At 43.4% G+C, this 103,617-nt stretch overlaps 2 protein-coding genes across 2 annotated transcripts; both read left to right on the top strand.

The window, feature by feature from the left end:
* Positions 1–5,177: 5,177 nt before the first annotated feature.
* On the top strand, positions 5,178–51,906 carry USP10 (ubiquitin specific peptidase 10). The gene is made up of 14 exons (XM_083870233.1): positions 5,178–5,286; positions 25,175–25,243; positions 28,017–28,062; positions 32,609–33,628; positions 37,566–37,657; positions 39,185–39,294; positions 39,739–39,794; positions 40,969–41,072; positions 41,818–41,917; positions 43,357–43,537; positions 46,073–46,238; positions 47,916–48,060; positions 49,123–49,188; positions 50,761–51,906. The coding sequence occupies exons 1-14, from the start codon at positions 5,266–5,268 to the stop codon at positions 50,946–50,948; spliced, it is 2,364 nt and encodes a 787-aa protein (XP_083726359.1). The 5' UTR covers positions 5,178–5,265; the 3' UTR covers positions 50,949–51,906.
* A 5,626-nt stretch (positions 51,907–57,532) lies between these two features.
* On the top strand, positions 57,533–87,528 carry CRISPLD2 (cysteine rich secretory protein LCCL domain containing 2). Its single transcript, XM_083869985.1, has 15 exons — positions 57,533–57,751; positions 61,964–62,277; positions 67,473–67,591; positions 69,731–69,863; positions 69,964–70,079; positions 71,392–71,492; positions 72,662–72,823; positions 74,106–74,166; positions 74,862–74,928; positions 75,929–76,059; positions 76,215–76,258; positions 77,143–77,215; positions 77,873–77,948; positions 82,062–82,195; positions 84,164–87,528. The coding sequence occupies exons 2-15, from the start codon at positions 62,035–62,037 to the stop codon at positions 84,216–84,218; spliced, it is 1,515 nt and encodes a 504-aa protein (XP_083726111.1). The 5' UTR covers positions 57,533–57,751; positions 61,964–62,034; the 3' UTR covers positions 84,219–87,528.
* Positions 87,529–103,617: the final 16,089 nt, after the last annotated feature.

Genomic DNA, 103,617 nt, shown 5'->3' with positions numbered 1-103,617 from the left:
ACGTTAAACTTCATTGCATGAACAAAAGCCAGTTTCAGTGCTCATCAAAGCAAGCCTTGTTTCCCCTGGTTTGTGTTCTGGGGAAAATACCAAAGCCAGAGGCTGGGAGTGAGTGATCTCCTGTGTCACTGTACCTGTTGTTGCCAGAAGATTTTTACATTACTAAAGGATCAAGGAATCTCCATTTGCACCTCCAAGCCCGTGGCAGGGAGCACTTCTAAAGGCATGGTCTGGCAGAGTGCCCCTGGATTTGGGATGTTTTGTATCCAGATGTGGCTGATATCCCCTTGATTTGGGATGTTGTGGATCCAGATGTAGCTGATCAACCCTTGATTTGGGATGTTTTACATCCAGATGTAGCTGATCAACCCTTGATTTGGGATGTTTTATATCCAGATGTGGCTGATCATCCCTCAATTTGGGATGTTGTGTATCCAGGCATGGCTGATCACCCTTCGATTTGGGATGTTTTGTACCCAGGCATGGCTGATCACCTCTCGATTTGGGATGTTGTGGATCCAGATGTGGCTGATCACCCCTCGATTTGGGGTGTTGTGGATCCAGAGGGGGCTGGCCATCCCTTGGGAAGTGTCATCAGACAGCACAGGGAGTTTGGAGACCACCCACGCTCCCCAGCGCTGCACGGCTTTGGGGAATTGGTGTGCTGGAATTTCTGAAAAAGGAAAGAGAGAAATTGTGTGACACGAGTGGATTTCTGCTCTGGCTTTTGAGGTCTGGACTGTCCTCCTGGTAAGGAACTAGGATTGATAGAGAAAAGGTGTATTCTCTTGGTTCAGCCTGGCTCCTGAACCTGCACATCCCACTGCCTTCATCCCTCAGCTCTGTGAAGCATTTTACTCTTGCCAGGAAGCACAAGCTCTTTCTTCCTGCCCCAGGGAAAAATAACTACTGCTCTACCTCATTTTTAAAAAGGCTTCCATTGCCAAATTCTGGGGAAAGCTTGTTTTACCTGAAACAAAGCGGCTACCAAAACCCTCAGGTTTGCTCTTCCCACACTTCCATGCCTGCATCATGGCATTGGCGTGTCAAGGAGCTGCTGCCTGTAACTGACGTTAGATAACAAATCCCTCGAGGTACCCTCAGGAAAAACTGCAGCCTGGTGTGAGATGCAGTTGTTTTGAAGGCTGGAGAAAGAAGATGGAAATATTTTTGTTCTCGAGTCGAAATTTTAAATTGAGAAAAATGTGCTGGTGTCTTTCTATGTGAGAGATCAGGCTGCTTGCAGTGGTTTCTTCCAAAGACTGCTGATTCTCTGGGAGCTGTTTAGGATTCTGGATTCTTGCGTGACAGCAAAAAAAGGGGTTGTGTGTCTAGGGAATGTAAAGAAATAATTTAACCTTCAGTACTCTTTCTGAGAGCAATTTAACTTGCAGAAAACAAGCCCAGATTTGAATTGTGATTCTTCCCTTGCTGGTATGTCTCAGCAAAGCTCTGACCAGTAAGACAGAAAAAAAAAGCTGGCGTGACAGACTTTAAATACTATTTTATTTCAGCTTCTTGAGCTATTTCAGTTCTCCTGAATGCAATAATGAGCGAAATGCTAATTATTCCTTCATGAACTTATGGCTTTGGGGTGTCTCAGGGATCAGGTCAGGGCAGATGGAGAGGTTCTGTCACCACACTGTGAGAGCCAGAGCACAGCTCAGCCACTCACAGCTTCCTCCTCCTTGCTGGTAACTCCACACAGGGAGGACACAGCCCAGTCACGGGGCTGTTGCTGCTACACACATTTTTTTAGTTCCTCCTGGAACTCGGAGTAGCTTTGGGAAAAGATATTACCTTTGTTTTTACAGTGTTGGGTTCAGTGGCAGAACATGAAGGCAAAGTGAGATGGCAACATGGTGGTTCTTTTGACACTCCAGAACTGAAAGAGATGATTGAATGAGAAGAGGGAAGACATATACTTAAGATAAGGATGAATAAGTCACAATTAATTAGCCAGAAGTTCTGCACAGATAATTGAAACACTGAGTCAAGCATCTACGTGATCTACTAAAGGCTTCAAATGTGTTTCTGCTTGAACCCTTGAACCAGTCCATGCTTAAGCTTTTTACATCAGCATTTTTTTACAAATGTCCAGCAAATTTAGGGATATGGAATTTGAAGTCAGGTTTGCATTAAGCAATTTTGGAATTAAATAGCTGCTGTTTATGTCCCTTGCTAGTCTTCCACCTGCAGAACCATTCCTGCCTTCTGCTCTCAGGTTCCCTTTGCCCACTCCCAGTGCCTGCTGCTGGCCTTGGGACATGTAGGGCTCAGAAAGTTCAAAAAATATTACCAAGGTTTATAATTCTACAATCTCTGATGCTGACCTAGAGCTGTCTGGTTCTCTACTGAAAACTTAAATATCCTGTTTTTAATATGACCCTCCCTGAGATACAGCCAAGGGAAGGCAACTGCTGCCTCCAAATACTTTATGTAGGCAAAGCCCTTATTGGGCCTAGAAACTGTTGGGATAAAGGTTCTCCATCTCTGAAAATAAAGTCCTGGGACCTCCTCTGAAGCTCTTGGCACCAGGAGGAAGCTCTGCAAGGACAGCACTAAACCTCCTGAAGTGCTACAGCATTCCCTCTGTCCCTGAAGAAGTGAGCATGTTTGGGGAGTGCTCCAAGTCCCCAAAAGTCACCCTCAGAAGTCATGTGGACACATCTCCTGGGCACTGTCATGAGCACAGATCTCATGACCTTGTGAAATCCCACGGAGTCCCCAGCGCTTTGCATTTCCAGCAGGATAAGAGCAATTACAGCAGCACCTGGAGCCAGATACCCTGGGAGTGGTTTATCCAGCTCCCGGGCTGCTGTCAGACAATCCTTTATTTCCACAGCCGCGGACCTCATTTGTTTTTTGATAAATTCACACGTTGCTAGGAACATTACTCCATGATTCTTAAGAATGTGGATACGCAGAAAGAAAAATGCGACACTGGTTATTTTTTTTTTTTTATTTGGAAAAGCAACTTGTTGGTTTGGAGGGATAATTCACAGCCACTGGCATAAAGGATGTAAGAAAGTACAACTGATTTATGCAATGAAAGTAGTGATGAAATAACAGGCCACTAAACCCGGTAAAATTAAAAAAAAAAAAAACAGAACCGAGGTGGAAACTTTGCAGCAGGTAAGTTTCATCAAAGCATAGTATTACAAAAAAATATTAGGAAATATCATGGTAAAATGTTAACAGACTTTATAATTAAACCATACTGAGATGGGATAAAATTATCGTGTTTAAAATGTTGCTGAATGAGGCACTGACATCCTTTCTCAGTTTTCACCCTCAGCTCTGGGTTTTAACAGTTTTGGAATTGAATTTTCTGCTTTCCAGGCTGAAGACACTGCGCTCATTTGTATTTTGAAACAGTCAGTTTACTTAGGCAGCATTGTGGGCAGAAGGGAATTTTGCCTTCAACCAGACGAGCTACGTAAGGGTTTTCACTCCATTATTTACCTTGTAAATTAGACTCCCGAGGGGAGAGGGGCTTTCAGACGTTTGAAATGCTGTATGCAAAAAGCCTGAACATTTGTCTCCCTTTTTTGTTTCTCCTTTTTAATATTAACCAGCCATTTTCACTGCTGGTTCTCTGCCTCGGGACACCACAGCAACACTTGCGAGACACAAAAGCGAGGGAGAGGCAGCTGGGTGTGTCAGCTGGAAGGGTAAAGGCTGATAGACAAAAATCATTTACTGTCATCAGCACAAGTAAGTGTTGCACTTCACAAAACAGGAGGGACGTGTCCTTGTCCTGGAGACCGGGAGGAATCTTCTCCCCACTTTTTGTGAACAGCCAGAGATACAAAATTCTTGCGTCGTGGCCTCTTCCTTTTTGTTCTCTTCACATTTCTCACCGATATAAAGTTGTCTTTATCACTCGCTTCCCAGCCGAAGTGGACTTTTGCAGGAATTCGATCGTTTGTTTTAAGAAAAATAAATAAATAAATGATGGAGTAAATCAGCGATTAATTTGATGGCTTCTTGCCTGGGAGTTTCAGTATTGTTATGACTCAATCCTCTCAAAATCATGAGATTGGCTTAGTCATTCCTTTATTTATTTATTTATTTATTTATTTATTTATTTATTCCTAGATACAGACCCTGAACCCATTCCCACTTTGATTATTTGGGACAGAGTTGGGACAGCTTCGCCCTGGCATTGTCTGGACATACAGCCTTACCTGTCACCTGCCAGAGTGACCCTGTTACAGATGGGATTAGGACATTAGGAGGGATTTCTTCACAGAAAGGGTGATTAAACATTGGAATGGACTGTCCGGGGAGGTGGTGGAATCACCGTCCCTGGAGGTGTCCAAGGATGTGGCGCTCGGTGCTCTGGGCTGGCTGACAAGGTAGGGATTGCTCACAGGTTTGACTTGATGGTCTTGGAAGGCTTTTCCAATTTAATCGAGGAATCACGGAATTATTTGGTTTGGAAAGGATCTCTGGAGATGACACAGTCCAAGGTAGGGACACCCAGAGCGGGTTGGCACAGGGATGTGGCCAGGTGGGGTCAGAACATCTCCCTCAGAAGACTCCACACCCTCCTTGGGCAGCTGTTCCAGAGCTCTGCCACCTTCAACGAAAAGCAGAAATTATTCCTCACGCTGAGCTGAAACTTCTCATGGTTTAGTTTATGACCATTGCCGCTTGCCCTGTTGTTGAGGAGCACAGAAAAAGGTCTGGCACATCCCGGCACAGGTGCCCAGAGAAGCTGTGGCTGCTCCACCCCTGGAAGTGTCCAAGGCCAGGCTTGGAGCAACCTGGGATAGTGGAAGGTGTCTCTGGCCATGGCAAGGGGTGGAACTGGATGATCTTCAAGCTCCCTTCCAACCCAACCCAACCCATCCCACGACTCCGCGCTCCTTTCGGCGCCCGCCCTGGCGATTATTTTACACCCATCAACGCGATCCCCTCTCAGCCTAAACCCGCCCCGCTCCCTCAGCCTCTCACAGGCGAGACTGCCCGCCGGGGCGTTCAGGAGAAGCTTTTTTCGGGGCTCCCCGCCCGCCTTTCCCGCCCGTGTCCGTCGCTCTCCCCTCAGGGAGGCGGCACCGCCTCCCGCCCTTTTCCCCTGGGCGCCCTCAGCTCCCGCCCCGTGCGCGCGCAGCGGGCGGGCGGGGACGGCGCATGCGCGGTTCGGCGCGCGCCCGCCCGCCCGGCCCGGCTGGTGCGTGCGAGGGAGAAGATGGCGGCGGCGGGGGCGGCGGCGTGAGGGGCCGGGACCGCCGAGCTCCCCCCGGAACGCGGGGCGCCATGGCCCTGCACGGCGCTCAGGTACCGTCCGGGCCCTCGGGCATCCCCGCGGCACCGCCACCCGAGACCCCAGCGAGCTCCTGGCGGCGGGCGGGCCCCGGGGTGGAGAGGGAGGGGGGGGTTGGAGCGTGGTGGCCGGGAGTAGGCCCAGGGTGATTGTGCACGTTCATTGAATGTGCTGAGGGCGGTGGGGCGGCCTCGCTGCCTGCCGGGATGGAGGATCCGGCGCTCCCGGAGCGGAATTCCCATCCCGGAGGGGTCCGGAGAGCGGGGGGCCGGCCCCGAGCCGGTGTCGGTGTCACCACGCCGGGGCCCGGGGCGGGGGGTGCCGGTGCTGAGCCCCCGCCCCAGGGCGGCTCGGACAGAGCCCATCGCTCCCACTCCTATTTTTTTTTTTTTAATTTTTGGAAAGGTGAGGAGGAGAGACAGAAACGATTCTATAACGAGAAGGGAATAAGGAGATTTGTAAACTAATCCTCCCCCCTCCCCCCCGCCCAAACACTCGATAAAACCGCGGCGCATCGGGGTGCAAAGGGCTGAGTGTTGCAAGATCGCCGTGCACGGGGGATGCGTGTGCGGATTCCCTGTATCCCACTGGCTGAACCAGCCGGGGAGATTTGTGCACCGAGTGGAAGAAAAAAAAAAAAAAAAAAAAAAAAAAAAAAAAAGCAAAACTGCAGTCGTGGTGGTTTTTTCGCTGGAAGTTTACAGCTCGGTTCCTGGGCTAATCCAGTGTGTGCTTAGAGCCGGGTGATTGGATGGGTTCGTTTCGCTGTTTCTTTCCCTTAAGGTTTTTCTCCCCAAACAGGTTGAAAGCAGGAATGTCAGGGAAAAAGCGTGTGGAGCACTGAAGTGTTTTATTTTGCAGGAGTTGGAGCGAGTTTGTTGTTTGGCAAATAATAAAGTTTAGAAAACTGTGGTGGCGTTAAACGTGGTTTTGTTAAGGATCCGTGTCTCCTCTCATAGAAAGCACATTTCATAAAATTTAAATCATTTCGAACAGGGCGATGCTTTATTATGAGTTCTGTGAGTTTTATATTTTTTTTTTCTGAATGAAGTTAAGTTACACATTAAATGAAGTTCTGCACTGGTGGCACTGACACTGATTTTTCCATTAAAAAAAAAGTTTATAATCGGTGAAAACTGTACCGACATTTCTTGTCCAGGTTGATTTATTTATGTTCGAGAAAAAAAAACGTGAGTGCTCTTGTTAATGGGGGTGTTCTTAAGGCAGCTGCAGTGTCTGGAGTTTGTTTCAAATTTAAGACTAATTTAAATTTAAAGTTTTGTATCGTTCAAGGTGGGTTGTGTCATTTCAAAGTGAAGAAAACTCACTTATTCTTCGACTTCTTTTTACTGTCCCACTGAATGAGTTTTGGAAAGCAAATACATCAGAAAGATTCAGTGTCCAACTCAAGAGTTGTTTCACTCCCTGCTTTCTCCCCCCTCAGCAGTGCATGTGGTCAGTTTGATACGTTTGGGGTTTAAAACGCAGCTTTTTTCACGATTTGGAGGAGTTAAGGACGTGTTTTGGTCTGTACATAATTATGTTGGTGTACTTTAAAACATAAAAAAGTTATGCTGATGATTTAGTTTATGGTAAAGTGCTCTGAAATTAAAACTGGGCCGTAAATTCATCTTTAGTAGCAACTTGAGCACAGACTATTTAAAATCATCCCCCTCTGTAGGTAAAGGTGGATTGTTTGGTCTTGTGAGGTTGCTGCTTAAGTTATAACGTATTATTTGTATTACATAGTTTGTATATAATGTGGAACATATATATTTAGGAAGCACTTTTGTAAGATCTTGTTTAGCTACTGCTTTGTTCATGTTATTAAACAAACCTATTTGGGGTTTCTTTTTCTGAAATTTAAGGAGTTTATTGAGATGCTGTCTGGGATTTATGTGATACATCTTCCAGAGCAGTGCTGTGGTGCTGAATTAAGGTAACCCTGTTTTGGACCCTTTGGGATGAAAAGCCTCAAGATAAGTCCAGGGATGCAGTTTTAGATGTAGGTGTTTAATTTTGTTTTAGGACGGTGGTGTTACAGATCAGTAGAAAAATAAAATTTTGATAAAAGTTGCCCGTTTTGAGTGCATGATAAATAAGATTATTGAATCATTATTTTCATGTCATGATGCAGAAGTAAACAATAGTTGTTCTTTTTCCATATCTCTAATTTGGGTCTGCCATGATTGAGGAATTTTTTTGTCACACAGGGGAAAAAAAAACATCTTCACGAAAATCCTGCTGCTCCTCCAGCTAAAATGCAGAGTCAGGTTCCTGCCAATGGATGGACTCATGGCACAGTGGGCAGAAATATTTCACCAGTCACTTTGCACATTGTGACAAATGAATCCCGAAACACCATCATATCCAATATTTCCCAGGGGACATTGATTTTGGGTGGCCAGCTCAGCCAGCACACAAGTGTTTGGCTGCACAGTTTTAGATCTTGCTGGTGGTTTGTGCCTCTAATTCCATGTCACTATTTCATAATCATCTCCTGAGTGGTGCTGTCAGTCTGCTGGGTGTGTGCTGACTGTATTCACAATCTCTCCTTTTTTTTTTTTAAGGTGAGGTAGAAGTAAACGTGCTGTATCACTCCACAACACTAAAGATGTTAAGCTGATCTAGTTAAAACCACTTGTCATCATCAAGGGCATCTAAAAATCTCTTAAAAAAAAAAAAAAAAAAAAGACAGCTCAAAAACTATTTCCCTGTTTGCAAAGGATAAAACTCTGTAGGAACTGTTCAAACAGTTGTTTTAGCCACTTTTTCTATTGTTTTTCATAGAAAGAATTAATACAGAGGCATCATTTGTAAATCCTGTGAAAACAAGTTAAGCAGAAGAAAGGATACCATAGCAGAATGAATCATTTATGCTTGTTTTGTTCTCTCACCATTGCTGTGGTGTCAGATGAACTCGGTGCCATTTTAAACGCACCACGTTGCCCCCAAACCCAGCTGAAGTGAAAAAACCAGGGCGACTTTTGAGCTGAGAACAAAAAAACAAAAAGCTGAAGAAGCTCTTGGGGCTGCTCATCCTCACGCAGGTTGTGTCTGGCCTGGCAACCAGCAGAACTGGAACTCGGGACATGGCATTGCAACCTGACTCCCTGAAACACTGCACTGCAAACTGCCTCTTGTATGGCCGCCTTGGAGGGCTGCTCCCTGCCAGCCTGGGGTTTGATGTTTCCTTAAGCCAGGGCTTTTTCTAGAAGACAAAAAAAAAAAAGAAAAAGAAAAAAAAAAGCAGCAGTCTGCAGGCATTTGTGCTGTGCTGCCTTTGCAGTGCCTTGCCTGATGTTTGTGGTGATTAGGAAATCGATGTCTCGAAAATAATGTCCGAAAAATGGTGGTTGTGCAGCTGGATGAGTTTGTTGTGCACGTGTGTGTGAGGCTGGAGTGTCCTCACGGGGAGATGGAAGTGTTTGGGGATGGGGCAGTTGGATTCTGTCAGGTTTGGGAAATCTACTGGGGATATGGGGGACACCCTGAACACAAAATAAAAGGGGAAAGGGCTGCTGGGGGTCAGAATTGGAGGGAGGTTTGTGAGCACCCCATTTTGCTGCAGCTGCTGCTGCTCAGTTGCTGTCCTGTGTTTTAAAGGGCTGAAGAAGGTGGATTTGTCTCCCCCCACTTCTTTTTCATCGCTCAGGAGGGTCTGGGCTCATCTTTTGCCCGTGGAGTGAGGAGTTACTCCAGGCTTCCCTGATCTTGGGAATTGAGGCTGCGACTGAAGCTGGGAGTTTCGGTAGCCAGGAGGGATCATTTGCCTTTCTAAAACGTGAATGGTGAATCCACACAGAGTAAAGTGGGTGAATGTGGGTTGGTTGACTTAAAAAAGGAAGTCTGGGAAAACTGACATAGAACTTAAATTTGGAACTATATGGCAGCATGCAAATAGGCTAAAACCCACAGGTTTTGTGAATCACTGCTATTTATTCTGTGCATTCTAGACTATATAGCACTGCTCTGGAGACTTCTTAGAATGGATCCAGCCATTTACCTATTAATAAATCCAGTTTCTGTAGGCAGCTGCTCAGACATACTGGTCTTTCCATTCATGTGGCTGTTAAAATACTTGTAGAGTTAAGTGGGGCTTTGTTTATAGGTAAACTGAGCAGTCTCGTTTCTCTTTGGTGATGGACACACAACATGCTGTGTCGTACAAAACTGCCAGATCTGTTAGAATAGAACTTGCTGGCCTTGGGCCATTGGATTATAGTCATTTGTCACTCTAATGCCATTTCAGCAATGTAGATGTTCATTTCCAAAGAATTAAACATGCTGGAGCTGCGGTTTTTCTTTCTGGTGGAAGTGTTTTATGTGTGATCATTAAACATACAACTGGGGATTAGGGAACAAAGGGTTATGCTTCATGGTGAAAAAAGTGTGTGTGTGTGTGTGTGTGTGTGTACATGTGTGTGTGTTTGTATATTCAGACATTCCATAATAGAACAGTCTGATATTTTAAAATTGGGGTTCTGAACCCTGGTTTTGTTTTATGAAATTGTAACCCCAGGTATTTAAACTGTGTTTTAAGTATTTCCAATAATGGGGCTGTGTTGGTTATTTTTAAAACACTTAAAAGGATTCTGTCTTTTAGTGCTCATGTTAATATATTCATTAATGCTTTAATAGAGTAAAACTTTGAAGTACATTAGTCTTTTCATTTTGTATTTGACTCTCTAATACCTAATTTATTTCCAGATGTTCTTGATATTTTAAATAATGTGTAAGAACTTCTCCTCCTTGTTTGACAGCATACAGTTTATTGATTTTCAGTGTGTGCCACAAGGTCTGTTTTTCTTCACCTGTAGTTAGGCAGGAGGAGGATTAAATTCACAGTAGCCCTTACAAAGTGTTTGTGTAAGGCTCCTTTGAATTGTACACCTTGTGAAAAAAACATCTGTTCTTCAAATGAAGAAAGGATTGTTGAGATTCTGTGGGAGTCACCAATGTCAGTGCCGTAGGAGAGAAATGTTCAGGAGCACTTTGGGGAATTCGCTGCTTGTAGTGCTGTGTGTGAATTCATATCATGGATGGAAGCTTTAAAAGAAGAGCTGTGTGTTATTTGCATTGGAATTATAGTAGGAAAGAAAGGGATATAGATGAGCTGCCATCAAGGGTGATGTTAACACAAACTGGAAAAACACTTAAGGGATCTGATTTTTTACTTTGTTAAAAAAGTAAATACCCCAAGTGAGGCTCAGCTTTGAGGTGGAGGAGAAAAATGCACGATCTGTAAGAAGCTGCAAAGAAGAGCATGTCTCTAAAGGTTGTGTGAAAAGATGCATTTAAACAAACATGCAAGAAAGTGGGTTTTCTTCAAAGCATTCTGTGTGTGAAAGGCTTCTTATTTTGTTTGAACTCCACTGAGCAGACCAGCAGAAATAGCTGAGTTATTCCCTCAGTGCACTGGGCATGTTTTTTCATACAGCATTTAGAGCCTGCTGTGGTGATTCTCAGATTTCCTGCCTCATTTTTCCCCGTGAAATGTTGCAGGCTGGCAATGGATTTGCCACTGTAACTCAAAATACAGAAGTCGTGTATCGTTCATCCAGAGAAGTGAAGGCTTTTGGTGTGAAGGTGTTTTGTCTTGTTGGAGTTTGGATGCCTTTATAGGTACTAAAGCAGCCTGTTACCAATAGGTAAGATACTGATAATCCCTTGAATTCTTGGTGCAAGCATTAGGCTGGGGAAAAAAAGTTCAATTAATTTGTTTAATGGTAGGGGCAGGCAATTAGATTAGTTGTATTCAGATAATTCAGGTTTTGGACCGTGTTGCTTAGGGAGGGTATTGGGTTCAAAGTGAGGTTGGGACATGTGAGGTGGCCTTGTCATTTTAAATATGAGTAGATAGGGTGAAAAGGAGAGGGAAGTCAAGCAGAAGGAAAAAGAGTCATTGTCAGCACAGGTAACAGCTGAATTGCAAAAAGAATCAAGTTGTCTTGAGTTCCAGTCTGCTTAGTCTGTCCATTAAATCTTATGGGTTCTAATAATAGCTGGCTGACCAAAGAAAGTAAGAAATAGCCCTCTGATGTCCTTACAGCGTGGAAAAGCTCACTTTCTGTTCTGCTGCTGCCTTTGGGGTACAAAACCCAAACCACAACTGTTTGAAAATGTCTGTGGAGTGCTATAGTTAATTGATACAAAGTTGAAAAAAAGTCAGAGATAACTTATTGAGGCAATTTCCACTTACTTAGGCAGTACTTTCTTCTCAGCTGAGGGCTAAGACCATTGCCCTTAACAAGAAGTTTAGGCTTCCACGTTGCATCACACATACTGAGAATTCTCTAACTGAACTTGAAACAACAGAAAACAAAAAAAAGAGTTTATGCCGTCAGTGTGCTTTCAGAGCAAGCAAGAATGAGATACATGAAATTGTCATCCTGGCATTGCAAGTGGCAGAAAATATAAGTGCAGCAGAACCAGAAGTGTGAAAGAGGAGCAGTCAGTTTTCAGAGCAGAAGAAATAAAGCTGTTGAGTTTGTTGCTGTCAACAGGTTCATGGTCTCAAGTCTCTTGAACTTCACCATAGTCCAGACATAGTGCTGGGCTGTGGTGGTGGTCGCTGGACTGTGATGGTGGTGGTGGTCACTGGGCTGTGGTGGTGGTCACTGGGCTGTGGTGGTGGTCACTGGGCTGTGGTGGTGGTCACTGGGCTGTGGTGGTGGTCACTGGGTGGTGGTGGTCACTGGGCTGTGATGGTGGTGGTGGTCACTGGGCTGTGATGGTGGTCACTGGGCTGTGATGGTGGTGGTGGTCACTGGGCTGTGGTGGTGGTCACTGGGTGGTGGTGGTCACTGGGCTGTGGTGGTGGTCACTGGGCTGTGGTGGTGGTCACTGGGTGGTGGTGGTCACTGGGCTGTGATGGTGGTCACTGGGCTGTGATGGTGGTGGTGGTCACTGGGCTGTGGTGGTGGTCACTGGGTGGTGGTGGTCACTGGGCTGTGGTGGTGGTCACTGGGTTGTGATGGTCAGTGGGTTGTGGTGGTGGTCACTGGGCTGTGGTGGTCACTCTTGTTGCTGTGAGTCCAGTAGCAGATGCTGCCTTGGTGTTGCCACAGCTGAGATTCCTGAATTGGAGAGCATAAAGGCAATCAATGTGTATTACACTTGGCACTAAGGATTTTCACGTTAAGGCTGATATGATTTTGTGATTTGGTGTAAACACATCCTTGAAATAGATTTCCCTGAGTTCTCATCGGTGTTGGGCCCTGCAGTGGTGTGCAAGGGCAGTTGTGCACGTTTTTTCCCCTTTGCTTTGTGCTGCTGGCAGTGGTGGGTGCCAGGGGCTGCAGATGGGTCAGAGGGGTCTCTCCTGCCCAGCTGAGCTGTGTAGCCTGTGTATTTTCATGGTAGTGGGATTTCATAGTTAATATAAATTCCTCATGGATTTTATAGTTAGAAAAGAGATAACCTAAGAGCAAAGGTGTTTTTTAGCTATTTGCTTTGCAAACCGATTTTTTTAAGTGTGTGTGATCTAAATTTATTTCTTTTGTTACAGCTTGAAATAAAAAGAGCTTGTAATTAGTGAACAGCTGCTCATTGGTCAGGTCTGAGTGTCCAGCACATCCAATGTGTTAATTGAGTAGCCAGCAATACTGATAATGGCAGACATCACTAGTGTGAAACTTAAATCAGTTCGTATTTTCTAGTTCAATTTGTGTTTTCTGCCTTATTTGCAAAACAAATCACTTTGAACAATTGTGTGAGTAATTCATTGTTTTACCAAATGTCATTATGATTTGCAAGATCTCTTAATTAGATTTGGGACCAAAGGAGATGATGTGCAGACCCAGGAGAAGCATGTTCTTCCAAAAACTGCCTAAGTTGGTGTCGTTTGAAAGTGGAAAGTCTTGCAGGTTCAGAGTGTGCAGAAGTGCGAGGGTTGAGCCTGTGGTTTCATGGCTGTTGCTCAACCTTGTCTGTATTGTGGGGCAGATGACAATCTGATAGTCCTTGTGTGGGGTCCCCAGAGCCATGGCTGGGGGAGAGAGAGGAGAGCAGGAGGTGCTGGAGCTGTGGGTGAGAGCAGGGACCCTGCAGACAGAGCTGCTGCAGCCTCTGTCCTGCCCTGAGGAGGATGAAGAGCCGGTGCAGAGCTGTGGGAGCTCCTGCTGGGTGTGATATTCCCGTGGCCAAGGCAGTGGTGACTCAGCTCTGCCTGCATGGAGAGTGCACCAGCTGTGAGTGTGCGCTGCTCTCTGAGCACAGGGGGCTCTATCAGTCTATTCTGGTTTAATTGCTTTTTTACCTTCAGAAAGCAAAAGGATTTTGGTATCTTTGAGACTGTAAATGTGTTGGGGAATATCTGGAGTGCTGTGTTGTGCATTCTGTTCATTCATATGTGCAAAAAGAATTCTGAATGCTGACAGAAGATCTTGTACAAAGAAAAACATAAAGTAGCAGCATTATCAGTGTTAGTCTCTTGAAATGAGCTACTTAACTTTGACAATTTTAAAACTTTTTTTTCCTTGCAATATACCTACTGCCCATACTCATAACCATTTTTTAATGCTGTCACTTGAAAATATGAGTGTTTAGTATACTTACTGTTTGGGGTTTGTTGGTGGCAGCAGTGTATTAATCTGTGCATTTGTTTTAACAGCTATGTTGCATCTACATAAAATTGTTTTGCAGATACTAAAGCTCTAAAACTGTCTCGGGAGGCGGTGGCATATGTGTGGTGTCCCAATTTTCAGTTTAACTTGGAAACCCCTTCAAAATACAAAGTTGCTGTCACAGGCTTTGCCTGATCCTCACGAGTTTCCACCTGCCACGTGTTGGGCTGATGGAGGAGGGGGGTGGCTGAGAATTTCCTGGGAATCAGAACATGGGATGGTGTCCTCACAGGACATTCCACATCCGTGTGTGTCACCTGGAAAGGGCTGGAGTTTCTTCACCAGAAAACACAGCAAGAACCTCTGCAGAGCTATTACTCTCAAGCTTCAACTGATAAAGAACTTAAAATATTGGAGACTTTATTATGTAGTGGTAGTTGTGTTTCATTTCTGTGATCCCCATGAGTCATTCACCAATCATTGTGTTTTTCACATATTCTCTGGTTTATTTTTGGCCATTTCTCTATGAGATAACCCATTTTTGGCAGGTCACAACTCGCAGAGGGGAAAGTCTCATTCTTCCTTGTTCCAAACCACTTGGATGTTCTGCTTGACACTGGTTCCTCACTTCTTTGACACTCCTTCCACCAGTGGAAAAAATAAATTTAAAAAATCATCTTTATAATTTTTTCTCAATTTGACAGTAATCACCTTTGCTGATCATTCAGCCTGTGGAGAATAGATGAGATTGTGAATCCAACAAAATGTTTTCAGCATTCAGCTCTTAATTTAGGGTCGAGATGTGAAGTTAGACCATCAAAAGAGGCATATGAGTCCTGGGCAGGTGGGCTTAGCTGCTTTCCAAAAGTGCTAATCTGTGTTCCTTGCCAGGATGGAGTCCAGATAGCTAATTTTTGCCTCACCTAATCTTAGCCACCCTAAATCCTGCCCTGAGTAATTGCTTGTGAAAAGTGTTGTGTGGGTGACTCGTTTGCTGAGGTGCTGTTAGAGAGAGATTTTAGTTTTCCACAGTGTTTAGCTGCAGTAATTCAGAGGCTGTACATTCTTTTCACACTTTTCTTTATGTTCCAGTGTATTTTCCAGCTTGCTTGACAAATAGGAACAGCAATCTCCTCACTGCCCAGGGTGCAGTTGTTCTCTTGGATGGGTCTCTATTGATCCTTTGAGATATTTGTCCTCTGTGAAGATGAGAGTAGTGGAAATAAGCAAAGAAAATATCAAAGATACACAAACTAGTGGGAATCTAATGAAGACACAAGCAATCTGAATTTTTGTGCAGCTTTGCTTTTGATTGCTGCATTTTAGAAGCATAATTTTAGGTGTAATTTTCATATTTAAAATAATATGAATTGAATATTGGCTGGTTTTGGCACCTTCACCTGCATGGAAAGGATACTCACTGTCCAGGCACGTGGAGCAGCTCACGGGAGAGGGAGTGTGAGGTACAAACTGCTGGAACTGAATTGAAGAGATTCCTCACAACAGCAAAAGGATTACATGACTGCAGAATTTTGGGTGATAGTTCAGCTTTTGGAAGGGATAGTGGTCTGGCAGGCACAAAATCTGTTCTAAATTTCTTTTTTTCCCCCTTTGCTGTCTCTACCAATAACTTCAGATCCTCTGTCAGCTCCTCATCTAACTCTTGTTCCTCATCTTTGGCCTCATCAAGCCAATTGTAATATTTTTGAACTACTTAAAATGTGCCCATGTTTAATCTGTTTCATTTCTTAAAACTCATATTTTTGTACTTTTTGCTTCTAGAGCTCTACTTCATCTTTTTTTCTTTTTTTTTTTCCTTTTTTAATAACCTCATCCAAGTCTAGATCTGTTAGTTTTACTTCTTTAAACCATGGATTTGAAGGATCAAAGCAGGCTGTGAGGTAAATTCAGCTACAGTAAGAACAGAAGAAAGGCTTTGCTGTGGCAGGGCAGTGCCAGGCTGCAGTTTTGGAGCTGGAAGCCATTCCAGGAAAGCCGGTTTTTGTTCTGGTTCTTGTTCCTATCCTGCCTGGCCAGGGTAGGAATGTGCTGGCTCCTGGATGCTGTGGACTCTGGGGATGGCAGGAAAGATGCTTGTGCTGGTTTTCCACCTTGAACTGAGAGGAGCTTGTGGAGAACAATCCTTCAGGATCTCAGTTGCTGGAGTATCTGCTAAATAAAGATTCTGTAAAGATTGTATAAGGGAAAAGGTGGATTTATGGAGCGTGCCTGGAACTTGGGTGGACAGCTCTCAGGTGTTCCAAGGCAATTTACTAATTAATGTGGCCCAAGCAAAGTTCTCCAAACGCAGGACTGATTTTACCACCATGTTCTTAGAACTTCATCCCACTGAAGGTGTCTGGCACTGAAGGTTGCAGCCCCAATGATTTTAGTTTGGCAGAGAAAAAACCAAAAGGGCAGACACCAAGGGTTTTCTGCTGGGAAGTATTAGATAAAATTACTGAGGGATTGTTTTGCCTGCCCCACCTGTAATAAAAGAGTAGTTAAACTGGCTGTGTTCTTGAGGAACTTCATGTTCCAACTCCTCTCTCCTCAGAGCTTATCAGGCAGTGGTAAATCAGAATAATGCAAGTCTTAATTATTTTTGTTCTTCATTATAGGGAGAGTTTCCAATTTGCACATAGACTCAATAACTGGTTCAGTTAAGAGGAGCCTGCAGAGCTTGAAGTAAATGTGTTTGCTGAGTTGTGAGCAACCAGCCTGGAGCTGGTGTTCTCAAACTTTTAGAGGGTGTGAAGAGATAGAGCCTTGGCCAGAGGTGTTTTACCAACCACTATGCTTGAATTCACAACTGAGGAAGGACCAATTCTCCTCGTTTGGAAAGTATTTATTTTTCATTTGATATTTGTGAGGACTGCCAGCTCAGAGATTATGACAGGAAAGTATTTTTGTTTGGCTTGTGTTTAGATTTAACACAGCAAGAAAACAGATAGGAAAATGTTACTACTTCTCTTTATCACAGGCAGATGTTCTGTGGGTTTGTAGTGCTGGTGGAAAGGTGTCAGAAATTCCTTATTTTGCTCTCCAAAGAAATCACCTCTCACAATTCATTCTCCCTCTCTCCTGGAATGCACTTTCCAGGTATTCCTGCCTTAGTCCCCAAATGCCAGCTCTTCATTGCAGCTCTTGCTTCTAACATGTGTCTTCCTACCTTGGGAAGGTGCAGGGAAGGTATTTTCTCGTACGGTGTGCCACAGGATGCAAATTAAAAGTTGTATATAAAATGTGGATACAGTTCTCCTGTCAGAGACCATTGCTCTGTGATCAGGTACAAATGCTACAGTTGCATTGCCCTCTTTATGCTGTGATTATTTACAGGATAAGCTCGTGCCTGTTTTGGTGGGCTTTTTCTTTGTTGTTCTGTGGAACAGAAAAATATCAGCTGGGGAAAATCAGAAATGTGGAGCAGCAGAGGTTTTCTGCTTGGACATGGGAAGATAAAGAGTCTTTCTGGAACAGCTCACTCAGAAATGCAGCAGTGTCTGTGTGAGATGGGTTGGTTTTTATTCTTTTTATTCTTCCACCCCCTTTTTTCTCCCCCCTGCTCACTACAGTGACCATTTTATAGACAACTTCCTCGGGCTGGATGCACTTTGTGGCAGCTGCTGTTTGAAATAGAGGAGTGCCAACAGGCAGGTCATTATTGGAAATAGAATGAGGAGCATACATAAACACAACTTGTTTGGGTGTAAGAAACTGGCTCGTCTTTTAGCAGGGTTTTCTATGGTTATTGTTTACTTTGTTGCTTTGATTTGAAGTATGTTATATAATTGATAAAAAAGAGTACAACCTGCTCTGCTTTTGTGAGTATTTGAGTTACAATATTCAGGATAAACTGCTGAGATCCACGTTGTGCTCCCTTAATTCCATCAGGCTCTAGGGGTCATTTGGTCATGAAACTTCTGCTTCCAGTAATGTGACAGTCACAACTGTGCTTCCCTGCTAGCCACAGATCTGGCGTTTCCTCTGACCAGAACATGACTTTTTGAGGATGAGAATTAATTATTTTTTCCCATGAAGGAATAAAACCCGTCAGATTAATTCATGTTAAACACGTAGAAAATCTGTAACTTTTTTCAGCCCTAAGAATTCTATAATAACATCCAAAAAAACCCTGAATTGGGGTGAAAAAAAAAGAGAAGATTTGATCATGTACTATATTTTTGAGCCTTTGATAACTTAAATGGTGGGCAGGCAGAGTTGCACTGACTCATGGGCTTAGGTGACCTACATTTACCTGGCTCTGATCTTTCTCCAGGCACTATAGAGATGTGTTAATGTTCTAGTTTGGAGCTGCAGGATAATGATAAAGGACTGGCAGCTTCACTGAGAGTTTGCTCGAGATTTGTTGCATTTTCAGCTGTTAAAAGTTTTAATATTCAACTGTTCCACCTTAAAGTGTGGCTTCATTTGCATACGTTTGTGTTTATAAAAGTCGGATTTATTTTTTTCCTAAAGAGGGTAAATTGACATATGTTTTGCCTAAAATACTATTTAGGCTGTGGTGCAGCTGTAAATACATGGCCAGTGGTTTCCATAGCTCCTGGTTATGGGATGCTGGTTGCAAATTCAAAACCTAAAAAAAGCCCAAACAGCAAACCTGTTTCTCAGTTTCACAATTTTGTCTGTGCTTTTTTTGAGCATTTTAGTAATAAGTTTCTTGAGCTTTGTTAGTTTGTAAAACCTTGTCTCCAGTTACATAATCATGGGGGCACTAGGGCTTGATGGATTTCAGCTCAGAGGAAAGGACAATCTGTGGGAAAGCTGCTTTTTCCTACATTTTCCATTAAAAAACCCCTGATAAACCTCGAGAAATTGGGAGAGAAGTAAAGGGTGAGGAAGCAATGCCTTGTTTGCTGGGGGATGACTAATGGGAGAGTGTTTTCTCTGCTAATAAAACCCGAGTGCAGTCATATGCATGTGCCCTTTTTTTCCTTGCCAGAAAACACACTTCTGGCTGAATGCTTCCTTCTCCTGCTCTACTCCAGCCTATCCCAGTGCTGTAATTCCACTCTGTAAGAGTAACTTAGTGGGCAAAATTATAGATATAATAGATATATGTACAGCTTAAGGTGTACATCAGCTATTTCATCATTTCTCTTTAAATGTGAACTGGTTTGGCTTGTTCGATCTTCTGCTTAGACATTTAGTGGTGGCAAGGAGTAATCCAGCTGTAAAAGCTGTGTTTTTAACTCTTTTATGGAAAAGCAGGTGAAGTGGGAGTATTTGCAGCTCAAACTGATTTGACTGAAGATCTGAAGCTGTTGGGTGGTAGATGAAAGGCACAGTAATGCATTCTGAAAGGCAAAGTTGACACTTAATTTTCTTGGCTTTCTTGTAGCACAGGTGATCCCAGGATGATGATGCAGCAGCAGTGCTATTTCTACCTATTTTTCTAGGACAAGCAGCTGTGGAACACGTACTCATCATCCTCCTTTTATTCCTCCAGGACAGAGTTCGTGCTGCTAGACAGGAACACCAGTGGAGATTTCATTCCAGGCAGTGGGGTAACATTAACATTTGTTTTTTAAAGTGGTGAGGGGGACCACAGCAAAAACCAGTCAGCAATGGGAGAGCTTGCAGGTCAGGTATTTTAACCCTTTGGGGTCTTTTCCCCCCCCTCCTTAGAATTAGTTGTGTTGCTGCTGCTTTTATCTGCATAGTTAAGGTGCTGCTTGGTGATCAGAGTTATTACACAAATATATAAGTACTTTTATTTTCGTCCCTGAGTGGTAGAAAACAAATTTTCATGGATAGATTTGTTTGGTTAATTCATTTTGTGTAATTTATGTTAAAATCTAGCTGCAGATAGAGGATGTAAAGGGGATGTTATTGATGAAATGTTTGTGTTGTAGAATCTCCTGGATGTTGCGCTGCTGTAATCACATTGGAGAGATTAAGTTAGAAACTGATTCCAGTTTTGTTGTGACTGGAAGCACCAGCAACTGACAATCAGCAGGATTTGGGATTTGCTCTAAGGAAGGTGTTTAACATGAGTATTTTTCTCAAGAGAATTAATGTTGAGAGGCAGAGATTCAATACAGGGAACCTGATTCCTCGCAGTGTGTCAGACTGAACATGGAAATTGGTGACACAGGCTCAGGAGTGAGCTGGAAACTGTTCCAGCTTTAATAGTCTCATCCATTCAATATTCCTAACTTGTATTATAGAAAAAATCTATTTCAAAAATGCTACACTTTTAAGAACATTCTCATCTGCAGAGTATTTGTGTAATAGTCTTAAAGTTTTAACTTTGAGAAGGAAGTCAAGATGCAGTTCTTTTTTTATCCTCTCTTCAGTTGGACAGGAAGCAGTTCAGAACTACAGTTTTAACTGGTTTTTAACTGGTTATTTTTAAGAATTTAGTTGTGTGGGGTTTTTTTGTAGTTCCAAGAGTATGACAGTATTTTGCATTCAGTGCCCAAACTTTATTGCAAAATCTCAATAGGTGGAAATAAGGTAAATAAATTAAATCTGAAGTACTGGAACACTCATGTCACCAGCAGCTTCATGAGAAAAGATGCCATTTTAGAATTGCATGAAATATGTTTCATTTTACAGTTTTTTCTTTAATTAATGTACTGGTTGTTAGTGTCAGTATCCAAAGGGAAAGATTTTAGTTATGTCCTGTCTAAAACTACCTCATTTTTAAGATTTATTTAAGCATTGTTAGTTTTATTTCCATTCTTGGTCTCATACATGTGACGTCTGCAAGAAGACACACATTTTTACATTTGAAAACTCCCAAAAGTTCAGAAGTTGTGTGTGTTGAAACCAGTGTTTAAAAACCAGGGTGAAAAGCAGCCCTTGTGAATAATTGTCTCTTTAAAGGGATTGGTCATGGAACCTCAATATGGAAGATACTGAATAGAAAATACATAAATACTTGATTGTGCAGTGTAAGCAAAACATTTTATTATGTTTGCTGACATTAGTTAAATCATGGTAGTTTTAGCATGTTTGTTAACACTGTACATCTCTGGTAAATTGCCAGGTTGGGTTACTGCTGAGATTTGCAGAATGGAATAAATCCATCAGTGTGTTTTGGGTTTGGGGGTGTTTTTCCATCCCAGAGGAGAAGTTTGGTAGCCCTGATGAGGAAGTGGAAAGGTGGCAGAGGTAGAGCTGTCCTGTGTGTCCCCTCTTCCCAAGAATTCCACAAAGCCTCATTCTTCCCACACACCCTGCCTCCCCCCAGAGGAGGTTATTATTTCCCATCTGCTTTTTAATACAGTTGCAAGTGGAAGGTCATTGGGATCTGTTTGATACTGTTCTGATACTACTTTTAATGTGTGAAAGATGAAGCTCCCCAGGCATCAGGGGACCCTTGAGCACACTCAGTGCAGGGTCAGGGGTGGCTCTGCAGAGTTAAATCATCCAGGGAGGAAATTTGTGCTCCCAAAATCACCAGAGCATTCCTTCCCAGGAGCCAGGACAGACAGACAGAGCTCTCAGAGAGCTTGTGGAGAGGGTTTGAGCAGGAGAGCGAGGGCAGATGGGACTGAATTAAGCTGCTTAGGGATTAGGTATCTTTAAAAGTAAGTCTGGGGGTATCGTTATGTTTGGACATTTTCAGAACTTTCTCCCAGTGTTCTCTTTAGATTTTCTTCCACACTTAGTCTTGGTGTGAGACTGGATCTCCTGGGCTTTATCTGTGCTCTCCTGTGAGTGAACACTGACACCACTGACTGCTGTTTATGTGCTTTTCAAGCAGCTGCATTTTTGTCTGAGGCTGTAAATCAAAATCAATCATTCAATCAGCAAATGAATGTTAAACAGTGTTGGCGAAATCTTGATTTTATTTTTTATTTTATCTTAAAATGAAACTTGTGTAGAGCTATTAATTAAATATCAACTTTTCATAGGTAATACTTTTTAATATTTTGGCTTTGCATGTTGCCAGACCCCCTGAGTTTGTGTGTTATTGGTGGGAACAGGCCTGGCTGTGGGTGCCTGGGCCAGGTGAGCTCTGTGCTCACGTGCAGTGCCCGACCTTCACTCGGGGCTCTGCAGTTGCTGGTGCAGGTGAGAGGCTGTGGCTGCCTTGGCACAGCAGTGATGGAGCAGGACAAGCAGCTTATCTCCAGCACAGCACAATCTCTCACCTGCTCCAGGGCTGACCCTGAGCTGTCTGTGTCTGACTCCCACTTTTCCTTGGAGCTTGTCTGTTATCCCTGATTGGGACCTTGAAGGGCTGTGACGTGCAGGATCAGAGATTGACACAGCCTGGGGCAGGTTAGCTGGGCATTAGAGGCATCACTTTGATGGAGTTGTAATGGCTGTGTGTTTCTTACACACTTGGAAATACTAAAATTGGAATTGAAATCATCTGAAACAAGTTTGGAGCTTTAACACGTGCTGATGTATCTCTGCCATGTGTTAAAATGTTATTTATAGAGTGGGGGAGAAATTAATGCTGATAGTGAGTAGCTTGGTAAGTTGTGTAAGTAATTTAATTACATGTTTGATGTTCCAAGCGTTAGATTTTATTTGGCAGTTTGGGAAAGGAGGCAACTTTGAGAATTTTGAGGTTAGGTGGAGTAATTTTGGGAGTTCAAACAAGCCAGGACCCCAAAAGCTCATGCTGATAATGGGGTTATTCTTGTAAGGGTGTACTACCTTTTGTAAGATCTTAGTCTGCTCTTGCTTAAAATTTCTTACTGTTTGGACATTTAATATGCAGGAAAACCTTCTAAATTTGAATTAATGGTGCAGGGTAAATACTGCAGCTGTGCTGATGCTGTTTAGAGCTAAACAAGATTTCCTTACACAGGTAACTTGTAGAGTGCCAGGCCACTGATTCCTTGGGATGGAGGGATGGAGGGATGGATGGATGGATGGATGGATGGATGGATGGATGGATGGATGGATGGACAGCAGGCAGGGAGTTACATTGTCTTTCAAATTGCTTAAAATCCTTGTTTTTTCCCCACCTCTGAATCCTTTTTTTGGTAGAGATTGTTATATTTACCAAGGGATGTGATATCACAGTTCTTTTTCACTCAAGTGTGTAGTTGTGGCTCGAAAAGGGTAGAAAATTCTGTCCAGCTTGCAGAAGTTATTTCTGGAGGGATGAGGCTGAGGAGTTTGGTTAAACTGGGCAGGTTTAATGTCATCAGTCCTGTGGCCTGAAGTTTATTTTGAAACATTATTTCCCTCCGTTTTCATGGGGATCTTTTAACTGGTGACTTAATGCCGGTGTAAAGTATTGGTAAATAAAAACAAATCAGATCAAATTTTGTTAATTTCAAGCCCAAATGGGATGGGTTTTTTCTGAGCTTTAGTCTGACTAGGATGAGATGTTGGTAAATATTTCAAGTCTTGTTTTAAATTATGCAGGAGGAGTTGCACAGACACAAATTTCTCTGTATGAATACACCCTTAAAATGGTTCATTAATACAGTATTAATGATCACTTTGTTCAGTTTTTCTGTTGTGTTTCCTCATTAAAAGAGAGGCTCAGAAAGAAGTACCAGGCCTGTGATACTTTGCTTAAAAATGTTGGTTAATGAAATTACTGTATTATATTATTACATGGAGAAATTAGGGTTGGATTTGTATAACTTTTAATAGACTACACTTGAGATGATTGTTTAGTTCTGTTGTACCACAGCATCAAAAATACCTCCTAAAACATAATTTTAGTGATGAGTCAGCAAGTGATTTTCTTAGTTTTGCTTTTGGAAAATGACAAATTCCAGTTCATATGTTGTTGCATAAAAATGCCTTGATTATATTGAAAATATAAACCAAGGCTGAGTCCTGTGCCAGGAACTGGGTACAGTTTAGGGATCTGTTGGCTTTGGGTGTTGGATTCTCCCTTGGTGGGCAGCACTTGGCTGAGGGAAGAGTTTTTGAAGCATTAAATGTTTAACTGTTCTTCACCCTTTGAATCACAGATGTTCCCGTTTGTTTTGACTGTTGGAGTTGTTTGTAGTTTAAACCAGATGACATTACTAGTTTTTTAAAAACCCTGGAGGCCATTAAAATGGGCACACACTGCCACACGTAAAAGTGATGTGTGAATAAATCACTTTCTGTGTAAGAAAAGGATGGTCTGTAATTGCTGTGGAATTTGGCTTTGAAATTTATGAATGTAGATGGCTGTGAGTCGTGTAAACAGCAAGTTCCATTGGAATAAACCACCTAAAGTCTGGACAACAATGCAGTGATTGGATTATTGTGTGTGGCAGCAGCCTGCACTTCAGAAGAGATGATTTCCCAGATTTTAGGAATTCTTTTCTCTGGCTCAGCTCCCACTCTTAGTTTGTTGTGTCTCGATGCAGCCAAGCTGAGGATTTACCAGGAGCAAGGCTCACACTGCTGGGAAAGCTTTTCTGGTGGGAGGGTGGAGGAGAGCAAAGAATTGTCCAGAATGACCCTGGGAGGAGATAAATGGGAGTGGGGGCTGTGGTGTGCTGGGCCAGGCTGACCTGCTTTTATCCACATGCCAAGAGTGGTGTTTTTCAGTCCTCTTTGTCTATTTTGTCACTTTATTCAGCAACTTGTTTAACTTCTTTCTGTCCTAATATCTCTGGCCTGAATGTTTGGGTGCTATTCAGTTACAGCTGGAGCTGGAAGTTTATAGAAACTTCCAGGTGCTGTGAAATGCCAGCAGCTCAGGCCTTTTTATTGGGAAGCTTTTTGTTTTCTGTAAATTAAATTTCTCATTTTAGTGCAATTTTCTTTGCTCTCTTGTTAGGTACTTTTTTTTCAGAGAGTATCCAGATGCAAAATATCTGAAAAGCTGCTGTAAGATAATGTAGGGGAAAGATGTTTTATCTTAGGTTTGTTATGGCGAGTTTCAGGCACAGGAATAACAGAAATTATGATTTTTGTGTATTTTCCTACACCTGAGCAGTTTCAGTTCTTTGTGCCCTCAGGTTCACTTAGTCTTGTGTAACTCCTCAGTTTAGCAGAACTCTGGATAAATAATTCTTGGGTTTTTTTTTTCCTTTTGTGAGGGGTGGGTTTAGAAGGCAAACCAGCCTTTGCCTGGGGGTTGTATGAACTGAGGCAGCTCCTCACCCCACACCGTGGTGGTTTTAAACTGCTCACAGGACGAGGAGCAGTTTGTGATCACCTCCAATGGGAATTTGAAGGAAAATATTTTGTTTACAGTTTCAGAGCTTAAAATTCTTTGCTAAAGATGTAGGAAGGAACCAAAATGGGAGTTGGGATGCAAAGTAGAGTTTCTGACTTTCAGAACATGGGTCTTTTTGAATTCTAGTATCCTAATGGATTTTAATAGGAATTTATTAATTGTATTGAATATAAATAGTTTTTAACAAAGATCCTTCTCTTTTATTTTTAGTATATTTTTGGGGAGTTCAGCCCTGATGAATTTAATCAGTTCTTTGTGACTCCACGATGCTCTGTTGAGGTAAGATCTACTTTAAACTTGTTTTAGAAATAACATTTGAAAGCTCCATCTCTTTGTGTGAATTCGAAATACAACGATACAGATATTTATCATTCACTTGCCTTGCTAATTTACAAACTGAAAATTGTATTCAGTAGCCTTCTCTCCATGTATGTGGCTATTAAGTCAATTTTTAGACATAAATTAATGATTCCACTTTCTACTTGTCATCTTTCAGAGCTGGACTAGCTGACAGTAGTGGTGGGATGTTGACAATGAATTTTCCAGCCCTGTATCTCAGCTTTGGTGGCTTTTTTTTAAGGGGTGGATGCTGAGAACTGGGTTGTAAGGTGGGCTTCTCAGCCTTGGGAGCCTTCAGAAGCACAGGAATTGTTATTATTTTTGGCCAGGTGGAGCAGTGCTGACCCTCAGGGCTGTGCTGACAGGGAAGGAAGGCTGTGTGTGAGGTCTGAGAAGTGCATCAATAATGAATTAATTAGTGACAGAGAGAACCACAGAGTGGGAACAGTTGTCTTTGTGTGTTGGAGTTCATTACATACTCACAGAGTATTGTGGGCTCTTATTCTCTGTAGCTCTTGGTAGAGAATGATGAAACATTTTCCTTCATAGGGGGAAGAGTTTTGTCCCATTGTCTTCATCTCCAGACTTGAAAAGTAATTTTCCTCTGGGTCAATTTCCATGTATTTCCTCCAGACATTTCCATTCAAACATTTCAGTCATGCTTCCATCCTGCCCTCTCAACATAAAGGAAGCGAACACTTGAGCTGTAGATGGGGAAATCCTTTTGTCACAGTTTACAAACCATTGTTAATGTGACTCCGTTTCCTGTAGCTGAATTTTCCAAGGATAATTAATGTAATAAACTGCTGAACAATGAAAGGGCATGAAGGGAATGGGGTGGGGTGGGGAGTGAGGGAAGTTCAGAAAGGAAGAAGAGCATTTCTGCTTTTCTGGAGGTAGAGCTGCGTGTCTGGAGTGCAGGAAGCAGAGGAGATCTCCAGGTAATACCTGTGAGCTGTGATGGCCCTGCTGTTCTCCCACCACAAATCCAGTCACAGCAGTGGGACATTTTCATCCCATGTAGTGTCACCTGAAGTGCCCCATCAGCTCTTCCACCTCTTACTTTGGGGAGGATGGAAATGTCATCTCTTGACTTGTGTGAAGCTGTTCTCAAAGCATGAACCTGCAGCACAAGAACCAGTGTGTGTGACTTCATTTTCTCAGTGTACCACTTACTGGTGAGCTGTCAAAATAAAGAGCTGTTAAACGGTGCTCCTTAAGTTTGTCCTTGATCTGGTTCAGTTCAATGTTTTAATTACCTGGATGATGAAATAAAAAAATGCTGCTTATTAGTTTTACACTAATTGGTGTAAAAAATTGGTCTGAAAAAGGCAGGGTGGAATTCAAGAAGGACGAGCCAGAGATGATAATGCTGCATTAATGTGATGTTTGACACACATCGTGTTGGAGACAGTCCCCACATGAGCTGCTGCCCCTCTGAGGTCCCTTAAACACACACCCGGGGGGGCTTTGGCAAGGGAGTGATTAAAGCTCAAGGGAAATATAAGGTGGATATTAGGGAAAAAAAATTTATCGAAAGAATGATAGTGGACTCACACCCCTGGATGTGTTTAAATAAAGACTGGATGTGGCACTCAGTGGTTTAGTTGAGGTGTCAGGGCTGGGTTGGACTAAATGATCTTAGGGATCTCTTCCAACCTGGTGATTCTGTGGTTCTGTTGTCTAAAATGTCCTTTTTAGACGTGACATTTTTGGCACATGTTCTGTGTCATACCTGTTGGCTGGGATGGTTCACAAGACCCAGCTCTGAACAAGTCAGCTTTGCAAAAGTGCTGTTGATTAATCTGATATGTTGGGGAGGCTGACTGTTTTTTTTAAAATCTTCATATTCTCTGAAGGTCTTTGCTTCAGATAAAAAAAAAAATTGCGAAGTTTGTCATAAACTGTTTGTTATAGACATTTAGAGTTATTTTTTAGCTCTAACTAAAATTATATTGAACCTGTGTTTAAAATTAATGTGGAGTGTGACCCACTGATTCTCATTTTTGACTTGAAAAGATGATATCCACATTCTCCAGGAGCTGCTGGAATGCAGCATGGCTCTGGCTGCCAGTTCTGCAGGCACAGGAGAAGCTTTCAGCTGCTCAGGAGCTTTAGGGGCAGGTGAGGGGGGTTAGAAATTGCCCTGAGTCCATAAAATGATTCCAGTGTTTATATAGATTTATTTACAAACCTGAGATGTGGGTACATTATGGTTGGGCTGATCAGTGTGTTCAAGAATCCACCTTGGCTGAAACATTTCAAGGACCACACTGGAGCAGGATGAGAGTCAGAAGGTTTAGGCTATTGATTGTTGGCTGTGCAAAAGTTTGTTTCATCCTTTCCCAATTTGGTCTATCTTCAGCTTTTGTCTAAAAAGTGGGTATGTTCCTCATCCTAAAATGAGTTGATGAAGAAAGATGCTGATGCTGGGAGATGAATTGCTGGAGAAGTTGGTGAGCCTGTAGTGTGTAACCAAGATAATCTTTATCTTTCAGTACTCATGGTAATCTGCCAGGACGCCCGAAGCTGCAGTGTGGGATTTGATAAATATAGAAGCATTGAGTTCAAGGCATCCTCTCTGAAAATCAAATCTCAGTGATGATTTATTTTAAATTATTTCTAAAGGATTTGGATGTTTCATATGAAACTGATATGAAATGTTCATAGATTTGCTTTGCCTTTAAATAAGTTTCATTTCTTTTTTGTACAGCTCCCCCCATACAATGAAACAGTTTCATGTGGTATTAAATCCACAGGTAAGTTTCATGATGGTAAGAAATCAAGATTTTTTTTTTTTTAACTTCAAGGCTGTGACACTTTCCTGAGATTTACTGTAACCTCTCTTTAAATATAATTGTTACAATTTACTCAGTACCTACACAGGCATACATGAGGCAGATTGATTTTTTTTTTTTTATACTTTACTGAATGCTATCTGTGAGAGGTTTTGAAAATCCTGCATTGAACTTCAGCTAATTACAGTGGGCATCTTATTCCTCCTTCACTGTGCCACCACACACTTAGAGTCCTGTGCGAACACTGTAGGATGTAGCTGTGAAAATGAGGGGGGCTGAAGGGCCATAGCATGAGTATTTTCTAACAGTTGCAGCAAGACTGCTCTGCAAGCAGTGCTCTGTTCTGTGCTCCCTTTGACTCCTGGTTCTGCCTGGCTTGGCTTTTATTCCTGGAGAATCCTGGTTTGGTGTTGTTTTTATCTCTTGATGAAAGTGTGACTTGATGTAAAAATAAATGACAGAGTTCCCCTTTCAAAGCTGTAACACTCACAGGTCTGCTCTGCCTCAACTCATCCCTCTTACAGCCTGACCTTACTTTGGAGTTACAAGAAGGGGACAGGTAGGTAGGAGCTGTCCTGCTAAATAGTTAGCTAAATAAACTAAATTGTTTTAACCAAACTTCCACAGTATTTTAAGCAGCAGATAAATTAGTTTTTCATTCCCTCCCTGAACCAGAGGAGAGCAAGCAAGCTGAGACTTAGATGTGTATGAAAATTACTCCAGATCTCCTTAGAAAATCATGGAATTATCTGACTGAACATTTCTCAACAGTGCTCAATGAGGACCAGACTACACATCAGTGTTTAAAAACACCTGATCATTGTGCTTAGAGATTTGGCTTCCTTTTAAAGATAAACAAGACAGGCAGTCACAGAGAAGGACCACAGGTCTCACTTGAGAGCAGATCAGCAGCACTTGTCACAGTTCAGGAGTTTTATTTAGTACAGGACCAATTTTAGGGCCCTGAGTAGTTCCAAGTAGGAGTTAGAAAGGTTCTTTAAAAAGACCACATGGTGTGAATTGTCTGTTGGTGACAGGGGCATCCAGCCATCTATTGCTTTGTCTAACTGGATTTAAGTTTTGTTCTTTCAGACTGAGATTTTAATGTTCACAAGCCATACAGAAAGATGGTTTGTACAAATGTCTTTCAGATCATTCCTAGACCTTGAGAGAACCCCTCCCAGCCTTGAGATTAGGTAATGACAGCAAATTAGGTTTTGCTTGAGAAATGTCTTTAACAAGCTTGCACTGTACTGTGCATGCACATTATCACTGTGATGGCTGCATAGGAAGCTGTGCAAACTAAACTGGAATGCTTGGTTATGCAAAATATTGATATTTATATATAATGACACACACGTACCATGTTACCATTCCCCATAGTCTTCATTTTTTCCTGTACTTATCTTCAGTGTTTAACTTTATTATACAGAGTCAGAATATCTGTTAATACCTACTAGGAGTAATCAAATCATGGCTTAAGCTCTAATATGCAGAACTCTGTTCTCACTAATTATTACTGTGCATTCACAGATTTTGGGGTTGTACATAGACTGCCCTTGGAGCATCTGTTGGTGCTTGTTTCAATATGTGTGCCATGTTGTTCATGGCACAGAGATCTGTTTCAGTCCACTCAGAAATAGAGCTGTGAACTAGATTGAAACAAAGATGCCCTGAAGCAAAGTGGAAAGTCAAAACAAATAAGAAAATAAATTACCTCTTATTTTTCTGAAATGAACTTGACACAATCTTACAGCAAATGAGCTTCTGCCAGTCATTCCATAGACTAACTGTACAGTAGCTACTGGTATTTAGTATTCTAATCCTGCTGTAAGGTGCAAAGATTAATTGCTCAGCTGTTTTCCTAATTTGTGTGTTAAATGCCACAACATCAGTTGTGCTCTTGGCAAGGTTTCAGCCTATGGTGATCATTGTGCCATAACTGTAAGGGATGTGTTCTGTTTTGTGCTCCCTACTAGCCCTCAGTGGGCTCTTGTGGTTGTTCAGTGTACAATAAACTGATTAATTCACCAAAACTAGAAAAAATGCTCCCTTAGATGATGTTTTTTGCCAGGTTGGCTTTGGGTCACACAAAGTGCTGGTGAGAGAGGAGCAGGACAGAGGTGATAACTTTTACCTTGGGCTTGCCAAGGAGGGAAATCACATTCTTTGTTTTGAAACAATCACTATTTTTTTAACTTGGATTTTGGAAAAGAAGTCCTGGGTTATTTGAACTGGTAGGGACTTGAAATGTGCCCAGTAATTCATTTGTATCAAGGTTGGAGGAATATTGGGTGTTAATTGTTGCCTGTGCTTTGTGCTGTTGTAACAAAGGGTGGAAAGAAGCAGCTCTTGGTTCATCCTGAGCTGAGAAGTCACTCCATAAACAGATGAACTAATGAGGAATGGCTTTGTTGTGGATTTATATCCCTTAAAGCCCCCAAAATTTGGCATTTGCATGCACATGCAGCAGTGGCTGGTTTGGAGCTGTGTGTGCACAGGCAGCTCAGGCTCTGTGGCAATTCCTGGGACAGGAGATTCTCCCAGCCCTTCCCTCTCCAGTGCAGGTCAGGCACAGCTTCCCCCTCCCTGGCTCCAGGCTGCTGAGTTTTTTAAAAAAGGAACTTCAGCCCTCTCCTCTGGGTGGTGATGGCTCATCAGTGATTGCAGAAGTGGTTGCTGAATGGCAGACAGGGTGTTAAAAATCCTTCCTGACAGGCAGAGGGGAAAAAAATGAGAAATCTGAGATTCACTCCCTAAGAAGATTCAGAGAAACCAGATGTGTGTGGAATTTTTTACCCTTTTTTTTTTTAATTTTTAAAAAGTCTCCTTTTGTCTGACTGGCAGCAAGATGGAAATTGATTTGTGACATGTTTGCTTCTCATTTAGTCAGGTTAATAGATCAAAGCAGAAAAGCAATTAACATCTTTATAATTTGTTCATTAAATCACAATATGTTGGTATTGCATGGATAAGTCAGAGCCCAGCACACACATAATGAATGTTTGTTACTCTTCGTTTGATATTAAAAAATGCAGATTCTTGTTCCTTTCACATTTTTTTAAGCTAAAATATTTGTTAGAAGATTTTTCTAGAAAATATTCAGACTTGCAAAACTTCTATATTGACAGTCACATATCAGAATTTTCCCTACTAGATTATTTCCCCATAGGATTATTTCCTTCGGTGTGTGGATAATTCTTTTTCTGGGAACCGATGGTTGTTTTTTGTTGCGTAAAAAAAAAAGAAAAATCCACCTCATTTTTAGTGAGTCTGTGATGTGTTTGGAAATATGTATTTGTTGACATGTCATGCATAATGTAAGTTGCACAAAATCTTAAAAGTTTAGTGCTGTAGCCACTGAATTCCTTTGGAACTGATATCTAGTGTTGTTTGCTTCTGTAGTAAGTCTTAAAAATGGGAAATGTGTGTTTTAGCCCCCATCATTGAGGAAATGCAAAATATTAAAATGCAATATCTTTGAAACAGTAACATACATATCATAAAGACCTGCAGAGCTTTAAAATATCAGCTTACCTTCAAAATTCCTGAAACTGTTTCATTAATTTTATATCTTTACTCCGCAGTTACAGTTATAGTTGTAGCTGAATTGTTCAGTGTTACCATTTAGCACACATACATCAGAACAATAAATAAATCCCAGGAAATTGCAGAACTCAGTGACTGAAAATATTTTGTGGTACTGCAGCCCGCCATGAGAATATTTCTTAGTGCTTTTTTAGTTGCAGGGCAAATAAATAAATCAATAAAACAAAAAAAACCCTGTTCATAAGCTTTCAGTACAATGTACAAGTTGAATGCTGATTTATGTTGAGTAATATGTTGTATTTTGTGTATAAAATCCTGGACTCATATATGTCACTAATCTCACATAATAATAAATTTAATTGTGATAAAATTCAAGAAGTTGTTGAATTTTAAAAGTTTTAATTGCAGTGTTCCATGCAATTAATAAACATATTTTCAGTTATTAATGATTATGGTAAATGATTATGATAAATCACACCAGGAAAACCAAACCCAGCCCCTCAAAAAGCAAAACTCACATATAGAAAAGTTAAAAAGGCAAAGGCTTGGATTTTGTGATTGTCAGTTGGACAGACTGGCTTGAAAAAAGCGTGGAATTAAGTATTACACCATATTTTATAGGGAATTATCCAGTAATTAATTTAATGCAGATTATTCCTATAGACACTGGACTTTAATAGTTTTTCTTAAGAGTTGAATTTAATAGGGGTTATGTGCAGGAGGTGTGCAATTTTTTGGAAATTACATAGCTCCGTTTAAGAAAACCTGAATCATGCTCTGCTGTCTTTAAGAAAATGATCTTTTGAAAGTTGTCAAGGTTGAGAGTGAGAATTGCTTTTGTTTGGGGGACTGTACTTTGTTTGCTGAGTTACAGGAAAATAGGAGAGTATTTTTCTTGCTTTTGTAGCTTTTCGATTCAATGTGATTCTCTAACTGAGATTTGCTTTCTCTTGTCCAGGGGAAGAGTATCAGAGAATTGAATTTGGTGTTAACGAAGTTATCGAGACTCAGTCATCTGTCCTAAATAACACCGACTACAGTATTTCGAGTACTCTGAATCCTCAGGCTCCAGAATTCATTCTCAGCTGTGCACCTGCTCAGAAAACCCCAGAAGATGCTCTCAGCGACACAAACTACAACTCCATTGACTGCCAGTTCAGCGACCCCACCCTGGCTCTGGACAGCGGCTCCAACGCCGAAAACGACGGCTTGGCCGGCGGCCTCGGGCAGAGGGAGAGGAAAAAGAAGAAGAAAAGACCCCCCGGATACTACAGTTACTTGGAAGACGTCCCCGACGGCGTGGCCGCCCCGGAGGCGCTGGTGAACGGCCACGCCACGGCCGCGGGACTCAACAGCCTGAGCGCGGAGGACGCGGAGCTGGCCGGAGACCTCCCCTCGCTGGCCACGCCGAGGACTTGCGGCAGCCCCGCCAGCTCCGTGGACTTCCTGAGCGGAGCCGCGTGTGCCGAGCCCGGCCCCGGCAGTGCCGGCAGGACTGGCGGGCAGGCCGAGGGCTGCGGCCCCGCGCATTCGGAACAGTTCTGCCTCCCCGCGGGGGCCGGCACAGAGAGCCCGCTAAGGACAGCTGGTGTCCAGCCCTACGCTGGCACCGATACTACTGAAACTCTGGGCGTTTCCAATGGACAAACACTTGAATCCTCTGGGGAGGACACAGCTGCCAATGGGGTAGAATTGCACACTGTGGAAAGCACTGACTCAGACCAAGCTAAGCCTGAGGAAGCTTCACCTACTACTGAGGCAACGGTCCCGCTTGCAGGATCGGTCCCCGTTAATCAGCCTGCGAAATCGTGGGCTAGTCTTTTTCACAATTCCAAGCCCTCTGCTTCCACATCTGTGGTCTATGTTGAGACTAAGTATACCCCTCCTGCCACATCTCCTCTGGTCCCTGAAAAACAGGTTGAAGTCAAAGAGGGACCTGTTCCAGTTTCAGAGGATCCCGTAGCCATAAAGATTGCAGGTATAGTTAATACACACGAGAGTGGATGTTACACTGGCAGGGTATTAACTCTGCTGGTGAACAGGAGTATGCAATATTGATAGAGAACATTCCTCTGGTAATGAGCTGCTGTTCAAACACTGCACGGAGGATGTCATTTGAATAAGCCAGTTTGTATCCCCCTGAGTAAACATTCCAACCAGGCATTGCCGTGTCATTATCCCAGATACAAGGAAGCTATTGCTGCTTGTCAAACAACATGTCAAACAGTCTGTGGAAGTGATCTGTGGTTTCAAGTAGGCTGTGTGCTGTTGTAAAAAGGAGACTATGTTAGGTTTGTTCAGAAAATAGTGTGTTATGTTATCCGGTATTTACAATTTTGCAGTGTATTCCATTACAAGAAGAGCATTCCTATATTTATACCAAAGTAGCTGAAATTTTTGGGCACTAAACAGCAGTTGAAGTGTGCTGGCTACATAGATCCTGCTTCAGAAAATTCAATTCAGGAAATACCATATTTACTAATATGCTTTTTGAGGGGTCTGTCTTTCCAGTTTAACCATTACAAACAGTATTGCTTTATCCATAACCAGTGCTGGCTGTTCCCAGTTCAAGAGTAACCCTAAGGAGCTGTCCAGAGGGGACAATAAGTGATACAAAACCTTTGATTCCTGGTCCTGTCATATTTGTGAAACTGCAGGAGGTTGGTTGTGCAGATTCAGCCACAAATTGTGAAGTTCTCCCAGCTTGGGTGCATTTTGTGTCACTGACTCATGAATGTTGGAACCAAAGTAATTATTTTAAATCTGTGAAGTGGTCCATGTGTGAGAAGGCTTTGTGCAGGGTCCTGCTGGTCATGCTACAAGCTAATTTACAGGTGCAATGCTGTTCTGAATGTGACAACTTCAAGCCAGATTTCCACTCTGAACAGAAGCTGACCTGGAGGTGATGTTCAGAGTGTCCAGAATTGTGTGCTCCCTCTCCTGCCCTCCTTACTCAGCAAGGGTTTCATTACTCAGAATGGTCTGTTGAGAGAAAAGCTGTCAGAATAATTTATATTTCAGTGTATTTTCCACTACGGGTCACAACCACTGTATTAAAACTATTATATATATATATATATATATATATATAATGAACAGGTAATTACAGTCTGTATGAACTCATATGAAGAACATTGTTTTAAAATCTCAAGCTAACATTTGGTAATGATTTTTAACTTAAAACTATGTTGTGACCATCATAAAGGTATGATTGCTTGCCATAAATGGAAAAGGTTTTTTATCTTGTCCAAGTTGTTCCAGCTGTAAGTTAACTTTCTAGACTTTCACTGTTTCTGTACTATTTTTTGCCACCAGGTGGGAGCAGAGCTTTTTATTTTGTCTTCAGTGTAGTAAAACACAAATGTAACTTTTACTCAGTTTTCTTCTGCACCTTCACTATTAGCTTGCTGCTTGGGCAGAGGAATAATCTGAGTACAGATAAAAGGAAGTTATCTGCTCATTGTAGCTGATTTAGGTCAGAGTTACAACTGCAGATTTCATAGCACAGCAGCAAAAATGGAAATAAGATTAAAAAAATATGTGGGCAAACATGGAAAATTCAGAGTTAATTTGTCTAAGATGATTTTATTGGTGTGACTGTGGTTGTAAATTCAAATTTACAAAACAAATTCATAAAGAAGATGGTGATTCACAGTTCTGCCAAGACTAGTGATAAAATGAAATTAATTCAGATTGTAAGAAAGGTGTTTCAGTGTTATGCAGTGGAAGATTTTTTTCTCATTGTAAAGGTAGATAAATGTTAGAGCAAGATGTTGTGGAGACATCCAAGGTCTGGGGGGAGGTTTTATAAACTGGAGAAATGCAGCCTTTTGTACATTCAAACTGCATTCTTACAGAAATGTTTCTGTTCATTTGGTCATCCAGCAGTGTTGTCCTGGGATTTTTCAATCATTGTCCAGATTTGAGGAGAGATTGGTGACTAAAGTCTCTCAATCAGGGCCGTAGCCAAGTGTTCAGTTCCTAATTTGTAACCACCCTTATTTCTTCAGCATGGACACCATATCCATGGGGCTTCTCTTTTATTAAACTCTGCACTTGCTTTGGTTAGGAAATCACCTTGTTTAAAGAAAAAAATAACAGATAATTGTGATAACAAAACCCATTGAATGAACTTCAGCAAAATGCTTTCTATTTACCAAGAGAAATATCTAAACATTTCCTGATTTCACAAATCAGTACCCTCCAAAAGAAATGACTTTTCTGGCTGATAAAATGAGCTTTCCAACAGGTTTTGAAATTCTAAGGTCTTCTCATGGTTATAAGTGTATTTTTCATCTGATGCACTTGTAAAAGTTCTTTTAGTTACTGTGTGTTAGAAACAAGCTGGAAATGTGCTGTTGAATGTAATTGCTGTACACAAACCCAGGTCTTTGCTAAAAGAACCAAAACTCCCAGGAATTGCACTGGAGCCTGTTCCACAAAGCAGCTTTGTGACCACAAGAGGATGCTAAAGATCTTCTTAATATCTTTATTTAGCATGGTGCAAAAGTGGGGAGGAAAAGAGTTACTGTAAAAAGTTATTGGTAGACACAAAAAATAGAAACTTTTACCATTACTTTCATCTTTATTTTCAGCAGTGCTGAGTTGTGTTAACAGAAATATTGTGTGTGAACACAGTTCAAATGTTGCTGCTCTGACAATGCTTTCTGAAGTACTTTAGCAGTAATTCAATAATGTATTTTAGCCCTCAGTAGAAAAGAATCCTATTCTGCAGCTGTGCTACATCATGTTCCATTTTACATTTCTTTGCTGTCTGCTCTTTCAGGTGGCACGTTCTTTATGTAATAGAAAACTGAATTAAGCACTTTATTTTTCTTTGGTCAATTTTGCTTCCTTAAAATTGACATTATCTGCAGGAAATACAATCTTACAGATAGGGAGATAGCTTGGCAGTAGAAGGATGTGGATTTTGTTTACAGTTCTGCCACCTCCTCTGCTTAGTTACAGTTTTGTACCTCTGTTTTTCTACCTATATCGTGTTATTTTATCTTTTTAATCCTGTAGTGAGCAGCTCAAATTCTTTAAGTTTATAGCACTTAAGAGCTTTAGGGCCCCTCACATTTATTATAAAAATAAATAACCCCACTTGTACACAATTGCTATATTTACTTGCAATTTATATTTTGTCTTGTATACACCTTATTTTGCAAGTTTAAAGTTGTGTGAGCTCCAATATTTTCTTTAAACAGTTCTTATTTAGGTATCTAAATAACAGGTCAGGATTCCTGGAAAAGCTCCCTTTGTTGCTCTTGGTTTCATAACTGGGACAGACTAATGTGCAGTGGTTTCTCAGTTTTGAACTTGGGCCATTGCTGAAGGTTTTGAAAGCAGGAAGGAGTAGGAATTATGTTATGTAAGGCTGTTATCTCGTAGATTTTGGAAGTGTTAAATGAAACAGCCTGTTCTGAAGATCAGGGGAACATCTGGCTCTGTGTTTGCGCTGAGATGATTTTGTTGTAAGATAGTGGATGGTGAAACTTCTGAACTGAGACTTCTACGTCGGCTTCATCCCTCTTCAGAGCAGAAAAATGTGGGAAATGTTTCATAAAACTGGTGACAAGTGGTTGCAGCTAATGGCATTTTTTATCTGTGTATGTACCTATGTAGCAATGTAAATAAAATCTCTGGATTTAGGAGAACAAACATGCAAATCAATAGGTCTTGTTTTGGAATGACAGTGATCAGGTTTGTATCAGTATCTCCTGTTCTGAGTCGCGGGATGTCTTCAAAGGAAGAAAAACATGAGAAGTGGTTAAATGGAGTGGAAATCATTTGTTAAAGGTTCTGGGCATCTTGTTCATTGATTTGAGTTACTGTGTAATGCTGGAGAAGATATTTGTTTATTGGCCACGAGAGTTTTGTTGGTGCTCAATTTACTGTTTCTCATTCTGCAGAAATACTGGAAAATGTAAGACTAATACATAAACCAGTGTCTTTGCAACCCCGAGGGCTGATCAACAAAGGAAACTGGTGCTACATCAATGCTGTATCCTTCCCTGGGAAAAAATTAATGCTCTTAAGTTGATATTTTTATATTGTATCTGTCAGAGTTTTTCTGGATTGTTCTGGTAAGTATTTTATGAAAGTGTTTTGTTTTCCCAGATCCTCCTCCTGTGGTTAAAATGTTGAAGTGTAGCAGCCAGAAATCCAGGGGGATTTTGGATCCTTGAACCTGGTGTGCAGGGCTCCCCTGCAATCCTGTTTGCAGTTTGTTACCTGTGTCAAAATATTTCAGAACTGTAACTTCTCCTGACTGAAACCCTTGTAATTTTTAGCAGTGTTTCCCTGTGACTCTGTGCATCCATTTAAATGGTTATTTCTCTTCTGCACTTGTAATAACTGTTGTTACACTTGGGCTTTATTTTGCAGTTTAGATCATTTGGGTTTGTGCTGAGCAGGTTGTTACTGTTGTATCATCTGTGTAAAGCAGCATTTAATTTAAATTAATCCTGCTACAATCTTACATATGGAAAGATGGGCTTGCTTTTAATGAATTGGAGTTGTATCCCTCTGCAAAAATAACTTTTACCCTGAGGAGCAGAAAGCACCTTCCCTCCATGCTATGTTATGATATTAATAAAAATATTAATAATTAAGAAAAAATGTCTCCCATGTCAGCAAGGCTGACTCCAGGTGATACTTGGGATACTTCTAGTGCTGGTACTGCCAGTGAAAAATGTTAATATCAGTTTCAAGACTGGTCATGGCAGATTCTAATAAACTATTTCTAGGCAAATGACTGTGCTTTAAATAAAGCTTTTACTGTATATAACCAGTTCTGCACTTGTTTGGTTATATACACCATATATCTTAGCTCCCATTTTTTCAATCTTGAAATTTTGCATTGGAATTTATTACTCAGTTTTTGCACACTGTGGGGATCAAATGAATCTCTCTCTTCAGCTGTTGAGATTGATCCCTGATTTTGTCATTTCCCTTTTACTCCAGTTTTTTAGTGCATTTTCTCTGTTCCCTGCTCTCACTGAGGTGTGATGTTTCTAGAGTATTATTCTGAATTTTTCCAGGTTGTCCCCAGCTCTTTGCAGTGCAGCATCTCTCATATCTCAGTGGGTTTTGCTTTGGTTGCAGGGGTGACTCAGCACCTTTAAGTTTCAGCTGGTTTCTTCCCTTCTCAGAAAATGTATTCCAGGTTATCTCCTGCCAATTTTCAAGTGGTTAATTCTCTAAAGTCTTTCCTATGAAAGTTCTTCTCCTCTCCTGCTCTTGGATGAAATGTGTCCTTACCCGTTAATTAAAGTTTTTGCCATGATTAAAATATCAGTGAAATCACTGCGTGTTACAAGATGCTGGGGCTTTTATTTTAATATAACTTTGATACATTATTGGTTAACATTGTGATAAATCTTCATCCTCTTTGCCAGTTAAATTCTTGGATTGATCTACCTAATAAAAACACAGCTCTGTTTTTTTATATATCGTTTTGCATATAACTGAACATTTGGTTAATACACCGATGCCATTTTCTGCATATTTCCTTAATGCCACTGCATAGACCCTGCAAGCCTTGGTTGCTTGCCCTCCAATGTATCATTTAATGAAGTCCATTCCAATGTATTCCAAATCGCAGAGGCCGTGCACCTCCACACCAATGCTAGACAGTTTGTAAGTAGCTTGTGGGAAAAAGGAATAAAAGTCTGGGATCTGACTAAACTTGTTCAGAAATACCTAACAATGGCTGTTAGAAGTTGATATGTATCCAGAAGGTTTTTGTGTGGTTTTGGGTGACGCTTTTATAATGAGCTTGGTGTTTTCCAAGTGCTTGGCTTGTCAAGGAAGATAATTCCTGTTGCCTTGGGAGTATCAGTTTTGTATGTAGCATTTAATGTGCCAAAATGAACTGTGAGAGGTGCAAGGACCAGCTCAACACCTGGGTTTCACTGCAGTGATCAGGTGGATTTTTATGTGTGAACTTTACCCAGATTTCATGGTGATATTCTTTGATTTTGTTTTGTTCTGGCAGTCAGAATGACAATTACCTATTTTTATTATTTGTTCTTCTAAGTCTTACATTGCTGCTCATGTCCAGTTGCTTCCCTTCTGTTTCAGTGTTCGTTTAATGAATGAGTTCACTAATATGCCTGTACCTCCTAAAGCAAAGCAAGGTGAGTGGGAACAAAGCAGAGAACAATGGGGAGAAGCCTTTGGGGTAAAGATCTGCATGAGGGGATGTGTTAGACTTGGATTCTTTTCTTCTGTTTGATGAACCAAGTGTATGAGTGCAGTAGGAACAGTTTTTGTTGAAGGGTCACTTACTTGTGATGCCTTCTAAGAACATGCCCTTTTCTAAGAAAACCAGTTGATACTCTTTATATTTTCCTCCACTTCCTTCCTTACATATTTCCAGCTGTTTATTTATCAGATTGCTCAATTCTGCTCCTTGAATTCTGAACATTCACTGATTTGGAACAAAATGGGGCCATAACAGACCTCTTAAGCAGTTGGAGATTGCCTGCAGGAATATTTTCTTGGCTTCTGATTCCAGTGGGAAAATTTCAGATGTGTCTGATTTCTCCTGATACATATTAAAAGGTTCAATGATGATTATGTAGTCAGGAATAACATATTTTTTGATGCAAATAAATTATCTTAAAGGTTTCAGTTGTTTAATCTCGATTTTAAACCAGGTCTGTTGTATTACAAACTTGTAGAAACAAGCACATTCCTGAAACTATTCTTTATGTAACATGATAAGGAAATATCAGGAGGAGCTGGTGTTTCCAGTGATTTCCAAACTGTTCAGACATTTCTGTGGTTTCTTTCTGTAAAACAAATCTTCCTGGCTTATGCAACTTATTTTACTTGCAGGTCATTGCCTTGTGTAGTTTTCAAGTATAGTTCTGAGGCCTTTTATTGGCATTAGGTGGAACATTGTGTCTGGCTGTTCTTGGGGATTTTATTCTGCAGTCAGCAAAAGTCATCCATTAGAATTGCAAACACACAAAAGGTTTAGGGACCTTTTGTGTACACTCGAAGTGTTCTTCGAGTACAAAAGAAATGCAAAAATGCAAATAGCACTAAAAGTGGTCTTTTCTGATGGCTGTTGATATTCTTGTTAATCTTCCTAGAACTTTTTCTATCTGTTAGTTTATGCAGGGTGATATTTTTTAAAACAACTTTTACAGATAAGAGTTGTGTCTTGTAATTTCTGAGCTCAAGACTCCAAAACTACAGTAAAACGGTTGGTAAAACTAATGATGTGTGAAGAGACTGTTCAGGTATAATGTAAAAAACCCTTTTATTTATTATTACTCACATTAATTCTCTTTCACCTTGCAGCTTTAGGTGATAAAATAGTGAGAGACATCCGACCAGGGGCTGCCTTTGAACCAACCTACATTTACAGGCTCTTGACGGTTATAAAGTCAAGTCTGTCAGAAAAGGTGAGACTGCAAATCCTTGACTTGTAGGACTGCATTGCAGGGCAGTCACAGTCCTTAAAACTCTGCAAAGCCAAACCTCAAGCTCTGCTCAAATGCCACTAAAATCAACTCTTGGAGAGTTCATGGTAATTAAAGTCGACTGTCTTGGGACCTGAATTACAGGAAAATGTTAATTACAGGTTTGGCAGTTTGATATGTCAGAATAATGAAAAAAATTACTGTTGGAATGGAACGTCTCTTTTTGTAATGGACTTGCCAGTTGATTTACATTTAAGAAATGAGCAGTTGTTCATTTTTATGAGCTATTCAGTTAAGACTGATTGAAGGTCCAGAAACTTCAAAATACCTGTTCAAGTTTAATTTCAATATAAAGAAAAGATAATAATTCAAGCTGTCCTTTGATTTGGCCTTGGTTTGACAGCAGCTTTCAATAGTGATTATAAAAGAAATGGGGGAAAAAAATTCCAACTGACACATTAAATGGAATTTGTATTGAGAAAAATGCAGAACTCTTGTAGCCTTTGTGGAGCTAATGTGTGTATTTACTTCTTAGCACAGTTTGGGTTTAACTGGTTAAAAAAGAGTTCATTTTATAATAAAATTTAAACTTTATTTGACATAACTTTAGACTGAGTAGCTGCTAAATTAATAGGAGAAAGCTGGATTTGTTCAGTGTCATGAACCTTCTCTTAAAAGGAAACCATGAAAATATCATAGAATTAATTGAAAAAAATATTTTATTCAGGGCAGGCAAGAGGATGCTGAGGAATACTTGGGATTTATCCTCAATGGACTACATGAAGAAATGCTGACCCTCAAGAAACTTCTCTCTCCACATAATGAAAGTTAGTAGATTTTTTTTTTTTAAATAGCAAACAATTAATTTCAAATGCTGCTTTTGTATGGTGATTTCATAATACAGAGTAATGCTTGGAGTAGATGTTGAGATAGGGATAGAATGCCCTGGTTTAGAGGACTGCGACATGAGAAAATAATATTTTGTTAAAATCTGGATACAGTGGGTCCATTCTGTTCAGTTCATGAATGATCTGAAGAGTTACTGGGTTTCTGGAAAGGCATCATGGTTCTGTCCATACCCTGAAGGACAATAATTCACATCCTGGTTCTCCTAAACAACAAAACTCAATATTACACATTTTTACTGGGCTCAGCTGAGCATTATTTGGGGCTAACTCTAGTTGATTATTTGTCATTTATAACACCTGCAATGTCAGTGGGTTTTGACTCTCCATGGGAGTTCAAAAATATATCAGTGTCTTCTTCACTGATCTTTAAACCAACTATTTAATCTTTTTCTGTCTAATACAAACCAACATACTAAATCATTTGAGAATTCTTACTGACTTCTTGGAGGAGAATTTACTCTGAAAGAATTACCATAATGTATATGCAGAGTAAAATGTCAGTTTAGTTTATACAGGCTTTAGCTTGAACCCCCTTTACAGACAAAATCCTGCAGGCCTTAGCCAAGTAAGAATTCAGATCACTAGTCCCCCAGTTTCTCTTTAGTAGGATAAATTTTTTAGGATATAAAGTCATACCATATTTTGTTCCTTAGCTGTGTTCAGTTTGTAACCTCCTGACTTTGGCACTGGCTGGGAAAATATTTGCTAAGCCTCGGGTTCCCTGTAAAATACCTGTGCAGAAAAGGAGTTGTATTTAATAATGGCACAATTCTGTTTCTAGAATAACACTTGACTTTCTAATTTTCTACCTCATAAATTTACTACTAAAAATATATCAAACTTTGCTATTTACATACAGTCATCAGTGAGCTGCTTTCTGTTAACACATGGATGTGTCATGCTGGGAGCAAACCTGGAAAATGCTTGCTCTTTTTTTTTAATTAAAACTATGATGCATGAAAACATTTTCTCCTCAAAAATTACTTGTATTGGGGGTTTTTATTTTTGTATTGGGTTTTTTTGCCTTTTGTGTTGGGTTTTTTTTTGCCTTTTGTGTTGGGTTTTTTTTTGCCTTTTGTGTTGGGGTTTTTTTTGCCTTTTGTATTGGGGGTTTTTTGCCTTTGTTGTTGGTTTTTTTTTTTTTTGCCTTTTGTATTGGGGTTTTTTGCACCGTTTCTGTTGAGGTTTTTTTTGCCATTTCTGTTAGGGTTTCTGCCATTTCTGTTGGGGTTTTTTGCCTTTTCTGTTGGGGTTTTTTTACCTCTCGTATTGAGTTTTTTACCTTTCAAATCCTTTCTCTGCCTGGATGCTCTACCTGTCAAAAACCCCGCTGTATTTTCTTATTTTGTGCCTTGAAGAAGTGTCGGTGTCCAACGGCCCCGAGGCTCAGAGTGTTCCCAAGGAAGAGGAGCAGGAGGAGCAGGGGGAAGGCAGTGAGGACGAGTGGGAGCAGGTGGGACCTCGCAACAAATCCTCGGTCACTCGCCAGGCTGACTTTGTCCAGACTCCAATCACTGATATTTTTGGTGGTCACATAAGGTACAGTACTTATTCCTACAAGTTCTTCACTTGCAGTGCCTGAATCTTTTTTAAAAAATGTTTTAAATGAACAGGCTGTTCTGAGATCCCAAGCCCTGAATTGCATGTGGAAAAGGAGTTTGGAATATTTATGCTCTGAATGAATAATTCCAAAGCATTTTCGAGCTACCTAATTTTTATGACCTCTGAGGACCCTCATCTCATGTGTAATAAGGATACTGAGAGAAAGTGAGATTTACAGAGTTAAATCTTGACAGTAAAACAATAAAGTAAAACATAAAATTGTGACTTTTTGGTTATTCAGACCCTTCATGCTTCTCAGAGAAAGCTGTGTTAAATAGTAAAGAAATGTTACAGGCAAAAGGAGTCTGGAAAAATGTAAATTGCTACAAGATGGTACTGGAATGAAAAGAATGTGGGATATCACTTATATGCAGGTCTGATACCAGACAAAGGCAGAAAGCAGAATGTGAAAGAATATTTTTTGGAAAGGAAACCTCCTGACTTGTTTGGAGAGATGTATAATTTAAAATGAAAGCAAAGTAAACGTTGGCTAAAAACATACAGCAAAACAAAACTGCTAGACTTGAAGAATTATTTTTAAATTGGAGACAGACACTTAATTGCTGGTGTTTGACTCTCTGTGTTGCCAGATATTGAGTCTAGAAGTGTGAATAATGTGGGCTAGTGCCTTCTGCCTTGGAAATGCTCTGAAATTATTTATTCTTCTGGGGTTTGAGCCAGACAGCTGGTAAATAAAATTATATTTTCCATAGAATTTGGCAGACAGATGTGTGTAGATATTGATGGAGTCCTGCACTGATGGTTCACATACTCAAGGTGGTGTTAATACCCCAGGTATATTTGCCAGAATTTGTCACAATTGTTTAGATTTGTACATAATTCCATACATAATATAATATATGGAATACATTTTAATCATACATACAATATATTTTTTATATTAAATAAATATAGAATATTTTTGTATAAATATTAAAATATATTTTTAATATAAAAAAACCCCTAAGATTATGCAGTTTTCTGTAGAAGTCCACAGAAAATTGTATAAAGGTAATACTGGAAAAAGGCAAAAACTTGCAGTGAGCAGCAGAACCACAGAATCCAATCCAACATCTGCTGGCAGCACATCCACTTTATTTAACCTTCACACCAGGGCACAGCTCACCACAGAAACAGCATCCCATGGGAGGCTGGAAAGCTTCATCCTCGGGGGTGGAGATAGGAAGGACTGAATGTAAAACTGCCAGTAGAATTCCACTCAATAAAAGCATCAGAAACTGGAAAAATCCAATGGGAAAAGCAGTGAGGAAAAGATGATTTGAATTGGCATCTTTTGGCTGGGGAAACTTCAGGCTTGGGGATTTTTAGGCTGTCCTTGAGAGGCTTGAGTCTTTAAAATGTCTATTTAGGCATAATTACATAAAACCCCCAGCCTATAAAGTCTGTCTTAGCAATATGAGGCTTAAGTGGGAAAGTACAGTTTTCTTGAGAACTTGCAATGCCCGAGTCATTTTTCATTGAAAATGATGCATTTTCCCATGTCCAGCTGAGATCTGTAATTATTCTAATAAGGGACATTGTTACAGAAAAATCATAACCCAGCAAAGGTTTTGGTATCAAATCAATTTCTGCATATCTTGTGAGGAAAATGTCCTGAAGAGGTGTTACAATATAATTTCTATTTTTTAAAATAAAGGTGCTGCTGTTTCTCATGCATTCTCTTCACTCTAAAGGAATATTATTATGTATTTTCCCTCTCTAATATTATGTATTTGCCAATATGAATCTGCACTGGCTCTCAGTGCTTTCCCTGAGTAAAAAGGGCTCTCGATTATCCTCAGCATAGTAAAATTAACCTGAGCATTAACATTTCCTACCTGACCTGGAAATATTCCAGCATGGCCAAATGGGTCAGAGCTGTGTTAATTATAATTCTGGTTTCAGTCTATAACAACATAATAATTTATATACATGAGCAGATCTGGATGAAGAAAATAAATTGCCAGTCCTCAATGGAGCATAGTTTATATTTCCTCTGTCAAGATTTAAGCAAACAATTTAAAATCACAGTGAAATTGGTCTTAGAGAAGTGACTGAAAAGATGGTGTATTTTTGTTGGAAAATCTGGAATCAGGTGTGATTTTTACAGTAGAACACAGATTTGCACTTGCAAAGAGCTGGTGGAAAACTAAACTAACAAAAAGAGCCAGGAGGTGAATTTTTTTTTAAAGCTTGTCAAAATTTTCAGTCTTTTAACTTTGGATGCTTATCTAGTAACTTTGCATAAGTAAAACAAGTCAGTTGCAATTCCATTCAGAATACTCTAAGTAGATGTAAAAATCATTTCAGTTGGGATAAATTGTTAAAACTTTATGTTTAACCTTTATATTTGTATGTATTGCCTTGAATTAACTATAAATTGATTTACTTAAGTAACTAATTCTTCCTTAAAGGTTCTATCTGGTTGAAAATCACACTTTATTCCATTTTGATATCTTTGTTTCTCCCCAGATCTGTTGTTTACCAGCAGAGTTCCAAGGAGTCTGCCACGCTGCAGCTTTTCTTCACCCTGCAGCTGGACATCCAGTCGGACAAGATCCGCACCGTGCAGGATGCCTTGGAGAGCTTGGTGGCCAGAGAGTCTGTGCAGGGATACACCACAAAAACCAAGCAAGAGGTGTGCTCTCTTCACCCCTTAGTCACAGCCAAGTGCTAAACTTTGAATTTGAAAGGGTTTTCATAGACTTTTAATTTAACTTTTTCATAAACTTGCAATTTATAAAAGGGTTTTCATAGGGCTTTGGCTTTATAAAGAGTTGTTGGAACACACTTTAACAAAAGAGGTTGCAGACCTTTTCAGAGTGTCCTGCAGCTCTGAAACAAAGCCAGGCCTGTAAATAGCTGAGGTTTGAGTTGATATAATAATTTATTAGGGATTTTAATGGAGAATATTCTAAATTTAACAGGCTGAGCTGTGATAAAGATACATAATGTTATGTTCAATATCATAACTTACCGATTCCTGGGGATTGCCAGATGCTGTTAGTAAAGGAGCAACTCTTCAGAGTAAATACTTTCTGATTTTACAAATAATACATTACAATAGAAAAGTACTTGCAAGGAAGAAAAGCAGCATGCCTTTGGTTTGGCAGTTTGAGAACTTGTGATGGAGGATAATAATTAAACCTCCCTCACTGGGGCCTTGCCTTGTTTCCTGTGGTGGGTGGTAGTAAAGGCATCTCTGGTGTGCAGGGATTGCTCACGTGGGAATTCCATGTGCACTCTTGGTAACTCTGGAATTGTAGGTGTTCCCTCTGACATTCATGTCTGTAGTTCTCAAAATCCTCCAAGTGAGAACAGGATTAGGTAACAAAAGGATGGTTCATTTCCCTTGAAAAGCTAAAGATGAATAGCAGAAATTTGTTTACCTTGAGTAATCAGAACATACATTTTTCCAGTTGTTTTTCATGTGAAAGAAACATTTGCAAGCTGATTATGATTTACCACAAAGATCTTGTTTTGCTCGGTGTTCTTTTTTTTTTTTTTTTTTTTTTTTTTTTTTTTTTTTTTTTTTGCCTTTGACTGCAAATGGTTTAAAGTTTTTGACTGACAACCCAGTGCTGGGTTGGAAGAAATGAATGTTTAAATTAGGTGCTGCGTGGTATTTCAGAGTTTGGATGGAAATACAAGCACCCACAGTGTCTTCCAGATTTTATTTTTTTTAAAAGAAATTCAAAATGAAATAGTTGTTTTTGTATTAAAATTGTAGTAAAAACACTGAACATATTGTCTGTAGGACTTTGGAAAGAGATATTCCTTTTTCCCCATGAGTTTCTATTCAACATGTAGGTTGTAGCAGAATCAAGCCACGTATTGAAAAATAATATGCTCATGGTTACCAATAAAGAGATCTTTCTCAATTAAAAAATGAAGAGAAACCTTAAGCAGTTATTTTGAGAAATATTTTTATGTCTTCATTTCTAGGAAGGCAAAACATTTTTGTTCTGAGCTTGGCTCATTTTTGTTCTGAGCTCAGCTCCTGGTTTCCAGGCAGAGATTTTGTGGATTGTTTGGTTATAATTATATAAAAATCATTATTTAGTAGAGAAAAGTGTGGTCAGAACTCATTTTTCTCTTTGAATATACTTCTCCTTTGAAACAACATTAGGATTAAAGATCCAGTGGCCTTTAAGTCACAAACGAGCCTTTATCATAAATTAATACTGCAATAATAACAAATCTGGAGGGTTTGCTGCTACTGCATTTAAAATTAAACACTTATTCCTTATTTAAAGGAGGAATTTTGAGGACGTAACAAAAGATGACAGGTTTTCTTCCTCTGTGTTTGTGTCAGGTGGAGATCAGTCGAAGGCTCACCTTAGAAAAGCTGCCCCCCGTTCTCGTCCTACACCTCAAACGCTTCGTGTACGAGAAGACCGGTGGATGCCAGAAGCTGATCAAGAATATTGAGTACACTGTTGATCTGGAAATCAGTAAAGGTGAAAGATTTATGAACAGAATTTCCCTCTCTGTCATAGGAAGGATAATATTGTATTTCCTACGAATGTCTGTGTTTTAATTTTCGCCCACATAAATTTTTGTCTTCATCATTGTCTGAAAATTTGGTCATTTGGGTGAATTTTTTGTGGAGATTTTTCATGATGAAATATCTTAAAGCCTTTGGCACTTCCTAGACAATGGGTGGGCCAAATGAGCACTTCCTAGACAATGTGTTGGCCAAATGAGAGCTTCCTGTGAATTTATGGAGTAAGGATATAGACTGCTGAGGGCAAATACGGGAAGTGATCCTCTTGGATCTGTGTCCCTGTCTGTAGAAGACTGGTGCCAATATTGGATATTTTTGTCACAAATTTAATTCACAGAAGTGTCAAATTGTTTTGGCTGCTGGAAGGAAACTGTTGTTTTATTGAAAATGCAGCCTGAAGGTAGACAATCCATAGTGCAGAGGTTAAACAAGGATCCTTTATTTAACAAGTATCCTAGGAGATAGTGACTTTAAATAGAGTGAGATTGGAAGTTGTCCAGCATCTGAAGCTTGCCAAAGTAATGCCTTTTGTTTTGAGCTGACAAATGGGACTATTAGCCAGCCAGTAGCTCAAACAGAAATAAATAAAATCAGTGTATACTCATATCTCAACTGGGATCTGCACCTTGTCAGGCAGTGCCCTTTTGTTTTACTTAATATTTTATTTTGCAATTTTCCTTTAGGAATGTAAGCATGACTTGGCATCTGAAATTGATTCTGTCATTGTCTAAGGGCAGGAATGAAAGGGGAAAAACGAAATAGTCTGGTCTTTTACTCTGTCTTTTTTTCCCTTAATTTTTTGGTGGTATTTTTAAACCTTTATAAACCACAGCATTCAGCAAACCTGCAAATTCACTCCCTTGATTACCAGTCATTAGAACCATGACCATTCTTTAAAGGCTGTAGAAGAAGTTTCAATTAAATATTCTCCTTTGTGATAGTGTTGGTTTCTCTGAAAAAGAATTGATCCTCTTGATATGAAATTTCTAATGTGTGACTCTTTTTCCTCCTCCAGAGCTACTATCTCCTGGTGTGAAAAGTAAAATTTCAAAAGGCCAAAGAACCTACCGACTCTTTGCAGGTATTTTATCTCTATGGGTCCCTCTATTGCAAATGCAGATTCTGCATATGGAATTACAGAAACACTGGGTTACATTAAGTGTTTTCTTTTAAATTGCACTCAAGTAGCTTATGGGTGTGAAATTCTTGTGTTTAGTGGGGTTTGTTTAGAATTGGGATATTTGGTGTGCTGGAGAAACACTGATTTGGCCAAAGGCTGGGAGTGCCAGGACAAGGGGAATGACTTGGCAGTGCCAGAGGACAGGGTTAGGTGGGATGTTGGAAGAAATCCTTTCCTGAGAGGGTGGGAAGCTGCTTGCCATAAGGATGGGGTGGGACAGAGAGACCTAAAGCAACTCCTTGGTTTTACAGCAAAATCCCAGGGCCCTCCCCCAATTTCCTTCATTTTTTCCAGACCTTAAGATTATTTGAGCCATACAAAGCCCAGATGTTCATCCCACCCAAGCCTCTGCATGTCACCCCATTGGGATTGACATGGGCATTGACCACAGGCAGCTGGAAAATCCCATTTCTTACTTCCCTTTGGGCAAACCAGTTCCAGTAACCATCAGAAATACCCCAGGGGAATATTTGGGGTGAAGATTTGTCTCCTAGGACACCTGGGGTGGGGAGAACCTGGCACAGGTGCCCAGAGAAGCTCTGGCTGCCCCTGGATCCCTGGCAGTGTCCAAGGACAGGGTTTGGAGCAACCTGGGATAGTGGAAGGTGTCCCATTGTGGACCTGAGAGATTTTTAGCCTGCTAGCATCTGCTAACTTCTTCCCAAGGAAGAATTTCTCAAGAAAGATTTTTCTCAAAACAATCTTAGTAAACAACTATCCTTTCTCAAAACAGTCTTTCTCTAGGTTTTGGTTATTTTCTCTGTTTGGGAATTGAACCTGGGTGCTGGCAGTGAGAGCACTGAGTTTTAACCACTACCGCTTGTTCTGAGAAAAATCTTTCTTGAGAAATTTTTCCCAAGGCAAAAGTTAGCAGCTGCTAGCAGGTTAAAAACCTCTCAGGCCCACATCCCATGGCAGGGGGTGGAATGGGATGAGCTTTAAGATCCCTTTTGATCCCAAACCAATCCATGATTCCATGTCCACCTGCGGACTCTCCATGCCCAAGAACTGGGGCTGTCCAAGGCAGGACATGAAACAAGCTGAGCTTTTCAGATCCCTTCCAATTCCAAGCCATTCCATGATTCCATGTCCACCTGTGGACTCTCCATGGCTCAGAGCTGGGGGTGTCCAAGGCAGGACATGGAACAAGCCGAGCTTTCAGCTGCTATCCAATCCCAAATCAATCCATGATTCCATGTCTACCTGTGGACTCTCCATGACCCAGAACTGGGAGTGTCCAAAGCAGGACATGGAACAAGCTGAGCTTTCAGCTGCCATCCAATCCCAAACCATTCCACAATTCAATGTCCACCTGTGGACTCTCCATAATCCAGAACCGGCTATGTCCAAGGCAGGACATGGAACAACCCACCATCCTATAACCCGCACACCCCAACCCGAGGCAAACCCTAACCCCTGAGCTGGTGTGGGGTAATCCCTGATCCCCGTTTACCCCCCTGTGTGTCCCCACAGTGGTGTACCACCACGGCAACAGCGCCACGGGCGGGCACTACACGACGGACGTGTTCCAGATCGGGCTGAACGGGTGGCTGCGCATCGACGACCAGGCCGTCAGGGTCATCCACCACTCGCAGGTGGTGAAGGCGGCCCTGGAGCGCACAGCCTACCTCCTCTACTACCGCCAGGTGGACCTGCTCTGACCCGCCCCTGCAACGCCAACATCACTAACTTCTTCTCCTGTAAATGCTCTTCTGAGTGAATATTTTCCTCCCCTCCTCCCTTTTTATTTTATTTTATTTTTTCTTTTTTTTTTTTTCCCCATTTTTATTCTTTTTTTTTTTTTTTCTCCCCCTTTTTGCAACTATGGGATAGAGTGATAAAGGAAGATGCCGTTTGTGCACAACGTAGTTTGTGTTGACTTTATTTTTTTTTTTTGGCTTTTTGCGGAATGGAAGCCTCGTGAATCACACACAGAAAAAAAAAAGAGGAAAAAAAAGTATTGAAAAGAAATAAAGTTCATCCGAGTTAATGCTGAATCCTAAGATAATAAAATAAAAAAAGGGGATTTGCGTTAAATTCCCACTTTCTAATTGCGTAGTAGAAGAAAACCCTGCACCAGCAACAGAACTTGTAGATTTCTGTGAAAATGTTTTATCTTTTACTTCAGTAAAAAAAAGAAAAAAAAGATTTAAAAAAAAATAAATAAAAAAGCTCTCTCTGCTTCCCCAATAGTTTTTTGATAAGTGGTAAAATATGAGCCGATGTGTATGAAATGGAAATGGTCCTTTGTGCTTCAAAACATGTACAAACTGCAGAGTTGCTGGTTCCTGATAGGAAGACACATTTTAATAATTGTGCGATGAGAAACTGCTTAAGTACACATTGCAGATCAAATATTTGGAGTTAAGATGTTAGTCTATATAGATGGGTGATTGTAACTTTATTGCTATTAAGAAATTTCAAACTGCATTTATGCTTCTGTGTACATGAAATTAAGAAAATGGGCAAAATAATTAAGATTGATATTTCTTTAAGTCTGCTTTGTTTAATTTTGCTGTCTGCTCTCCTATAATGTTGAGTTCCTAATTGTACACAGTTTAGTGATACCTAGAAGTATAAAGTTGTCGCCCATCAATAAAAGTCACAAAGTTGGTTTAAGGTGTGTGCGTGGGTTTTGTTTTTCCTCAGGTGTGAATCTTACCCTTGGAAACTCCAAAGATTTCTGTTTAGCACTTTTCAAGGTGTAGGGAGCCTTCCCTAAATGAAGTGGAGATTATTTTTCTTTGCTTTTACAACTGTTTGAAACTTGAGAAGTGTTCCAGTTTTGCATTCAGGTGGGACTGAACTTGGAAGGGAGAGGGAAAGGGACATGGCACTGAGGAGAGGGGATGGAATTCCTTCTGTGTCCTGGAGACCCTGCACTGTTGTTTCTGAAGCAGATGAAGTTTTGTTTGTCTCTTCTTCTGACATTGCCCTGGAGAACTTCTGGTAAAAATATTTCCTTGATCATCTTTCTCTAAAAAACTCCTATATGTTATTTAATTCTTTGTTGATAGTGGTGTTCTGTCCTTATTTCATCATGGGATGGTGGAAGCTCCCTGCCTTGTCCTGACTCTTCTGCCCTCTCGTGCTGTCCCACAGGGGAAGGAGTTTCCTGCCCAGAGCTCTGGCTGTAGGAAGGAGCACTCATGGCTCTTTGGGGTGCTCCTGCTCTGCTGAGAAAGTTTAATGATGCTCTGGCATAATTTTTGATCTCCAAATGCATTGTTATGTTTTTGCTGCTCATGCTTTATTAGTGTTTTCTGATTTACAGGTGGTGACTGCTCGTGATTTTGGTGACATTCCACCAATTCCAAAATTTTCTGTGTAAAGCTCACTTGGTTTTTTGGCTGTTTGCAGGGAAAACCTCAGCTCCTGGAGCTGGGGCTGCTGAAGGATTGGTGTTTCCAGGGCATCCCTGTGATGGGAATTGCCCCAGAGCCCCACTTGTGAGAGCCTGAAATCTTGGGGGATTGGGAGCTTGTTCCTGAAAAGAAAGAAACCAGGTTTTGAGCTTTCTGTTCTGTGCTGGTTATTATTCATCCAGTTTCTGGAACCTGGTTGAAGTGGTTTTCTGTCCAGCAGGAATCCTGTTTTTAATTAGTCCTCTGCCTGTGTTGGGTATTTTATTAGCTCTATCTCCAGTGCATTGTGCAAAAATGCATTTCTGATAGTGCAGGTTAACCTGAATAGTCCAGAAAAAAAACTGCCAGTGATTAGTAATTACTATATTACTTAATAGAGGTTACATATGTTACTATTTTAATGCGTCATTGCCAGTTTAAAAATCAAGTGTTGAAATTCACTCAGTATGACTTAGATTTGTCTCAGTATCACTTAAAAATTAATTTTTTGCATTTTTTACTGAGGATATTGCAAACGTATTTGTCACTAAAGTCCTTCTGCAGCATATTAAAAGAGTAATAAAAGTATGTGGCAACAGTGATGTGGACACACAGCCACAATTTTTATTTTCTGCATTAACTCCTCCCATTGTTGCAAAACAAGAGGTTTGCAGCTTTTGATCATTTGCTCTGCGTGTGATTATGTAAAAGAAAAACCCCAACACCCACAATGATACGCCGTAAATCCGGTGGTTGTTTACTGAACTTAAAACCAGATTTTGAGATTTTATTTTTTTTTTTAAGTGCACATTAAGACCTGAAGTTTTCAAAATGAGAAACTGAATGTGCAAGGTCCAAAGGGCTGTGGGGAGAAAACCTTGTGCCATGAGCCAGATGTGCAGGGGAAAGATTGGATGGACTGGGAGAGGAGGATTATGAAAGCCACGAGGTGTTTGGGGCTGGGGGAAGGTGTTTTAAGGAGGAAGCTGCTGTTTTCCACAATATCCTCTGAAGATGATGTCCCTGGGCCAGGTCTGGGGTGTCCAGCTCCAAGGATGGATCCTGAGCTGTCAGCAGAGGGTTTATCTTTGTAAATGTGCTCTAAATCCACTCTTTTCACTAGGAATGAAGAGCAAGCCTTGGACGTTCAGAGGATGTTCCCAGCATGGGAAGATTTGTGCAACTGCAGGGTTATTTTAAGCTGTGTTATTGACCCAAAGGTTTTTTTTTGGAAATCATTTATATATTGGTAAATAACCAGATGTGCTGGCTGCAGAGCTCGTGATAGCAGTTCACCTTCTGCTCCGGGGTGAAACCTCCGAAGATGAATGCTGGGTTAAGGGTCTTGAACTGTTCCAGTCTGCAGATGTGACCAGGGAGTATCAGGAGCTGTGGGAACAAGGTGAGGGGTTTTCATGGGATCCCAGATTGATGTGGGTTGGAAAGGACATTAAAACTCATCCCACCCCCTGCCATGGGCAGGGACACCTTCCACTAGGCCAGTTTGCTCCTGTCCACCTTTCCTTAGACTCCTCCAGGGATGGGGCAGCCACAGCTTCTCTGGAAAACTTGTGCCTCACCACGTTCATAGAGAAGGATTTTGTAGATTTCAGTTCACGTTTGACTTGTACTTAGTGCAGTCAGTGGTGCCCCCTAAATTTTCTGAAATTGCTGCACCTTGTGTCCTTATTTCATTGTTTTACATCAGCTTATTCCTGATCACTGATGAAACAGGACAGAATTATGAGGAGTTGTTTTCTTGCTCATCATCAGCTGATGAAGCATTTGGAGGAATGCTCTTTAGAATGAGAAGGTGGAGAAGCTGGAGATGGTCAGTCCAGGCTACCCCAAAACAGGAGAGCAGCAAGAACAGATAAAGGCTCACAGTGCCAAGTAATAATTGTGTTTGGGAATGAATCTATCAATGCCTGGCTTTCCCTCCTGTGATTTGGATCCCCGTTTTTCCCTCCTATGATTTGGATCCCATTATTAACATGAATGTCAATTCATCTGCTGGTGTAGCCTCTGGATTGCATCACGGTCAGGAGAGGGGCATCTCCACCCTGCTGGAGTGATGGATGTGGCAGGGATTTCTTCCTCCCTCAGGTAAAGACAGCCCAGGCAGGAGGGGGATGTGAACAGGCAGCAAACAGGAGCTGATTCCCCAAACCTGAACGTGGCTGTGCCCATCAGGAGCAGCCCAGGGGCTGCTGCTCCCCCCTGTGCTCTCGCTGTTGGTGAGCACAGACAATTCCTGCAGGTTCCCTGCTGCCCCTGGGTTCTCTTCACCCTCTTCAATCCCCTTGTGCTCCCTCTGCTCCAGAGCAGGAGTCAGAGCAGGGAATCCCCTGCAGCTCTGTGCCTCTCACCCTGCCCTGCTTTGGGGCCATTCCTGCCGAGCTGTGTTTGAGGAGGAAATAAAGGGGCATTAATTCCAGTGGAGATCAAGACTCACTGTCTGCCTGGTCAATTAGGAGAGCACAGGGAAATCTGTGTCTCTTCCCCTTCATTGGCTAGTCCATTAAAAGCCTCTCTGCTAATATATACTTATATATGCAGCCTGCTTTATGTGGCTTTTACCACATATGAAATGGAGACGTTATAATCAAGGCAGTAATAACGAGGAATGATTAAAAGTAATTTCTGATTGTTTTGGCTTTGGTGGAACATATGACCCCAAGCTGCTGACTCAAGACAAAATGAGGAGGGTAAAAATTCTTGTTCCAGGCTGTGCTCATCCCTGAGCACAACCAGGCCCTGTGTGTGTCTTGTACAGTGAAACCATCCTAGTTAGTGTATATTAAAAAATAAAAAAAAAAAATCAAATCTTTGTAAAGCAGCCAGGTTGATGGAGCAATCAGACAGCCCAAACCATCCTACAGGGATTCATTTCCCATCGGGATATTTGCGGAGATTACAAAATACCAAATTCCTCTGAGGTCTGGAAATTATTTGTACGTCGGTATGTGAGATTTAAAATGAGTTAATTCAGCTTTATGGTAATTGGAGTGAGCAGCACCTTCTGAGGGCTGTGAGTCAGGGCTGGGGAGCTGCCTGGTTTTGGGGTGGCAGCCTGTGTGGGGGCACGAGGGTTCACTGTGTTGGGGTGAAATTCACTTTGTTTTGGGGAAATTAGGAATTGGAGGGGGCTGCAGCATCTTTTAGCTGATTAAATAAGCCTACAGAAAACTCACTGATCCAGAGAGAACCATAAGAACAAGGAAAAAAAATAAAAAGAGGATAGAGTGATTTTACAGTAAAGCAATGCAGAACCTTCTGTCAGCCCAGTTCTGGGTGGTCTTTGAGTGTTGGTGTCAAAGTCTGAGCTTTTTTTGGGAGCAAACTGCCCTGAATGGCTCCTGGCAGGGCAGAAGTGCCAGGTCCAACTGCTGGACCACGTGTTGTTTGGTTCCCAGACCCAGTTTGTTTGGAAGTCAATAGAAACTCTGTAAATACAGCTGGGAGAGTGTTGGCAGCGGGGAGAGCAGCCGGAGGGCTGCAAGATCCAACCCCAGTGATGACAGGCTGCTCCTTCTTGAAAAATCCTCAGGAGGATGGTGTCAGAGGTGGGATCAGCCTCGGTGCTGACCTCAGAGGGTTCTTTTCTTTCCTCGGAGCAGTGCTGCTCTCCCAGCTGCCAATATTTGCTCCTCTGCTGCTGCTCTGTTGAACGAGCTTGATAAATGTCCCTCTGCTCTCTGGGCGCCTCTGAGCTTGTACAAACCTCTGGGAATATCTTATAAACTCCCTCCGGTAAACAGTAAATAAAAGTGGTCAGTGTTTTGCCTGAAGGAATAAATATTGACTGGTTAGAAGAATGGAAGGTTTTTTTGTTTTTTTGTTGTTTTTTTTTTTTTTTTTTTTTTTTTTTTTTTTTTTTGTTTTTTTTTTTTTTTTTTTCCTCTAAGAACTTTGGAAAAAGGACAAGCCAGTGGATTTGGAAAAATCACAGCTGCTTTTCTTGGCTGTGCCAGCTCCCGGGAGATGGGTGCTCCCCTGGCTCTGTGCTGGGTGTGGCTGGTGTCCCTCCTCAGGGGGGACATCCCGGGGGATGAGCTGAACCCCTGCAGGATGAGGATCCCACTGGAATCCTGCAGATGCTGATGGTGCCCTGCAGCAGCTCAGAGCCGCTCACCATAGCGGTTTGGGTTTTCCCTGTTTGTTTACTGCAAGAAAAAAAAAGGAAGGAAGGAACTTTTCGCTTGTCTTTTGCTCAATCGCTTCCTTTGACAGTGAGTAAAACCACGGAGGTGGATGCCAAAAGCTGCAGCTGTTGGGACATCGGCAGAAAGGTGAGTCCTGCCTGTTTCACCAACTTTCTGCCTTCCCTGTTCCCTGCAGCTCCTGCATTCCCCGAGAGTGGGGAATGTCAGCGCTGGGAGAGCGGCTACAGAGCGCGATTAATCTCCTGTTCCCAGCCAAAGTGCAGCTCTGGGGAAAAGGGGATGTTGTGGGGTTTACTGAGGGGGCTGGAGCTGGGAAATCAATTCCCTGCGAGGAGCAGGAATGGCCGAGCCGGCAGCAGGGGGAACACAGCCGGCTTTAGTCCCTTACAGAGAAAATCCCTGTCTGGAATTCCCTCTCCCTTGTCCCCGGAGCCTCTCTCCCACCGGGGCGTCGCGGTCCCCCTGTGCGGGGAGGATTCCCCCGTGCCCCTGGAATTCCTGCTGCGAGTCCCGGCGCCGACTGCTGGGGACAGCACAGCCAACACTTTATAGGATCAGGGGCTGCCTTTCTCCTCCTCCCGCCTCAGGGAGGATGGTCCCGCTCCTCTGAGCCCCAGTGACTGCCCTGGAGCTGCTGTGATCCAACAACACTCCTCTCTCCTCGTGGCTTTTCTCCCTCCCCTCTTTTCCCCTCCCTCTCTCTTGGTTATTGCTCCACGCCCGTTGTCACAGGGGATGATCCAGGGTTCTCCCCTCTGCATAAATACCACTGGGGAGCTCTGTGAGACTGCACTTGGTCCGAGTTGCTGAGCACATCTCGCACCTCCTGGGGCTTATTCCATCCTTTTCCCCTCCCTCCTCCTCGTTTGAATATTTCAGATACATTAATTTATTTTTCCACAAGCAGGCTTGGAGGAGCTGCAGTTACCTGGAGATTTGGAAGTACTCAGCAAGGTAAGTGTAAAGTTCTGGCTTCTGAAATGTGGTTTTTAGGGGTGGTGGGAGTGCAAGAAATAACTCTTTAAGAAGGCAAAGTTTTAATAACTTCTTCAAAAAGTTGCCTGGAAGGTATAAAGCAACACAATACTGTCTGAGCTTCCCTCGTGTGCGCTCTGCAGAATTCAATGCAAGATTAACAGGCATTAATGTGGAATGAATGGGAGGAGTTTGCAAGCCCAGGAGTGGATTTCTGTGCAAACAGAAAATATCCAAGGGATGCTGTTGCAGCCCCCAGGAGCTGATGATACCTGTGGGCACATTGGTGTGCTCCAGGCTGCCTGAGTTTGTGCAGCTCTGCTCTGGAGTCCTGTAGGAAAGGAATCTCAGCATCATCACATGTGGTGTCTGTTAGCAGTGGGTTTTCCATGTGGTTTTACATAAAGACTCACCCACTTGGGTTCTGTGGGAGTGGACTGAAATGGAAGATCCACATGTTTTGGACCTTGAAGATGCTGCTGAATCTGTGGTGTGCTCAGAGCACAGTGTCACTGTTGTCCCATGTGTAGGAACTTGTCACCCTGCTTGTCTTTGGAAGCCACCACAGTTCTGCAAAGCTTGGGCTGTGTGCATCCCAGAGAGAGATGACCTGGAGTTTAGTGCATCATGCTGTGGCTTTATCCCTGTGGATTTCTTGGCACAGGTTAAAGTTTATCCCAGGCTAACCCCAGGCTAAAGCTGATCCCAGGCTAATTCATCCTAGATCCAAGGCTAACTCAGGCTAGAAGCTGATCCCAGGCTAACTCCTGTCTGCTTTGCTGTTTTAAATGCTCTCCTGACATCCTGAGCTAACTTTGCATTTTCCTTCCCTGTGTCAGCTGGTGCCATGTGTGATTCCATGGGCCCTGGGATGTTTTAGCTGCAAATGTCACCCACAGCCCAGGAGCAGGCACCCACTCGTGTGCCTCACCAGGGAGGCAGTCTAAGCTCAATGTCCCCAAGGAGTAAGGTGACATGGGGACACGAAGGCAAGATCAGCCTGCATGTGGCTTTAGCAGAGTCTCTGCCAGGCTTCAGCTGTGAGCAGCTCTCCTGCTTTCAGTGCCCAAGCAGACACCATCCATTAGCTGGGGAATAGCTTTCTAAAAATAATCTTTCCCGAAGTCCAGCGCTGCACTTTAACTCCCTCAGACCCCAGAAGGCGGCCTCCCGTTTCTCCCCACTTTGGACAGGCTTTCCAGCATACTCAGGAGTCCTTTTCTGCTGACTCAGTGCTTTCTGATGGCTCCCAGATGTTCACCTGGCACCAGTGTCCGGGGCCTGATGTGTTTGAAGGGAGGTTGTGCTCCTCTTGAACCCTTGAAATCAGCAGCAGAGGGTTCCTCAGCTGACTGTCAGCTGATAATTTCCCGTGGATAATGTCAAACCCCAGCTCAAAGGCAATGTGATTCCAGCCTCCCTGGAGGAGGCATTGCCCCAGCCCTGCAGGGCACTGGGGCTGGATCACACATCTCAGTGTTCCTTTGCACCTGGGCATGGGGCTGTTGAGAGGCAGATGGATGGACATCTGAAATCCGTGAGAGCTTTCTGAAACGTGAGCATCTTCCAGCTGCTTCCAATTAATCCCACCAGGGAACTCTGTGCTCCCTGTCCCTCTCTGATCCCTTTATCCTTCCTTGGGATGCCCCGAGCCGAGGCAGAGGAAAGGACTTGCAACACCCCAAGTGAAACTGAAGCTAAAGCCAAAGTGACCTAATTTTAAAGAGGTGCTGGTGTCCTTCTGCTGGTGAGTGGGAGCCAGGGCAGCACATCCCGAGGAATAATGCACCATCTGTTGGGAGGTTTTGGCTGCCTGGCCCAGCCAGACGCTTTGGCTTCGCTGCCGAGCCCCAAGCGGGGCAGCTCCTCTGGCTCTCAGATGCTGCAGCTGATTTATTTATTATTTATATATATATATATTTTTTTTTTTTAATTTTCAATCTGCCCTTTCTGAAAGTTCAATGTTTGCCTTAGATGGGTGGTGGATTTGGGCTGCTGTTCAGCCAAGGGCACCCGGCCAAACGAGGGGTGCTCTGAGCTCTGGCTGTTCCTGCAGGGGAGAAGCTGCCGGGCCTAAATGGCCACATTGTGAGGAGCGTTGGGGCTATTTTTAAACTCTCAGGGAAGTGCCTCAAAGTAGGAATTGTTCCCTGAATTTGGGTCAGACAGTCTACAAAAGCGACTGCTCTCCCTTTTTTGCCTCCCCCTTACCCCCTTCTACAGCCGGGTTAGAAAGTCCTGCCTGGGGGGGAAGCGGATGCCACAAGCCGGGCTGAGAAGAGGATGAGGTTAAAGGAGGGTTTGTCCCTGTGCCACTGAGAGTCCTGCCTTTCCAGGTGTGCCCCGAGCTGGGGACAAGGCTCGTGTGTTCGCCTTGCTCTGCCGAGCAGGAAATGATGAGGAGCTATTACCTAAACCGAGCAAATTAGATCCTGCATTGTTGTACCCAGGCAAAGGATTAATGCGCTGCCTGGAGAGAGGCTGAGGGCAGCTGGTTTTCATCTGCCTCAGCGTTCAGTCCAAGAAAGAAGCCTCAAACAGGGGCTCTGTGTCTTTTGTGCAGTTGGCCAACAAGTTTTCAGGAGTTCTCAGTGTTCTCAGAGTGTTTTTGGGGTCCCTGCCTGTGCAAATCACCTTGTGCTTGGTGCTGTTGTCCTCAGATGCTGCTGTGTGTGTTGGGGGAGCAGAGGTTTGGGGCTCTGTGTTCAGGCATAGCTTTTCCAGCTGGGATTTAGATGGCTCTTCCCTGCTCTGGTTGGCTTCCAAATCATCTGGTCTCGGAGTGTCCAAATCCTGTGTCACTGGATGAAACTTCTCAAATAATTCCTGCTAATCTGGGGTTTGTTTCCTGCCGCTGCAGAGGAATGCTCTCAGCGTGCCTTTCAGCTGGGCTGTCACAACCAGATCCCCACCATGTGCTGGACACAGGGATGGGGAAGCTTTCTTCCAAAAATCAGCCCTAAGGAGGGGAGATCCCTGTGCTTGCACTGTCTGTACAGATGCTTCTTGCCCCAGATGGATTGATCCTGCTCCAGGGGCTCCACTGGAGAGCTGTGAACAGCTCCTGATCCCAACAAAACCAGCCAAGCCTCTCGATGATCCCTAGATGGACAAATTGGAGGCAATGACAGGTGGAGCAGGAGCAAAGGACAGGGATTAAACAAAGCTGTTCAAAGAGCAAAGCCAGACCCTGTTACCCCTGCCCTTAGAGGGGTAACAAGTTGTGATGTGGGTGTGGACCCTCACTGAGGACAGCAGCAGCAGCAGGGTCAGACATGGAAGGCTCTTTATTATCTGACTCCAATTAACTTATATAGATTTTGTACAGAGGGCCAGGATTGGCCCAAGGAGGTCACAACCTCCTGACTCCACATTGGTCACTGTGACCATCAGTTAAATTCTCTCTCAGAGAACAACTCTGCAAAACATACAGATAAATTCTAAGAATACAATATCATTTACATCAAGCAGCGTGAGAATCAGGCTGCAAAGGTTCAAGAAACGCAGGGGCGACAAGACCCTCTCGCGGTGCTGACGGCATCAGGGAACACCTAATCTGGCCGGGGGAGGGCGGCTGCTGCTGCTGCTCCATCACTCACATCCCTGGCGCCGCTCCCGCCCGCGGGGAGCGTCAGCGAGAGCCCCGGTGCGTCACCGCCAGGGGGATGGGGCTGCTGACATTTCCCAGGAGAGAAATGTCCACAGAGCCCGGCAGCTGCCCTGCTGCTGCAGAAAAGTTTGAACTTTTGCAGCCTCAAGAGCAACTCTTGCCCGACCTCTCCATCCAGCCCGCTGAGGGGTTTACCTTCCCTTTTATTCAGAATATAAAAGAGTTCTCGGCTTTACCAGCTGCTCTTTTAGGGGGGGATAACTCCAAATCTGGGGTTACCCAGAGCTGCTGGGCATTGCAGGGCGGCAGCCCCAGCAGGGATGCCAGGGGTGCAGAAAGCATCCTGCTGCATGCCTGGGGAGTGCTCACTCCCAAATCAGCATCAGTGCAATTCCCAGGTGTGATAAACTGAGTCCTCACTTCTTGTGGTGCTGGTCCTGTCTTTGGGGTGAGCAATAATTTTAAGCACCACTCTTTTCCAAGCTCAACTCTGGGCTGTGTGGCCTCGTTGTTTGGGGAGACAAATGCACTGAGAGCTCCTGTGGCACTGCTCTGACCGCCTGTTTCTCCCCAAATTCCAGACCTGCACTGAGCCACGGGAGTCTCTGCACAAAAAATCACCATCACCTTCATCTCTGCTTCTGCTGGCAGCATGAGCCCTGCCCTGCCTTGGATCATTCCTCTTGGATGTGTGCTGCTGCTGACCAGGACAGCTGAGTGCTTTATCTTGCCCAACTCCAGCCACCTGGAGAGCATCCTCAGTAAATATCAGGATGGGGAAGCTCACTCCAGGTCCAAGAGAGCCATTCTATTCTCAGACAGACAGGAGATACTGATGCTCCACAACAAATTGAGAGGTCAGGTGTATCCAGTGGCCTCCAACATGGAATACATGGTGAGTCCAGAGCCTGATACATTGCTTTATTACTATTTTTTTTCTTTCTTCCTAACTATATTTGAATTTTCTTTGCGGTGCAAGAGGTGTAGTGAATTTCCTCTGAAGTAAGTTTTGCTCAAGAAGTTTCCTGAAGCTTTTCACTCCAGGGTGAAGGATGCTTTAGATCAGTGGCCTGTTTTGGTTGGAAGGGGCTGCTGATGGGTCGTGGAGTCCATCCCCTGCACAGTTTCAGGGCTGGTTCCATTATTCATAAAGGAGCGTCTGGCCCAGCCCTGGATGCATCTCCAGTGATGGCAATTCCCCAGCCTGCCTCAGCAGGTTCTTCCATTACCTTCAAGCCATAAAAGCAGCAATTTTTCCCCAGTGTTTAACCCCTGCTCTCTCTGTGAAAGCTTTCAGGCTGTTGTGGGGACACCACAGTCTGCTCAGGGCACCTTCTGGTGGTTTTTTGGTTGCCAACCCAATGCTGGAGGTGGCACCTGCCCTCAGTGAAACACTGACCCACCCGAGCTTGGCAATGTGAGCCAAACCTCCACCATGCTCCTGGGAATCTGCACAGGGCCACAGGGAAATGGAGCTTGAGGAATGTGGCTCCATCTCCAAAGAATTTCCATCACTGGAAACAGCTGGAAAGGCTTTGGGAGTTCCTGGGCGGATGGGTCAGTGCTGTTGGGTTTTGTAGTTCAGGAAAACAAAATAAAAGTTTGGTCAATGGATTGTCCCACTTCAAAGGGAGAACTTAAAAGTTGGAGGAGTATGAAATATGCCCTTTGCCATCAACAATTCACATGAATATGTTTTTTTTTCCACCTGATGCCAGAGACCCTATTTGAGCTATTTTTGCTCTGCCATCAAAATTTTACAGGACCACAGAATGATGTAGGCAAATAATTACTTTTTGTGTGCCTTTTCCCAGTGTGCAAATATAATTCTGACCAAAAACTGGTCTGACTTCAGCCCTGTGCTCCTGCTGACGGATCAAATGACGGATGACTTGTTAAGACCCTGTTAAAAAGGATTAAAAAAAATGCACTTAAATGTAATATAAAATCATTTGCCAGCTGTGCTGAAGTGAGGGCTGCAAATGGAAAATCTTGCCTTTTGTGAGTGCAGGGGGTCGGGAAGGAGAAGGGAGGTGAGGAAGGACAGCTGTCCCTTGGTTCATCCACACCAGCTGGGTTTCGATCCTGCTTTGGCCAGGAATGTTGTGCCTTTCTAAGAACCAAGGATTGTATCCCTTTCCCAGTGTTATCCTGCAGGGAAGTGCTGCCAGAAGAGGCAAGTTGATGGATTTCCAGAGGGTAAACACAAAGCATGAGCAAGCCAAGGGTGTTTTGGTTGGCCCTGGGGCTGGCAGGGCAGCCCAGCGTCCCCAGCCCGGCCGCTGTTTGCGCTCCTGTGTTTGCCTTTGCTCAGGGAGCTTTTCTAGTGGCTTTCATGGCTGATTGAGGGCAAATGAAAGGGCCTTATGTGCTCTGGAGAAAGGAGCTGGGTATGAGATGGTGCTGCCTTGGAAGGGCTATAATCAGCCTTTCATGTGCCCGTGTTTACCCAGTATGAGTTGGAAATGCCATGTATGTGCTGAACGGGAATTTCTCTTTAATGCTTTGTCCTGCAGAGGACATTTCTCATTTGGACTCGTTTAAGAGGATGGTCTGTCTTTAGAGCCAGAGATAAACTTTCCTCTTTCCCTTTGGGCCCATAGTGGAGCGTCACTGGAGATGTGCTGGGATAATTTGTGGATGAGTAGGTGGTGCTAGTTCTTGGCCAGCGACCTCCAAACACTCCCTTGTGAAAATCCTTTCTCCCAGCTCCACATCTGGTGTATTTAAGTGGTCTGAAAGGGAAAGAGGACCTAATATACCCCAGTAAAGTGACATATTTAACTGCTACTGGATGAACTTCAGCTGTTGGACATTGTCATTAAGAAAGCAACACAGTGAATCCTATGATTTACCTGGAGAACAAAAGAATTGTTATATCCATACGGGATAAAGGCAAAGTGGGCTGAAAAGTGAAGAAAGAAATGGTTTAGCTGCTGGCTCTGTGTAATTAATTGAAAGCTGGCACAGGTACTCAATGCTAATGGAAAAGGAGTGAACAGGGCACAGTTCAGAATTACCTTAACCCCTCTACCAGCTGCAAGATCGGCACTTCCAGAGTGCACTTGGACTGTTTAACAGAGAAGGACGAGTGCCAAGGCCAAAACAAACTCCTTGTTAACAGTCCCAGAGTGAAAAGGACATAACGGACTGAGAGGAAAAAGGACATAATAGATCCTAAGGCACGGTGACCTTTTAGGATGGCTTAGTCAGATGCTTTCAGCAGTGATGAAAGGCAGAAATCTTTCCTCTTGCGGCGGCCTCAGAGACAGCTGGATAAAGCAAAACTGTTCTCCGTGCAGATTGCTGGAAGGAAAATAGTTTGTTTTCATGTATAAGGTATGCATCCTTCCTCTCAACTGCAGAGTGGTGGCTTTCCCTGTCAGGATGGGATAGTGTTTCTGTGGGGGTTTGCAAAAAGAGCCTCCACACCTCTGCCAGGACATGTCAGGCCTGGTAGTTTGATGCCACTTTTAAAAGGGAGCTGCCAGTATTGCAGGAAGTCTGAGCTGGGGAGGAAAACGAGCCAGTAACCTGATCACTGCAATTCAGGTGTCTGGCTTTGGGTTTGCAGGCTCCTTGTGGGATGGATTATTAAACCTGGGCCTGCAAGTTGTGGTATGATGTGTGCATGCCATGCAGATATTTTACATATACACTGTCCACTCCACTTTGAAAGGCCATTAGAAATTCGCAGGAGTAAAAAGAAGAGAAGTCCATGTGCTAAATCACTTGGAATCACACACACCCAAAAAATTTTCAACCTCTGCTTCTGAAGGAAGCTGAGCACAGGCTCGTTGCCTCTCTGGCTTCACTCATCTTCCTAGATACTGCTTTGAATATTGGCATAAAGAATTCTTGCAAGTATAGCTGGGAAAGTCTGAAGTCTCTTTTTTCTCTGTTTATTGCTCTGAAATAATTCCAGCCCCCTGACCGCATTCGTGTCTGAGAAGCAAGAGGCAAATGACTGCTCTAATTTAGATGGGGTGGCTTTGTAATCTGATTCCTGCAGAAAGGAGCTTCTCTCCTCCTGCAGCAAAAAGCCGTGCAGAGATGGAGCTCCTTCCCAATTACCTGTTAAGTGTCTTTTGTCCCAGTTCATTCATTTTATCCGCAGGCATCAGAGGGAGACTATGCTCACTTTAATTTCTATTTAATAACCTATTGCTCGGGACATCTTTGCATTAAATTAGGAGATCTGGAACATCTCCGCCTCCAGGGCTGCAGGGAATAAAGCTGGGTAGAAAAGTCTGAGGAGCTCAGAGTGCAGAACATCTTGGGAGAGTTTCTGTGGCTTTGGTGCTGGATGGGAGGGCAGCTGTGGCCGGGCACTGCCGAGCCCACAGAGTGGGAAACCACAAAAAGCTGTGTCTGGGCACAGCCTGAGCAGAGGGTTGGGGATGTGTGGTGGGTCTGATCCCATCCCTTTCAAGGAGCTGGAGGGCTGAGAAGGAGGATGGTTTTGTTGCCTGTGTCGGAGCTGTGTCCACACGGGGTTTTGCAGACTGACAAATTGCATTTATTTGCTTGGTCACTGCTCAGTCCAAAGCTGAGCTGGCGAGCTGGGGCAGCTCTGGGATGCTGCTGGAATCTGGGTTGCTGAGAGAGCTCCGTGATAAGCCGTTCTGGGAGTCCTGGGCTGTGAGCTCAGTGAGATGAGGTCATGTTTGCCTCACTGAGAGGGATAGTGGAGACAACACCAAGTTCCAGGAGACACTGCATTTTCCTGTTGTCCTATCCAGGGATGCACAGTCCTTCCCCCATGCCAGCTATAACTGTGTCCAGCTATGCTCACAATGAACACTTGATGGTTTCTAAGTGTGTTTGAGAGTCTGGATGCCCTGCAGCCCTCCAGGCTCTGACAGGTCCTTTGAAATGTCAGAGATCAGAGGTTGCTTTTCTTCTGGAGGAGACAGGACTTGGGAAGAGCAGCTGGTTGTGATGGTAAATGTCCAAAGAGGACAGGCTCGTGCTGGCACGTGGATAGGCTGGATGCACATTACAAGACCTCTCTTCTCTTTGGTTTTATTTTGTAGGAATGTGTGGTAATGTTTTAATCCCAACGAATTATCCTCCGAGGGCTGCTCTGAATAGAGCAGCTGTCAGTAATTACACAATGAATTCAGGGCACTGGCTGCTGGGCCCAGCAAGTCTGGCCTTTAGAACAAATCCTCTCCTGGGCAGCAGAGCCAGCAGAGCTGCTTTCCTGTTTGCTTTTGTGTCATGCTGGAGCTCTCCCCTGGCTCGCCACGGTGTGATATTCGATGAGGAGTGATCTCACCCCAGCATCCTGCCCTCAGTGGGAACAGAAATGGGATTTGTCACTTCTAACGTGATGCCTCTTTCACTGAGAGTGGAAAAAGCTTAAAAACCCTGGGACTTTGCCACCTCTGAGGTATTTGACTGGATCCACTGGTGGACTCTCATTTATTCTGGAAGGAGGAGAGGATTTGAGGCTGGGAGACTCAGGCCCACACTCCTTGATTCAGAGGTTGGATCAAAGGTCTCCAGCTGTGTGGTGGTGGAGATTGTGGAGCTCTCCACTTTCCTTTGGTGGGAAAGCCTGGAGATATCCCAACAGAAAGGACAGTGGATGAAAAAAATCACACTGAGACACATCAAAGCACTGAGTGCATGTCAGAACTCTGGCAGGACCCAGAAATATGTGTCATGCTGGACATCATGGGATCTCCAACCTCGAATTTTGATTTTTAATTTTTAAAAATATGTTAGAAAAACAACTGCCAAGAATATCTTGTGGTTTAGGGTGGGATGGTCTGGATGTGTTCTTAAGGTCTCCCCACGTGGGTTTGTGTGTTTTCTGATGACCTGAGTGAAGCACTTCCTCAGAAGCATGGCATCAGCTGGGGGAAATCATGGACCCTTTAGTGCCCTGGACTTTCATGGCAGGGGAACACACTGAGAAATGTGATTTTAGCACAGAAATGTGGTGACTTCACCAGGACAGGCCAGACATAGTGGGGTGATCTGTACCTTAGTGTTTCTCCACTGCCTGCTGTTTGTTTAATCTCTTGACAAGTTTGAGATGAAAAACTGACCTGTTCTCTTCTCTCTGCCCACGCCCTGAAGACCTGGGATGAGGAGCTGGAGCGGTCAGCACACGCCTGGGCTCAGCAGTGCATCTGGGACCACGGCCCCAGCGACCTCATCAGGTCCATTGGGCAGAACCTGGCAGTGCACTGGGGCAGGTAAGGCTTGGGGGGCTGCAGGGTCATTGCAAAGGGTGGTTTATGGGGTTCAGAGACAGCTGGAAAGGTTTGCTCTGATGCTTGGTGGAGCACTGTGGAGGTGGGAGAAGAGCTGGGGGTCGTTAATTGTGATGGTTTCAGTGGGATGGTTATTGTGGTTAATACCTGCAGACACCTTCCACTGAGACTTCCCAGGAAACCAGCTCTGATTTGGGCTCCTCCATCCATCTGGATCTCGGGGCAGCACCTCTTAAAGTATCACACTTAAAGTCATTCCTCCTCCTTGAGGAGAGCAGGTACAGAAACATGAACCCTTGCTCCTAAATCTGCTGTTTCAGGGAAGGTTCTGGCATCATGCAGCTGAAAGCTGAAGTTTCTCAGGAGCAATGTCTGCATTCAGCTCAGAATTTGTCTGGATTCAGTTCAGAGTTTAATTATCTCTCGCTGTGTTTTCCATAAATATTTATCTGGCTCCTGATTTTTCTTTACTGAAAACACTTTGCAGGGTTGTCTTTTTTTTTTTTTTTTTTTTTCAATTCCTGGGACAAGTTGTTAAACTAGAGTCATTAACTCAGTTAGGAAAGCTGACATGAAGGCTTCCAAAAGGATTTTCCTCTCCATCTCAAGGTGAAATTTGTTTATTGTTAAGCCCATGTTTTTAAGCTTGTTATAGGTTAAACCTGCTTTGCACAGCAAGCATTTTATACTTGCTCAGGAGCCCTGAGTGTTTTCCCCCTCATTTCCTGGGTGGAAGTCGAGTTATCTTTGCTGTAAATCAGGTGGAACGTGGTGGAAAGCAAGCAAAAATTTGCTGGTGTGAAATTAGCCTGATGTAAAAATTTGGCCCTTTTTAATATTTGGAAAGTAGAGTGGTTAATTCATTGGAAACAAAGTCAAAACACTGTGCTGTTCTTGGCTCTCCTACCAGTGCTCAGGATGGCCATGGGCTCCTGATGGAGGAAGATCCAATCTTGCTCCCTTTGAGGTCCCTGAGAGGAAAGAAAAATCAGATCTATCTCAGCTTTTTCAGGAACGGGCCATGACTTGATTGCCTCCATTTCCTCTCCCGTCAAATAGGATTCGGAAAGAATTCGCCTCATGACATCATGAGATGGATGTTTTTAAAATACTCCTAATGAACGATTTTTAATGAAAAGTTGGCTGGAGGGATAAGCTCCAGTTGGTAATGATATCATTTGGATTGCTGGCAGCTTGCTCCCTGTGAGCTGTTGAAAGCCATCAAAGAGCAGTGGGTTTGGTGCAGTTTGCAGATCACTCTGTTTGCTCACTGTGTACACAATGTTTAAAATGTGTATGGGTTTCTACAGGGAGTTTTGACACCATTTTTTGCTCCCCAAACACCATCAGCACTGCCTCAGACCGTGGTATCTGAGGCAGAGATTACACACAGGGTAAAGAGGACTTGGTAAAGGGGAAAATTCCTGCCAAAAAAGGGTAGGAGAGGTGTGCAGTGCACCAACTACTCCACACCAACTCCTGGTGGGATGTGTGTGAGGAAAAGCCCACTCACTTTCAAAGGTCTGACAGTATTGGCTGTGAGTTCACTTCCAGATTGAGCAAATCACCCCATGGTAAAATAGGTACATGATGGCTTCTGGTTTAAGATGTTTGGCAAAGCCCAACTTCTGTTTACTTTGAAAACACGACCTTCCGCCAAACTAGAAGTTATTTTGTAGTTGAGTGGAAAAGTGAGAGGGCATTTCAGGTCAGCAGCACTTGAGGATCATGTCAAACCCATAAATCATACAGAGTCAGGTCAGGCTGTGAATCTGAGGAAAAAAAATCATAGAAACACACAACAGTTTGGGTTGGAAGGGACCTCAAAGATCTTCCAGTTCCAACTACCCTGCCATGGGCAGAGACACCTTCCACTGTGCCAGGCTGCTCCAAGCTCCATCCAACCTGGCCTTGGACACTGCCAGGGATCCGGGGGCAGCCACAGCTTCTCTGGGCATCCTGTGCCAGGGCCTCTCCACTCTCACAGGGAGCAATTCCTTCCCAATATCCCACCAAACTCTTCATTTTAAAAAACTTTTTTTTTTTTTTTTTTTTTTTTTTTTAATTTGAGACCTTCTACCAGAACATCCTGACTCCAACTGCCTTTTTTCCCCCCCTCAGGTATCGATCTCCAGCGTTCCACGTGCAGTCCTGGTACGATGAAGTGAAGGATTACACATTCCCATATCCTCATGAGTGCAACCCGTGGTGCCCAGACAGGTGCACAGGTGCCATGTGCACACATTACACCCAGGTAAAGGACTCCAAGGGGTCTGTACCCACACTCCCCACATCCCCCCTGTGTCTAGATTGGGGTATTTTGCTTATTTTCAATAATTGCATCTCTCTTACAGATAGTCTGGGCCACGACCAACAGGATTGGCTGTGCTGTGCATGTCTGCAAGCAGATGAATGTGTGGGGAGAGATCTGGGAGAACGCTGTCTACCTGGTCTGCAACTACTCCCCCAAGTAAGGCAGAGCAGCTGGGCTCTCTCCAGCTCTCCCCCAAAACTGGCAGCTCTCTTCACAAGCTCAGGATCTGGGGAAGAGATTTCAGGCAGTCTAGACTGGTGGTTGTGGCTTTAAATTTTTTCTTTAGGCAGCAGCAAAGGGATGGTTCAAAACTACTGGAAAACTGAATGAGAGGCTGGGGCCAGGCTGGAGCTTTGATGTTCCTGCCACGGGAAGGGAAAGGAGGAGCAGGAGATGAGGAGATGGCCAGGATGGAGCTGGCGTGTGCTGCTGAGCAAGGCTTGCTCTCTGCTGTCACAGGGTGGGAAGGGATGGGGTGGTGGTTAATGCCAAAAAACCCCTGAAATAACTGCAGCAGTCAAGATCTCGCTAGCTCGACGGTTTGATTAAATTTCAAAATGAAAATCATATTTCTTGCCTACTACATCCAGGAGAAGTTTACTACCTGGCAATGGGAGTTAATACTTTCTGGTTTAATGGCTAATAGGAGAAACATTCCCACTCCGAGCCCTTGGCAGTTTAAAACTTCAAAACAAAATGAAATAAGGAAATTGCTCCGTGCAAAAGGAGTGGCCTGGGGAGCATCCGACTTCAGGGGACTTTAGTGCAGAATAATACACAGGAAAAAGGAGTGTGGGGCTGCAGCTGTCATGTCCCAGGCAGAGCTGTCTGGGTGGGTTCTCTAAGCCCCTCTCCCCATGTCAGATGAGCACATTTTGGTGTTGGTTTGGTGGGATTTAACAACCTGCTCCTCCTGAGGGGTAACAGCATCTCCCACAGAGCCCCCACTGCAGGCTGGGCCATTTACACGTCATCCATTCAGAGCTGCTGGATGGAAAAATGCTCTATTTCTGCAGCTTCTGCTTAATCTTTTCTCTCTGGCATCGGTGCACATTGTCCTCATGTGGCCTTATAGGTGGAGACAGCTGAAAGAGCATAACCAGGAGTTTATGGCCACAGCTTAACTCCAGCTCCTTCAACCTCCTCATCCCCTAAAACTTGCAGGACAGAATGCCAAAATGGGCTGTTGTTTCTGGGGACTTCCTTCAGCAAAATGCAGTAATCCATTGATTTACCCCTGTTTACACACAATCCTGGTGTTTATATTGGAATGTAATATAAATGTGACATGATACAAGGTTTAAGTAAACTCCTAAAAAAAGTCATTTTAGAGATGGAAAAAGGAGTAGCATCTTTCCTACAAGACTGGTTGTTTAGTTGCCTTAGGCCAGGATGATGTTCCTGGTTTTGGAGGCTTGGAAAGGTGTTTTGGTTGCCTGGTGGGTGCTCATTCCTGCTGTGCTTCCAGGGGGAACTGGATTGGAGAAGCTCCGTACAAGACCGGCCGTCCCTGCTCCGAGTGCCCACCCAGCTACGGGGGGAGCTGCCAGAACAACCTCTGCTACAAAGGTACTGCTGGGGCACCCCTGGGTGGGGGACAAGGCTGGAGAAAACCTGTGGAAGCTTCTAATTAGAACCAGCCACTGCTTCACACCCCTTTTAATCAGCCACCCTCAATATTGTGATGTTGGGACAGGTGGGAAATCACCAGCCACTGAAAGCAAGAATCCCTGAGCTGCTGAAAACCTGGAGCTGGGATTCAGCACATTTTCCTGGTGGAAACAGGGAGCTTGGATGGAGAGAAGCTGCTTTGAGCTTTCCTGGGTTTGTCAGGGGGTGTTGAGGCTGCAGGCAGGAGCCATCCCATCCCAGCAGGGTTTGATGGAGGAGGGAATGCTCTCCAGGGCTCAGCAGAGACATTGTGGGTGGGCAGAGCTTGGCTGCCTGCCCTGCTCCTCCAAGGGCCATGGATGGAGCCTTTCCCTCCCTCCCCACCTTGGTTCTCAGGGATGCAAAATTAACATAGAGATTTGTGTCTCTTGGAGGAGAGGAGGGGGATCCTGAAGGGTTTTTCCTGACCTGTGAAGTATTTTTGGAAAGGAGGTCAATAGAGTAAAATATATTATTATTAGGGTGAGCCCCCCAGTGCAGCAATGGATCTCCTGGGGTCATTTCTCTCCTCCCAAGTGTTTCATTTCCCAGAGAAAACAAAACTGGGCTCTTTGAAACAGGGAGATTCCCTGGAGACTTGCCCAAAGCAGAGGCTTATTTTGCTGCCACAATGCATTTCTCATTTTTTATCTTGTGGGGTTTGAAGGAGGACCCCGGGGTGCAGGTGGGCTGCAGCAGGGAGAAGGAAGGGGATGCCCGGTGGAGTATGAGCCCTTCAGCAAATTTGTGTTTTCCTCCAGAGGGAAGAGCTCAGTTGGAAACAGAGGAAGCAAAAACAGCTTTTTTTTTTTTTTTTTTTTTTTTTTTTTTTTTTTTTTTTTTTTCACTAATTAGTTTGGAATCCCTTCAAATCTCTTTTGTGAGATGCTGTAAATGCTCCTCATGTGCAGAGAGCAGGACAGGAGTGTCCTGGCAATATCCCTGTCCTTCATCCAATAGATATTTTTGATGTCCCAACCACTTAAAAGCAGATCCTTGTCCAACAAAATCACCCCCACAAAACACAACACTCTCTGACCTGCCCACCAATGTGAGTAATTATTTTGAATCCCCCTTTTTTTACCCAGACCACCGTTATGAGGATCCCATCATTGCTGAGACAGAGGAGACCAACGAGGTGGAGATCCCGCAGGTGGCGGAGCAGAAGCCGGTGCAGTTCCACCTGCCAGAAAACAAACCCAGCCCAAAAACCACCAAGCCCAAGAAAATCACCCCAGAATCCTACATGAGTAAGACACAGCCCTCCTTTCTTTTCAGCTCCTATGAGCTTTGAAAGCCCTCTGTGGGAAGTGAGGAGAGGAGGCTCGGGGATAAAGGAGCTGGGAGGATGTTTGGGTGGAGGAAGAGGTGATGTGTGTGAAAATTCACTGCTAATTGTGCAGAAAGCTGCTAGAAGTGATGAGCAAAGCTTTTAAAAACAGCTTGTATCTTCTGCAGATTGATCTGTCAAAGTTACGTGTTTGTTTCAGTCATTTAATAGAACTTTAGAATGGTTTGGCTTGGAAGGGACATTAAAGCACATCCAGTGCCCCTCCCTGCCATGGGCAGGGACACCTTCCACTGTCCCAGGCTGCTCCAAGATCTGTCCAGCCTGGCCTTGGATGCTTTCAGGGATCCAGGGGCAGCCACAGCTTCTCTGGGAACCCTCCCAAGGAACAATTCCTTCCCAATATCCCATCCAGCCCTGCCCTCTGGCAGTGGGAAGCCATTCCCTGTGTCCTGTCCCTCCATCCCTTGTCCCCAGTCCCTCTCCAGCTCTCCTGGAGCCCCTTTAGGCCCTGAGGATGCTCTGAGCTCTCCCTGGAGCTTCTCCTCTCCAGGTGAGCACCCCCAGCTCTCCCAGCCTGGCTCCATCTCTCAGAGCATCTCTGTGACATCCTCTGACTGACTCCAGCAGTCCATGCCCTCCTTATCTCAATAAAACATCAGTGCACCAAAAAACCTCTCAATCAGTGATAAACTTAGGAAATACTGGTTTTATTTCTCCTTTAAAAAAGTCTGCACTCAGCACTTCCCCTTCTTCACAACTTTTCTGGGGTTTGTAGCTTGTTTCCTCTTTATTTCTTGCTTGGGAATATTCCTGAAGTTATTAATGGAGCTGCTGGTGCTTCCTGAGTTGTTTTCCAACCGCTGTTAATTAAAAGACACTGATTGAGAAAACAAGGTGGGGCAAGCCAGCGGGTCCTTTTCAAGTTTATCTGCCAGCATCTGGAGAGTCTGTAATTAAAAGGGGGATGAGAGCTCTGACTGCAGACCTGGGGCTGTAAATCAAAGCCTTTCAGCTGTCAGCTGCATCTTCCTTGCTAATATTGCAAAGACACCTGTCTCAGGTGAAGGGCTAAAGAGGCACCCGGAGCCCCAGGCTGGATAAAATCAGATCTTTATCTTGCTGCACCAAAGACCTCCAGGAAAGATATGTGGAGGCTGCTCATTTCTGTAGCTCGGGAGCAAGCTGAGCAATTTCCTTTTTTTAAAAAAATGTATTTATTGGATTTTTTTTTTCCTCCCCAGCACAAGTCATTACCTGTGAAACCAAGATGAGAGACAAGTGCAGAGGCTCAACGTGCAACAGGTAGAGTTTTGTTGATACTTCTTGGAGTGCTGAGGGGAAAAAAGTAAATAAATGTTTGCTTTTTATTACTAAATATTTTTAATTAAAAATTAATAAATATTTACTTTTTATTACTAAATATTATTTATATGGCTACATAGAATAGGTTTATAGGATAGGTTGCACTATGTATTTTTTGTGACTCTCCAGGTAGATCTCTTTAGGAAAACCCCCCAAAACCCAACAAAAAATCCCCTAAATTTCTCTTAATTCAAGCCTGGCAATAAGTTGAGTTGGTTGATTTCATCCAGCCGTGATGACCCACAGTTTCAGGTGTCCAAAAATAATTTAATAAATTCAGGCAGAGTCATTTTTCGAGCCTTTTTCATGCATTCCACTGCTGGCCCAGCCAGACCAATAATTCATGGCTCATCCCCTCCCAGCCAGTCAAGAACTTCTGGTTAAGGTTTCTGCAGAGAACAGGACAGTTTATCACTTGGAGAAAAACCAAATCCACAGAACCTAAATATTGGTCGGGCTCTCGAGGAGGGTGGAGCGACTGTTTTTTAAAAAAAAGTAGCTATTTTGCAATCCTGTTTTTAAAAACGGCAGAGCTACGTGAAATGAATGGAATGACTGTTAAACGAAATAGAGTCAAACTCTTGTTTTTCTTGAATTGTTTTTCCGCCACCCTCATAGATATATGTCTTCACTAGGTATTTGTGCCCAGCTGGCTGCCTGTACAGTAAGGGAAAGATCTTTGGAACATTTTATTACGAAAGTGTAAGTACCTTTTAATAGCTGCTGGATGTAATGTTGTGGGAGCCAGTGGTAATGACAGAAATGGGAAATGCCATCCTGGTGTAATTTGGCTTTTTTGTATCCTCCGGTCGTGGGTGCTGTGAAATGGTGCTAATAAAGATTATCTGTATTTTCCCTCATCTTGGTGTTGAAAAAAGGGACAGACTCTGGGAAGGCAAAGTGGTTCTAGACGGGATTTTGTCAGGAATTGTCCTTAATGTGGACACCCATGGAAAGGGAGGGATGAGGATCAATAGGCAGTTCCTACAAGGATCTCTTTGTTCGTGTGGGCAGCTGTCATCTGAGCACAAACTTTATATTAAAAACACTGTTAAGTTTTGTAACTAAATAATATTTTGAGCTGATTTGCTTGATCTTTAATAAGGTAACTTATAAATAGAGCATTGCACCATTTTCCCATCAAAACTACTTTTGGGGTGAAGATGAAAGAGGGGTTTTTTTGGGGTAAAATCAGGGTTTTTTTCCCTATTCCAACTGTTGGTGCGTGACTGCATCACCCCTGGTGTGTCTTTGCCCTGCAACTTCTGTGATTGCAGACACCCAACCCCTCCAAGTGGCGTCAGCAGAAATATTTTGGGTTTGAATATTTTGTCGAGGACTGGAAATATTTCAGGCTGGTCGTTCACTTCCAACGCTGCCTTTCCTCTAAATTGTATTTAAATGTATGGTTTTGTTATTTAAAAAAAAAAAAAAAAAAAAAAAAAAAAAAAAAAAAAAGCTTGCTATTCAAAAAAGCTTGCAGTGCTTAAAATAATAGTAATAAAAGAATCAGGCAGTGTTGGGAGAGTAGGATTTAACAACCAGATTCCAAAGGAATGTGCTCAGCTTGTTTTCCACTTTGGTGCTTTGGTGGTGGTTTCATTTCTCCTCCGTTTTTCACGTAGCAGTTGGGGCAGCGTTGCTTTGTGAATGAGATTTTATTTGATTTATTTCACACTCCTGTTTATTTATCTCCTGTCAGTCCTCCAGCATTTGCCGTGCTGCAATCCATTATGGGATCCTGGACAACAAAGGAGGGCTGGTGGACATCACCAGGAAAGGGAGGACACCTGCTTTTGTGAAATCCACCAGGAACGGTGTGGAGTCATTCAGGTACTGCCTGCACCCAAAAATTGGTGATATTTGCTTTAAATGCAACCAAATGTTCAGTCATCTTTGTTGCTCTAGTGTAGACACAGTGATCCAAGTAATTCTACTCTGTTTATTTTTTTAATAATTTTTTGTTTGTTTGTTTACTTGTTTTACAGGAAAAGCAAACCTTCAAATGCATTCATGGTTTCCAAAGTCACAAGTAAGTTTTAAAAGTTGTGGGGAGAAAATATTGTTGCTGGAGTTTTATGGGGTACTTGAAAACATCATTCCTTCCAGGGCTCTTTTAAGTTTTCAGTGATTGTGTCAAATGGTTCTGTGCCACAACCCAACCCTGGAATGGTGGTCCAGGGTGATCTAGAACCTTGGGGTGATTGTCCACCCACCTTGGGCAATTCCACCACCACCCACCTCATTTTCCTGGGGGCATCTAAAAGAAAGGGAAAGAAATAGGTGATAATGGACCAATTCCAGCAGCATCTCCTGCTGATGGATCATGGTGGGGTCCAGGCTTCAGCTGCTGATAGTAAAGGCATGAAAGTTGAACTGCCCATCTTTAAAAGCCTCAGTGAATTGTCAGCATTACAAAAACTGAAAAAAAAGGTTAATGTCCTAGTGCAGTAATGTAATGAAAACCACAATACATGTGAAATTAATTTTTAACAGTGAGTCATCACATTTCTGATGGGCATATAAATAAAGCCTGCTCTACTCTTTAAACAATTCCCACTTTCTGAATATCTTTGAAAACTTCCTCCAGTGCAGACTCATCCTTTTGATGAGATCCACCTGAGCCCCTTTCAGGGAGAACTGTAGTGTCAGGATATTTGGGCTCTATATCTGGAGCTGTAACAAACCCACAAGCTGTGGATCAGCTGCTTGTCTCTTTTGAAAGCTGTGACCTTTTTAAGGCCACGTTGTAGAGTGGCTGCAGGATTCCTGCTGATCAGCCCCGTCCTGGGATCCTGGTGCTCTCAGTTGGACAAGGACCTCACCAAATGCATTGTGTGGCTCTGACTTGTGTTTTCTGCAGCAAGCCTGAGCTTTTGGGTCTAATCATTTGCCTTTCCACGTTTATCTTGGCAGCACAGACTCTGGACTGTTACACCACAGTAGCTGAACTGTGCCGCTTCAAAAAGCCAGCGAGCCACTGCCCAAGGTAACACAAATCTGTTTGGTTTAAACCCTCTGCCCTAAGGAGGGGCAGCTTGACAGAGGTGCTGGGGGCCCTGGATTTGAGGGCTGGTGGGAGAAGAGCTGATCATACTGGCTGAACTGGAGGAGGGGGTGTTTTCCTCCTGCCACCATGCTTTTCTTGGCATCCCTGTAAAATATTCACTTTGTGTTTTTGGATGGCTTCAAGTAACGTCCCAGCCAGGCTGTGCACAGTCCTGTCCCAGCACACTCTCATAACTGCACACTTTGTATTTTTGCTTCTGCATTTGCTGGGGTTTGGATGTGGTTTTCCTTTCCACCTTAAAACATGGAAGAAGTTTGTTCTGGAAACTGTGCAGGATTAAGTGACAGGGGAGGGGGGCACAGACACATGCAGGGATTTGGGTGCACAGAACTGAGCAAAAATACAGGCACTCCCCCTTGAGAGGGTCATAAAAGACCAATCCCTCTTCCAGTGGCCCAAATCCCTCTATTTGCAGTTCTGCAGCAGCAACCAAATGTCATCTGAGGGGAGCGAATAATCAAATTCACTGTTGCCACCTGCAGACCAGATGCAGGCACTTGAAATCTCCCAGGAATGCAGCTCGCCTTCCTGTCCAGCAGTGCCATGGAGAATAAATCTGAATCCATTGTTTTCTAGGATTTATTGCCCAGCCCACTGCAAGGACGAGCCGTCGTACTGGGCACCGGTGTTTGGCACCAATGTTTATGCTGATGTGAGTACAAACCTTTCCCTGTGTGTCTGACAGTCCTGTCCCTGAGCTGGGCTCACACCGGGGTTTTTTGGGAGAAATTCACACTCTCTTGTGGTTATTCCATGTGGGGATGGGAAAATTTGGGGTGAAATATGGGGTAGACAGGCTTGGGGAGCCCTTCTGTTCTCCAAGGCTGATTTGTTCTGAAGGACTTGGATGTGTCACTCCACAACTCCTTGGGTTGTGGTCACCGGGTTTGGTGAGTCCTTTTACTCTCCAGCACTGATTCCTTCCTAGAGATTTGGTTATGTCCCTTGACCTCCCCAAGCCTTTGGGCCCCAGCTGTGAAATCATGGTTACAATTGTTTACCTTTGTAAAGCATTTTGGGATTTATGGATGAGCACCAAAGGGATTTTATTCCATCCTATCACACTATAGAGCTGACAGAAAAAGACCTCTCTACCCTCTCCTCCTCCTTCTGGGAGATGAGCAGTTTCTGAGCAGCCAGGACAGAGCTCAAAGCAGTGGAAAGAAAGTGTGTGAACTGGTTTTATGGGTTTGTTTTTCTGAGCTCTGCTCATGGGGATGAGCAGAGACTTGATGCTAAAACTAGGCAGAGTCATTTTCTTGAAATCTCTTAATATTAGTCCTGTAAAAACTGGGTCTCAATGTTTTTCCATTTGTGGGTACCTGGTTATTTTGGGGTTTTTTTCCTCATTTTCCTTTTTCCATCGGGGAAAATGAGCTCAGGAATGGCAGCTCCCTGGGTGCCCTGTAGCCTGTAGGATTATGGCTTTTGAGAGCCTGGGGGAAGCAGTCAGCAGATTGTGGACCCCCAGCTTTGGCTCACCCTGGAGCTTTGCAGACTGCTGAGAAAATCCATCCTGCAGGAATCATGAAGTAATTTGGAGAAGCAATTTTGAAAGCAATTAAAAAAAAAAAAAGGCACAACATTTTTAATTTTTGCTCAAGACCAATTTTTTTTTAAGGTAGAGCTGCACAAACAGGTTATCCTGGGTTAGCTCACAGGCAAATCCACGGAGCAGCTGCCTCCCTGCAGTACCTGCCTCCTGCATGCTCCCACCTGCAGGAAATGGGAAATAGTTTTCTCTTTTTTTTTTTAACGGAGGGCAAAACCTCCCTCAGATCAGCCCTGAACAGGGCCTGTGATTACAAAGGAATTAGGTGAGGAGCAGCATCCCAGGCTGGCATTACACTGACGCAAAAGGATTAGTGTCCTTTAATGAACCCATTTCCTACCATCCCTCCTGGGTATTGTTTCATAAACAGGGGCATGGATGGTGGCTTGGGAGAAAAAAAAAAAAAATCAGTAATAATAATAATAATAAAGTATTTGGCCACTTCCTCGAGGGTTGGATTAACCTTTTGTTGGACCACTGTGCTAGCAGGGTGATGTGGAGGTGCCAGGAAAGCTTTGAGGTTGGTGGCAAAGCAGGTGAAACCAGCTGGGACAAAGAGTTTGAGGTGACTCTGAATGGGGCTGCAGAGGGAGAGGTGGGGATGCTGGGAATGCTCAGAATGAGAAGTCAAGAAGAGAAATAACCACACCAGGCAAGGGGAATTTGGCAAAAGCTTTTCCCAGGAAGAAAAGCCTGTGGGGAATTAACCCAAGCCCCCTGCTGAGGAATAATTAAAACAGGCAATGAGACAAGTGTTGGTCTTCTGGGAGGACTTTGGGAAGCCAACTTCATGTCTAGTGTGGCACCTTCATGGCTCTGGGGGCACTTGGGCTCCAACTGAGTCTTCTTCAATAAGCTATCTAAAAGAAAATTAAACACTTAGCCCCATTTCCAGTCTGCATTTTGCTTTAAAAAGCAGCTCAGGGAATTGTTCTTTGGGAAATCAGTAAGACTGTGGAAGAGGGATGGAGGAGAGACTTGAATTTTGGGGTAAATTAATAAAATGCAAGAAATATGCAATGGTAAAAGTGGACAGGCCTGGTTCTGGGATGATCACAGAACCATGGAATGGTTTGGGTTGGAAGAGACTTCAAAGCTCATCCAGTTCCACCCCCTGCCATGGGCAGGGACACTTTCCATAGATTGCTCCAAACCCTGTCCAGCCTGGCCTTGAGCTGTTGGAACAGCCAGGGATCTTTATGAAGGCTGTAAAAGAGCTTTTGACTTCCATGAGGCTCTGTCATTTGTCACAGTGCCTGGCTCCTGGTTTCCTGCAGGGGAAACCCATCCCTGTCCCTGCCCAGGGGCCCTGTGGAGCCAGGAAAGAGAACAACACCCTCACTTTTGAGATCAGGTTTTATCCACAGCTATGCAGTGATTGCTTGAGTGGATGGATGGATGGATGGATGGATGGATGGATGGATGGATGGATGGATGGATGGATGGATGATGATCTGCAGGAGTTTGTCACCAGAGCAAACAGAGTTGGGAGTCAGCTGTCAGGAGATATGAATGATTAAATGATGACTCAGTGATTAAACCAGTCACACTAGTGAGGAAATTCTGGGTGATTAAGCTCATAGTCAGAGAATATTGTTGATGACCCACTATAAAGTGTGTTGTGATTTTATGTTGTGTGCCCTGGGGCTCATTTCATCAGGAATTGGTCTCAGAGCATCCCAAGGGGCTCCACCATGGGAAACTGTTCTATTGTCATTACTGCTGTACTCCTGAACCTGGAAGGAAAAGCCTTTTTGTTGTAATATCTCATTTTCCAAAAGCTCTGAAATCAATTCATCAAAGCACAGCCTGTCCTGGGACATGAGAGGGCTGTAATCCAACAGGGTGATAAGGGGAAGTTTGGGGTGAGTCTGTTGGTCAAAGCTTTGAGTGAGCGGCAGAACAGCAAGTCCTGGAAAAATAAAACAAAACTAAACCAGGAATGCTTTAAAAAAGAACATCGTTCAGGATGTCTCCCAGTGGAGAACATTGCAAATTGATCCAGGAGAGTTTAATTTTACGAGCCAGTTTTAGATTTATAGATTTCCCACCACATATTAGGGCGAATTCACTGCATATCTTCCAAACACAGCATTCCCCTTGCTCCCTTGACCATATATAGAAGAAAAATACCAAACTGGCACTCAAAACTATGAGGGCTGCCAAGAGATAGGCCATCCAAAGTGATAAATATATAGGGGAAGGCAAAGCTGCCATATATGGCTGTGAGAGGGCAGCATGGGCTGTACTCGATGTATGCAATGGGAGCAGTTGCACTTGGCACTGGTTTTGTGGTACTTGGATTTTCAGCACTCAGGGCATTTCTGGGCTTGGGGTTTTCACCTGCTGCAGTTCTCTGTGCAAAGTTGGTTTTTTTTGCTTTCTGTTCTTCTGACTGTGCACATCTGGGATGTGCAACTGAGAAACTTCAGTCTTCCCAGGAGCGTAATCTCCCTCCACATTTGGTGTTGTTTTATGGGGTAATGCCCATCCAAAAACTACGCCAGTCATTGGGGACAGCCCTTCTGTCTTTCCTAGAAAGAAGGATGTGAACTGTCCCAGATAATTGGTGGTTATTTGCCTTAATTCAGAAAAAGCATTTCCTTTTCAAGCAGCTTTGCTGAGGTCAGTAGCAGAGTTTCACCTCAGAGGTTTCTCTGGTGCAGTGCCAACAGGCACTGGATGGGAAGTTGTCCTCAATTCAGTCTTGGCCCTGGATAAGATGAAGAAGTGTGGATTTAGACTGGACATTGGGAAGGAATTGTTCCCTGGGAGGCCCTGGCACAGGTGCCCAGAGAAGCTGTGGCTGCCCCTGGATCCCTGGAATGTCCAAGGCCAGGCTGGATGAGACTTGGAGCAACCTGGGACAGTGGAAGATGTCCCTGCAATGGCAGAGGGTGGTACTGGAAGATTTTTAAGATCCTTTCCAACCCAGACCATCCCGTGATTCTGTGATGATCTCACAGGTGCAGCTCCACCTCAGAATGATGGAAAACCTGCTTGTCCCCTGCAGTGATGGTGGCTCTTCTTTCACCCAGGGATTAGGACATACCTGCAAGATCTAGTCCCTAATTTGTCCCAAAGAGCGACAAAACAGTTTCATTACTGTTTCTTTTTCTAATCCCTGTTTTTCTTGGCATTTACAGAGTTGATAAATCTTGGTATATAAAATACAAACAGTGAGTAAGCCAAAGCAATTAAATCTCTTTTCAGAGCTCCAGTATCTGCAAGACTGCAGTGCACGCAGGGGTCATTTCAGATGAAAGGGGCGGCTTTGTGGACGTGATGCCCGTGGAAAAGAAGAAAACCTACGTTGGTTCCTTAAAGAACGGCGTCCAGTCAGAGAGGTGAGATTTCTTTCCTTTGTATTTTCCTCTTCTTTTCCACAGAGAATTCAGCTTCTGTCTGTGAAAGTCAGCAGGTTCCAGCTCGACAGGCTGGTGGCTTGGAAGGATGTGACTTCCCATTGTCACTGTGAGTTGTGGCACCCAAACAAATGGAGCGTGGTGTCCTGCTCTTACCTCCCCCCAGCCAGGAGCTGCATCCAGGCTGCTCTGAGAGGTGGGAGATGCTGTTAAGTCTTGTTAGATTTTGTTACAGCACAAGTCCAGGTTAATACATTTTGCTGTGTGTTTAACACATCAGGAGATGAGCACAGGTATTTTCAGTTTTCAGCCCAGGTCATGATTTTGGGTTTTATAATTTGGATTTCTACTCAATTCTGTGGTGTGGCATTCATTTGTATTTGTTGATTCATGTTCTCTATTCTCTTTCAAAGAAGCAGGAGTAAATTAACCTCTTGAGGCATGATCAAACACTTTTTGAAGGTGAATTTGCCATCCTTGTAGGGTTTTTTTGTAGTTTCTCTTGCTTGTTTCAGTGACCAATTGCAAATCTGTGCTTCCAAAATCCTGCACCTCCTCATGATCCCAACAATCCAGTCACAGCTCATCCAGTCCTTTCTAATTGGAGACTTCACTTTCAATCTGTTATGTGTTTTTTCAGATATTGGTGTGATGGCACTGATTTCTCAGGGCTCTCTTTGTAGGCACAGAATTTCCCACAGTTAGGGGGTTTTTGGTCACTGCTAACTCGGCCTGCTCTATGCAGTTCTTCTTTTATAAAGATCATAAGAAATTCTACCAAGTTTGCTGGTTTTATTCTAACAATGGATATTCCAGAATGCTTTAGAGCATCTCAAGAAATACCAACAGATTAAGACAGGAAAGCTGTAAGTTAAATATGGGTGGTTTAATATAGATTATCAGGGCCAGCATTTTCCAATTTGATAAATTAGGTTTAGATGAAAAACCTTTAGGTGAAATTCCTTTGAATTTTTTTTTTTAAATCTCAGTTTTGCTTTCACTGATTTAAGACAACTTTTTACTGGGATGGCAAACTGTGCCCTAGCTAAGAATAAATCCCACCACCCTCAGGGATGTGCAATGTGAGCAGCTTCATGCTGATCTGAGAGGTGAGGGAAACCAGAGACCTCCTCACAGCAGGGATGAAGATTTGGAAAATGTTATTTACACTCAGCAATAAGGAGCAGCTTTGTGCTGTGAGATTCACCAGACAGTGAAATAGCTTTTCCAAGATTAAGGTGAACCTTTACCCTTTAGGACACTGGAAATAACCTTGGGTAAAGATACACACCCAAACATGTATGGGAAAAGATTGCCTTGAGGATTTATTGGGTCCTTACTCTTGTTACAATATTTATTTTGTGGAAATAAGAGATTTTGCATTTTTCCTGGGTTTTTTTTCAGTGCAGTGGGGAATAGAAACACCCCCTTTCCCCATGCACACAGCCACCCCAAGCAGCTTTGGAGTCAGAGCATCTGGGGACACCCCTGCAGATTGAAAATGAATATCCATATTTATTGTCATTTAACTTGAGCTGATCTGGCCATTCCCACTGCCAGCAGTAGGAGCCAAGCCAGACAGGCCCTGGGAACCTGCCAGCCTCTTTGACAACTGGGTTTTTTTAGGAAAACATATTCCTCTTTATGCCTGAATCTCTGCACAAGGGAGCACAGTGTTCCTTGGATAAAAACTAAGGCTCTAAGAGAGTCTGTTGTCTTCCAGCTCCTTTTGTTGGCATTAGCATTACAGATTTGTATTGAAAATACACACACAAAAAAGGTGAAACTATGGATTTGTGCCACTTCTTTTTCATCCTTTACCTTTCCCCTGCTCCTGGTGGGGAAGAGATAGAAGAAATTCAGAGTTACCTGTTTTGGGTTCTGCAGTGTCTTCATTTTGGGTTCTGCAGTGTCTTCATTTTTTTCTTTTCCTCTTTCCTTTGTCTCCAGCTTGAAGAATCCTTCAGATGGGAACGCTTTCCGAATCTTTGCTGTGAAGCAGTAAATCCCCCCAGGGAAGGTGCAGGTTTCTTTGGGAGAGCTCTCTGTGGATCTCCAGAGACACCAAAGCTCCTCTGAACGGCATCAGCTCTGCCCGCACCCTCCTTGCCGACCTCCTTCAGGGAATTCCAAAAGAAAAAGTGGGGGAGAAAAAAAACCAAAAAATACCCCACAAACCCCCCAAGAAAAGACCCCAGGTTCTGACTCAGCTGTTGGCATCTCATCGCACCCGTGCAGCGTTGTATCTCCCTTGTCTCGTGTTTTATTTTTTGTGTTTCTCTAGGGGCATTCAGCGACCATAAACTGTTGTAAATTTCATTTTACCAGAGGTGTTGCTACACAGGACGGCGGCGGCTCCACGTGCAGCAGATTCAGGGATCTCAGCCCGGGCCTGGATGGTGTTTTTTTAGGGTGTGAAGCTTCTCCTGGGATGGGTGTGAGGATGAGCAGAGTCGGGAGTGAGCGGCAAAATGAGAAACTGGTTGAAAAATTGGATGGTTTGGGGAGAGGAGGGGCTTTGACAGAGTGCTTTTGTGCATGTTGGATGTTTTTTTCTGTGCAAAGGAGGGTAAAAAGTGGTGTTTTCCCACTGAGGTGGTGTGCAGCAACAGTGCTGTGTGAGGCCGGTGGGTACCTCCAACGATGGGGTTTGGGGATGTTCTTGGCAGCCAAAATTGAGGTTTTTGTGGGCCTGGAGCAGGGTGTAAAATGGTGGCAGAGATCCTCACTGCAGAAAATGAGGCCACCAGGTAATCCAAAGAGCAGGTTTAGTGTTTGCTGGTCAAACACTCCCAGGTATTTTGTTGAGTCTGGCAACCTCTGAGCAGCCAGAGAATCGAGGCTCCTGTGCTGGCACATCTCATCCTATACTCCACGCCATAACTTCAGTTAAATGCAGTGTATTGGTTTATACAGCAGTGCTGGTTGTTTTATAGTAGTTAGGTAGTGATAAAATTAATCTTATTTCTGCTAGGAATGGTTGCATCTGCAGGAAAGCAGGTTCACTTTCTCTTTGTGAAGCTCCTTGTGGTTGTGTGCAGTTCTGAGACTTTAAAATGCAGCATAAATTGGAGTAGATTAATTGTTCCTGTCCAATTTGTGAAGCCAACAGACCTCCACCTTCAATGGAAATGCTGTACCTGTGAGCATTTGATATCTAGGATGGTGGGTTTTGCAAAACTCACTAAGGTGTTGCAATGATGTTATTCCATATTTTGATATTTTTGTCTTGATGTCCACCCAAATGCATTTCAAACCAAGAGAAGGGCTCAGCATAAGCTGCTTTTTTAAGGCAGAAGAATATTCTCTGCTGCCTATTGGAAATGGGTTTTTATGATTGGTCTAAACACAAATCTGGTTGGTTTTTGATACACACACATCCAGTGACTTCATCAGTCTGAAGGACACAAAGTCAACGTCAAAGTGGTTCTTCAGTTCTTGTAAATGCGCAGCCCTTCTTCTCAATAACTGAAATATTGCAATATTGGATAACAAATGGGAAAAGTATTTCCCTCCGTTTGGCAGATGTTTCACAGCTGCTCTTATGCCCAGAACATGTTTGGTTTAATCTAGACAGACATAAGAGCCATCTCATCAAGGTCTTTCAAAACACAGACCAAAAGCATTTATATGATTAAGCGCTTCTTAAATTCTGTAAACACCATGAAATCAGCAAGGAAATGGCATTTAAATTACATTTATCACTCAGTTTGTCCCACCACTGGGATTTATTTCTCTGTAAAATCAGATTTTGGAAAGAAACCTTTTCTAAAACATGAAATCGGTGCTGCTTTGCACTGTCTCCAGAAATACTGCACAGAAAAGCTGCATTTGGGGTGGATAGAGAGAAGTGACCCTTCGTGTCATCTTTGTTTATGTAATATTGTCGTCCAAGGTGTACAGTATTGATTTTAGATAGGAAAAACTGAACTATTTCTTTTTCTTACTAAGTAAATTGATTTGTTGAAAACAGCTGGAACACATCCTAGAAAAAGCTGCTGGTTGGGAGCATTTGAGGTGTTGGCAGTGAGGAAAATCTTCCCCGTTTCTGCCTGTTTGGGAGTGTGCATGGTCTGGTTCAAGCCCATCCAACACTGCAGCAAGAACCTGGGACACCCTGGGCCAAAGGGGCTGGGAATTGGATTGGAGAGAGTGAGGGGTGCAGTCAGGTTCATGGGGACTGCAGGAGCACATAAAACACCTCGACTCTAGTGTAGGATCCATGAAAATTACGGATGGAAGGCGTTGGAAAGGAAAGTGAGGGCTCTTGGAGTAAAACCCAGGGGGTTACTGTGAGCACATAACAATCCAAACAGCTGGGGATGTACCTAAGTGATGGAGAAGGGGACAGGGGAAGGGTTATTATTCCAACAGAAATATCCTAAAAACGCTTAATTCAAGTTACAATCGCGTATTTTTATCTGCAGCCAACTGGTTTGGATTTTTAGAAACCGATGTTAATTTAAGTCTGTATCTGTTTATTTTTGTATTTGTTGTACAAAAGAGAGATTGTGACTTTGCTACACAAATATTTTTCGAGGTCCTGGGTGCTATTAATTTAAACATACCTCCACCAGAATTAGGGGCGATCAGGTCCTCCAAGGCAGTCATGACCTATCAGTGACTTGCAATCATGTGTGCTAGCTATTCATAAATAGGTGGGACAGTACCAGTTTTTTTTCAGCCAAATATTGACAGATTTTTATTTCTGACACCATGACATTGCCTCAGCCTGCTATATTTCAGTGCAGCTTGAAGATGCATCACGTCTGTATCTCACCAGGGCTGTTCCTCCTCAGCCCCAGCTCAGCACATCTGTGGGCACCTGAAGCATCCAGGTGCAGCCAAAGCTGATGCTGCCTGGTTGTTCTTTCCCAATAATTTGGGATTTGGAGGCTGTGGCATGATCATTGCAGGACATCTAGCTCAGCCAAATCTCCAGGAAACACAACCAGGGTGAAATCCAGAAGCCTTGGCTCCACTCATTCCTTCTTTTTAAGGCTTTCAGCCAACAGCTGGTTGAGGAGGCTCCAGTTGGTCACTTGTGCAGTCTAAATATTTAGGGCCAGTTCATAGAGTTGCTTTTTTTTTTTTTTTTTCTATGAAAAATGGTGTATTTTACTTCCTATGTATAAAAGTCACTTGTAAATTTTTGTTTGCCTTTGCATGTTTTCCAAGGGGCCGTGGTTGTTTATAAACTAGATTTTTTTTTTTTTTGTTCTAAATACAGAATTGTAAAATATCTTTTCCTCCCTACCCTTCCATTTTCTTTTGATTTCTGAATTATTTGTAAAATAAAACCTTCCCGGAATGAATGCTTCCTTTGTCTTTAATGCCCAGCCAGAGTTGGGTTTGTGTTTGGAAGAGCTATTTGGGATTAATCCTGGGGTCTGGAGTGTCCCCTGGAGAGTCTAAATGAGATTGGGATGTGCAAAGCCTGTTCCACAAACAAATAAACTACCCAGTACCCAGGCATTAAAACTCAGCCTTTACCCCATCAAAAATAAGAGGTATCCTTAGTGAAACATAGTGAGAGTAAGGGAAAATCACTGCCTGTCTGTGAATCCCTGCAACAACATGAGTTAATTAGATAAATGGGTTGGAAATAGTGTTTAATGATTTAGAGCTGCAAAATACAAGTGAGGTGGACTCCTCCTCACCTGAGCAGGCTGGTGTGAATTGCACCCTCGTTTTTTTGAAGAGAAAAGTATTCAGATTTTGTAATTCTCTTTGAATTTTTCTCCAGGCTGATCCTTGCTGACAGCACCACAAATCAAACCAAGATTTTTCCTGGTAATCCAACCCCGTTTGGTTAAAGGAGCAACACAGGGAGATTCATAACTCATCCTCCATTCAATGAGCACCAGATGGGTTTTGACCAAAAACGTGGGCTGGGCCATGGGATGAGGTCCTCATTGACCAGCCCATGAAATTTGCATGTTTTCATTACCTATACAAGAGGATTATTGTTAAATTCAGAGATGTTTGCTTTATTTCAGGGCTGGGCTGATGCAGTTGTGGTTGAACAGTATTTCCCTGCACATCCCAACCTGGGATTGATGAGATAATGTCATTACTGCCCTGCCAGTCATTTCTGTCAAAGGCAAATTTCAGGGTTCCTGCATGCTCTGCAATTCCAAACTGCCCATTTGAATGTTCTTTGTGCTTTCTTTCCCCCATCCTCACTGCTGCAAAAATACCTCCTTTGCTGGAAATATTTGGGAAGATTTTCCTCAGCGGAGAGGGGAATTCAGGCTAATGGTTATTGTGAGGCTGCCTAGAGCATCCTATTTATGGCAACAGTTGTTGGAGATCCTATTTATTGGTGCTACAAAGCGCCCCACTCTGTGATTTGGAACCGGATTATATTTAAGATCTCTTCCGAAAAACCCGTTCTGTGAATTCTGTGGTAAAATTTAAGTCTTGGTTGGTCTAGAAGGCAAACCAGCTTAGCACTCAAAATTCAGAGCTGAACCTCACCCATCCTTTGGATTACCTTCCCGTTTTTTGACGTTGTCTCTGCTTTTGTCTCCTCCTGCTCGAGCCCTGGGCTTTGTTCTCTGTTTGTCCACCAGAAATTGGTGGTGTTACAAATTCTATGTGAGAGCAACGTGGCAAAACAAAGCTGTGCCTTCCTCCTGTACAACAGGTGTGAAAACCAGGTAAGGGAAGGCTTGGGGCAAAACACATGGGCAGGAGAAAAAATTAATTCCTTTTTTTTTTTTTCCCAGCTGGGGTGGGGTTCAGATTGTACTTTTGCTTTATTAAAAAAGTATGGATATTGATCTAATACCAATATCCTACTATGACAGACAAAGACTCTCTAACAGTTTAAAGTTAGAAAGTGTGTGTTTATTACAATGCCGGGATCGCTCCCAAACACACACGCGCAATTTATGGATGATCACAGGGGCTTTTTATGTACAGGAGTATTGAATACCCAAAACACAAATGCATATTCATAACTCTGGTACATCCCATTCCCTGCTTTGTATGGTAATTAGACAAAAAGCCACCAAGCATGCATAGTTTGTTCTTTAAAATTGGTTGGTGGTCTTTTTTATGGGGTGGGGTCCCAAAATGATGAAGTAAAATGTGTCTTCCTCTCTTTGACTTTTTAACCTTTAGTGTTACGTGACAGCTAAATCCTGTTTTTCCAGGACTGTTTTTTTTAATGATTGTATTGTATTGTATTCATGGGGTCTATTGATTATTCAGGATGCAAAAGCCTAGTTTGGCAGCTTCCATGATTTATCAGTTCCTTCCATGATTTATCTGTTCCTTCAGTCTGGCTTCTGTTAAACAAAAGGGAAGTTTAGCTACCTTACCTCAGCAATATTTATTTTAACTAAAGTCTTTAATTCTTCTAAATCAATGCTTCACTTTAGCTGAGAAGGCATGAAGAGTGCAAGGCTGAAGGGAAGCAGAGGAGAAAGGAAAAGGGAAGGGAAACCATCATGGAGCCAAGGAAGGATGGCAGATGTGATATTCCCACATTGCTGGGAATCCTTGGGGCATCAACAACCAACTGGGCTCTCTCTGCTCTCTGCTTCAGGCACAAACATCTCTCTGCTGGTTGTTTTGCCTTCTGCTGGCGGCTCCTCAGCCCGTGCTGAGCTCATCAGAGCCTATGTATAGCTCGGGCATACCTTGGGGTGGGTGTCCTTCCAAAAACCCGCAGTCATTTATAGGATGCGCCCAGGGTGATGTTTTCAAAGCCGTTTTCCACACGGTGGGGTTGGCTCTGGTTTGCACTAAGGACCTACTTTAAGGCACTTAAGGAGGCATTTATGCCACTTTAGGGTGTGGAGAGAGCGGCGTAAAGAAGGCTCAGTGTGAAGAGAAACCACCTTTCTATCTTGTTGACAGTGGTTAAAATTGGGTCAGGGAGTTAAGTCAACAGACAAAGATCTGCCTTATGCAGCTCCCTGTGCTCCTCACCCCGGGGAGGGCTGTCCACAGTGTCCCTGGGGCACTGCACATGGCAGGAGATTCGGTGTCAAAGGAATATTTATAGAGGGGAGAAAAGTCAGGAGGCGCAGGTGGAATGTCAGAGCTGAAAGCAGAAGGGAGCAAAATAAACCCGGAGCTTTGGGATGTCTTACAAGGGCTGGTTCTGTGAGGTTTGGGCTCCTGTGGGTGACTGTGAGCAAGGGGGGGACCTGCCAACACATACAACTGTCCTGAGGAGTGTTTGATTGATAGCTGAAGTTTTTATTTCAGTAGCTGCCTCAAGGCTTGTTGCTGCACATCTCTCTTCTGCACATGTGGGAGCTGAGAAAATACCACCGATGAACTAAGCCCAGGGGCCAGAGGACAAGTTTGTCTGTCACAAGTCTCAAAATCAGCCTAATTTCCCTCTCCAGCAGCTGAGCAGGCATTGAGAGTCTGAAAAAAGAGGGTAAAAACCAACAGAAGTTGACTGTAGGAGGCAGGGCTACTCATTCCATCTTACTCAATGTGCTTTTAATGAAAATATGGTTTATATCAATGCAGGGAACTTCAAAACTACATCAGCACCTGTGCTGGAAGAAACAGGCTGAAAAAATCAGATAACACTTGGAAGGGAAGAGTACAAGGAATAATAAAGGATTCAGACCAACCAGCAAGGAACAGCTCAGCCCAACTGAGATAAAGAGTCAAAAGCAATCACGTTATGGCCAAGGAGATAAAAGTCACGTCAGGGGTGAAAGGATCAGCAAGGCAGGTGAGAAATCTTTCAGCTTTGCTTCCTCTGTTCAGGTCTCTGGGGCAATGTGACAATGCCTGGGTTTGTGGGAAGTCCAGGAGGGAAGAAAGAGAGATCTGGGAGTTAAAACAACTGAGAAAGCAGGAGAGATCTCTGAGAGTGAAAAAGGTGAGGAAGAGGAGGTCTGAAGAGTTTAAAGGTAGAGTAAAAGGAGAGAGGGTTCTTCATGCCCAAAGGGGAAGGGATGGGCTTAAAATGTAGTAGGAAAAACCAAGACCATTGGAAAAGGTCTTGGTAAAGCAGATTAGGTGTGTGGTCTTTTCAAGCCACCATTCCAGGTTTTGAAGATTATTCAGGATGGCAGCTCCTAAAATGAAATCCTGCTTTGAGTGGAGGATTGGCTAGAAAATGTCTTGATGGTCCTCCCAGGTGATTTTTTTCTTCTATAATTTTTGAAGTTAAAGGAAATATTCCATCATGCGGGATGGGCTATCCTCTGTTTGGACCAGGATGATGCACAAGCAGAGAAAAATGTTTTCCTGTAGGTGACACGGATAGAGATGACCTGGCAGAATAAGCCTAGGTAAAGGTATGTGCAGTGCCATGGCAGTCATGATAAAAAACAGTCATTGTTCTTTTAAATCCTTGCTGTTCAGGATTTTTTGGGTGGTGTTTTGAGGATTTTATTTCAGGTCTTTTGGCAGAGAGATGAATTCTGTAGTACAATTGCAGATGACTCTGTGGCTGTTGTGTCTGAGATAAAACAGTGGGGACAACCCTGCAGAAATGCTGGTAAGGAGGGGGTGACTTAGGGCATCCCCTTGGGGGTGCCACTGAGCCAGACCTGGTAAGGAAGGGATGATTTAGGGCATCCCCTGGGACTGTTACTGAGCCAGACCTGGCAAGGAAGGGGTGATTTAGGGCATCCCCTGGGGCTGTCCCTGAGCCAGACTGAGCAGCACAGGCAGAGGAGGCATCTCCTCCCAGCACCAGGCGTGCAGCACCATCTGAGGACAGGCTTTGGGTGGGGAGAGGGAGACCATGGAAATTTTCTCATCTGCAGAGTCATGAAACCATCTCAGCTGTCTGAGGGCAGCTGGCCAGCTCAGCAGGCAGCGTGTGCCTTTCCAAAGACACCAGGGAAGTCAAACCCTTACAGCAAAACAGATGCAGGGAGCTGAGTAGCCCAGCACTGGACAACGCTCTCCTTGGGAACAGCTTCATTATCAGCAAACAATGATCTCTGACAATCCAAAGCACTGAAATGGAGGGATTTGTTTGGACGCAGACCATTTTTTAACGAGAGCCATAAAATTAAGGAAAACACCCAAAGCTTTTCACGAGCTCCAAAGTTTCGCGTCTAGACCAAGAAAAGGACTTTCAGGAGCCAGCTCTAGCTGATGCTGTGGACAGCTCTGGATGCAGTTCCAGAAATTGCTTGTGATCCTACTTTTAAGGGGAGTTACTGGAAAAGTGGCCAAGCCCCATCCCCTTGGCTTGGTGTGGGGACAACAGGGGGGCTTGGAGACACCCCCTGCCCTGGGTGTCCTGCACTGACGCAGGAGAGACTCGTGTGAGGTCTCTGCTCTCCTCTTATATAATCCATGACTTCAGATAAAATTAATGCCAAGTACCCAAAAAAGGGATTGTGTGCTCGTTCCCCTCGCAGCCTCTTCCCGTAATCTGGATGCGGCGTCCGACTGTGACAGTTTTGCCAGTAAAATTTAGGGTTTTTTTTCCTTTTGCCATGGGATCCAAGATTTAAAATTAGCTGTGTCCCAGCAGGGCCACCACTGCCAGCCTCAGTGCTCAGCGTTGGAGGCTCAAAAAGAGCCCAGCAGCCCAGTTTAAACAGTGACCAGGAAAGTTTGTTCAGGGAGGGCTCCCTGGCCGTTGACAACAGGAGCCTCCGTCAGCTCCCGCGTCGAGAAAACACTCAAACTTTATAAAAATACCTCCTAAGGTAAATATCAGTGAGTCACAGATACTAAATATTAATAATTCATACATTTGGGAGCAGAAATATCGGCAGGACCTGTAAGGCAGGCCTTTTCCATGTGCAATATTACAGAATTGGGCATGTGTTCTTCTAATTTTTTTTTTTTTTTTTCTTTTTTTTTTTTTTTTTTTTGTGTGCCAACCTTTCCCATTTGAGACACAGGCTTGGAACTGCTCCGAGGCCTTGGGCCAGTGAAGCTGGTTGGAGTCTCAGTCCCACGAGGGGAGAAATTTCCCTGGAAGGGACCCAAGCAGGGAGGGCATTGAGCAGCACTCCTCATCCAAAGGTCAATAGTGGGGCATTCCCAGGGAATTGGAGGGTCTGGCTCCATAATTGAAAATTACAGATAAATAAAGGTGGTTTTTTTTTATTGACTGACCTTTAGGGAAAAAAATAAATCAACCCCAAACTAACCACATTACGTAAAATTTATGCAACTGCACAATCCCCCAAAGCATTTTTACCTCATTAAGGGTCAGAATGGAGTGAAAGCCAATTCTCACTTCTGTAGCAGGCAATTATAAGTAAAAAGTGGTTTTGTTGATCAAAATATATTAAAAAAGAGTTTAAAAATATGCTGAGTTTTAAAAAGTGAAATTGCAGTTATTTCAGTAATTTTTCTTTTCATGTTTGAAAGTGTGGCTTCTTAAAAGCTTGATGGAGTTGAAAAGCATTAATGAAAACTTTTAATTCATTTTGTTGTTTGTGTTGTTTTTTTCATTTTCCCAGGGTGTTTCACTGGCCTTTGCTGGCTCATGTGGAGGCTGAGATGCTGTCTGGGTGAAGAGAGCAGAAATTTTTCTTGTTGAAATTGAGAAGGAGTGTCAGCTGACAAAACCAAAGAAGTTCCAGACAGAACTGAAAAAGAGAAAGGCTTTTCTTGAGGGGTGGAGCTAAAGGAGGAGTGAAGAGCAAGGAGCCATGGCAAGGACTCAGACTGGGGCCTAACCCTTTATTTTTGTGAAATCTGAAGGAAGTTTGCCTTGCACTTTGAATCAAAGCCAGTTCCCAAAATCCAGGAGGTGAGTGGAAGTCAGGATGGGAGGTGACCCTTATGCTTTGAACCCCTCAAACTTATTGTTGTGGTTTGAAAGCAAAACGAGTGAGAGGCTCCAAGTCAGAAATACAATTCAAGAAGAAGAAAGGTAAAAAGGTAAAATAAAATAAAATAAATGCAATAATACAAAAGAGCACTGACAGAGTCAGAACACAGCCTGAGCAGGGTGGTGGGAGCAGTCCAGGTGAGGGGCTCTTCCTGAAGCAGTGATCCCACAGAAAGGTCTGGGAGCTCTGCTCCTCTGGGAATCCAGTGGCTCAGGGCTGCTTGTCCTGTCCCAAATCCCAGATTCTCTCCAGGTGGGAATGCTTGGCTCCTCCCCCTGGGCATTGGGAGCATCTCCCAATGGGATGAGGAGTCGTGCAGTGGCTCCTTGATGGCCCATTAAACAGAGAGAGCTCCTGGAGGGAGTTCCCTGTGAGTCCTGGGCAAGGCATTGATGGGCCATGAGCAGAAGAGCCCAAAGGAGGGGCCTGGGAAAACACTGCCCCACCTGGTTCCAACAGCTCATGGGGATGGGGATGGAATAAATACTTTGTGTACATCCCACACTGCAACCCAGGACACTTATTTTCCTTTTCTTCCCCAACAGAAAAGTGTTTTATTCTGCCAGTTATCAAAGACCCAGTTCCATCATCAGTAACTCCACCATGCCGTGTCCTGGCTCTGCAGCCCATCCTGCCAATCCTGCTGCCTCTTAGGGGATCCCAAATCACTTCTTGCTTCCAGTTCCTCCTTTAAGCCAAACCCTGGATTTGGAAGGACCCTGTGAGAGCTTTTAGCTCTGGGCACTTGATTCATTAATTAACACATGCATTGGCTTGAAAGGTAAGAGCTTTTTGGTCCCAGATGAAGGTTCTTTTTCAGGAGTGGGAAATGGATGGTCCTGTTCACATTTGCTTTTTGAGTTGATCCCAAGGAAAGAGAGAAGGGACACTGTAGGGACAGTGTTTCCCACGGAGCTGTGGTGGCACTGAGATGCCAAACAAGGACACATGGAGCCAGTTTTCCTTTCCTTTCCACGTGAGGGTCTCAGGGGTTCAAAACATGAACACAAGTCCTGCAAATCTTCTCTAGGTGGATTCTCACATGGTGCTGAAATTGTCCAGAAATGCTGAGGACACGTTCCTCCCTTCCCCTGAAAGCACCTGGGATGCGTTTGAACAGGCTCTGCCTTCTTCCAGGAAAGCCATCTCTGTGGGGTACCAGAGGGTGTCATTCTTCCAGCTAAATGCAACGTGAAGGGGAATTTTTCTCACTAGGAAAAGACAGCCACAAGCAGCCTGGCTTTTTCCTGAGCTAACATTTGGGTTTTCTGGAAATTCTGGGCACCATCCCAGCTCGGTGGCTGAGCAGACAGCACAGCCCTTGTCTCTACCTCTTTGTATCAACAGCTTCCCAGTGGACTTTCCTCGGGGAAAATTAATGGAACAGCTCACTCAGCTGGTCAAACAGCACAGGCAGCCTGGAAAACTGCCAGGGATGACAGGGCTGGAGGAAAACCCATCTCCTGTTGTTACAGCAGCAATGGACACTGTTGGGTTTGTGCTTGGTCACTGGCTAGAGGTGCTCCCTTGCAGCTGCTCCATTTGTAGGCCCAGTTTAACCAGCCCCTGTGCTGAGGGCTGCAGTGAGATTTCGTGTCTTCATCAGCTGCATCCCATCCGTGGGAGCATCTCTGGGGTGGTGGATGGGCCAAGGAGTCATTCCCAGAGCTGGGGGGGGGTGCAGAGCAGAGGGAATTCCTGTTCCCACCCACACCTCTGACCCACCAGCCCTCTGGGCACTGTGGTTTTGGCAGATGTGAGTTTGTCATCAAAGCCCCGCTTTGAGCTGAGCTTTCCTGTACCTTCTCATTATCTTCTGTGATCTCTGCCTTTAATTAAAGACCCCTGGATTTGCACACCTACCTCTCTTTACATTTCCCCTGCCTTTCCTGGTGGCAGAGAGAGGCAGGCAAGGCACAGGGGACAGTGGTGGCAGCAGCTCTGGGCACAGACTGAGCTCAGGGAACCCCCTCATGCTGATGGTGGGGGAGGTGTTTCCTGGGAGAGGAAAGAGACAAGAAAATTATTGGAAGAGGAAGCAAAAATGAACCACAGACTCATTTTTCATGAGTGTACTGAGAATTGCTGTAGATTTCAACATCTGTTTTGACTGGACTGGAAGTGAGTATTGCACAGGGTGTAAGGATACAGATCCTTTTTGAAAAGAAAGGCTCACAAAACCCTGCCAGGATCTCATTTATGGATCTCATAAACCAGGGCCTGAGCTGGTCATTGCAGGTCTGCTCCCAGTTTGCACAAGATCCCCAATTCTGCACAAATCAGAGGCTCCAAACCAGCCATGCAGGAAAAGGTAGATTTTGTGGAGTGGTGGCATCTTTGAGAGGGTTTCTTTAGAGGTGAATGATTTCCTCCATGGAAGGAGCAGGGCAGGTGATGGCATCAGACCATGATTCTAGCTGTTGGGATGGCATCAGACAATAGTTCTGGCTGTTGAGATGGCATCAGACCGTGGTTCTGGCTGTTGGGATGGCATCAGACAATAGTTCTGGCTGTTGGGATGGCACCAGACCATGGTTCTGGCTGTCCATGGCCTTGCTGTCCCCTCTGGCATTGAGAAAAATGTGTGGCAATACCTGCTGTGGGAACCCACGGGGCTATGGGCAAAGGCTTGTAACCCCAGCTCACCAATTTTCTAATTAAAGACCACGATTTGTTAAAGGATATTGCACAGAAATTAAAAAACAGGCAAATGTGTCACGGGAAGCCCAAAGGCTGGAACCACAGCTGTGTAATTCCTTCTCTGGAAGCTGCTCTGTGGGTTTTTGGGTCGTGATGATGCACTTGGTCACTGCAGCTCATTGAACTGAAACTGCCCCTCTGTTTGTTCCCTCCCTGGATTTATCAAGCTCTGCTTCAGGCCCTTTGTTGAAATAGCTGCAGGATGCTGGTGGGCTGGTGTGGGGCAATGTCTGGGCAGTGTCACCCTTGGATGATGAAGTGTCTGGCACTGACTGTGCCCTCCAGGCACGGCAGCATCTCTATCCTGAGTGTAATCACCCTCATTAAACCTCATTAGTGCCAGTTGAGTCAATGGGTGATGGGATGGGGTCATACCTTCTGTGGGTGATGGGATGGGGTCATACCTTCTGTGGGTGATGGGATGGGGTCATACCTTCTGTGGGTGATGGGATGGAGTCATACCTTCTGTGGGTGATGGGATGGGGTCATATCTTCTGCTGCACCTTCATCCCTCTGTGCCACCCCAGCTTTTGGTGTCTGAGCCTGTTTTAGGGCAGGATTTGCTGGGCAGGAAAGGCAGTTCCCATTCCAAACCCAGAACTAAGAAATCATGGGGTGAGGCCTGTGATGCACAGCAAAAATGAGAAGGACCTTTCTAAATAAGCCTGGATTTTGGGGAACAGGATATGACAGTGATGGGGCTGATGGGATGATCTTTAGTCACTCTTCTGCCTCACAAATGAGACAGTGGTCCATACACTTGTCATTGTGACAGGTCTTGAAATACTAATTATAATACTAATACTTTAGGGACATGGGAATAGATTATTCAGTATTCGCTAGCTGGTAACAAGACAGGAGGGAATAAAATGAACTTTCATGAAGAGATACCATGTTTTCATAAAATATATTTATATTAGAAAAGCAAGAAAGGCTCAAGGGAACATAACAGAGCTACTGCAGCCCTTGACTGTGTCTAGAGCAGACATGAAAGCCTTCATGGTGTGCCAGGAGGTGAAATCAGCCACCAAGAAATGCCTGTCAGCAGGACAGTGCTGCTCCAGGCCAGTGAGTTATGGGCTCTGGACAGCAGGGCTGGGAAGAAGGAAGGTTGTGGAACATCTTTCCAATAACGTCAGGGATGTTGCTGCATTGTTTGCAGCCCCGTTTGGCTGATTCAGGATTTCCAGGGCTTGTGCCTCGTGGCAATAAAAGCAGGAGCTGCTCACATCCTCGTCCACCCAGAGGAACCAACCTTAACCAGGAGCTTTTAGAGCCAAAGGAAGGAGCTGGAGCCACAGGAAAACCAGCCACGTGTTGGAGTTGCTGGATTTTCCCTCATTGTGCTTTTTTGCTCATGTTGGATCCCTGTGCACAGCCTGACTCACGGCTTTGGGAAAGAGAGGAATCAGTGTTGCCTGCTCAGAAATCCAACTGCTTTCAATTCACCCAAACCACCATGCTGGACTCTGAAAAGTTCCTTTTGTGGATGGTTTCCAGCTGAGATTTCTCATCAGTAGTCATCAAAGGATGCAAACAGCAAGCAGTCCCACATTTCCCTCTGCTGCTCTTGCTCTGCTTTACCCCTGTCTTGTCCTCTTTGGCACAATGTCCACTTGCATCAATCTGAGGTTTATTTTTGGAATGAACATGAGATTGCCTGGAATCTCTCCAAAAAAACTCAGGCCACTCTTTTGATCATGGAGCAGATAAACTTAATTCTGTCCTTGCATTTATGAATTATTTGCCTTGAGAAAACAACTGAGATTTTGCTCATGGTCAGCAGAGCTTTCAGCATTTCTTTGGGATGGCCTGGAAGAGGGATGCCCAGGACATTTGAAGGGTTTTGGTGGCTGTTTTAGCAATATTGGTCTGAGGCGTGGCCGTTTTCTAATCAAATCTCTTTTTTTTGGTGGGAAAGCTGAACTTCTGACATTTGAATTTCGTGGCATTTTTAAGCTGGGAGTTGACTTTTCCTATGGAAAGTTTTAGTTCTCTCGTGGGAAAATGAGAGCATGGCCAATCTAAATACTAAATAAAGTCACTTATTGCTTGAAACAGTTTTTCTGTGCTCACTGGAGTGGTCAGTTATTCTGTGTGGCTGTTACAGAAAACCCCTCCACCCTGACCTGTAGTTGTGTCATTTCATGGTCTGGATTTGGACAGCAGGAACCAAGAACCTTGGATTGTGCTCTGTATTTCTGATTTTAGAAGAACGTCTTTAAAGACACAGTTTCTCTGCCTTGTGGTGCATCTTTTAATCCCTTTTAATGTCTCAGAAATCTGGGTATCTGGGAAATAAAATTTATAAACTTCAACTTTCTGGCCAAACGAATGAGAATCTTGAGGAAAGTTTCATCCCAGAAATTTATTTTTTCCCTAATGAAAACAAACTGGTATTCTGGGCTGGGTTTGCAGCAAGGGGAACACAGGCTGGGTTTTCCATGAAGCTGAAACTGTAAATGGCTTTTTCAGGGTGTGAATGGCTCACTCAGTTTTTCAGGCACCTCATGGGGGTGTAAATTGGCACAACCTCACTGCTGCTGCTGCTGGATCTGCTGCACATCTTGGCTGCAGCCTCCAGAGCCCCACACTGGGGATCCCAACAGAGTGAGATGGGGAAAGCCAAACACGCTCAACCCAGCCCAAAATTCAGGGGCAGCTGGTCTGGAGACAGCCCCAGTAGTGCCCAAGCTCCAGAGCAGCTCCTGGAGGGGCTCTGCAGGTCTCAGCTGTGAATTGTGACATTGCTGAGGGTGGTTTCCTCTTACAGCTGGAATGACTGCATGGATTTGGGCAGTGCTGCCCTCTTCCCAGGGAATCACACAGGGCTGGAAACTTAAATAAATTTCCCATGGCATTTCTTTTACGTGCCTGCTCGCTCCTCTGAGGTGTGTGGTGTGTGCAGAGGTCAGATTCATCACCCCTCCCTTTCTGCAGGGTTATTTCTAGACCCATCCTTGCTTTACAAAAAAACCTGATCAAGTGCCTGGATGGAGCACAGGGCAAACCCAGCTGTTGTACAGATGTGAAAGGACAAGAGAGCCTTTTGCTCCTGCTTCTTTTTAAAACAAAACCCAGCTCCCTCCACTTCTTCACCCTCTTAAGCACTTAAGTCACAGCCTGTCCCCCCTCAGGGGGAAGAACAAATATCCTCCCCATCCCTCACAGCTGGAAACTCATCTGCCAGAGATGTGTTTGAGCCTTTGCACATGAAATTATTTTTCACAGTCTCAGGGCTCTCTTGTGGGTAAAAGGATGTGAGCAAAGCAATTATGACGAGCATCACAGTTGTCAATAAAATGTTTAATAAGAACAATTTAACGGTGAACTTGACTTTGTTGCTGTTTTCTCCAGCTGAATGTCTGTGGAGAGGTTGTCAAAGAAGTTCAAGGATTTCCATTTGTCCATTGGGTGAACTCAACTCTTCTCTTGGCCTTCAGATTCCTTCACTTTTCCTGATGTGCCCAACTGGAATTGCAGGTAAATTGCACAAGAGGCTTTCTTCAGCTGTTCTGATGGAAAATAGGTACCTGTCTCAGATTTTCTATGCATTTCAAGCTAAAACACATTGTCCTTTACCCTTTTCTCCTGTCGCAAGGATTTTTGAAAATACTCTCTATTTTCTCCTCTGTTCTGCTCTCCACGTTGTGATATGCTGGAAGATATTAAACAACAAGACAGCAAAGAGGATATGTTTTGTATTATTTTGTTTGTAAGAACACTCTGGACTTGTAAATAGCTACACCCTTCATAAGTGTTTTCAATTTTCCCTTTGAAATAAGAAACAAGCTGCTTTCAACAAGTAGCTCTTCTTGGTCAAGGGCTTTTTCTCATTTTAGGGTACACACATAATTTGAAAATCAAAATGTTTCCAGAAAACGTGTTTGGGGCATATGATTTTTTTTGTTGTTGTTGTTGTTATTTTGTCTTGTTGTCGTTGTTGATTTTGGTTTGGGTTTTTTTTTATTTCGAGCCCTGTGAAATCCAAGTTGTGACTACAAAGACATGACTGTTCATGATGCCGAGTGCCTCGTGCTGAGCAGAATATCTTTCAATGAGGGAACCTACAAGGGATCCATAAAAAGACACAGCAACCCCATAAAGTCAATGGCAGGAGAGACTTGATTTATTTCTTATTAATTCTTCAAAACAAATTTCTTGTATAACAAGCCAATAGCTTGAGCTGTGTAGGGAAGAGTTGTACCTTCAGACACAATTCAGTCTGGATTATTCCTTGGAAACAAATGCCTGGGCCCTGGCATTTCAGTTCTCCTGCTTTGTTGCTCCCAACAGTGTGGAATGATCACAAAAATCTCTTTTTTTTCCAGGCCATGTGTTTTTTCTTGGAGAATTCCTGAGGCCATGCCAGATACTTGGTCCCTTTTCCCAAGCTGGGCACAGACGTGGGATTCACCTTGACTTCACCATGAGAGAGCTTGAAAAATTAAATCCCAAAGTGAGATGGCCCAGACACAGCTGACCTTGCATCCTCACAAAGGATTTTTGGTCTTGCTGAGGCTGGGATGGTTTTCTCTAAATGTCCTGTATTGTTCTGGACTTCCAGAGAGTGTTTTTCCAACCCAGTTTAAGGTCACCTTGAGAGTGGCTGGGCTTGGCTGAGCTGATTTCTGGGCTTTGCTGTTGATCTCGAGCTTTTGACTGATGGCACAAAACATTTTATAGATGAAGCCTGATTAAACCCTTCAATTAAGGCCATAGTAAATAAGATTCTAAGCTAAAGCACTTTATGGCAAGCAGAATTTTAGGAACTGGTTGTATTAAGAGGAATGATTTGATCAGAGAACGAGAAACAAGGTTGGGGAGACAGGAACCTGACCTCAGCAATAAAACACACAGAGTTGCTTTTATTCCTCCTTCCTGGAACCTGGTGTACAAAGGCACAATTAAACAACATGGCCAACACTTCAGCAGGCCAAGGCAAACCATTTGTGCTGCTCCTGACTCTGGGCATCTGCACAGGGCTTTGCTTTGCTTTAAAATTTTGGGCCAAATCTGCTTTCCTTGCATTGCAAGGTGTGAGCTGGGCTGGGACTTTGGGAGGCTGGAGGTGACTCTGGACTCAGGACTCTGGGGCTCCCCCAGCTCACAATCAGCTCCTGGACAGAATTGAAGGATCTCTGCAGGCAGGGTGTGATTTGGGACAGATAGTCTGGGTCACATTGCTGGAATCAGCCCAAGCTGGAATAGCAGGGAGGAGGAGGAGGAGGAGGAGGAGGGGGGAACACAGGAGCAGCCAAACTCCCACACGACCCCAATGCCAACCTCCATTGCTCCTGCAGCCTTTGATTTGTTGTTTCCTTAGAAAACCAGGCTGGGCTCCCAGCAGCAGATCACTTTCAACCTCTCTGTCTGAAAAAGAAAAGGGCTTTGTCCCAAAAAAGTGGATATTTCCAGTGTGGCTGGAAGTGCTGAGTGGTGTTTGAATTCTTCTTATTCTTCCTTATCTTTCTGCAGGAGGAAACGTGTCCAGGAGCAGGGCTGGGACACTTGGATGCTGCTGCACAGGTGAGAATAATATAATATAATATAATATAATATAATATAATATAATATAATATAATATAATATAATATAATATAATATAGTATTGTATTGTATTGTATAATATTGTATTGTATAATATTGTATTGTATTATATTGTATTATATTATATTATATTAATAATATAATATATGGGCTCCTGTTTGCTGGTGAGGATGCAGGTTAAAGGGATGGGAACAGGGAGGATAAATCAGCATCTGTGCCTAGGTGCCTTTAACTTAATTTGGATCTTCTGCCCTACAAGAGCAGAAATATATATACACAATTATATATAATTATATTATATATAATTATTCTCTATATAATTAATAATATAATATAATAATAAAATAATAATATAATAATACAATATAATAATAATAATAACAATAATAATAATATTAATATATATGGGCTCTGGTTTGCTGGTGAGGATGCAGGTTAAAGGGATGGGAACAGGGAGGATAAATCAGCATCTGTGCCTGGGTGCCTTTAACTTAATTTGGATCTTCTGCCCTACAAGAGCAGAAATATATATACACAATTATATATAATTATATTATATATAATTATTTTCTATATAATTAATAATATAATAAATATAATATAATATAATATAATATAATATTAATATAATAGAATATTAATAATATAATAATATAATAATATGATAATATAATATATGGGCTCTGGTTTGCTGGTGAGGATGCAGCTGAAAGGGATGGGCACAAGAAGTATAAATCAGTATCTCTGCCTATGAACCTTTAACCAAATTTGGACTTTCTGCTCTACAGGACGAGTGTGATTGTCCCAGTCCCCGTGGTGGAGCTGCAAGGCGAGACCCACTGAGCCAGCAAATATTTCCATTTACCTCACTCAGCTCCTCCATCCAAGTATTGAAGGCCTGCACTGGAGGTAACACAAGCTGAGGAGACTCAGACAAAATTTAAACATCTGTTTTTTCACGGGCAAACACTGAGTAATGATTGCACTGGCTCAGGAGAAATGCCCTGGGCTGAGGGCAGCACTTCTGAGCTCCAAATCAGCTCCTGTTGGTGGGAGTTTGATGCTGTTTTGCAAAGTTTACTTGCTCAAATGAGAAAGAGACAGCCAAAAATATTATGATTTCTGCAAAAAAACAAGTTGGAACAGACCAAATAAAATGACAATCTGCACTTGGCTGGGAGAAGGGGTGATGCAATGAGCTGATTTTTATGGAGAAATGAGCAGAAAGGTGTGAATTTGATGCATAATCCATTTCTGGCCAGAAATACCATGGCATGGAGAACAGAAAAGATAAACAGCTAAATGCTTTAGCAAAAAATTACCTGTGTCTCTAGTCAGATAATGCTCAAATACAAAACTTAA

Source organism: Zosterops lateralis (genome assembly GCF_965231275.1).
Source record: "Zosterops lateralis genome assembly, chromosome: 12".
NCBI classification, from domain to species: domain Eukaryota; kingdom Metazoa; phylum Chordata; class Aves; order Passeriformes; family Zosteropidae; genus Zosterops; species Zosterops lateralis.
This window is presented reverse-complemented; position numbering and strand designations above follow the sequence as displayed.

Coding starts and splice junctions, on each gene's coding strand:
- CRISPLD2 (XM_083869985.1), top strand. CDS start 62,035: ATGAGCCCTGCCCTGCCTTGGATCATTCCTCTTGGATGTGTGCTGCTG. Junction 72,824..74,105: donor CACCCCAGAATCCTACATGA/GTAAGACACAGC, acceptor TTTCCTCCCCAG/CACAAGTCATTACCTGTGAA. Junction 82,196..84,163: donor AACGGCGTCCAGTCAGAGAG/GTGAGATTTCTT, acceptor CTTTGTCTCCAG/CTTGAAGAATCCTTCAGATG.
- USP10 (XM_083870233.1), top strand. CDS start 5,266: ATGGCCCTGCACGGCGCTCAG. Junction 25,244..28,016: donor CTCCACGATGCTCTGTTGAG/GTAAGATCTACT, acceptor TTTTTTGTACAG/CTCCCCCCATACAATGAAAC. Junction 39,795..40,968: donor ACCTCCTAAAGCAAAGCAAG/GTGAGTGGGAAC, acceptor TTCACCTTGCAG/CTTTAGGTGATAAAATAGTG.